The sequence below is a fragment of the Opisthocomus hoazin genome, chromosome 9 (genome assembly GCF_030867145.1).
Source record: "Opisthocomus hoazin isolate bOpiHoa1 chromosome 9, bOpiHoa1.hap1, whole genome shotgun sequence".
NCBI classification, from domain to species: domain Eukaryota; kingdom Metazoa; phylum Chordata; class Aves; order Opisthocomiformes; family Opisthocomidae; genus Opisthocomus; species Opisthocomus hoazin.
This window is the reverse complement of record NC_134422.1, coordinates 30,455,161-30,587,977: the sequence shown is the minus strand read 5'-3', so window position 1 is coordinate 30,587,977 and position 132,817 is coordinate 30,455,161. Positions and strand designations below refer to the sequence as shown.

Below are 132,817 nucleotides of genomic sequence, written 5' to 3'. Positions count from 1 at the left end.
AAATACATAACTTCTAAGTATGCTTTAGCAGAATCACATCTTTGGATTTAAATAATTTCTTTTTTTTTAATGTGTTTTATAACAGTTGAGGTGTTGCTTATATTCGTGCCATATCACATGTTGCTTTTGGAAAACGTGCTCAAGAAGGAAGTGCTTATTCTTAAAAGCTGGCCAGATTTCCATCTGGCTTGTAATACTGCTTCTGTTGGAGATGGTGACTTCTGTAATTTGACGTTTTACACCGGTTGAAGGTTTCAGCCAGTGTTCTTTTTGTAAAAGACACAGAGAACACTTGCATTGATTTTCCATGCCTAGCTTTGAAACATTTGTCAGTCGGTGGTCAGAATAGGACTAGACTTTGAGGCTCCTGAGCACTAGTGCTATGCTCTAGTCCGTGCATCAGGCTGTCTCGCAGGAGTGCAGCATTGTTCTCTTTCCCCTACCTCAGTTGTTTAGTCTCCCACTTTAATATCTGCAAAATTGCAAGCACAATTGAATCTACCTGGATGCTCAAGTATTAAAAAAGTATTTAAGCAGTAAAAACAGTCATTCTGAGCACAATTACTTTGCAGTGTCATGGCATAAAATGAAATTACTTTTTCAAGTCAGGCCAGTATCCCTTTAGGTTTTTGCTGTCTTGTGCTTACACACTGCAGCAACCTCAATGGGTGCTGCATATGAACATCATATAGGGCTCATCTTATGCAAACTTGCTAGCTTTTATTTCTGGGACAACATGCCTCACTTGCCCTGTTGGGAGACCTGCTAGAACTGTTTATTTCAGAGAGAGGGTAGGATTCCCCTCCTGATGGCTGTGTCTAGAAGCCAGATGACCATTCTAACCTACCCATTTATACTCCCTCTGTAGCTAATGAAGAGATACGTATCCAGAAGTGACTCACTCCAGGGGATTAGCTGAATACAAAAGGAGCTGAGGTGATGTCAAGCATTTCTGGAAAGCCACATGGTAAGTTGGGAGACAAAAGTTCCGCTGATGCCCATGACTTCTCTGGTCACTCCAGTCGTACCAAATGTTTGATGATGGACGTAATTTGTAGTGTTTGGGTGTATGTTAATGCACAGCTCTTGAGCACTGGAAAAGGACTCAGCACAGGTCGAAATTTTGGGCTTGTGTTCCAAATGGTCAAAACTGCACAGTGCTCTGGCTGCTTCAGTGTGGCAGTGATACCTTGGTGTCACTCTTAAAGAGCATGAGTGAGGCAGTCACTCATCAGAGTTTTTGGCATCCTACCATGAAAAAAATACAAGGTCGAAAAAAAATGGTCTTTTTGTTGTAGATTGAAGTATTTGTATGATGTAGCTATGAATGGAGTTATGTGTGACACAGAATTCTTTCTGCAAATGGCATTTTGACTTTATAGCTTTTTCCTTTTAAAGACAACGTCCAGGTTCCTTCACTTTCTCTGTTCCCTGAAAACCTCAGTAAGCTGTTACATGTCTAAATGTCTAGACAAAGATACTTCTCATGTAAATTAGTCCTCTGCTCACAGGTGGAGGAGACCTGTGAGAGGGACTTCCAGAGAGCTCCTGAACAACCTTGTTGAAGGAAACTTTGGGGCAGCACAGCTAGTATTTTGGCCTGTGTTCAACTGGAATGAATTGGAGGGAGGATTATCAATTACACATAAACATACAACCAGTTGTCCAGGAACTTTCAGAAAATACAATGCTTTACTTATCATACACTTCCTCTGAGAAGCAGGTAGGTTATTAGTCTGCAGGAATAGCTTTCAGACGCTTCCCTGGGCTGGAGGCCAGGGAAAAGAGATATTGTGAAAGAACTGCTTCCCTCTGAAATTGTTCACAGTCATATTGTCACCTAGGACAACTCACACTGTCGGAGTGCAGAGGTCTCTAAGGAAACAAAATAAAAATTTGTTCACTTCTAGGGTTAGACTGAATATGACCATCCTGCTGAGCTCATGTGATGCAAACTCATCACGTGCAAACTTTACATGACTTTTCTGACATAGTTGCTCTACTGCAAATGCATCTCAGCTGAAGCAGAGAAGGGCTGGGAGGTGCTTACCCCTTTCTCAGGCTGTAGGAGGCTGAGCAAGCTCTGCACTGTCTGGGCATGACTCTGTGAGACGTGGCTGTCTGGTGGGCAGCTTACTCGTAACAGGGGAGGTTCCCAGATGCATTAGTTTCCTCAAGTATCTTCTTTTTCAAGCTACTAGAGCTGAAAAAAGAAAAATGCTTCCTATGAAACTTAAAAATGTAGATTTTTCTGCCTTTTTTAAAAAATTTTTTACTTTAGCTCACCTTTTCTTAACAAGAGTAAATAATGAGAGCAGAATGAAAAGTGAATTAAATGAGGGTTTGCCATCAGAATTATGCTATTTTAGTGCTTTTTACAAATAATTGTAATACTTGGGGGTTTAATTACCTTTTAAGGATGTCAGTAAGTTTTGATATGAAATAAACAGTTTTTCATGAACAATTTCTGACCACCAGTCTCAAAGTCTTTCCAGAGGCCCAGTCGCAAGCCATGCCTGCTAACTGAGAGCTCATGCGCCTCATTGTGTGCCTCTGTGTTGGTGAGAGCTGACAAGAGTTATTGGAACTGTTGCTTCTAGGGACCTTCTGTGTCCGTGGTTTGCCCATTGACTTCAGTTTTCTCAAGATCTTCTGTTTAAACCATGAGGGACATACATACCCTATTTTCAGACACCCTTCCTCATGTACCCCTGCACATGTTTTCAGATTCATTGTCTGCTTATGTTCTGATGGGTTAATGTTCAGTGAAGGAGAGGCAGTAAAGCTGAGGAAGATGAAGCTGTGCTGTACCCACGTAGTCTTGAGTTTAAAATTCCTCAGGGCTTGAGACTTTTCCAAACTCTGTCAAATTTACCTCTATCTGCTGGATTTCTCCTGGACTTCTTGGAGGTGCAAAATTAATGAAAGCACGTCAAACAGGTGGAACGGGGTAGCTGTATCTCTACATTCAACTGGAGTTACCCAAATGATACGGAGTGTGGACTAGAAACCAGAGTCCCGATGCAAACACCTTCTGGTCCGAGGCTCCTATCTGGTATTTCTAGTTTACTGAGGTAATCAGAAAGCACTTTTCCCCTCAGGATCCAGTCTAGCTGGACTAGTACTAATCCCGTATGTAAAGAGAAGTATGGTGGAGTGATACCATTCAAAAAGTATTTTGGGATATTCCGGAAGGATCTTTGAGAAATAGGAACTTTCCTGCCCTTAAGCAAAAGCCTCTTACCCTTTCAAAAGAAAGCTGCAAAATGAATACAAGTTCCTAAAATTCAGTGATGAGAACCTTGGCTTTCTGAGGTGAGTATTTTGGTCCCTAAAATACATGTTTCTTTCCAAATCTTTCCTGTGACCCTGAAATACTGTGGCTAGCTGATGGTGCTGAAAGACCTGCTACAAGGAAGGTAATTTGGAAGAGGAAGGAGGGCACAGCCCTCCTAATCAGAAAACACCTAATGCTCTGGGAAATGGCAAGAGCTGCCACAGTATAACCTGAATATGGTCCATGAGCTGTGACATAGAATGGAAGGTCTCAGCTACAGGCCTTTATCTCCATGTGAACTCACATGGGTAGCTCCAAGGCATTATCACAAACACCCTGAAATGCCAAGTAATCATTATTAATAAACCTTAACTGTTTCCCTTCTGCTTTTATTTTCTGAAGCTTATTTTGCAAACATTTCCCTAAATCCTCTCAGCCTACTCTGAGCCTCCTCATCTCTCTGCTTTTTCAGGTTTTTATGCTGCTGGATGACAGTTTCCATTCTTAGCCCAAGACCATCATCACCCCTTTACACTTAACTGATTAATTTATATTTAATGATTAAATTATTATTAAATGATAAACCAAATTTTCTTCATTGTGAAGGATGAGTTGCAGGGAGCTAAAGTGGTCACTGTTCAGAGACCTGAGAAATAAACTTGTGGCTGGGTTACTGTGCACCTCAGAGAATATAACCACGTACTGGTGAGTCAATGGTATGACACCCAAGGAACGTGTGTACTTGTCCCGCACAGTCCTCCCCTTGCTCTGAGACCCCATTCCTAAAATGTTAGTTAGGCACTGTGCCCAGGCCCCAGCACCACACAGCCCAAGTAAGGAGAGAGGGGGCGAAATGCTCTGTCACCGGCAGACAGTCTGCCGTCCTTCAGAGGGGCAGGGACCGAGGCGGGGGCCTCTCCGGCCACCACGCTGAGTAGAGGCACAGGGGCCCTCAAAATGGTGCCTCTCTCTCCGCAGGTCTCCCTGCAGCCGGCTTGCCCCCTCAGGCACCATCTGGCATCAGGTGCAAGCATCAGCCCCATGAGTGCCTGAGCAACTGGAAATGGTGGCAGCAACAGGAGAAGCTTTAAGGTTGAAGAGAAGTGTGGGAGGTAATGTTCTCCTCCTGTCAGGTGGGTCCTTTCCCTGCACGTGGAAGCCATGCTGTCCTCTCCCCATACAGCGATTCTGTCACCTTTCTGTCCCCTCCCCATACTTCACTGTTTTGGGGTCCCTCTTGCAAAGCTGGCCAGGCTTTCTTCTGAGCCATGAGTGGTGATAACCAAAGAATTATAAAATGTCACCATGTTATTCATGATGGGGATTGCTGTTAACCCCTCATCTGCTTTTCTCTCAGCATTTCTGATGCTGGGTGCCTGCCCTCCTGAGCCACGGCACGGATAAAAACCAGCCACCTAGACATCCATGGGCTGCATTTTCATTAGCAGACTCAGCAGGGCCATAGCCAAGTTGTCCATACTGTTAAATTGCTGGTATAGCCCCATCAGACACCCCCTGCAACACCGCTTGGGTAAGGCTCAGGGCTGTCACGTGCCCAGAGGCAGCCCAGACATGAGCACTGTTTTAGGACATCGTGTGGGGAAAGATATGAGATTTTGGTGTTGTGAGACGTGAGCCATGCAGAGCCAGTCAGCCTCAGGGCCAGAGAAGGCCCCAGGTACATTTACTTGTCTGTATGAATGCCACCAGCGCTCCCATGCAGGGCCATTCCCTCCAGCAGCTGCTGTTGGGCTCTTTCGATGACCACAGCTGTCTGTGAGGAGAGCACAACGGGCTCACAGGAGCTATGTCACTGTGATCAGGTGTTTCCCGAAGTTACATGGTCTGTGGAGCGAGAAGGTAGCTGTGCTACTCACTGAACAAAGCTCCTGGCAGCCAGGGCGCTCCAGCTTGGTGCCTCAGAAGTCCACCGCGGCAGAAAAGCTTCAAGATGGTGGCTGTGCCAGCAGTAGCCAGGATGGCTGCCAGGCTGGGCAGGCCTCCTCCTTCCTCTGCCGCTGCATGTGCTTGGTGGTACTGGGCAGTGGGAGGTAAGCGCATGCTCCAGAAGGAAGCTGGCCCACCATGGTGGGCAGGTGAAAAAAGCATCCACAGGCTGAGCAATTTCAGCCCTGAAGACCAGCCCCTGGGCAGTTGCTACCCGACAGATTTAAGGAGGGCAGTTTTCCCTCTGATGTTAGTGGGAATTACATTGTACATGTACCAAGGTGAGAATGTGCCCCTAATTTGTTGGAAACCACTGGCAGTGAGTCGCTGTGTCAAAAGGGTTTTGGCCACTCATTCCTCGCTTCAGAAGGGCCCTATTTCCACACAGGGAAGGACTTGCTAGGAAGTGGCTTAAACAGATGAAAAACAGTCAGCAACTCTGAGAAAATTGCCTGTATGTTTGTGTCAATTTAGTAAGAGAAATATACATTCAGATTAAATGTCTTTTTGATTTTTTTTTTTACAGAAAAGAAACAGATGAAGTGGACACTGAAGACAAAATATGCAAAGAAAACCTCAAGTTTGGTTTTAAATAGAGCAAATTGTTAGTGGAACTATATGGCAAGAAACCGTACCAGGATTTGGAGGTGCCACATTTTACCTGTACCACAGCAGACACTTTAGGTAAATTTAACTAAATATCATAATCTTGTATTGGCTCAGTTTTAGTGATGCGCACCCCTTTTTCCTATGTTGGTCCTATGCACCACAAGTATAGTATGCCCATGGAATTCACTTGCTCCATGGCTCTAACAGACACACATCCAGGTGTTAATATCTGTGTAAGACATTTTGCTTGGGTGATTCTGTTGTGAAAGGCTAATGCTTGTTTCCTCTTTCCATGAAGACAGTTGTCCTGGGTTCAGCTGGGTTAGAGTTAATTTTCACAAGAAGCTGGTTGAGCTGACCCAAACAGCCAATCAAATGGGATATTCTATACCGTGTGATGTCATGCTCAGTATTTAAGTGGGGATGTGACTGAAGGAGGGGCTTTTGCTACTCAGGAGCAAGCTGAGCGTGAGGTGGTGAGAACACTGCATGTTGTATATGCTTTTTATCAGTATTGTTGATTGTTGTTTTTTTCTCCCTTTGCCATTCTGTTAAACTGTTCTCATCCCAACCCACGAGTTTTGCCTTTTTCCTTCTGATTCTCCTCCTCATCCCATCGGGGAGGGAGGAGGAGTGAGAGAGTAACTGCGTGGTTCTTTGTTGCAAATTGAGGCAGAACCACAACACAACAGAGATGGTCTGCTTAACAGAAGTTCAAAGATTAGCAGTAAGCAGTGTGGAGAGGGTTTTTACTGACAGTAGCCAAGCCCAAGGGGGCCAGTTTGATCTATCATTTGTTATAACTGAATTCTGTGGTAAATCCATATTCCAGGAACTTACAGCCTAGTCTGCAGAGGACTTGAGTTGACTTTGACAGCAAGTTGGGAAAAGCATCTCTCCTTGACCAAAACCCAATCCGTGTAACTGTAGCTATTGGTCACAATAGCCTTTGTTAGAAGTACAGCAACCAAGTTTTCTCTAAGGCGTGGAGTGACTTCATTACTCTGTATGTTGATTTTTCTGAAAAGAAATTGTAAATAGCTTCAGAAAATTTCATGTTTCCAGTAGAAGGATATGACCCTCAGACAGCTTCATAATTTTGATTCATCTGATTATGGTGCCAATTATTTTACAGTGTGATGGGACTGAAAACAAGAAGAGTCTGAAGCCAAAATCACTTTCCGCTCCTGATGTTTTGGAGTTTGCTTTGTTTGGGGAAAAGTTATGACTGGTGAAAATACTAAATAGATCAAGGATGTTGATGATGCTTCCTTCACATGCCATATGCCTCACACCTGACCCAGAAGAACTATTTGAAATGGAGGACTAAATCAGTTTCTGCATCACTTAAATTCAAGGCTTGTTGATTCTAACTGCCTTTAGCTCTGCCAAGCTGCAGAGGTGAATACACATCTATTAAGAACCAGATTAACATCTGTTTTGTGTGCAGACAACTGTCAGAGTGAACAGGTAATCGCCATCAGCATGTTTACAGCTTTATGTATTGTCCTTCACACATGCATATGTATTTATACATGTGTATATACATATGTATTTAGGGATATTCAAGTTATTGTTATTACCTGACCTTCCTGGAGGTACTATAACACAGTCCTTAAGAACATTCTCCTACCCACCTCCCTATACTTAAGCGACATGAAAGGAGGAGAGGAACAAAGCTGTTCTGAGTGTAATACTACTGTGGTGTTAAAGGCCTTGTTTGCCAAACTCCTGTGAGACTACAAACCTGTCGCTTTCATCCAAATTCACAGGTAGAATTCAATGCCTAAATATCTTTATTGGTATTGGTAGGCTTTGGCCTCCCAACAACTCCCTAAACCAGGAATGATAGCATTCCTCTACCAGACAAGGGTACCTGCATTAATGAGATTATCAGATTCCAAAGAGACAGAGGCCCCACACTGACTCCCCTGGTCTCACCTGTCTGATAATCTGTCTATAACATCATATCATTCCTGCTTAAACACCAACTTCTCCTTACTTGACTGCCAAACTATGAAATGATAGCTTCAGTGGCAACACCATGATATTCAAGGCAGGTGAAAGTATCGTGTTATCATCATTCTCCTCTTTCCCTCTCTTGTATTCTCTGTTGTATTCTGTACTGGATATTTGTGATGCTTGTTTTGGTTTGGCCTGGATAAATGCCAGATGCCCACCAAAACCGCTCTATCACTCACTGCCCCTCCTGGTTTGGCCTGGATAAATGCCAGATGCCCACCAAAACCGCTCTATCACTCACTGCCCCTCCTCAACTGGACAGGGGAGACGAAATATGATGAAAGTCTTGAGGGTTGAGACAAGGACAATTACCATCATAGACAAAACAGACTGAACTTGGGGAGAAAAGGGAGTTTAATTCATCACCAATCAAATCAGAGTAGGATAGTGAGAAATAAAACCAGATCTTAAAACACCTTCCTTCCACCTGTCCCTTATTCCTGGGCTCAACTTCACTCCCATTTTTCTCCCTCCTCCCCCTGAGCGGTTGAGGGTGATGGGGAATGGCGGTTATGGTCAGTTCATCACATGGTGTCTCTGCTGCTCCTTGTCCCGCAGGGGGAGAACTCCTCACACTCTTCCCCTGCTCCAGCGTGAAGGTTCTTCTCACGGGAGACAGTTCTCCATAAACTTCTCCAACGTGAGTCCTTTCCATGGGCTGCAGCTCTTCATGAGCTGCCCCAGCGTGGGTCCTTCCCACGAGGTGCAGTCCTTCAGGAACAGGCTGCTCCAGCATGGGTCCCCCATGGGGTCACAAGCCCTGCCAGCAAACCTACTCTGGCGTGGGCTCCTCTCTCCACGGGTCCGCACATCCTGGCAGGAGCCTGCTCCAGCGCAGGGCTCCCCACGGGGTCACAGCTTTCTTCAGGCATCCACCTGCTCTGACGTGGGGTCCCTTCCACAGGCTACAGGTGGATATCTGCTCCACCATGGACCTCCATCTGCTCCGAAATTTCAGGAACCTCCCCCCCCCTCCTCCACTGACCTTGGTGTCTGCAGAGTTGTTTTGCTCAAATAGTCTCACTCCTCTCTTTACCCTGCCATTTCACTGCACAGTTTTTTTTTCTTCCCTGTCTTAAATATGTTATCACAGAGGCGCTACCACTGTTGCTGATTAGCTTGGCCTTGGCCAGTGGTGTGTCCGTCTTAGAGTCAGCCAGCACTGGCTTTATCAGACATGGGGAAGCTTCTCGCAGCTTCTCACAGAAGCCATCCCTATAGCCCCTCTGCTACCAAAACCTTGCCATGCAAATCCATAACAATGCATCACACGGTGGGTGTGTGTATTCTGGGAAGGGTAAAGCATGTGCTTGTGAGCTGGGTGAGTTCTCCATCTCAGTAGGACTTGTTTCATTTCACATGAAGACATGTAAATTTAAGGGACCGTATGTCTTTGAGTCTTGGCTGAGGCCATACCAACGTATGCTGTGTAATACTGATCCATGTTTTGTGATGCCAGTGCACCATTACTCTCTCATCTGGAAACTGGAAGCAATACTAAGAATTCCTTGTCAAGGATGACTGTGAGGATGAAATGTTTTGAGGTGGGGAAGTAGCTGCTAAGAATATTATTTGTATGGTACTAAGCAGATTTTTTTTGCTGTATCCCTGAATCTCTATCTCCATATAAGACAAAAGCATACCATGGTTCTGTAAGAAACTCTGAGACCAGTGCTAATACACTGTGACCTGCTTAGGAAAAAAAAAAAAAAGGTATGTATGGAAGAGATTGTATGCTATATACACTTGGAAGTGCTTTAGAGTATCAGTGCATACTCCAGTCTCTTCCTTTCTTGGAGAATTGTAGAGTGCAGGTGTTAAGGTTCATGGTCCGTATGTATATAGAAGAGGAAAAAGGAAATTAGGGTCTTTAAGTAGCAGTTATTCAATCTGATGTTTTTGGAAAGAGAGATCATCACCAAAGAGAGGAAGATGTTATGTTCCAATGTGTCTGAGCAGATAGGTTTTTATGGAACACTCTTCAGGGTTGAATACAGAAAAAAAATTCGTTTTTCTGAAAAGTTAGCTCTAGCCTGCTGTCTGATCTAAGGAGCATTAAAGCTACTAGGCAGGTTTTCAACTTAAATAGAGTTTAGACTGCAACCTTAATTCTCAGTCCTAAGTATGGAGATTTTCTGATTCATGCCAAACTTTTTTATTTAGTCATAGAATAAAAAAGATTAAAAAACCAAAAAACATAAAAAAACCAAAAAAACCCCCAACCAAACAAAAAAAGCGCTAAAAGACAGCCAATCTAATGATAATATTTGTTGGCACCAGTTCTTTTGGCCCCAACAGGAGCAGGCTCCTGCCATGGTTCTGCACTTCCACATAGTCCTGATTTTAATGAGAAAAGGAAGAGGCATATAGAGAGCGTAACACTTTGCAGCGGACCAGTCCATGCCTCAGAATTAATAATGTAGCAAATTAATAGCCTTTGAGAACTGCTCCTTTGTAGGATGACAACCCAGTGTGCCATATTTCCTACAAAACCATAGTTTGACTAGTATACTGGTCAGATGTTACACGTACATTCATGTCACAGAGTACCAAATAGCAGTAACAGTGGAGATATTTTCCAAGTTTTACACAGACTTATTCTTTCCATTTCTTTTTTTTTTTTTTAAAAAAAAAAGTTAATTATCAGTCCACCTCAAGCACTGCTTTTTTCTCATCTAACCATCCCCAGCCACCTCCCCAACCGTCAAGCTGTGTGAAATCTTTCCAGCAAGACCTAAAAACGTGATATCCTCTTGGATTCTTGTTTCATGTGGAATCTCAAGATGAGAGAGGCCTCAGGATAGAGCACTAACTGACAGGGGGATGGCAAGGCAGTTGGGATTGTGTAGGCGTGCAGAACTGAGGAACTGGGGCTGCTCAATATGCTTTCAATGAAACTAATAAATACAGCTATTGCATGAATAGAGCTGATTGACACGAGGAATTCCTAATTCCCCCCTTCCATCTGCAGCCTTTTCAGTAGCAGAACAGAATAAGGAAATTTAAAAGGAAACTGGGACATGTATTTTCAAAAAAATGTTAGACAAAATTGCAAGCAAGATGCTGGATAAAAGAAAAATTGTTCTTTTTCTACATAAAGCCCAGCAAGGTTTTCCCGTGTTCCTTCCACAGAAAAGAATCAAGCTCTCTCTCACAGTTTCCAGGGAGCCAATGGAAAGATCAGTAATGACACAGCTGAAAAAAATTTGAAGTAGAAATTGTTTTTCATTATCATTTTCGTGACTGGGAAAAAATTGCTAGGAAAAATCAGCTGTCCTACCACTTTAAAAAAAAGAAAATAAAAAAATAGAAGTGAGCTTTGAAATGTCTTTATGATAAAGAACAAGAATTTTCAAGGGAAAATGCAGCCCTGATCTAATTATGGAAAGGAGTTTGCAGCCACACAGCTCTGACTTCATTGCACCATGCAGGATCAGGCAGCACATTTTCTGCACTGAGTAGGATGTGGGTAGTTAATTCTTTGGGGAAAAGAGTACCTGCATTTCCACAAACCTTATTTTTCCCCCATTAGCATGTTGACTATATATTCAGTTCTAAAATATGGGAACAGGGATGAGGGATGACCTTGAGGACAACTAAACTGAAATTGCAGTGGTATATTCTGAAGTAGGGAGCTAGGCAGAGGAGTTGTTTAAAAATAGGTAGATGGCCAAAAATAGATGCTATCAAAGTCTACATACCACAAGCTTAAAAATAATAACAGGTGAAAGCAGAGTGTATGATAGTGGAAGAAGAACTTGACATAATGGGTATTTCTGAAGAATGAGGGAGTGTCAAAAATCAATGGGATATTGTAGTACTTAGTATAATCTCTAGAGCAAGGACAGATTAGGTCACAAAGTGGGGTGGAGGAAGGGGACTCTACAGCTGCAAGACACCATTGGATCTGTATAGATAAGGTTTTAGGAGGTGAAGAAAACCAGATAGTAAAATACTTATCTATTAATGGTTGACAAAGAGCAACTGTATATTACGAGTACATAAAAGGGACTGCAGCATAACTGAGCAACCTCCTCTGGGTAAGAAGCATACCAAAGAGCAGCTTGCCAATATTAAAATTTGGAAAGGAGGAATTTTCTCATAGAAAATACCAAATCAAATAGAGAAGCTAGTGAACAAGCCTTAGAACTGTGAGGAAGGATATTCAAATCCATAGGCTGAGCAAGGAGTGTTTTTATGAGTAACTCACAGTGATCACAAGCCACATACAGTAGATTTTAAAGACAACATTATCTAATGACTGCTTCACTACCTTCCCACCTCACACCCTAACATTAGACTGAAATATTTTCCAAGATATTCTTCCTTCTTCTGTTCGCCTTTATATCTCCCTCCCACAAAACTGTTACAGCAGTAGTCCAACTGTCTTCATGTTGCTGTGGATATATGCAGAAGACTCCCACACCATTGTACAGATGATAGACCAGAATGCCTCAAAGCGTCCCTGAGCTGCTTAACCTTATACCTTGCACATGCTGAAATCAAGGAATCTTAATTAAAGTTGGGGCACAGGAGGGAGGGTGTAGGCTACTCCACAGAGATTTAGGTCAAACATATGCACAAGTCTTTGTATGGATAGAGCCTCCAAGTCTCATACAAAAGTGAAAAAAAGAAAAAAACAAAACAAACCTGTAAATTCATAGTTACAGCAAAGATTATTTGTATTTTAAAAATAATTTGGCCAGAGCCTGGCTTGCAAAGGCCAATATTCTTATTCCATAACTAGGTTAGTGTTTCTGGCTTTCTGCTGAATCCTGCAAATATCCAAATTAAACTAAGGTAGTTCAGAACATAATTTCTGTCATTCTTACTTCTCATTCTGTGTCCTAAGTAAACAGGTGCATGGTGTGCATCACGCAGTGGGCAGCATAGCTGAGCTCTGACAAGTATTCCAGGGTCAAACTCATTTACATCAATGGAAGTTTTGTCTTAGCAGTGAAAGTGCAGCAGAGTCCCCTCTGGGCTAATCTGTTGTGAATGTTTGTGCTATTGATTCTAGGAGGATGAATATTTTTTATACAGAAAAAGGAGTCAGGAAGAAAAGAAATGGTAGCATCATGAAAAATATTTAATAATAATTAATTAATCCCCCTTCCCTAGCTCTTTGTTCTAGCGGACCACCTATTTAATCAGGGAGTTTTAATCAGATCAGTGGTTTTCAGATACAGGCAGTTAATACACTGGCTGTCACAAGTTTGGCTATCAAATGATACTCTTCAGGTTTTATGCCTCCTATGGATTATCAAGCTGGATATCTTGCAATAGAATGAACATTCATGAGTAACCTTTATAAGCACATGAGATTATACTTAAGGAAGTATTAGACTCCTTTCAAGGTTTCAAGTTAAATATACCCAACCTGATATCCTCAGATTCAAAATCATGACTGCTGCCAACCCTAAGGCTGAGTCATATTTCTGTGAAAATCAGAATCATTGCATTGGCTTTACAGGCAGCACATGTAGGCTCAAAATGTATGATTAAAAAATGAGACCTCTTTATTAAAATATTTTTAAAGTATTGGCAGCATTTTTCCACATTTTCTACAGGTGGGAACATTTTTTGCCATGGTCACAAACACATAAAATTAGATGGGTATTCAAAAGATGTCCTGGAGACTCAGGAAAGATAAAGTTTTGCATGGCAGTTTTATTTCTTCCTCTTTTTTTTACTTGTTATTTGCAAGGCTCCTTGGTGCTAATTTACGGTTTTCAAAAACATAGTTAAGTAGTTCATGTATAGAAGACAAACATCAGTAAAAAAGCCAGGTTCAGTCTTATGTATACTTAGTTCTCAGGCTTCCAGAGAAATTGAAATGATTCAGAAGTACAAATTCCTGGTAAAAAGTTGGGAATGTGCTGCTATTTTTATAGCCTATTCCCCCACAATATTATTTAATTGCCTCCTACAGTCCCTCACCCACCCACTCACCATATTTAGGAAAGAGAAAAGTTTGCACATATGTTGATATACATGATATATGATGGGGAGAAAAAGAATATGGGAAAGGTAAAAAGAAAAAGGAGGAAATGAGAAGGAGGGGGGGCGGAGAAGAAAGAGTAAAAGAGGAAAGAAAAGCAGAAAAAAAAGAAGGTGTTCATCTACAGAGCTGCAGAAAGGAACACACAGCCTCCAGTTCAGGAAAGACTTGCTGTTCCCAAAGAGGTGATTAATCATGTGCATGTAGTTAAGCACACACTTATGTGCCTTGCAAAATTGGGATGTAGCAGGAAATTGTGTGCAGAGTAGAACATCCTGATTTTATTTCCTAAAACGTCATCTTGTCTTTAAGAATTTGTCTGCCCAGAGAACTGATAATCACAGGACAAAATTGATCATCCAGGCTCTAGAGCAACTGATTGCTAGCAGGTCAGCTGAAGTATGTCCTGTGCTGGGGACTAATTGGTGGTGGTCTCCAGTTGTTAAGGAATCTGCTGGAGAAGACTGTGAAACTGTGCATATCTATTTCCGATTTCATTAGTACAGGGACAGAAAATGGGAACAGATCCTCGTTCTTTACATTCATCCTCACTTGCAAATATCTGGGTGCTAGAAAAAAAAAAATCGCTAGATTCTTATTTATATCCTAGTACCTTTTTATAGCTGGTTAGAAGGGCCTTCATATTAGAATCAAGAAAAAAATTGCAATGAATTATAAAGTAGTTTAAATTGCTTTTCTGTAAATGTGAATCTGACCTCAAGTATTAGGAGCTCCAGAGTGAAAGAATAGCATGGTTAAAAAGTAAAGGGACAGTGAGGGTTAAGTTCAGGTGTGTAATTGCTTTGCAGACATTCATCATGCAAAAATAGAAGGCAAAAACTTGTTAGGAAAATTAAGACGGTGTGATAGAGTAACACATTTACTTCTAGGTAAATCAGGAGTAGTTCTCCTGAGATCAGCAGATTGGTGTAAATTGAGCCTGGAGCAAGATAAGACTCCGAGATAACATTTGCTCAAGTTACCTCTCTTATTATTATCATCTATTTGGAGCTGCAGCACAAGAGGATAAGGGGAGAATGCTTGAGAAATAATTAACAAGTAACCAGCTGAGAGGGTCTCATTATTTTGAAATGTAAATTCTTTTGTGGATTAAATCTGGACCATTAGCTCAGCTCTGTGATAGAGGAAGTTTCATCAGAAGTGAAAAAAGAGGAAGCAAGGAGCTTTGTGGTGTTGTGATGGACATTGAAATAGCTGATCCACTGGGCAATATTCCAAGAATGTACAGAGAGCCGAAAACATGAGCTTGTATATCTGAACTTAAACTCTGCAAGTGGAGCTGTGGGAGGCTCTTACTCTCTTCAGATTATGCAGAAAGGAAAAACATGACTTACACTGACCAGCAGTTACCAAACAGTCAGTTTAATTATAAGACAAATTCCTATTCAACAGGATCTTGATAATGTTTCATACAAATGTAAGTTCTAGTGCAGAACAGACAAAAATTTCTTCTCAGATCCTTAGCGTAGATTTTTATCTGCTCCACATGCCTGGAGTTCCTATTCATGAAACCAAATTTCTGCACACATAAAAAGACATGTGTAGTGGATTTTGACACCTTCCCAATTGACTTGCACAAGAATAATCACCTAATTTAAACACTCACTGAAAGGCACTCTTTTTTTGATGTACACAAGGTCAAATTCTGTCCTGATTATAGAGCAGGATGTAGGAAAAACATTGAAGTTAGCAAAACAACCATGGGTAACAAAGCTGTCCTTTCAAAACTTCTTGTCCTGTGGGGTGGATCTCTAGACCTGAAATATGCAGTCAACCTCCAACCAACCTCTTCTTGACTGACGCATGTCAGGGAGCCAAGATCATAGCATTTGGATTTTGCAATCCACTTCTGTCTTCTTTCCAAGTGCAGCAGGAGACTCCCCAGGCATTTCATTACCAGAAATAGTAGTGATCTTCTGTCTACCTTGGGACAGTGTTGTATGAAATGCAGTTACCTATACTGAACGACCAAAGGACCAATAAGATCATTTGAAGTATTACTCCACAGCTATGCAATCCAGTCAGCCTGTCAAAAGTACCATACTATGTGTACCGCAACTTTCACATAAACAGTGAGCAGTACTTTTCATAAACTTTGTGGTGAAGGCTTTGGGTGAGCTGGCCAAACTTGCAATTATGGGGTTATCTCCAGCTCCACTACACTGATTATTGTTCATATTCTTGGGCTACAGAGAAAATTTATGTGGTATTTGAAAAGATAAGCCTCTGGAAGAACTGGAAGGCCTCATTATATATTGGCTAGAGCAGAAAATAATTCCTTCTTCTTGTTTAACAAGAAGCCACCATCTACTTTTCTCCTCATTCTGTCCAGCTACACAGTCAGGCTTTATTTTACCCATTCAAGAAATAGAAACTTCACCTCTAACATGAAAACATAGGTTTGTGCCAAGATCTAATTAGGCGCAGGCTATCCTTTACTCTAGGTGCTGCACAGACTTCTGAAGGAAACTATCTGTGATAAGGATGTTGACTTCTAGTTTAAGACAAAGCGTCGGCACCCAGGGTAGAAGGAGGTGGGGAGTTAGGGAAATGCATGGTTACAGAGACCAGCTTTTAGAATGTAAAATGGGTAAAAATTTTGAATTCTCACACTTTTTATACCTAAGGCCCCAGTAATGGGATACCAATAGGATAGGTAAAATTGTGTTCCTTTTAAATACCATGTCTTGTCTTGTCTTCTGGCTTCATCAACTAACTAGCAGTTGTTTTCACTGCAGAATAAAACAAAAAGTGAAAAAAAAATCACAGAGTGAGCTTACCAGATGTTTTTCATGGGTGTTGCATACAGCACTAGTACAGCATTATTCCAAATGACTTATACCCTCTCAAACAATGATAGCTCTAGGAAACAGCAAATATTGACACTCCAGTAATGTTTGCCCAGCAATCAGTGAGAGGTATACAGCACCTAAGGCGTCTTTGTTACAGGAATCAAGTAGGAAAATGGAGAACTGAGATCCTCCAATAAGAAGTATATAATAAATACTGACATTATTCAAAAAGTCCACTCTGCAAATCTTTCTGAGGCTATGCATTTGTCTGCTTCTCAGTCGGTACCACTTGAAACTCCCACTCCAGTTGTCTACCTCCCAGTATCCATACCTTCCATTTTAACATTATCTCCCACATGTGAAAATAGAACTTTAAACAGCATCCACCAGTTCTGCCTCCAAAAATAATCAGTACCGGCTTTATCAGAGGACATAATCCTGCAGCTGAGGAGATACTGAAAATATGCCTCTAGTGAATGTTTTCTCCTATTTCCATTAACTCCATGGTGAGCTGACAAAGACTTCAGACACTTTCATTATATGACGTGTCTTCTTCCTGCAAACACTTGTTTCCTTCTCGCTGCTTGACTGATGCTAATGTTGTCATTTGTCATGACTAAGGTTAGCCTTCCTGTGTACCAGAACATTGAGATTTGAAAAGGTAAGTCTGGAGTCTTAAGTAAGTTATCCTTCACCACTTTATACCACCAGGCAAGGGAGTCAGCAATCCATCTTCACATAGGGAGGGCTGGAATTCCACCTCTTCTGTGTCACTGGAGCACTCAAAGCAGTTGGAGGAGATTAGTGACTCAAGCCCCAAACCTTCATTGAATGGAAGCTGGTTCCAAATGTTTGTATATGCAGTGCACGGGATAGAACTTCTTACAGCAGACATTCAGCAACCACTCTACGCGACTCCATCAGGGACAGATCGTTAGTCTGTTTCCTGTACGCTATTTTCTGATTCTGTTAGCATTCACAAATATCTCAACATCTAGCATTTTTCTGTTAGAACCTCTATAATTTGTCACTGCTTCTCCGAGGACAAATATTTGCTATAGAAAGATGAATCTGATTGGCTTGGTTTTAGGACCATAGCTTTTTCTTTTCCTTCTTTTTCTAATAGCTTCATTATTGTTTTTGGCAGCTGAGTCACAAGAAGATGTTACATAAAGGGTATTTGCAGTATAATGAGGTTCAATGGAGTTGAAAGCTAAAGTTCATTAGCCTCACATTTAAGGCTATTAGAGCAGAGAGGCTGTAGTGAGGCATTGTGTTTGTCATTTGCACATTGATTCTGAAAAGCAAAAAGCATAGATTCTCCAACACTTACTGGCTTCCTTTTCAGCCTCCCAGCTGATTTTCATTTGGAACAGTGTCCAGTATTGCAGAACGGAGATTGATAGAACCATTCAGCACAGTGTCAGCAAGTGTACGTAACCTGTTCTGACCATCACCAAAGTTACCAGGAGAATGAATCAGAAAGGATTTGAGCAAAATATGGTGTTGGTACCATAGTGACCATGCAGTTGCTAAGGATGTGATTAGCACTCCGATTGCAGGAACAGGAGAGTTAAATGCTATGTGCTCATTCCATTTCTCTAGGGGAATACCTGTTTGCCAGTTCTACAAGACAAAAAAATACCAATCTGCCTCATGATTTTACAACATCTGAAGCCAGCACCTGTTTGACCCTGAACATTTCCATTATGAAACTAGAATACATAACTTTTATCTGCTAAGTGCAACATATATAATGCTAACATTTACCTTCTTTTTGACTGTATTTCCCCCTCCCATGCACAACGTGCACTTACTTCTTCACTTGCCTTTGGAAACTTTAGAGCTTTTTTTTTTCTGTAAGTCTGAAATTCATCTATTAAGCTGAAGAAGGCTCAGGGAAATGAACTGAAATGTCTAAGTGAGAATAAAAATGGCACTGTAAGGATGGGATAAAAAAAAGAGCTCAGAGTAATGGAGATTGATCACTCAGTCTGTCCATGGCCTCAAATAAAACTGTGAATTTAACACGTTAGGTTACGGTTAAGAAGCTGAGTTGTTTCTGTGGATATAATATAGTTTCAGATTGTCATGGGGAGCCATTTATTTATTTTTGTGTTTGTGAGTCATTTAGGCAGTCCCTTTATGTGAGTGAAAATACGTTTATTTTCCCACTCCTTGCTGTTGTGTGTTCTATTAATATCACACTAGTTGAAATAGATGGGCACACTAGAAACTACTTGGTGCTGAATTTGTTTTTCAGATTTCTTTTTCTCTTCTTTTTCTTCTTCAGGCAGTTATTTTTATAAACCAGTTTAAAAGCCCCCAGGAACTTTTAGTACAATTTTTCCTCCATTTTTAAGACACAGGGCTTAACCCTGCAACAACAATCCACTAGGATGCAGGAGCCTGTGTAAGGTCTGTGATGTCTTTTATCCCTTTCAGGCAAGATGGAGGTGATACTATTTCCCTAGCTTTCCAAAACAAAGCATCAAGCACTCAGAAGTGGCCTCAGTTCCAATTGCTTCTATTTGATTCAAATAAAAGGAAAAAAGCTGGAAGTTGTCAAAAGATAAGCTAAAGAGAGTAGAAAAGGAATGTTGCTGTGAGATATACTGGTCCGGGTGGTTTACCAACAGCCACAATTACCATCTCCCCTCCCTCACCAAGGACATTCATGGTAGCTGCTGCCACAGATGCTTTTGCCCCTTTCCTCATGGCAGAAGCTAACTGGATACTGGTATGTTTGGACCTTTTTATGGTCCCCATAACCTCTTGGAGTTGTTTCTCTTTGCTCTGCCCTTCCTGTGGCTCTGTTTGGATTTTAGTAAGGTATGGGCACTCCAAGCAGCGATCTGGTGCCATGTCACGCTTGGCACTGTACGTACAGACTGTAATGAAGATACTGAGGAGCTTTTTATCTAAGGAGATGAGGCACAACAGATTTACAAAGGAAATCAGTGGAGAAAATTAATGTGAAGTGTTCCCAGCTGCGCTGAGCAGTTCCTAACTGAGGGAGGTGACAGACAAGAGCTCAAAGTCCAGGAGCTGGAGCCAGAAGACCTGACTTTCAAATCTGAGTCAGCTGTTTTCACTCATATTGAAATGATGGGGGATTAAAGCACCCATACTTGATGGATGTGCCCTCCCCTTGATGGAGGCAAGGGGATTGTACTAGGGGCTCCAGGAAGTTATCTGTGTGCTCCTGAACTCACATAGGCTCAGTTGTGCTATTACTGCTGTCTGTAGCAGAAAGAGGATGGCACTGAAAATGAGATCCTCTTCACACCCTCGGCCAGCATGACCCAGTTAGCTTGCAGCAGACATCAATCAGGATGTTTGCCTCTGCCTGTGACTGAGCAGCAAGACTGCTCTAGTGCACTGGCTTGGCTCTTGCTTTGCCCCCCATTTTTCTCCCTGTTAAGTGTCACTCTCTCCTTGTGATGTTTACTGTCTAGGTAGCAAGGTATGTGCACTGTGGAAGAGGTGCCATCTTTGTTTTAAATGTCGCAATCATACCTTGTCCACCATGACCCTGACCTCTTGGTATTGGTCTTAAGGGCTATGGAAATAGAAATTAATACATAAATTCTCCCACCTTAACAATAAAGGGATGGTGGGCTGGTTGTGACCCGATAATGCATATTCCCACCCTCCTAGGAGTCTTCAACCCTAGGTTGTCACTCCATGATGGAACACATATTACCATCTGCTGAATGTAACCTCACCAGCTTTCTTCCCTGTGGGAAAGTGCCTCTGTCTCTTTGTTCTTTCTTAATTGTGTATTTTGGTTCACATACAACCCATCTTATATCCTCACCTCGGCCAGTGGGAGGGCAGTAATTTTGAAAGGGCATTAATAGTCTATTGTTTCATACCTGCTTCAGATAGATCAATGAAAGTTCCAGCTTTTCCAAAGATACTGCTGGACAGGAAGCAAATGTTATGTAAAGGTGAAGTGCTACATAGACAGCTCTGCTGACTTAGGCAGACAGATAAGAAGAACAAGCTTCCTGGAAAGGGAATCTAAAAAGACCAGTCACAGGGAGGAAGAGACAGGAACAACAGATTGGAGGAGAAAGCAGGAAATTAAGGACAGCTGTACTGGTGTCAGTCCTACTTTCCTAAAATCCAAGGGAGATGTGTCAGCATCTACAAATAAGAGCGAGATCAAGATGTGAGAACTTACCCCCTCATTGCCTACAACTTCCATTGAATATGCTGGTATTATCTACTTTCTCAGTCACTTTATTCAGCTGAGCAAACTAGCCTGGTAAAATGTGTCATTTGTCTTCCCTAGGAACAAGTCCACAACATCTGAGTGTTTTTGATCTAGGACATAATTCTCCTCTGGTGTTACTAGCAAAATCAGTGGTATCACCTTGTGAGTCATCTTGCACAGCAGCAGTTTTTGGAGGCGTTCTGCTTTCAAATGCTCCATATATTTTAATGTCTTTTTCCAAAGTCCTCAGGCCCTAGGAGGCCAATTTATAACACATCTCTTTTTAAATACATGTGCCAGAAACCCACACATTCAGCATGTCCAGCATGTCAAGCACAGGAGCTTGACATTAACGTCTTAAACCTGTGGCTGAAATCCTAAAAAAACCACCAGAATTTTCAAGAGGGATGAAATCTAAAGAGCTTCAACCCCACACCAAGAAATTATGTATCTGGTCCCTTTGAAAATCCAGAAAATTACAAGAGACAGTGCTTATAACACAGGACTCATTTTCTGGCCTGTGTGAAGTGTTTTACTGCATTTTACACTGGTTTCTCTTTGAAGTGATATCCATCCATCAGAGGACCCAACCAAGGTCCAGGAATTTTCAGCACCTCTTACTGTTGACATGTTCTCTTGGCTGCAGTTTCACCTTCTATAACATAAAAGCTGGTGAGGAAGGATAAAAATGTAAGGGAAAAGAGGAAGTTATGGTGACCAGGTTTCTGAAGCAGATTGAGATCTCTTCAATGGGACAGAAAAACCAGCAATTATTACTGGGCACCATATTCATACTGGACTAGAATGTGTACAAATAGGCTTGGCAGAGTTTCCCCAGGAAAAGGAGTCCCTGAATTTGTTCCTGTATTTAAACAAGGATGTAAGTATAATTATTATAGGACTGCACAGTCCTGGTATAATGACAGGGAAACTGCTGCTTTGTTCTATTACTCTGTTGTATAACCAACCCTCTGCCCCATAAATCATTGCCCAAGTACATTGTTCTGTTGGAGAAATTCTGTTACTGCCCCAAAAACATAAAAAAAAAATCTATACTACCTGGCTTTTGGAGACCAAACAATGGCTGTGCCTGGAAAATTACTTCCCTAGCAACTTGTTGTACTAACAAAGCACGTTCCTTCTGTGCAGACAGATCCCAGGAGGCAAAAGCATTCAGCATTCCATAACTTGGGATCACAGTTGCAGGAATGGGCCTCGGGTTTTTTATTTTGTTTTGCTTGTAGTGTTTTTTTTCATGACTGGCAGTCTCCTAAGCAACAAAATGGGTAGGAGGAAAAATAGCAACTAGTCTAATGACAAAACTAGGGGAAATCCCAGTCTGAGTCATTGTAGGAAAGGGAATTAGCAGTCCCCTCGAGCCTTGTGACACTTATTCAACAGAAAAAGTTGTTCAAGATTATCATCCTGTCATGTGATGAAGACATGGGGTATGTTCTTAATGGGTCTTCCTAATTGCCTTGCCTTCTGCTTGCTTTTAAAAAAGCAGTGTTTTAACAATTGAAGAGTAAGTTCTCTTTTCAGCAGGAGCTAAATTCACACAGAAACCAGATTTTGTTCCCAGATTGGCTTTAAATGGGAAAAAAGCTTGGCGTTTCTACAGGCTTGCTCTTGCTTTTCAAGCCACAAATGGGAACAGAATCTGACTCTTTAGTCACTTCCATAATGGCAGCTCCTGCATAGCTTATAGCTTCTTCATTTCTCTACACAGGCCTCATCTGAGATCTCTTCTGTCTGAAGGATGTGGCTTTTTAGGGCTGATACTTGCTTTATCTCTAAGCATTTATGCTGATGCTCTAAGCATATTCCTACAAAACAGAAAGTTGTTGATGTGTGTTTCTAGAGAGTGCAATGGTCAGTTCCGAGTTAACACTTCCACAGGAAGCTGCAGTGCAAAAATAGGGTGTTTTGGTTTGTCCAACTTCCCAAAGGATCAAGGAACTCTCAGAACAACCTTTGGCTGAACTCAGATACGTCCAGAAATACACACCGATTTATGTATGTGCCACCCTTGTTTTAAACACCCTGCAGGTTCTTTCCGATTTTTGAGGGCTTTCAGCTTGTACACTACTTTAAATAACATGCAGTGTAAGTTATATGCTGATATTGTCTCTTATCGTGTATGACTACGTTACATGACTTCTCAGCCTTTTAGCTTCTTATCATCCTCTTATGGTTTGGATCAGGCCTTTTCATGTTGCTAATGCAATTGAGTCAGCTATGTGTAATAATCCTCATCAACAGAAAACAATAATACAACCAAGCAGCAGGATTAATGCAGTTTTGTTTCCTCTGAAATTGTGTCCCCGCCCACACACAGTCTGACACAGAAGTGTAACCCACTGCTCCTCAATTTCCATCATAAATGTGCCAAAAAACACCCTCAGTTTCCTCTGCTCTCCTCTTGGAGAGGCCCTCCGTGCTCTTTTCAAAGAAGACCTAGTTACTGACCTCATTGCACACCCCTTTCCCTCTTAAAGGCACTAACGTGGGGTCTGTACTCCATGCAGCCACCTTTTTTTACAGCTCTTATAGGAATTACTTACTTTTATAGCCTCTCTCACATGGCTGGTTTGGCTGAAGGCAGCCAGCTTGTTCACGAGGTATTAAGGAGAGGCTGAGAGATAGACAGTATGATCTCTCAGGCATTACTTCTTCAGGAAGAGAGGGTAAAACCACAAGTGATTAGAGCCCAAGTCTTTATGTCTATGGACCTGGGTTTTTAGAGGTGTCTTTATTGCACAGAGCTAGTGATTTTGTTGAGGAGGTATTGTGTATATTCCCACATATTTTCTAATCATTACATTTTACCATCATCCACAGAGGACAATAGAAATGTTTTAGTATAATGGTTAATTTGTCTAGTTGGCTGTGAGAGATTGGGAACTCTCAACCAAGGCAACAATTCCCTTCTTTTTTAAGCAGCTTGGAAGTTTCCAGGGACCTTGTCTGACTCCCAATTCCCCTCCCTTACTGTCACCTCTCTTCTAAATTGGCACAAGTTGCCAAAAGTACTTGCTGCCCAAGCAGTGGATGGCATGGCTTCCTGCAGGGCTGTCAACATAGTTCTTTTAATCAGTCAGGGATTTGTTGCTGGATGAAATAAATTTCCCCCAGACATCTTTCAAGTGAATGGTCTCCACAGAATTCCCGACCCAAGTTGCCGTGGGAAACAGGGTAAAAACATTTTAGAAATCAAGCTCTGGTCTCAAGCATGTTAGGATTTACAGGGTCAGATCCAGCATTGCTAAAACCAGGAGAAGTTTAACTACGGACTCAGTGAGTGCCCATTGCCACTTCGCTACCATGGTGACAGAAACCTTAGAAATTTCTGAGACATTGCTAGTGTGCTGGACTAATTTCAAGCTTCAGTTTGGAATAGTCTGTACAGCAAATTTAACACTGACATTTAAATTATAGTCAACTATCTTTTCTCCTAAAATGTGTTAAATAATACATATATTTACAACTTAGAGGTACATTGTGGTTTTGCAAATTGTCCTTTTCATCTAGAAAAAATGACTGCTCAACAGAGTATGATTTGTCTTTAAGCAGCTTCTGCTTCCACTCTCATGTTTGGAAAATGCTGCTGTTCTTCAGCAAAGAGCCCTTCAAGACACTCTGGCTTTCTGTGAGGTCAGAATTCCTCACCCGCTCACTGCAGTCTGCTCCTGACACTTCGTTGTATTAATGTTCCTGGTGGATTTCTCTGAAGTGTCTGTGTGTTTTGAAGCTGAGAAAGAGATGGAGTCTGTAATTTCATGAGTACTATAGCACCAAGTCAACATTTGGGTTTAGTCCTCCAAGTAAAACCTGCTGTACTTCATATAGAATTCTAAGGTGTCTCTCAAAAAATTGTGACCTTTAAGCAGGGTCTATTTCACTAGAATATCTGTTAAACATACTATCACATGCTTTTCATGTTTTTTCTGTAGAAAAGCAAAATGAGAAATTTGCACTACATTACTAAAAATACTGTGTACGAGAAATGTGATAGGCAAAAGATATTGATTAGCTCTAGGATGCTATATGTTTTTAAAGTAGACCTGTGCTTAAATACAATTTCTTTTCCTTTGAAGCGGTTTTTCATTTTAAAACTCTGTGGCTCAGTTTGAATGCTACAGGGTCACTGACTGAGACTCCAAAGATCCAGGCCCATTCTGTGTTCTGCAGTCCACCTTACTAGGTACCCTTATACAAGCTGGTTTTCTTTCTCCTCATTTCATGTGTGCTTTGTTGAGTAGTTTCGCTTGCCATGGAGAGTAAGATAGAACTCCAGAATAGTTCTGCAGTAGGTATCACTGTATTTGATTGTACAGGGAGGTGAAATAAACGGTGTCTATCCCTGTTTGCAGTATGGGAAAGTGCCATTTTATCCTATTCAGAAAATAAATAGCTTATTCTTTCCTGATAACTTTTGCATCAACATAGCCCCTCTGAGAGGACCATCACCTGGCAGAGAACTGAGGAGTAACACAGCTAGATCAGTGGGACGGACCAGACTGCCTAATTTGGGTGATCCTGATCATGGATTACATGTAGGGTTAGAACAAGATTTGTCTCAACAGCGGTCTTATACTAGAGAACTCAGCTGGAGTTCCTGATTTTCTCTGGAAGGTAGTCAAAGAGCTCAGTCTTCTGCTAATGTTATAAAGAAAGCATGTAATAGAGACAAGATCAGACAAACCCCACAAGTTACCACTGAAAAATTCTTCACGACCATCTTATCCATATAGTCTAAAGGAAGTGACAATTTCTGGAACTTAGTCTTTTTCAGTCCCTGGGACACTGTGGGTTACAAGATAGATAATTAATGGGTAAAGCCGGTGGCTGTCTCTGGATTCTTGAGAGTCCATGGGATCCACAGAGGTAACTAAGACAAGTAGGAGTTGCTAAACAAAACAAGTATGTATAAAAAAATACATTTAAATTTGAAATATATATTTTCTGTGCTGAACAGAATCATACACATTGGAATAGGTTGAAAGCTGAACGTAAAAGTACAACTCCGCAGCCTGAAGGGGGACATGGAAGACAAGAGCTTTTGACCTTAATGACTCAACCAGACAACCACCCCCAGAAATGTACCCCAGAGAGTAATCCTAGGAGATAGGTAGTTTTTCAATGGCCTTTTTTGTAATTTCTAACTTCTTTGATTCTGCACATTTCCATGTCCTTTAAATAGAACAGGGCTTCTATGAATGTCTTGATCTGTTCTCCTGGTGCAATGACAGTCCTATGTGCAGATGGAGCCAGGGGAGGTTGAGTGTGTTTGTTTGTTTTTTGTTTTTTTACAAAACATGTTCAAACTGCTTTTGGATTCACCACTTCTCCAACCCCATCATTCTGCTACCTCTTCCCATTTCTTTGTTGCTTACATTGCATGACTTTTCTCCCACTTGTAAGGTATATGCTTTATTTTATAATGTTTCTCATGCACTAAAAAATGTGCTAAGTCACGCAGTTACCAGAGCTGCAAGATCTAACCTTCCTCCAAGGAAGCCATCATGTAATAGCCATCATGTTAACTTTAAGTATAGATTATTATTATTGAGCTTGTATTACCTTGGCTGTTTGCCCAACATGTCCTTGATAACTCAGGGTCACAAAAAATGAGTAATATTCTGGTCCTACTCAATAAGACACAGGATCAGCATGATGAAAATGGCCTTAGCATTCAAGAATCCTTTAAATCTGGCACTCCAAATTAAATTAAAAAATGGTTTTAGACTGCTTTCCATAAATAATTGCTGTTAACCCTTATTCCACTTCTTGCCCCTTCCCAAGACTATTATTGATTCCCAGTTGCTCGGATACTGAGAATATACTTGGATTATGTTTGGAGAATTTAAGGCATTAACAAGTTTACAAAATTAATGGGATTCTGTACATAGCAGACAAAAGACAGCTGGATAGATTTCTCCATGCACAAGTAGCTTGATACCTGCCTCTGAGATCGGAGCAATGCCAAGTAATGCATTTTTGCTGTGCGCTCTTGTGCAATTATTTCCCCAACAGAATTACATTCTCCCAATGTGGGATGGTTTGTCACCCCTGAGCATGACCCTTTTATAATATTTCCTAGTCAACTCTTTGACACAGAGCTGGCTTTTCCAGATTTCTATCTCTAGCTAATGATCCTTTCAAGTATTTTCAAAATTACACCATAATTGGTTCAGGTCAATGTCACAGGTAACTGGTGAAGCAAACAACAGCAAATTCAGAAACAGTACCAATACCACAGGCGTTTAACCACAAGGGACATTGCTTATCCCAAGGAAGATTCATTTTTTGAGTAGAAGCTAAAACATTAGCCCTGCAAAACCAAATTTAAAAAAACCCTTCATTGGTTTCTGACTAGGTAGCTTGGGAAAAAAAAAGTCACAACAGTCAAAGCTAAAGAATATGCAGAAACAGTGACTGAAGTGAGAAGACTGAATCTGGAGTAAAGGGGCCTTTCTTGTAGATTCATGTGTATCTGTTTTGTGTTTAGAAACTAGGAACACAAACATTAAACTTACTTTTTGTGTGTTAGACGATGGCAGTGGATGGGGGATCCTTGCTGCAATCAGTTGATTGGCCTGGCCTGACACTAGCAGTAAATGACATAAAAGTCCGTACTGCAGTCTCAGGATGGAAACTTCTGTTACGTGACTTTGGCAAATAGGCTTTTACATGTAATTATCACAGAGTGTGCTGGCTACTCATATGTTCCTTGCTGCCTGGTTATGCTTGTGCTCAGTATCTCCCTCATTAGTTTTTGTCCTTTTTCCACCCTGTGCCTCACTAATCAGAGCTAAGTAGCATTCGTCGGTAATCCTTTTCCTCCTTAGCTCTCTCCCTTTATGGGTGTTTGAGAATAGGAAAAGTTTGTATTTTCAAAACAAGGGCTGTCTCTTTCAGACACTCATGCAGAAGAAGCTAAAGCTAGGAAAAATGGCATTATTAGTCCGTCTGTGACCTACCCATTTCCTCTCTCCCGCTGCTAAAGCCAGTGTTACTTACGTCTTTGTCAGTACAATAAATTTCCATCATTTTCACAAACGCTTTCCCTCTAGGGATTTTCCATTGCAGTTGGCACTATGCAATCCTAACCACCTCTCCCTAAATTATATGGCCTTCATTTGAGGCATTCCCACACAACAGAGCACAGCTCTGATGAGAGGCACCTTGGGTCAGCATACTGAGGTCAATTAAAAGTTGTGAGCATGACACTGCATTTGCTCTTTCTGATTTTCACTGGCTGCCTTGTGAACAGCACACTCATATTGTTTGCCAGCTTGCAGGAAAGAAGCTGGTTTTATGAATGCCTACCAGGCACCTGAACAGACACCATGAGATTTGGCAGACAGGAGCAAGTGATGACCGGTTGTCATCAAATTATTCCTATTGATTTTATACCAACAAGGACCATCCAAATTCATTGAAAAGAGGATGCAGGAAATATAAAATGCATTTTAGGCAATATTTTCATTAAGAGTACTGAAGTTTGTTAATTCTAATGCTCAATCATAACCTCTGTTTATTTTTTCTTATTATTGGTCCCCTCTCAGCTTAGTGGTAATGAAAACAAAACAGCCTTGGCCAGCCATTTATGTGGAAGGAAATTGTGAGCACAGCATGTCGCATCAAAGCAATGGGTTCTGCTGTGTTTTTGTGTAGGGTGTAACTGGACATCCCATCTAGTCAAGAAAACCCAGCTCCGGATGAAACCAAAAGAAGACATAGGGAATGAGACAAAGCTGATCAGGACCGTGAATACCTGCAGGTTGTAGAGTGAGGGAACCCAAGACCAGATCAGGATACTTTGATTTTCATCCAGAGCCTGACCCTTCTGTCTGAAGTAGGTCCCAGGCTACTGTGGAAAAAGGGCAGTTTTGGCTAAATGGCTAGGTCTTCAGCTGTCGTATATCAATACATTTCCACCTGCGATACTGTCTGGAACACACTGAGAACATCTTTCTGTGTTTCTGAGCAGGTTTCTTCCACTTAAGACTGCTTCAAATTTTCATGCATTGTTTAAGATGTTCAGGTCTGAGAATTTTTCATTTGGGATGCAATCTGCACAAAAGATTAATGTTTGAGTGGATTTCTGGAGCATAAGCAGTTTATCAGGAAGTAACAACTTGCATTGCAAGTGCTTCCCCAGAAAGGTCAACTGACAGAGATGTTTTCCACACTCCCCTCAAAACTGTAGGTTTTCACTCTTCCATCATGTGATGCTCTAAGAAATGAGGCTACACACGTTCATTTAATATTATAGTTCCCTCGTGATATCTTCATTTCCCTTAATGAGGGCAGTGTTGCTAACTTGTTAGGAGCCTGAGGACTGTATCAAATTAACACAGCATGGAGGAGAAATTAACAGAGAGGAGCTCCTTGCATGAAATGGAATGAGATCACTGATGACCCTTTCTTCAGTCTTTCTTTTTGTATTGCTGACAAAATATTAACAAGGATAATGTGATTCTGTGATAATATAGAACACTGTTACTCAGAACTGGGATACCGTATGTGCCATTCAATAACCTAAATGCCCAAAAGTAATTAATCCTTAATAATACTAATTATATATTAAAGCAAGAATGATTTGAGTGTTTAACTGTGAGAAAGAAAGGGAAGGGGCATGGGTCTTGGTAAAATTGTTGGGGAGAAACAACAATGAATAAAAGAATCTTTTAGTTTTGCACCATAACTTAGTTTTGCATGTGTTTACATGTGAGTAAATGGAAAGTCACGATATTGTCTCAGTAGGATAATCATGTGCTTCTGCTAACATACAAGAAATCAGAATGTGGCTCTTTCCATACTTCATCATAAAGCAAAACTTGGCAAGGGTCAGAGAAAGCAACAAAGGAATGCAAGAGAGATAAAGCCAGGCAATGGATTAATGAAGTAAGGGGAGTTTAAATAGAGTCATCCATACCTTGTTTTTCTTTAAAATTTTCCTTTGCAAAACGTGGTTGATAAAATTCACCCTCTCTGCAGTGATTTTTGTCAGCCATACATATCGCTCTTCTGCAAGCACAAAAGGTATACAGAGAGGTCAGTGAACTGGGAGGGTGTGTGAAACATAGAGTCCATGTACTGTTTGTAAAGATCAATTTGCTGCAGCCTTGGCCTCTTGGTGGTTGTAGCTTACTTGTGCAACAATAATTCCTAAAAGGGGCTGTAAGCACTCATTGCAGGACTTCTGTTCCTCAATGGCAACTGGAGAAAGGTGCTGCTTCCACATAACCTTCATTTGTGGTTTCACTGTGCAAAGATGGTGAGTCGTTGCTGACAGATCCTAGGAACTGTAAGCTCAGGCATGATCAGTGTGCTGACAGCAGCAGATATTCTTCTAGATAATGATTATTGCAAAATATATCTCTTTTTTTTCTGGAAAAGTCTGCCTCTCTGCTTTTCTGATTCTTGAAAGCTGGGAATGCTGGAGGCAAAATCTCCCCTCATCCCCCTGCCTAGGTGCCACGTGCAGGAGCATCTTCCCCTGCCTGATGGTGGTTATTACAAGAGGAGCTAATGCGCGACTGAGCCTGCCCACAGAAACCTGCTAATTAACTTTGGGACACACCTGGTTGTATCTTGTAGTTGTGAACAATTTTATCAAAAAGACACCCAAGATCAGCAAAACCAGCTCCCTGCTTCTCTGGCTTTAGGCATACAGGCTGTGCAATGTCTCTGAATCCAGTAAAGAAGCCCTGGCTGGCAGCATTTTTGTACCAGTGCAGTCGTGGGTTTGTTTTGGAAAGCACTTGGTGGCAGTCCACAGTTGGGTTGGCTTTGGCAAGGTGAGCATGTGGGCATCAGTCCCCAGAGGACACTTCCATCTGCTGCTGGTGGCACTGGGGGGCCTCACTGCCATTTCCCAGCAAATGGCCATGAAACACTCATGGTCAAACCCTACTTGCTTGAAGACATCTCACAGGCATTATCTTTTTTCTTACAGTTCCAAAGACACAATATACAAATACAAACATAAGGGCTTACAAGTCACATCCTAAACTAAACATAAGTTTGGGGAGTGATGTTCCTGTGGGGAGAAGTGCGAATTAGTGACACCTTCTGCCACAGAGCCCAGCAACAGACTGGTCTTAATGTAAATGCATGGTTGGTCTGGAAGGACTATGCTCTGGGGAACCTGCAGGAGTTAGACGGACTTAGCTACACCAATTGGTAATAATCTGTGAACAATGAATGCAGGAGCTAAGGTCTGTCAACTAGCAGTACAGACAAAATGACAGTAAGATGTGCTCTGGAAAAATGACTGCAGCGTTTAATTTTTTTTTTTAACAGTGCCATGGTCACCTGATATGCATCCTCTTGGCAGTGACAAGAGATTCTCTTGGAAGAGAATTGGACAAAAGAATTTTCCAGGTTCTGCCACAGACCCTCTATGAGATCTTAGTCAGGTCACTAAGTCTTGCTGTACTTCATAACTTGAGGGTAGTAATATTTCACTCCTCTCAATGTCCTTTATCTGTGAGTTTTCTGGAAGAAGCTCTTGATCTGCATTTGCCAACACTAGATTTCTAGCAATCAGAGGGAAAAAAAAAGCATTCTCTTCTCCAAAGTTGGAAATATTTTGTTGAAAATCTCTGGTTAGAACACTTTCCATTTTCAAGCGGAATGTTGAGATGTGCTAAGAAAATCAGACATTTCACACAAAATCTTTTCCCCCCAGCCCTTTGTTTTCTGTCAGGGAAAAAAAGAAAATCTATCCTATTATCTGTAATAGACAAGCCTGGTGGACATATTTCTGGGATACAGGACTCCTGGATTTAAAAGCAGACAGACTACAGGTTAAAATTACAGGTTAAAGTTACAGGGGCCACTGCTGAACAAGGTGGGTGTCCAGGTGATGGAGGATGCAGAGAAGGCAGAGTTACTGAATGCCGCCTTTGCTTCAGTCTTTAGTGCTAAGGCCGGCCCTCAGGAATCCCAGGCCCTGGAGGTAAGAGAGGAAGCCTGCAGAAAGGATGACCTTCCCTTGGTCAAGGAGGGTTATGTGAGAGATCACTTCAGCAATCTGGATGCCGACAAAACCATGGTCCCCAATGGAATGCACCCACAAGTGCTGAGGGAGCTGGCGGACATCATTGCTGAGCCACTCTCCATCATCTTTGAAAGGTCCTGGAGGACAGGAGAGGTGCCTAAGGACTTGAGAAAAGCCAATGTCACTCCAGTCTTCAAAAAGGGCAAGAAGGAGGACCCAGGGAACTACAGGCCGGTCAGCCTTACCTCCATCCCGGGAAAGATGATGGAGCAACACAATCTAGAGGTCATCATCAAGCAAGTGGAGGAGAAGAATCACAGAATCACAGAATGTTCGGGGTTGGAAGGGACCTCTGTGGGTCATCTAGTCCAACCCTCCTGCCGAAGCAGGACCACCTACAGCAGGCTGCACAGGACCTTGTCCAGGTGGGTCTTGAATATCTCCAGAGAAGGAGACTCCACAACCTCTCTGGGCAGCCTGTTCCAGTGCTCCGTCACCCTCAGAGGGAAGAAGTTCTTCCTCATGTTCAGACAGAACTTCCTGTGCTTCAGCTTGTGCCCATTGCCCCTTGTCCTGTCGCTGGGCACCACTGAAAAGAGTTTGGCCCCATCCTCCTGACACCCACCCTTAAGATATGTATAGGCATTTATAAGGTCCCCTCTCAGCCTTCTCTTCTTCAGACTAAACATGCCCAGCTCCCGCAGCCTTTCCTTATAGGAGAGATGCTCCAGTCCCCTCACCATCCTTGTAGCCCTCTGCTGGACTCTCTCCAGTAGCTCCTCATCTTTCTTGAACTGAGGAGCCCAGAACTGGACACAGTACTCCAGAAGGGGCCTCACTAGGGCAGAGTAGAGGGGGAGGAGAACCTCCCTCGACCTACTGGCCCCACTCTTCTTAATGCATCCCAGGATCCCATTGGCCTTCTTGGCAACAAGGGCACGCTGCTGGCTTATGGTGAACTTGTCATCCACCAGAACACCTAGGTCCCTCTCCGCAGAGGGCTGCAGAGCAGGTCAGCCGCTGGCATGTACCGGTGCATGGGCTTATTCCTCCACCAGTGCAGGACTCTGCACTTGCCCTTGTTGAACTTCCAGGTTCATCTCTGCCCAACTCTCCAGCCTGTCCAGGTCACGCTGAATGACAGCACAGCCTGCTGGTGTATCTACCACTCCTCCCAGTTTTGTGTCATCAGCAAACTTGCTGAGGGTACACTCTCACTCTTCATCCAGGTCATTGATGAAGAAGTTGAACAAGACTGGGGTAAGTACTGACCCTTGAGGTACACCACGAGTTACCGGCCTCCAACTAGACTCAGCGCCACTGATGACAACCCTCTGAGCTCTGCCATTCAGCCAGTTCTCAATCCACCTCACTGACCACTCATCCAGCCCACACTTCCTGAGCTTCCCTAGGAGGATGTTATGGGAGACAGTGTCGAAAGCCTTGCTGAAGTCGAGGTAGGCAACATCCATGGCTCTCCCCCTCATCTATCCCCAGTCTTGTTCAACTTCTTCATCAATGACCTGGATGAAGAGTGAGAGTGTACCCTCAGCAAGTTTGCTGATGACACAAAACTGGGAGGAGTGGTAGATACACCAGCAGGCTGTGCTGTCATTCAGCGTGACCTGGACAGGCTGGAGAGTTGGGCAGAGATGAACCTGGAAGTTCAACAAGGGCAAGTGCAGAGTCCTGCACTGGTGGAGGAATAAGCCCATGCACCGGTACATGCCAGCGGCTGACCTGCTCTGCAGCCCTCTGCGGAGAGGGACCTGGGTGTTCTGGTGGATGACAAGTTGACCATGAGCCAGCAGCGTGCCTTTGTTGCCAAGAAGGCCAATGGAATCCTGGGATGCATTAAGAAGAGTGGGGCCAGTAGGTCGAGGGAGGTTCTCCTCCCCCTCTACTCTGCCCTAGTGAGGCCCCTTCTGGAGTACTGTGTCCAGTTCTGGGCTCCTCAGTTCAAGAAAGATGAGGAGCTACTGGAGAGAGTCCAGCAGAGGGCTACAAGGATGATGAGGGGACTGGAACATCTGTCCTATGAGGAGAGGCTGAGGGAGCTGGGGTTGTTCAGTCTGAAGAAGAGAAGGCTGAGAGGGGACCTTATAAATGCCTATACATATCTTAAGGGTGGGTGTCAGGAGGATGGGGCCAAACTCTTTTCAGTGGTGCCCAGCGACAGGACAAGGGGCAATGGGCACAAACTGAAGCACAGGAAGTTCCGTCTGAACATGAGGAAGAACTTCTTCCCTCTGAGGGTGACGGAGCACTGGAACAGGCTGCCCAGAGAGGTTGTGGATTCTCCTTCTCTGGAGATATTCAAGACCCGCCTGGACGAGGTCCTGTGCAGCCTGCTGTAGGTGGTCCTGCTTCGGCAGGAGGGTTGGACTAGATGACCCACAGAGGTCCCTTCCAACCCCTATCATTCTGTGATTCTGTGAAAATAGGTCTTCCCCATTTCAGTGAATGCCCTGCACCCTCTGGTGTTGGCTGTAACAACACGGAAGCTCTTTCCCTGATGTTTGCTTTCCAGTGGGTCAGGTGGAGTGTCCCTCCTTGATGGGCTGAAATATTTCCTTTCCTCCAGTGCTCCACTGAGCTTCCATCTTTGCATGAGGACCTCAGGCAGATCCCATGCATCCAGGCCCCAGTCTTTCTGCAGAGTCAGCTCCAAAGTATTAAGGTGGTTTGTAAGAAAGGCACCTCTCTAAATAGGATTTCATTACATACCATCTGTAATGAAATCCCTTAGGATTCTGACTTGAGGAGGATATTTGTCGCCACCAGTCACATAGTTTTGGTAGTTGAAGATGCAAAGAAGTCACTCTCTGGTCTGCTCTGTAGGAATAACACCCCATTCTCATCTTCCTTTTCCCTTTCCCTTTTGTATTTTTGAAGGATTTGGGCTGTTTCTATCTTCACTAACCTGACTACACCGAAGTGACAGGGCCACACCTCTTATCTGTCCCCACACACTTGTACCAGCACAACTGTTCACCTTGTTTCAGGCTGCTGTTGATTGTTGCCTGGTTATGACCTTTCACCAGCTTTCGAGGCCCTGTATTTTCTGGTAAACACCAGTGTGGCAGTTCAGGGAAGGAAGTTCTATGTCAAGGAAGCAGTCTAATTTTCTGTGGTGAGAACTGGGGACAGTCTCACAGGCGTCCTGCTAGTACGAGCAAGACCCAGAAGTCAGTGGGGTCAGGCAGTGGAGAGAATTGTAACAGAGCAGGACTGTGGCTGGCAGAAGGGCTGCATAGGCCCAGGTGAGCCCCTGAAAACATGCTCAAGAACCAGGGAGTAATAGTGCTCTATCCTTGTGTGTACCCAAGCTGGCTTCTTGCAGAGCCAGCAAGTGAAGCTTGGGAAGTTACCACAACTCTTCATTCTTTCCTCCTTCCCTAAAACACAGCTATCAAAACCACAAGTGGATGCTTGCATTTTGTGGGATGAGCCTTTATTGAAATACTTGACATTTAGTTTCTCTGCTCATGTAATTTTGTGTTTTCAAAGGGACGTTATACTTCGCATGGGAGTCTCCTGCTGGGTTCTCTAAGACATTTTTAAGAAAGAGTCCATGTAAGTACAACACTCAGGCAAAGGCTTAGGCCCAGGCTGCTGGAGGTCAGCATCACAGCCCCACCTGGGAAGTACTTCTGATCAACATAGCCTATGATAGTTCTCACAGCCAACATAGTCTCCTCACATGTGGGCTGGATCTGCTGAGGTGGTAGAACAAATCCATGAGTACCGTTGTCTCGCAGTTCAAATGTGTAGGAGAAAGGAATGCCAATCATGTGAGCCCAGTCCCGTGAGGAGCCTGAGTTACTGTCTGTGAATTTAAAAATAGAAGGGAGATATTTGTATTAAGCACAGTTCTTCTTTGAAAATACTTCATGCTATAGTTAATGCAAGATTATACCAGAATCACTGAACTAAGCAGTAACCGTATATCACTGTGACATGGAGAGCAGAGTTTCTAGGTGCTGCAATTCTTAATTACACTAAAAGTCTTCCAGGGAGTTTCCTGAATGAAACAATTCTTCATAAGCTGGTATTGTACAGTAACAGGAAATGAGTTCCAGGGATTCTGTGTTTTTATCATTTTACTGTGACTAGTGTGAGTACAAGATGTATTGGCCATTTTTATGTTCTGATACTTCATTTCCTACATTGACACTGCCTGGAATTTCTTTGTATATTTGTTTTTAAGCATAATTTTGATTAAGTCTGAAAAATTTCTGGCTCCTCCCTGTATCACAGTTCATTTGCCTCACAGATCTTTTTTCTTACTTGTTCAATGTAAGTCCAAACGCTGGCAAAATGCAGTCCTAGGAATGGACAAGTTGCCTTATACTTACACTGCATTACTCATGCAGTTGGTGACTCAAGTGACTCAGGGACTGGCACAGACAGATGCTGTGAATGTGCAAAACCAGATGAGTATTGGAACTGACTACTTACTGTTCTGAGTGACTAGCATGACTTATTGCTTACTCGGAAAAGATTTGGTTTACCAGGCAGTATCTAGGGCCTGGTAGTCCTCTATGTAAAGGCTGTCAACTACTACCAGCTGTGATGGTCTGTTCGTGATGTGTCTGTCCAGTCTGTTAGGAAAGAGGCTGAAACCAACATATTTCACACAGAAATGCAAGCAGCTGCCATGTGACAATGTCTGATGGAGTACCTATAGACCTGATTGAGATTTTAATTTTTGCTTGACTCCAGTGAAGACAAGTAGGATTTTTGATGCTGACTTCAGCAGGGTCAGGATGATCTATCACCAATCTCCTTCTGTCCCCTGTGATGCATCTGTGGGGAATTCATGTAGGAAATGGCTTCTGATCAATGCTTCCATCCTTCCCACAGTCAGCTATATAACATTCAAATGTGTTTGACTGCTTAGATGTTCCACGCAACCAGCCCATTAAATGTTACTCAAAGAGGAAATTCAGCAGAACAGTGCTTACTATGCCTGTGACACAAGAATGACTCTGTTTGAAAAACAGAGCAATCAAAGGGAAACATAAAGGAACTTACATAAAATTAAAGAGGTTGATCCTACTTCATAACTGGTCCCATATTTTCCCATCAGGGCAGCAGCTGCTTTCTCTGTAACATGCATCTGTAAGTTCCAGATAGGAACAGCATTATCATCAGTGCCAGTACATTTGGAAATTGTTTTGAGAGGACCAAAATTTTTGTCTCTTTCAGCTTTACATTTACATATGATCAGCTTTAAGTTTTGGTGTTATTAGTTCAGGACCTTAGAGAAACCCATTACAAACATTTGGGAAAATTGTTCTTGATTTTTTAAATGCAAATTATGTTACAATTTTAAAATGACTCTGCTGTTAGGTAGAGAAAGTATTTGCTTTGTTGTAAAGCGAGAGGGCTGTATTTTGGAGAATTATAGTCTGTGCTGTATAGCATACTGGTACTGACTACAGCAGAGATTGATGTCTTGCACTTGTTACATTACCAAAGACTCTGTATCTCACCATCTTTAGAAACTGAGCCATAGACAGACTAAATGGCTTCTCCAAGGAGTCATATGAAGTTAGAACCCAAGTGCCTCATGCTCTTGACCAGTGCTCCAGCTACTGGAATGTTCATATATATACATGTGTTAATGAACTTAAATTAGAACACTCAGAAACTGAGGGCAGAAGTAACCAAGAAGTAAGTGCCTACTTTACTCCCATTCTCCTAGTGAATACATGTGGAATACCCTTTCTGGACACAATCATGACAATAATATGCGTATAATGTGCTGGTGTCCGAAAGTGCAAACACGTTCTTGTATCCAGCAAGATCTTGGTGCTCTCTTCCACCTACTCACATTGCAGTAACCCTAACAGTAAATCTTCAGTTGTCCTGATTTAAGATGAAGGATTAGGATTAATTATGAGGCAAATAAACTTTGCTTATACTGCACACACAGCAGGCAACCAAGAAAGATCAAGAGACCACAGCCCTACATTAGGGAAATGAGCAGCTAAACCCCTGGAGACCTGCCTCAGAGGAAGCTTTCTTTAAAGAAAAGTTACTTGCTACTTCTTCTCCTTGTTGCTTCATCTTTCCTCCATAGAAACACTAAATCTCTATCACAAGAGGTTCTGTGTAGAAGATGGAAAAGCGGTGGTAAGTAGAAGCCAAGCGCTATCAGACAGATATGAGAGGAGTTGTAAACTCAGAGATGTTTTAAATACATAGAGCTAATGCAGATATTAAACTGCCTGCAGGATGGTTCCAGTTTTCTTGGCTGAGTGGGGGAGGGGAGCCAATGTCAGCCAATAACCTGTCCTTGCTATGTGGGCAATGTGAGGAGCAGAAATAAATCTGGGACCCAAGCCCCTGAATAAGCCCAGCTCCTCCAAAGGAAAGGCAAGAGGGCAAATAGAGTTGTGCCACATGCTACTGCCTATACTTTGTCTCTAAAAGTATAAAAGATGAATATTTTGCCATACCAGTTGTTCACTGTTACTTGGAGGTTTGGTTGTGGAACCATACGGTGTGAGGATGTACTGTCCATAGGAGTGAATTGTTAAATAGCACAAAATGTCACTCTTCTTCTTGTCAATAAACTGAGCCACAGCTCTTGTCTCAGGCTCTGATTCTGGTCCAGATCCACAGAAGGTTTCACTGCTGCAGTTATAAGAAACACCAATACCTGGAAAGGAATACAAAAAGTGAATCTAAGGAGAGACATACAAACACCAGTTCAGAAGAAATGGGTAAGTTTATCTTGAAGTCTTAAGGTGTGTGTAAATGTGAGCAGGGAGACTAGACAGCTCAGTGGGACTTTAACATTTTACTCTGTTGGTAGTAACTAAAATTTACTACAAGACTGAAATGTTTAATGCGCATTCACAGGCTGGCTGCAACGAGAACACTCTAACACCACCACAGTATACCACCTTCCAGGGAATCTTTCAGGGCTCCTGGAAGTTCATGGCAAACACAAATACTGGCTGTTAAATGACCAACTCCTAACATTGCTGCCTAGAGCTGATGCTTGCTCCTGCAGTGAATTAGACGTATAGTTATAAAAGCAGCAATTTTCTGCTCACAAAAATAAATGCCAGTTGAAATGACTTACAATTTTTACAAACCAGGTTTTTATTTTTACATATGTCTTGATGATGAGATGAATATTCCTTTCTTATAGGACTTCATCTTATTTCAGAGACTATTTATTACTCTTGCTCTACGTTTGTGTTGCTGATCTTAAATACTTGGAACTTACTGTCCCAGGAGGAATTGAAGTTTCGGTTCAGATCTGTCCCATAGCAGGTGCCATTCATATGCGGAGAACGGTTTTTCCTCCACAAGCGTTCCTAAATAAAAGTAACTTCAGTTACATTATAATGACAACTCAATGATCCGTAGGTGTAAAGACTCCTTTATTTTAGACCTCTGCATTCTGAGGAACTCCTGTATTGTAACAGTGTGACTCTGTGTGCAACGGTGATAAAGCTTAATGATAGAACATTTTATCTACTACAGCCAGGCTGTCATCTTCCACAAGCCTGCATGCACCTTGAAATGAGCCTCCTGAGCTTTAAAAAAAAAAAAAAAGATTTTTCTGTAGTACTCCACTTCTTCCATACAGTGTCGCACTCTTGAGAAAGACTTGGCATTGTGAGGGATACCTCTGTATCCAAGAGATGATAGCTGAACTTCTGTTTGTTTCAGATTCAAGAAGAAGAATACTTTTTTTGTCAACTAGTCTTGCTGCTTCTTCTTGGTTCCCTGCTATACTCACTTCTATTCTTGCTTCTCTGCACACCTCACTGCACTGCCTGTATGATCTTCCTGGCTGAATTACCTGTGCATCCAAGTGCAAGGTGTGGTATTCCCCAAACCTGCTGGGCATCAAGCTTGGAGACAGCAGGATCCACGTGGGGTTAGGCTAAGCCTGCTGGGCCATGCTTGAGGTCCTGCATTGAAAGGTATTTTGATGGGGCTCTGGAGCCTGGAAGCATGATGAGAGTTGCTGAAGACCAACATTTTGCATTATCCTCCATATCAAAAAAGGAAGATTATGTGGGAGAGCATGTCTATTTCAAGACCAAATAGCCCAATATTTGACCAATTCTCCTCCTGTCCCACACTGCATAAGCGCTTAGACCCATCTGCTAGTTGAGGTCTCTTGCGAAGAATGACTGACGCCTCTAGACATGCCTATCTTTGTCAACCAAGGCTTGAGCTGTTAACAGGGAAGTAAGTCCATCCCCAGAAAACCAAAAGCAATTGATCCTGTGGTTTTTGTCCTTCTCTATTCCCAACGCTCATGACATTTGCTAGGAATTTTTGGCCCTGTATCTCAAGTGACTGCTGATTTACCAGAAGAAACAAAATCTCTCTGCCATGACAGGGTTTGTGTGGATAATGATTCTGTCACTGCTTTCTGCTTAAATGTAGTTGCTATGATTGTATCTAAAATTAACAACACATGCTGTGCTCATCTAACTTTCAATCCAGTTCCTGGATTTTCACTACTTACCTTTTCCCAGGAATAGATGTACCCATCAATATTGAGGACTGGCAGGACGTAGAGGTCCAAATTCTGCAGAAACCTGCTTATCTTTGGGTCAGATTTGTAATTTTGAAGGATCTCAAAAGAAAAAATACAGAGGACTGAGGAGAGAATCTAGAGGTGATCACCGGAACAAGCTAGTTTAGAACTGTCATCAGGGAATCGCTCACACCTGGCTGTCACCATGGTATCCAAGATCTCCTTGATCACCAGGTATTTTCAGATATCTAGCTTTTGCCATTAACAAAGCAACAGTGTATCCAGTTATAGTGTACATATGGATACAGTCTTGCAGGTATGAAAGCTGCATGATAGTGTACCTGTGTGCCAGGTTCTTTCAGTACACGTGGAACATGGCTATACCATGTCTTAGGGTTGCTTTTTTCCAGGGGCTCTGTGGCTTTGTGATGCAGAGAGGCTTGATCCAAAAGCCACTGTGGGAAATGGAGAGATTGCTGTAAAGTTCAGTGGCTTTGGAATCAGTTTAGGTGGAAGAAACAATGTGCTAACAAATATTGTCCCATATCTCACCTCAAACTGTAATTTGGATTTAGGTCTCCAGAGGTATCTTTACTATGTACTAATTTTGAAAATCATATTTTAACAGAAAAAGCATAATTCTTGGTACCGTGATAGAGAAGAGAACTGAAGTCTCCAAAGTGACGTGTTTTTTGCATTATCTAAGTGGAAAGGTGAGGACTTACTTCTTTCACAAACCACTGGCAGAAGGCTGGAGAGATCCATTCTCTGGCATGAATCCCACAGTCCATCCAAATGATCTTCTTGGTTTTATCTGATGGTTGACTGATCTGAGAGAGTGTAAAAATGATCATTTGGAAAACTTACATTACAATAAAATAGCCTAGCGTAATACAGAAAGAAAAGGATGTGCCTCGATACGCTGTTGAGCCATCTGAGATTATTATTATTGCAGACATCATTATGACGAGCTCTCTTTCCTAGTAACCCCATGTCTGTAGTATCGCAGGGCAAGAGTCTTGAAGTGTCTGTTGAGCAGGAGTGTCGATAAAACAGTTCCTTTTTCATTTATATTAGTCATTCACAGGACTTGTTCTTACTTAGAGATTCTTTTTTTTTAGAAGGGAATGTACAAAAAGCCAGGGAATCTAATTTTACTCAGGGATAGGAACAGATTAGACAATAACTAACACAATTATTAAGGCTATGGTTTTTACTAGAGCATGTGATAAAAGATGTCATGGAATACTTCTAGCAGAAAGGCTATATGCTGTAAAAAGTAATAAGAACAACAAAACAAAACTCTTTATCCTCACACACAGCTGTTGCCAAGCTAGCTTTAGCTTGATTTGTATTTCTAAATAAGACTTCAGTTAAATTGGTTGTTTTCACTGCATAATAGCAATAGCAAATTTATGGTCATAGTGTATATGAAAGTTGGGAAATCTTACTGTACTGTGGAGGAGTAAAACCATCTCTTACTATTTCAGTAAGTTGTGATGAGCACGGTCTCAAAACAGGTCTGAATCCTGCCTTCTCCTTTTTTGTGTACTTTTTTGTGAACATAACTTTCATTCATTTTAAGAAAATTCCTTCCTTACCTGCAGATAATATATTGTTCGATTCTCGATTGTCTTCCCCAGGTAGTGCTGAGTCACCAGCTCATTGTTGTTCTTCTGGATCTGAGTCATCCACTGATAAATCTGAAATAGTCACAGAGAATTCTTGGCTCAAAGTGGGAGTTTCCTGCTCTTTCCCACCTCCATTTCCAGATTAAAGCATTTTCTTTTGCTTAGACAAGCAACATTTTCCTCAGAGCTTATTTCAATCTGTGATACCACTTAACACTCATGGAAGGCCTTTCACTTGCTTCTGAGCAAAGGCATGGTCATATCTCACTGGATGTTAAAAGATAACATCACTGCAATACAACACTGATACTCTGTTCTGGATCTTATTCAACATGCCCATTCTGTTCCAGGCTTCACCAGACATGGAGCCACACCATCAAATCTTCAAAGCAGTATTAGAGTATCTTCCCTATCAGCACTGATTTTCCACATCTGAGTTCAGCATCAGTCATCCCCAATGGGCAGCTCAAACAAAATATACATGAGGATTGACTCTGCTCTCTCACTCTTATTATGTGGCTAGGAGCAAGAATACCACCATGTTCTGCCTTTGTCCAGGCTGTGAAACACAGCACCAAGAAGTCTTCACTACCTACTCTCACGACATTATTCTCTCAGGAAGTGTCAAAAACCTGTCCTTAAATTGCTTCTTTCTGCAGGTCTCCCACTGTTCACCTCTTTTTCCTCACCAGGATTCCAGAGACTGCAATACTCACTGCACTTCACATTTGGCTCAGCATCAAACACACTGGGGCTTAAATAAATAAACACTAGATGTCATGATAAAACATATTATAGTAGAAAGGTAACAAACCAATCAACTGAATCACAGAATATTATTTGCAAAACAATATGGCTGCTTCACACAGAGCAGTTAGGTTTTGGTCAGGGAGGAAGTGAGGATTTAATCAAAATCAATGGCAAATTAATGTTCAATTCAACCAGGTCAAGATTCTAGTCAAAGAGTAAGGACAGATTCTGCAAAGAAGAAAGCTGGAAAGAGCTCCAGTGGCTGCAGCTGAGCTTTCTACAAGCACGGAGTTACTTGCTGTGGCATTTACAAAATAGAAGCAACAAATACAGAAAGCACACTTGAGTTCCTCTTTACCTCTTCCATTGGATGATATTGGGTGTAGACATAACCTTCTGGGACCTGTCTGTGGCTGCTCGTCTCCCTTGGCATGCTCTGATCCACAAGTTCCTGCACATCAGGTATTAGGACTCTGAAGGAAGGGGAAAGGGGGAGGTAGAAAAGAAAATAAACACTAACAATTACTGCAGAACTGTCATGATGGATACATTGCTTACATGAACAAATGAAAGGATTTAGCCCCTTCTGTTGTGGACTGCCTGCCAAATTCATCACCATCAGCACAATGGTTACTTTCACTTATCAGTCAGTCAAGGAAGGGAAGAGGCTGGCACGGCCGAGTCGAGACATGCTGGTCAAATTAAAGAGCAATAGGGAACTGCACAGGCAGTGGAAGCAGGGACAGATATCTTGGGAAGAGTATAGGGATGCTGCCCAGTTGTGTAGGGATGGGGTCAGGAAGGCCAAGGCACAGCTGGAGCTGAACTTGGCAAGGGATGCAAAATATAACAAGAAGGGCTTCTGCAGGTATGTCAGCCAGAAAAGGAAGGTTAAAGAAAGCGTGCCCCCCCGACAAACAAGAATGGTGATCTAGAGTCAAGAAATGAGGAGAAGGCTGAGGCACTCAACAACAATTTTTGCCTCAGTCTTTACTGGCAAGCTCTCTCCTCACGCCTCCCAAGTCAATGGCCTGCAAGATGGGGACCAGGGGAGTAAAGCTTCTCCCACTGTAAGTGGAGATGAGGTTCGTGATCACCTAAGCAACTTGAACATGCATAAGTCTATGAGACCTGATGAGATGCATCCCAGAGTCCTGAAGGAATTGGCTGATGTAGTCACCAAGACACTCTCTATAATATTTGAAAAGTCATGGCAGTCAGGCAAAGTCCCTGGTGGCTGGAAGAAGGGAAATATTGTGCCCATTTTTCAAAAGGGTAGAAAGGAGGACCCTAAGATCTACTGACCTGTCAGCCTCACCTCTGTGCCTGGGAAGATGATGGAACAGATCCTCCTAGAAGCTACGCTAAGGCCCATGGAGGACAGGGAGGTGATTCAAGACAGCCAGCATGGCTTCACCAAGGGCAAGTCCTGCCTGACCAACCTAGTGGATTTCTGTGATGGAGTGTCTGCATCAGTGGACAAGGGAAAAGCAACAGATGTCGCCTATCTGGACTTCTGTAAGGCTTTCGACACGGTCCCCCACAACATCCTTCTCTCTAAATTGGGGAGGTACAGATTTGATGGGTGGACTGTTTGGTGGATAAGGAATTGGTTGGAAGGTCACAGCCAGAGGGTAGTGGTCAATGACTCAATGTCCAAATGGACGCCGGTGACAAGTGGTGTCCCTCAGGGGTCCGTACTGGGACCAGTGCTGTTTAATATTTTCATCAATGACACAAACAGCGAGATCGAGTGCACCCTCAGCAAGTTTGCAGATGACACCAAGCTGAGTGGTGAAGTTGACGTGCAGAAGGACAGGATGCCATCCAGAAGGACCTGGACAAGCTGGAGAGGTGGGCCTGTGTGAACCTCATGAGGTTCAACAAGGCCAAGAGCAAGGTCCACTATCTGGGTCAGGACAACCCCCAGTATCAATACAGGCTGGGGGATGAAGGGATGGAGAGCAGTCCTGCTGAGAAGGACTTGGGGATACTGGTGGATGAAAAGCTGGACATAAGCCAACAACGTACTCTCGCAGCCCAGAAAGCCAACAGCATCCTGGGCTGCATCAAGAGAAGTGTGGCCAGCAGGTCGAGGGAGGGGATTCTGCCACTCTGCTTCGCTCTGGTGAGAGCCCACCTGGAGTCCTGCATCCAGCTCTGGAGCCCTCAGCACAGGAGAGACATGGACCTGCTGGAGCAGGTGCAGAAGGAGGCCACAAAAATGATCCAAGGGCTGGAACACCTCTCCTGTGAGGAAGTGCTGAGAGAGTTGGGGCTGTTTAGCCTGGAATAGAGAAGGCTCCAGGGAGACCTTATTGCAGCCTTTCAGTACTTAAAGGCGACCTACAGGGAAGATGGAGAAAATCTTTTTAGCAAGGGCTGTTGTGACAGGACAAGGAATAATGGCTTTAAACTAAGAGAGGGTAGATTTAGACTCGATATAAGGAAGATATTTTTTACCATGAGGGTGATGAAACACTGGAACAGATTGCCCAGAGAGGCAGTGGAGGCCCCATCTCTGCAAACATTCAAGGCCAGGCAACCTGGTCTAGTCGCAGGTGTCCCTGCTCACTGCAGAGGGGTTGGGCTATATGACCTCTAAAGGTCCCTTCCAACACAAAGCATTCTATGATTCTGATTCTATGTAAGAGAAAGTTTAAAGTACTGAGATTTTCACTGGATTTTAACAATAAAGTAATAATTTTACCAGATTTTTTTTAAAGGTTGACTATGTTCTATTAAAAAAAATGCTCGATATCTTTCTTTTCTTCACCACTTCTACTTCTGGGCAAAACTCAAAAATACCGCCTTTTGGGAAAAGGAGAGAAAAGTGAAAATTTAAGATTAGTGTTTTATTTTGTTTTATGGGGACATTTTCAATTTGCAAAGACTTCACAGGAGTATTCATTGCAATTTACAACAAATTCCCTCTTTCCTCCAAAAAGCTTGTCTTGCTTTTTAGCTACAAATTAGTTCAGAAACGAGTATAACACAGGCGTGATTCCATGACCAAGGGAGTCAATAAAACCTCTTCCTTGGCTTCAGACCATTTAGGACCATACACTGTGCTTTCTCACTGCAATCAGCCCCATGTAACACTATTACAAATCTGTGCTAGTTGTAAATGTTTGTGATAAGACAATTGCAAAGGTAGCTTAAACATTGTTGATTTCAAACACTGTAAGAGCTAATAGGCTATTCTGCTGACAGTAGCACTGATTGGCATTTCTTGAAATATACATAAGAAACTTTTAAGAGTAGCTACAGCTGTCTTTCCCTCTGAGCTTTGATGTTTATCCACATCTGAACTTCAAACTAAAATTTAGGCGGTGCAAATTCCCATGAACTGAAACCACACATGCAAAATGCCTGATCAGAGCTCTGGAGAACTGAAATCCCAGAGTCTGACACAGTCAGAACACTGATGTCCTGATGATAATTTGTCATTCATGTCTTTGTCATTATACACCTAACTGTCATGTTACCTTCCTTGCACGTCAGCTGTTAGAAATTGATTATAAAGATTGATTATAAAATAGAATAAAATCATAGAACTAGAACGTAGATTCAGCTGTGTAAACACAGCTGTGTTAAGAAACCATACAATCGGTATCTTGCAATTGGGATAGAAATCAATTGTATGGATTGTATCAAACAGAATTCACAAAAGAAGCCGAGACGACCCTGAAACCAAGCAAGGCCTGAAACCAGCGAGGGAGAATTCTACGAAGACAGAAGAATAGAAAGAACTTAATAAATGATGTACTTAAAGGAACGGAACGGTCGCTTAGAAACTTATGAAGATTCTAGACTTGATGTAATTGGTTTAATAAATGTATATAAACTAGTCTAGTGAGTTAAGCTTGGCCACTCACTGAGGTGATGGCCCAACTCTGAGTTGGGAATAAAGCAATACCTAGTGTAACCCACTCGTGTGAGGATAAAATCTTTAACACAGGTGCCTTCTAAACGATGGTCCCTGCTTTCAGTGTTACGGGAACTTTAACTCTGACATTGCCGTACTCGTCTCAACTCCTTTGCAATACAAAGCAAAAATTTCAGCTTGACTATTAAATTACCCACCTCTTTCTTTAGTAGCCTACCCTAACTACACTAACAGTACACTATACTAACACTAACTGTGGATACAGTTCCTGTCTCAACCCAGGGAAAAAAAAAAAAGATTAAGCTGCTAACTTCAGTTTAGTCTTTACTTTTCCAATAGAATCAGTTGAAACCATTAGAAAATGAACAGCCTTGATAAAAATAAGAGGTTAAATAGCTTCTGGAGTGTTGTCTAAGCCCTAAATACCTAAACCTGATGCTAGATCATTTGTACTGACTCCCACCTCATGTCTCTCCATCTCTGGTTGTCAGGGCATTACACTTACTAAAAAGAATTTGTCAGGCAAGATGCAGCATGTCAAGATCAGCTTTAACTCTAAACAGCTTTGGAGTGGCACCAGGCCTCCTTTAACTTATCTTTGGTTGGTAAATGTCAGTGTATGTCCATAGGCCATTTTTCACCAGCCCTGAATTATTACAGGATTGTTTATATGAAATATAGCTAGCTACTGGTTACCTGAAAAAGCGAGTTCCAAATGAGAACGGGGCTGTGTGAGGAATAGATCTTGTTTAATCCCATAAATACCCTTTGTATCTGGATTAGATCTTCTGGTTGGAAGCAGGAGCATAACAGTTAGTGAAGATGTGTGGCTGGTTAGGTGTGATAAAGCGTCATGGGCCATTTGCAGCTTGTGGCTCCCAGTTGTGTGCATAGTGGAGACCTGCCACCAGGACCTTTGTCCCAGGCTGGGATGTCTCTGGCTAGCTGGATGCTGACAGGAAATTCTCACCAGCCTGGCAGGGGGAATAGGGGTAGGAAACTGCAGCTTTGAAGAAAATGACTGAATATTCTCTTTGAAAGGGCTCTTCTCCAAACCAGAGGAACAATAAAAGACAGTAAGAGAAAAGGAGAGCTACAGAGACTGCTTCTTTGTAGCGACACTGATTAAGCTTTTGGGCTCTCCAAAACAGGGAGGACCCTGTGTTCAAGTATCCATGCTCCTATAAGTAGTGGTTGTACCAAGTTTGGCTTCCTGAGTTTAGACTAAAAAACTGAGTCATACATCTGAGTGCCATCCTCTGCCACTGAGAAGGCAACAGCAGGAAACAAGACAGATTGAGCTGTCTCATATTCCAGTTCCAAATTCATAGTTCAGGCTAGCTGGAAGGTGAATAAAGAGAGCATAGGGGAATGTGCTTTTAAAACGTTAAAGTACATATAGCACCTGTGCATTGGGCAGGTCAAGGTAACTAGGAGGCAGCTGGAACAAAGGTTGGGTCCTATCATCAGTACTTGCTGACTGTTCATTTGAAAGGGCTAGGTCCTTTTGTGATAACAAGCAAAATTATTAGAGCCAGCCTTTCCCACCAGGAAATTAAAGGTCGTACTTATAAGGGACCGTAGGCTGATCTAAGCTGTCTTTCACCTCCTGCACCAGAGCGGCTGGTACCCTTATGTGCAGGTCTTCTCCAACCCAGATGTCTTCGGGCAGCAGGGGCTTCCACAAATCCAGCTGTGCAGCAAAGAAAGGAAAGCACAAATCAAGCTCTGTTTTCAGAATGAGAAAATACATTTAAGATAGAGTAGCTGTATATCAATAAATGGAAGAAGTTTTCCTTCAAGTTCTCCCCTCAACTATTCTCCAGCTATCTGTTTGCAGAGCACACAGCACAGGCTGTAGCACAGACTCAGGCACCACTGAAAAGGAGCAGCAGCTTCATGGAGCCATGCGAGGAAACTAACTTCTTCCCATAAATTCTTTCAGGTAGTGGAAGTGTAATTCAACCCTACACTAAGAAAAAAAAGAAAAAGAAAGACTTTTTCAAGTTTATCTTAACTTTCATTCCTGTCCAAAGTTACATGCAAATCTGTTTTGTAGCACAAGACCCCACTGTGCTTTTTGGCCATGCATGGTTATTCTTACTCACCAGTAAAGTGCTGCAAAGATGCTGAAGATGCTGGACTTGCTGAAAAGTTTCTGGCACGATATGCAAAACCTGATCCCTGGAAATTCAGTAGAGAAACAAGATCAGTATTAATGTCTGTTAAAGTACCCATGCTTTCATAAGTCAACAGGAGATACTTTGTTATGTAGAAGGAAGACAGAGCATGTAACTGAGTGCTGTTCCAACAAAAACATTGATGAATTCCTGGGATGGTTTAGCTACAAATAGGACTAAGTGATATGAGTTCTCTGTTGCTAGAGTGTTAACCCTGCTTCCTTGCCAGTGGCAATCCTTTATTCACCATGCCAGCTTCACTGAAGCCAACTGTTCACATGAGCCCTAGTGTGTATTTCTACCTTAGCAGGACCAGGGCCAAAGGAAGATCATTGATAATCTATAATAAACTATTTATTTGATAAGATGTCATTTTTGTTTTCTCCTGTTCGGGAATGATTCAACTTATTCCAGATAGTTTTGGTGCTTTACTGAGCTACTTGAGCATGTAGAAACATTAGATAGCCATGATAAATGAACATCGCTAAGAGCTTGGGACGTTCACAAATGACTTGTCATGAGAAATGCCAATTTGTTCCACAAATAGTGAAAAGTGTGGTCTGCAGAAGTCCATATTCTCACTCAATTTGCAGGAAACAAAAATTTCTAGTTCAGGATCTATCATTTTATATTTCTAGAAAAGACACACAGATCCATTGTCTGAGCCTGTTTTCATCAGGCCCCAAGAAACTTTCAGGGTTAATCTGAAAAAAGTGTTGAAAGTTTACAAAGAACAAATTAAAATGGTTGGAAATGCAGGAAAAGCAAATCTGTATGTTCTATTAAAACACCCTTTGTGATTATTTTACTAATTTTTTTTCAGTGTTTATTCAGTTCAGCTTTCCAGGACTGATAGCAAGTATGGCCTTTCTAATGAAAGGGTTTCATAATGAGGAGTAGGTTTTGATGACTGCATACGTTATTCAAAGGTAAGATAGCAGTTATCCACTACGGATTTAATAGAATGGGGAACTCCAGAAATGTTCGTTATTTGTTAGTAACCAATAACTACTGCTTCACAGTCTCCTTCAGTGACTTCAGTGGGCCTTGGAGCCTTTACAGAACAAGTACAAAACCATGAACATTATAGATTTTAAATTTTTTGTAGCAGTAATTCTTGGCGTAAAAGCCTCGCATGGCTTTTTGTTAAAGCCATGGTCATTATGGTCATCAATATTATATGCTCCCATAATTTGAACTGCAACTGCTATCATTTGTGCTTCCATACACAAATGTACAATTATCAGCTTAATATACATGCAAATAGAATTCACTGTTCATTCTCATTATCCACTGAAAAATAGGGGGATTTGGGTTTTTTTACATCTCTCTTGAAAATATCACCTTTGCTGATAGAGAAACATAGAACTTGATAGTTAAAATGGGCTGTTTACTACTAGTTCAGAACATACTGTTAGCATATAGGACCCTCGTCTAAGGGGCAAAATGATTAAATTTGCATTGCTAACGATTTTGTACAACAGCCATAATATCTTTCTAACAGAACCTTGTAGATGCAGGATAAACATCATTGCTAGGAGAATAAATATCTCAGCTGCAGTTCAGAGTTTATTCTCTGTAAATGCCTGGGCTTGCTTTGCTCTTTGTCTACCAGGAAGGGAAACAATATCCTGTAATATCTTTCTATCCTCATTGACATTATGTCTTAATTACACCAAATGAAAGAAATGCCAGACAGTCAGATTGCTGCCAGATGGCCAGCTCTTATTTACTGATAAACCTTTCACAATAGCCAATGTGGAGACAAATAATTTTTAATAGTAAACTAAGATTAGAAAGCACACACTCGTTTATGATTATGGGCTAGGATTCTCAGTGGAGAAGCGCAAAGTCAGCCCATGTGACCACGTGGGAACAACAGTTTTTTAAATGCTGCAGTTAAGCTTTCTTACCAAACTAAAGGCCTGTTCTTAGCACAAGCTGTATTTGCTTGGATGCTCATAGATTGGATATTTCATTTAAGTCATTGAACAGAGCAAATGACAACAAAAATGGGCTTCACTAGTCATTTCACCTCTGTGCAGGTGCTGCCCATGCAAGTACTCAATAGGTTCAGTCCTGGACAGCAATTAGAAACAAAAGTGAACGCTACATTACCAAGGGTCTGTTGAATTCTATTCAGTGAAATCAACAGGGCCTGAGTGAGTGCCTGATACAAATCTAAAGGTTAAATATTATCCAAGGGAAAATGACACATTTTAAAGAGAGAAGTAGTGACTTTGTATGCTCTGTCAGGAGCTCTGCTAGAAGGTTTGTTGAACAGGTATACTATTAAGGAACTTACTTGCAGTAGGTATTTTTTTGTTTTCTCTCTTTTTGAAAAATATATTCTGGGAATATTATTAGTCTAGAGGCATTCAGCACTGGGTTACTTTCTCTATTTACTTTAGAAAATTTTGTGTATAAAGTTTTATGTGGATAGCTGGCCGCCACACTATATTCATGCCCTTCCTGCAAATCCGAAGTGCAGTAAAGGCAGAGAGACCTATCATTCCGTGTAAAGTTGAGGGTGAATGAAACAGAATAGTTTAAACAGGAAAACTGCATAATTTTACATCACTCATTTTCTCATGAAGCAGAACTGAAAATGGAGAATACAGACATTTCATACTTTTCTAAAGCATTAATCAGTAATAAAAAATATGGTAATTTCATTCTCTGGACACCTTGGGGTGAAGATTGTCTGGACCAACTCCATTAGCTTTTTTGTTGTTGTTACAGATTTCTAACAGGCATTCAGTATCTGAGCTGCTTTTGAGACACAATTTTTTCACATAACCTCAGCTGTCATTTATTAATGGATATAGTTTTGCTCAGTCATCCAACCGCTTTATACTCAGAAAAGGCATTTTATTCCTACAGCATCTGATTTCAAAGTTCATTATGAAAGAGACCAAGGCAAATGAATTTCAGCTAATGGAAGCAGAGCATCCTGAGGTGCATTTGAGGGGCATTCTGTCTCCCACGCCTGCAGCCACATCTTTGTTGGCTTGGATTTGGTTCATTCATTCATCATTTCCCATCTTTACGTTTTCTTTCCAAATCTTACAAAGCTTACAGCTTAGTAACCCTATCTCCAGGTTTTCAGTTCACAATTGTTATTATTATTCTTACACAGTTCCTGGTAATTTCACTGCATGAGCAATTCTTCATCATACTCCATTCACACTCACCCATCATACTGCAATTTCAAGCTGAGTTTTCCAGGAATTAGCACCCCGAGAGAAAAGATGATCCCAAGAAAAAGCCACATCTTTGTGCAAATAACCCAGCCTGACAGAGCAGAACTAGAGAGGAGGAGGAGAGATCTGGAGTGAACATTTTATTTCTACAATTATAATATCTAACCAGACATCCTGGAAAGGAATCTGCCCCTGTTGAATCATTAACTTCACTTTTAGAAGTTATACTTTTTCTTAATTCCCCAAACTCTCTTCCATGCCTCAAAACACAAACACATACAACTAGCAACATTCTCACTGAAGCACTTCTAAGAAATACAAAGATTTTTCTAGATGTCACCTTCAAATCTTTGAAAATGTTGCGTGATGAAGTTGATAGTCATTGGAGAAAGTGTTACCTGCAAGATCCACAGCAACTAGTGAAGATTAGCTTATAAATACCATAGGGATGGGAAGAACAAGAGAACAGTGGTAAAACAAGATCTATCCTTGCTCTCTTCCTTCCTGTGTTTGTATCTTTGTGGAACACTTCTTTGACCTCTTAACTGCAATTTTGTCACTAGCCTAGCCAAAAAGAGGACATGAAAGAAACAATTAACATTCCTGTAAAAGGTAAAGATGGGGACATCAGTCTCTCACAAAACCAGGCTGCATGCAGGAGAAGAATATGGATGTCTTCATAAATCACACCAGACCCTTCTCATTTTATTGCCACACACTATAATCTGCTCAACAGCCTGAACCTGATAATGGTATTTTCCTCCATGTAGATATCCAACCCACAGTAACTTCCAGAAGAGCTGAAGGAAGTCCAGTTTACATGATTGGAGGCAGTTCAATTTGTGAGGAATCAGAAAAACAAACTCATGTTGGAAGACCATATTCCATATTGACACTCAGGACATCTGCTCAGATAACATTTGCTTTTGCTTCCTTTGTCTCCACAACTGCTATGAGGTGGACTAATGTTCTGAAGTTTTTCTGCAGTGTTGTCTGTGCCCTTTCACAAGAGCTGACTTTGAACTGGTGTTCAATTCCTTGCCAGGGACTCAGAATGTAGGAACAAGAAAAACGGAGGCATAGAGGAAAAAACCAAAAGGCTTCATCTTTTCTTTTTTTTTCTCTTGCAGAAAAGATGTGCACTGATGGAGCAAATCCTCATACATGCTAAAATTCAACTCCAGCCCAAAGCTTGCGCCTCCACACTGAAAGCAGAAGCTATTTATTCTGTAGTGAAAACATTACTCCTATGATGCCAAATAGTTATGAAGATAGATAGGGTTATTTTCCTTAATGGGCATAGGATTCAGAAGAAATGACAATTGCTTGCTAGGTCTTTTATTCAAATTCCTTTGAAGTGTAGTTGATTTTAATGGGCTTTAGATGAAAGTCCTGTGCAAGTAGTCGCAGACGTTTCTCACTGATTTAAAAAATGGAGTTGTTTTGGGACTTCAGCGGAAGATTTGTTCGTGAAAGACAGTACATAAGTGTGTACTTAACTTTCAGCTTGCAAGCAGCACTGCTGAATTCAGAATAAAAGCCATTAGAGACATTATTCTGCCACCTATGCAAAAATGTCTTGGGACAAACAGTGAACTTCAACAAGCCTATTGACCTCTTGGGCATGAATAATGTCTCTCTCAGTAATAAAGTGTGTTCTTTGGTCAGGTTCTTACTGGCAACTGCTTATCTTTCTAGCAAATGTGGAAGGTAGCTTAATCCATTTATTCCCACCTTGAAAACTGTGTGCAAAAAGGCGTGGGAGATTCTGGGGAGAGGAAAAGTTGTGAACATATGGCACAAACATGTCACATGAAGCCATGCAGTGTCCTTTCTTCCGAACAAGTTTACTTTGCAGTTCTTCCATACATCCTTCTCAGAGCTTCACAGCATTTTTTTCAGCATCAGTTTAGACTCTCAACTGCCTATGAGACAAGCAAATAATCTTTCCACTACTTAAAAGATTAAGAAAAAAGGAGAGAAGAGTGACTCCCCAAGGTGACATAGGAACACTGCTGCAGAGCCAGGAATAGAATTCAGATCTCCCAACTCCCTGTCTGGTGCTTCCTTAAATATATGACCATCTGCTCTCCTGATGGAAGTATAGATACTATATGCTGACTCCAACGAGCTGGCTGCTAAGCCTGTTAGTTTATCCTCTTTTTATCCCGTACTGATATCATCTCAAGCTAAGCTTTTGGCCTGGAGTCAAAGTGATTTCCAGTGTTTGAATGATTCGACCTGCTTGTTATTGTTTTAACCTTGCACCACACATATGCTCAGCTGTTTGTGACTTATCTGCATACAGTCTGTGTAGCAACAGCTGCAAGCTAGAACTGTTTTGTTTAAAGATTCCATATTGAAGCATACTGCATGTTTTAAACAACTATCATATAGCGGTGAGTTTGATCCCGGTAGCTGCCTGCACCCAGAGTTCCTACTGAGTTACATGTAACTTTCAAGGACAAAGAGCTTATTAAAAAGACAAAAACTTACACACTTGTGTGTCTCCACAAACGTCAGTTCATCATGATAAGCCTTCCTGGTTTCACAGCTAAATCCCGCACTGACTCCATCTGACCTAAAAACCAAACTAGAACTAGATGGAATTCAACATGATCAACATTTTTTTAAATAATCACCTTCATTCCGACAAAATCATCCTCCAGTAAATCTCCTTCTCTCATTGCTGCAGAAAACTCATGGTATGTGTCCAAGACAGAATCATCACTCAGCAGGGTCAATAAAACAGCATGCTGACTAATGTGCCTTAAATCCTAGTCTTCCGCTCCACTGAAGGTGGAGGGTGGATAACTCAACTATTTTACTGAAATATCCTCTGGTTATCACTGTAGCTTTACTTGGAAGAAGCACACAATCATTGATGGTTCTGTTTCCTATTGATTTGTCATAGGATATAGCTTATTCTATAGGTATTTTTTTTCTATGAGTACTAAAAAATATTTCTGCCTTTTGAGCAATGTTCCAAATATTCCAATTCATTCTACAATATTAAGTGTATGGTCTGAATTCTGTAGCATATGAATATTCAGCAATACATTGTGTGGTCTGCAATGTGAATCATTGTTCTTTTCAGTATGCTAAGTCTTCAGCTTTCACAGCTTTGTTAAAGAAAGGTTTTTCTGAAATTCTCTGGTCTCCCTTGTGATTTGACAGTGTTAACTGTTCTCAGGTCTCCTTAGCTCCGGCAACAATCCTAGCATAAGTGGGAATAAACTGGAAGCTGTGCTGAGTTACAGTTCTCTTCTAGAGTCATCTTGCTGAGTTTTTCTCTCTCTCTCTTTCTCTGAGATTACTCTGAAAACACCCCACCAATCTTACATTTGGGATATAAAAATAATCTTAAACCAGAAAGAATTCCAGCTAACATACACTAGATTAGAATGACATTACTAACATACCTTAAAGTTAGTTCCATTAAGCCAAACTTAAGTGTCCTGCAGATCACCAAGTGACACAGGATACTTAAGGCTGGCTTAATGGAACTAATTTGATGACTGGTACATGATCCAGTAATTTCAAGTGATACACATTTACAGATACTTTCAAAGATTTCCCCATAGTTTTTACAGCATTTATACACATGCATACTCACATATTTTGAGCCAAAACTGGAAATATCTGTGTTGTGCCAGTGTGGGAAATAATACCTGCTTTTTTCTCCACAAGTCCTGTGAGGCAGTTTTCAAACAGCTTTGTTATCAGAGAGGAGCTCAAAGTGCCCATTCAGTAAGCAGTTCCGTATGGAAGCGGGTTGAAGTAGGCTGACAAAATCTATATTGGTTTAATTAGGCTGGCAAAGCATCTTCCTCAGACACTGTTTTCTTTAACCAGGAAAGGAGAATATTGTTAGTGAATTATCTTTCCTTAATAACAGGTGGCCTGGATGGTTACTTTTCCTTCATCTTTTAGACGGCAAAATGTCACTGCTAAGGAATCTTGGGCTGGTCCTTTATAATACAGTCTGAATTCAAGATGATATTCACCACCTGTTACTAAAAGGTGACAAACACTATTGGTTCAGTTTTAGGAGTTAAAGGTGATCACCTTTATGAGGAGTTGTGTACAAAATCCTATAGTCCTTATGTAAACCCAGTTCCTATGGGAAATTTGTCTGCATAAGGATTGTGCAATTTAGCTTAAAAAAATTAATGCCAGTATATTTCAGGTGCAGTAGTAAATTGCTGAACCCAAAGTCCACACATACAAGCTAGATGCTAAATATTGCCCTTGTAGTTTGATCAAAGGAAAGATTCAATTTGCTGACAGTTTTTAATGTTCCTGAATCTGCTGTCAGAACGACCAGTTAGATTTTCTCAGTCACCTTCTCCAGTCCTGAGAACTTTCCCTCATAAGAATACCTGCTGATGACATGACTAGAACTTACGATTTCAAAGGTATTGCTCTGGAGGGAAAGGATTTTCAGCAGTATTTGATCATATATTGATGTTCTGAGTGGGCAAGAATTAGGCAAGAATCCTTGACTTTGTGAAGAAATAAAACTTGTAAATCTTTAGCTGTCAAAGCAATATGTTGTTTGTTTTAATTAGGCCTTTTTAAAGATGTCTCATAATATTAAAAGCCTGTCATGTTTTTAAATAAAATAATTACCTTTGTAAGTAAATAAACTAGTATTATTTTATTGCTACTAGCAGAGCTGTAAAGGATGGCACACAAGTCTCAATTATTGCTTAATGGTTAAAAAACAAGCTTACTGCACTGTATTCTAGAATAACCAACATTATTTTTAATGAGTTCAATTACAAGCACTAAAATACTTCATGATTAGATGCAAATATGCTTGCATACAATTTCTTAGACCCAAACAATATAGACTATATTCACTTTAATGCAAGTAATTAGCTTTTTCAGCTATAAAACATGTTCATATTAACCTCTGGCTTCCATTCTATCAGCAATGATACACATACTTAGCTTTCTGTTTAATACCAGCACCACTGACATTGCTTGCACGCATGCAGTTATGTATGTACGTCCATGCAAAGTGAGTAATACTCCAAACTCCTCAACCACTGTGAGGATCTGTTAAAAATGGTTATGATGTCTGTGAAGTATCTCAGTGATTATTAATGAAAACAATAGTATCTGACAAAAGATCTTAAAGTGGACATTGTCTGAGCCAAACAAGTCTGTTCTATGTAACTTACACTCAACAGAATTTCCAGTGTATTTTTGCAAAAGGGCCTTAAAGAATTCATAAGCTGGGTTTGAAATGTGCTGTATATGTATGGGTGTAACATGCAATAGAAACAGCTTGTATTTTCATGTCTGATTTTGTAAAAAATTGTTGCTGCTGATAGTATCTGGGGAAGGGACTGGGTAGTGCAACTTTGAAGTGCTTGTTGTGGACAGGGCTGGGTCGTTTGCAGGGAGGCTATTGATGTGGCTTGCATTGGTCACAAGCTTTGTGGTTCTTCAGCGAAGAGAGCTGTTTCTTTTACAGGTAGCCAAGACTTTCTACACTCTCATGGCTGAACTGTTACTGCTTTTTGTACAAGGAGTGGAACTGAAACATCAGCCAGCTCTGCCTGTGAGAGCTTACAAATCCAAGCAACTCGACATGGGGACATCCCTATTATACAGACAGGGAGCGCAGACACCTGGCTGTGCTGGGACTGGGCCTCTGCTACCAAGCAGGGCATTCCTTTGAGTTGCGGCACTACCGAGATGGGTGTGAACACCAGCATTCTGGGTGTGCCACAAGGACCACCTGAGTGACTTGCCTGTGAGCAGACAGATAATTAGTGGCAAGCAGGGAGCTGAACTTAAATTCCCCATGTCACTGTCAAATGCCTTAGTGTCAGATCATCTGATCCTGTGTTCAGAGAGAGCAGTTTTGACACCTTCACTGTTCTTCTCTTTTTTCCCACTTCAAATACTAAGTTATTAGATTCAGCAAATTAATATCAAACCTACCACCAGTAATAAAGTTTGGAAAGTTCTCTTTTTGTTCTGCATCAGCAGAAATCAAACCAACCTTCATCCTCCTTAGTACTACCTTTTGGAAGGAGTACTGCCTGCCAAGAATGAAGTCTTCTTGCTGACATCAGCAAAGCATTCACCATTTTGTACTGTTCTTTGAGCATAGACAGATACAGAGCAATCTCCAAACACACATATTTTTGTGTGTGCTTCACTTTTCAGATCGCCATCATTTTCCTTACATTTACGCAAAAGTGACCCAGACTGAAGATTCATTTAGAAGATGGTGTGTCCCTGGGACAAATCATTCATTGGAAAAATGCAGCACATTCTAAAACAACAGAGGCAAATGCATCAGCAGTCTTAACCCTCTTCTTGCCTCATACACTGAGGTGTACAACAGGTTTAGGTTGCCTTTGTATTTTCCGAAGAATTCCCTGTGTCAAGGAACTGTCTGTTGTTCTGCTAAAGCTGATGTCTAACTGCTGAGCCAGCACAAAGGGCAAGTAACAACCCAAGACTGGTCTTCAAAGAGAATCTTTAAAAAGATTAAATAGCCTTTCATTATGTGAATGACATTTCAAATGTGGGCTTCATGCTTGCTTTCTCCTCCTTCCCTACCTATTGTGTACAATAATGTCATACCATACAAATATATAATCTCCTTCACAGCAAACACTGTATATTTCCTGAATCTTGTCTCATCTGTGTCAGTACACATCAAGACGTACTCACTCTCATTGGAGAGTGTCCAGCGGAGGGCTACAAAGATGATGAGAGGACTGGAGCATCTCTCCTATGAGGAAAGGCTGCGGGAGCTGGGCTTATTTAGCCTGAAGAAGAGAAGGCTGAGAGGGGACCTTATAAATGCCTATACATATCTTAAGGGTGGATGTCAAGATGATGGGGCCAGACTCTCTACAGTGGTGCCCAACGACAAGACAAGGGGCAATGGGCACAGACTGAAACATAGGAAGTTCCAGCTGAACATGAGGAAGAACTTCTTCACTCTGAGGGTGACAGAGCACTGGGACGGGTTGTCCAGAGAGGTTGTGGAGTCTCCTTCTCTGGAGATATTCAAGACCCGCCTGGACAGAGCCCTGTGCAGTCTGCTCTGGGTGACCCTGCTTCGGCAGGGGGGTTGGACTAGATGACCCACAGAGGTCCCTTCCAACCCCGAACATTCTGTGATTCTGTGAAGACTTCAGTGACAATTCTTATCATTTACACCAGCCCCTGTGCAGTCAGAGTCCAATTCACCAGATGTTCCCTACTGCAGGAGAAAACTGGGCTCACATAACAGTTGAAGTTTTCTTCTGTGAAGTACTAGAGCCACAGCCTCAGCTGGCGTATATTGCTATAGTGCCCTGAATTTAATTTAAACCAGCTGATGAGCCACTCCCCCTTTCCCCATACTCCCCACATACTTCCCCACCTTTTTAAAGGGTGGTCAAGTACAGATGACATCTTACGTGCAGTAAAATCTGTACTATGAAAATCAAACGGGCAAATACAGGAAATTTCGCAAGTGCCCTTTGTGGATTGAACTAAGAATAGTAAACTATGGCACATACTCAGGAATGACAAGCAGTGTTCAGTAAATTGCCTCCGTCTGGAGGCATGGATAAAGTCCCTTGCCTATAGCAGTGAAAAGTGAAAAGAAATTTTCCTGTTCATAAAAATTTACATCTTGCAACATAAAACAAGAGCATATCTGGGTTTTGATGGGTGCCATGGCAACAATGTTACTGGAATATAGCATAGGAGCATTTTCAGAGAGAGGGAACGGGATGAAATAAAAAGATCACTGGTTATCTGGCGACACAAGGACTTTTGCTGCAGACCCATGGACAGACCCTCGTTCTTCTTGTTCCTAGGTGGCTATTTACAGTTGCCACCATATTGATGCTTTTGACCTTATGCTGCAGTTGTCCAGAAATAGTGAAAAAAGGGAAAAGCCTGCTACAACTAGAAGGATAGATCTTAAACATTGTTCAGAGTTCCATTATATTTGCATCACTTAGACGAACAATGCAGAAACTACTAAAACCACTATGGTTACTAGCAAAGAACAAAACCACAGGATTACATGTTCAGTAAAACCTATGCTTAAGTACTATAATTACTTTAAAAGTATGCATGCAGAGAACAACAGATAACCATGGCTCCGCTCTTGTTCCGTAATAATTAATTGCAGCACGTTTCGCCTAAAAGTGAATGGTCCACCTTTTTTGAGGTCTATAAAACACCTGTAATTCTTTTTTAATTCAGATATTCTAGTGTCAGTAAAGAGGTATTGAAACTAGAATCTCAGTCACACAACCTTATGTGCTCTGAGATTTCTGTGCAAATAGAATAGCTTAACATTAACAAATTTCAATATAAAATAATACCTACTGCAATGATCAGGAAAAAATTTAAAAATAAAGGCATTAGAAGGAAGTCTTAGTATTTTCTCCACTTTAGCAATTGACCAGAGCCACATGTCTAGGTCTCTGCATGCAAAGCATTATTCAAACTCTTGCCAATGCAGAAACAGTTGCAATACCTGAGGAATGGACTTTCATTCTCTAATTCCAAGGTCCAGTTTATTTAGATTCTGATTTCTTAACAAAAATCAAATTCTTTCAGTGTACTTCTAGTCCCTCTTTCCCAGCCACTTTTTAATGTCTTGGCCAATTTGAGAGCAAGGTGGAAGTTAAAGAGGGTTCCTGGATGTCACTGGTGAATGAGTGGCTGGAATATTTCATACCCTGAGAAGGCTGGAGTTAGGGCTCGGAAGTGGTTTTAGGCACAAGCAAATCCAAGCAGGCGAGAACAACAGGTCATCAAGGTCTGCAAATCCAGCTGCTTATGGAAACAATTTGTTTTTCCAAACACTCATTGTTCTCATCTCTCAAATCAAGCTGGCAGCCAGTTGCAAGTGGTGTCCCCCAGGGCTCAGTTTTGGGTCCGGTCTTGTTTAACATCTTTGTCAATGATCTGGATGAGGGAATTGAGTGCTGCCTCTGTAAGTCTGCAGATGACACCAAGCTGGGCGGGAGCGTCGATCTGCTTGAGGGTAGGAAGGCTCTGCAGAGGGATCTGGACAGGCTGGATCGATGGGCTGAGGCCAACTGTATGAGGTTCAACAAGGCCAAATGACAGGTCCTGCACTCAGGTCACAGCAATCCCATGCAACGCTACAGGCTTGGGGAAGAGTGGCTGGGAAGCTGCCAAACTGAAAGGGTCTTGGTGTGTTGGTCAACAGCCGGCTGAACATGAGCCAGCAGTGTGCCCAGGTGGCCAAGAAGGCCAACGGCCTTCTGGCTTGTGTCAGGAATAGTGTGGCCAGCAGGCATAGGGCAGTGATCATTCCCCTGTATTCGGCACTGGTGAGGCCACTCCTGGAGTATTGGGTTCAGTTTTGGGCCCCTGACTGCAAGAAGGACATTGAGTTGTTGGAGCATTTCCAGAGAAGGGCAACAAAGCTGTTGAGGCGTCTAGAGAACAAGTCTTAGGAGGAGCGGCTGAAGGAACTGAGGCTGTTTAGTCTGGAGAAGAGGAGGCTGAGGTAGGACCTTATTGCTCTCTACAACTACCTGAAAGGAGGTTGTGGTGAGGCAGGTGTTGGTCTCTTCTCCCAAGTAACTAGCGATAGGATGAGAGGCAATGGCCTCATGTTGTGTCAGGGGAGGTTTATATGGGATATCAGGAAAAATTTCTTTACTGAAAGAGTGGTCAGGCATTGGAACAGGCTTCCCAGGGAGGTGGTTGAGTTACTGTCCCTGGAGGTGTTCAAAAAAGGTGTAGATGTGGCACTTCAGGACATGGTTTAGTAGGCATGGTGGTGTTGGGTGGATGGTTGGACTTGATGATCTTAGAGGTCTTTTCCAACCTATGATTCTATGATTCATTCTGCATTACTTCACAAACTTATTTTAATTTTTGCTCAGATGGTACTTGTTTATTTTCTGTTCACACAAGAGCCTTCTTGACCCTTGCAGCCCACATCTTCTGTTTTCCTGTTTCTTGCTCTCATTTTAGATATGTTCACACATCCTGCAATGCTGAACATCATCCATGGGCCAGTGAAGTTTGCAATATAACTTACATTTGTAAATCCTTCTCACAATGTTTTCTTATTGACTGTGTGATACATGAGAATGATTTGAGCTTGTCACCCTTTTGTATGTGGATATTCTTCAGATGACCTGGAGAATTCAAAGGATGAACAGTATATGCATTATTCTCAAGGAAAAAATTACCAGATCAGACAGCTTTACCATGGCATTTTACTGTTTGGTAATAAGACAAGATTTATGAATCAAAAAATGTCTTACAGCAAGCAGCATGTAAAAAAATGGAATCATAACAGTCAGTATCTGTTTCTTTGAGATTAGCAGGACTGTCCAGTATTTCATAGCTCAGAATGAAGGAAAGATGTGTATAGATCTACTTTTCAGACTTCTTTGCGGCCCAGGAATAAAACACGCTGCCTTCATACAATAATCTGGTCAAATATATGGTTGCTCTGTGCAGCCAAGTCCACTGCCTTTAAGTCATAGCTACATAATTACTCTAAGCCCTATTCTTGCTGTATCTTCTTTAACAAGTCTTCAATTTCTTGAAGATCCTCCCCTCCCACAGCAATTTCATTTACTTAGTAAATTACCTATCTTCACTTCACACCAGGCTGAGAACCTTGGCTTTGCTACAGATTGGATACACTCTTCAAATACCTTTAGTGAGTCAAACACTACAGCAAATGTCTGGGTTCCACCGCTAACAAGATACACCCACGGGCTGTATGAAATACAGTCATATTCAGCTTCCTGGTTCCTCACTCCTTGTTCAGAGAAAATTTCCAGCTACTGCACTTACCAAGTGTTCCAAGTGTGAATAAAGGTTAGAAACACGTGTTCCTGAGCCTGCAGGCAGACTGTGAAAATGGTGGAGAAAGGTGCAGCTTGCATCTCCTGCTAGCCTCGCTGGCAGGTCAGCTATAAACACCCGTTAAGTATCTGCTTCACTTGAAAAAGGAGATTTTGCACCTTTTACACTGAGCAATCCATGCAGTGACAAACCCTACAATTACAGGAGCAAAATAATTATTCTTGATCTTAATTGTGAGTCTCCCACTAATTTTAGTAAGCATGATTCAGGAGAGAGAGGAGAATGGAATTCTAAATACAGATTGTAATGCACAAAACAGGATTAGATCTCCCTTACTGCATGAATTGGACACCTGAGAAATCCTGGTTTATTTCAGACATTGCAGTAGAGTACCTTTTTAGCAGATGTAAAGATTCAAGAAACCCCCAGCTCTGAAATCTCTCTGGCAGCAGCTACACACTGCTTGCAACTATGAATCAGTGTAGGTGACACAGTAACAACTTAAATTACTGAGGTAGCATAACGCAAGATACTTCAGTAAGAAAGCTGATCATTATGGCAGACTACTACACTTCCACACTGCTTGTAGAAGTTTCCACCTACTTATATGGTGTTTAAAAAAAGAAAGAAAAGATGGTGATCAGCTAATTTAATGTAACGTGCTATGCCAGTGGCGAATTCTGTCCAGGCTGCTAGAACCCAAGAGGACAGTATACTTCCCTGCCTAGTGTTTTGTCCCTGAAGAGATGGGAGCTACGTACCTGCTGCTGAGGACCTAACTGAAAAGCTAAAGGCAGAGGAAGCCGTTCCTCAGCTCAGGTGAGAGTCACAGCTGACTGCATTAGTTTGGTTTGCAGGGCTTCAGCTTCGAACAGCACCAAATCCTTGCTCAAACACAGCTCTGAGCACCACCCAGCTCTGCAGCACAAAGCACTTCAGACCTCTGCCAGCACAGGCCAGGATCGTGAGTCAGTCGGCCAGCTCAGAACATGAGAATGCCTCTGACCAGTCTGTTTCGGCGATTAATTTGTATGGATATGCTTTCTTAAGGTAGCAGATCCAAAAGGGGGGCCCAACCAACTTATCAAGTGAAGCAGATGAACTCTGCTCTGGTTGTTAAGCTTTACAGGTGCATCAGATCTGTTTTTCTGCCCGTGCTGCATTTCAGAGACTGAAATGCTCAATAGCCCTGCTTTTTATGCCAGATTGCTGTGACAATACTTCTTTGGTTGCGGTTTCATTCTTATATGTGCACCATATTCTATCTGCACATTCTGCAAGAAGTTGGGCAGTTTTTTCAGCACGCTGTTTCTTTCCCCCTTATCTCACCACTGTAATACCTTTTTTATCTCATCATTGCAATACCGTATCCATGTGTCCACCCTACTTCAGAAAGACAAAGAACGCCGTTCTTGTGGCTTATCAAGCGAAGCAAGGGCACCACCGCTAGGTAGCACAAGCCTATTACACAGAAGTATTGCTGTTGCCCTTCATGCCAATTGAGGCTGTGGCTGTGGTACAGCAAACTTGTGACAAAAGATCTGATTACACCACAGAAACAAGCAAGCTGCTGTTGGCAAATGTAGGTATTTTGAGCATTCCAATGCTTTTACTAAGTACTTCAGCCACTCCAGCACAACAAATGGATTTTACCAGTAAATATTACCAAGAACTGAAAAGATGTACCAGTTCTCTCTGCTGCTTCACCTCAAAGGCCCAAAGCTGCTTTATACTTCTAGGACTGCCAACATAATCAATTCCACCACTTCATAACAGGCCAGTGGAGGTGCATCACAGTATGTAATGAACAAGTCTTGCGTATTGCAACATCTCTTTAGTTGTGGAGACACTAACACCAGAAACAGAGAGCAAGAATCCATTTATAAAGATATGCCAGACCTATGCTTTTGTAGCAAGAAGCCTCAAAATCTACTACACTAGCAGTGAAGCAAAAATGTTAAAAAGCGTACAGCTAATAGAACCATTATTGCCCTGAACTTCTGAAAACTGAGTGAGACTGATTTCTTCAGAAACTTTTCACATAACTTTGGGTTTCTTAATATACCCCTTAGGCTGATTTATTTACTGCTTTACCATCTATAGTTCTGCATAAAGATTAACACGGGGGCTGGGGAGGGTGGGAGGTTGGGGGGAATCCTTCTATTGCATGTTTGTAGGCCAGGTTCCAATAGCACTTGAAATGGTCACTTCCTTTCCTGACCCAGCTCAAGAGAAGAGAGAAATTTGACTTGGGGCATGAAGGAGGGGAAGCAAAATGAAGATAAAATTAGGAAATGTCAACAGCAATAGATGCCAGGATGCTTTCTGGTTTAAGTAGTTCCTTTCACTAAGGAAAACCCACTCCCACTTCACAAAAGAAAACCCCCACTATCAGGAGACCTTGTTCACACTTTCCTCAATCTATAACACTTCAGAGTAGGCAGTTGTGGATAAAACTGCTTATCTCTTCCGTTAAAACCTTACATTAATTACACAAGAAAAGAAAGATCAGGAGACTCAAAATTGTTAGTTTATTTTAATTATTATCCTGCACAGTCACTTCAGAAAAAGGGAAAGCATTTTCCAAATAAATTTTTCCTTTCAAAAACTCAACTGCATCTTCATTTGTCATTTCCTGAAACTTCTTGTTCAGGATCTGGAAGAAAGGAAAAGGAAAGGGTACATTAGTTCTATTGTCTTTAGCAAACTACCCTGTGCCATAAACCAAGTGCTCAGTGATGGCAAAGCGATAGGGAGTCACCGTGTTTTGAAAACAAGTTGACTTGAATCATTCATTTTATAAAAAGCGTGGAAATAAGCCGGTCACATAGGGTTTTAGGTACAAACCAACTCAGTGGCTTGGGTTGTTTGGGGTTTTTTTTTTCCTGAACTATATTTATTTTGCTGGTAATGACAAGTGGTAGCTTATCTTTTAGAGTTCCTCCGTCCTTTCTCCCTAGTGACACCACCACTAAGTATAGACTATATACAATTACCACTCTGGAGAAGGCTCACCGTTCCATACAAGGCCTGATCTACCAAACAAATGTACTCATCACTATGCTGATAACGGGACCAAAACAGAGAGAGTAACAGGACTCTTCTTACCAGAATCACATCGTAGCCCAGTTTATTTAGATGCCGCTTCTTCATCGCTAGCTTCCCTTGGGGATGTGTCGTACCCACACAGAATGCAGACAGAGGAACAAAGAGAAAAGCCAACCTACAACCAAAAAGAGTAAGAAAGATGTTGTACAAATGCAGAATAAGCATTTTTAAGACAGTGATTCAATGACATCCTTTAACACTGCAGAACAGGTAGGCAAAGATGATCAGGACTGCACAAATTTCATTATCCTTTTCCTTCTCCAGTCTTCAGTAATTTAGACTCTCTCTTCTTCCATGAGCTTCACACAAGTAACAGCATCTACTCAAATACCTACAGCAGAATTAATTCCTTAGATCTCCACTTCTCCCACAACGAGAAGGAAATAGATCATTCAAAATTTCACATTATTTTGACAGCTTCTGCATTTATTTTGATCGTTTGCTAATACTCAGAATCAGTTACTTCCTGCCACAAAAACTTGCTTGGAAAGGTGAGGAAAGCTAAACGTCCTGGAAGCCTAATAGCGAATTTCTGTTACACATTTCAAAAGCTCTCCTTTTCCCAAAAGCTACACAAAATACATTGCTGTGCAGTGATCCAGCACACAAATGTTAAGTATTACCCAATTCTACTTAAGCATTACTTAAATGATATACGTCCCATTTCTGTTATTGAGAGGTCATTCTTCTACACCAGATTAAATTAACCACCTAAAATGTGGATATGATGATCTTTTTTATTCATATTATATTTCAGCAGCTGGATTAATTGCCATAACATACCATTGAGATGCACATTTTAGAGAATAACTGAAAGTTTAACTGGACACACAAATACTTGAAATTTTAAAACCATAAGGTAGCAGTTTTTTTGAAAGGATTTAAGTCATACTTCAAAACCTGTATCCACTGCAAGAGCATCAGATTACTGTGATGTCTCCTGCCTCTCTCTCTGAAATGTTAAGTTTTAGCCTCTGTTAGAAGAAGGTAGTGAGCTGGATGAGCTGTTGCTCTGAACTGTCACGGCAATTTTTGTATATTTCAGTAAGTACAAATAACAAGTTATTTACTTTGCTTCTGCAAATCAGTGAACCAAAGAAGTAACTGGATGGAATACACAGAAATAAAACTACCCTGCTAGAAAAAATATGCAGTCAAAAAAGACACCTTTGAACACTTGAGTCAGCATGATCATCTGTTGCAGCTATCGGGAGCACTTTCTTTCTGCCTGAATCCATTCTGATTTCAAAATCTGAAAACAAAACAACAAAACATTTAACACTGCAAGAGGTTACAATTAATGTTCTCATTTGAACATTAATTGTTCAAATCGGTTTCAAATGAACAGCTTATGGGAAAAAGTTAACAGACACTGTCACTGCTCTGCTTCTAATTGCTGTTCTCTAATAATTTACATATTACTGATGGCTTTTCCCTCCCTGCAACCAATATAAACAGCTTTAGCTTGCACATCTCCAGAAAAAAAAATTTGGTTTTGAAACTGTAGATATGCCTTTATGGGAGTGAAATCATAGTTTAAAGAAACTAGTCTTGATTGCTGTCTGTCACACCTACTCAGATTTTCCTGTAATCGGATTCCTCATTCCAAATATTCAGGAAGAAAATTGTTACAAATACAGAAAAATTGGTAAGCTGGGTGGCTGGCAAAAAAATAAGCAATATCAAAATATGAAAGAAACCAAATGTTATTAAATGATCACCTGTCAAAGAAAGTCATATCCCATTTCATAAGTAGAACCCAAATCTTAGCCAAAGCTTCGTAGAAGAAACAAATCAGGGAACAAAAGAAGGCTGCTGTTTGGCTTTGTTTCTAATGTGATTTAGTACTAACATGTCAACTCTCTAGAACAGTTAGCCATACTGGATCTATGTACAATTAACGTCTGCTCACTGATGCTCAACAACAAGTTCAAAGCAGTTCTGTAAGTAAGAGCAATCATGAAGTTTCAGTAAATTGACTTAAATACTTTAACAGAAGCATCCTAGAAAGTAGATTCACTAATCAAGGACATAAGACTGTGTCTTCAAATTGTTACACATTTAATCACTTGCACCCTATGCCAATTTGCTACCATGTTATTATTTTGGGGATTATAAATCTACATTAATAAGAATATGACAGTAATTGGCTTCATACCAATATGATATTTATATGGCAGCTGAACATTTTGCCGAAACATGGTCTCATCTCCCAGAAGTTCTATCAGTGCCTCCCGAGCCTTTCTGAGATTAGGAGATACTAATGAGGAGAAATTCTCAGTCAGCACAAACGCAGGCTTTGTGAAGGAAGGGCTATCGAGTTCCATACATGTTTTCACACAGCGAAGCATCACTTCCTTTTGTTCTTTGTAAAGATCATCTGAAAAAGGATACAAAAAACATTACATCCAATGTACCATCCCACAGAATTTTTCGTTTCATTATCATTTATAGTCTGTTCTGGCAGAGCAAATTTATTTCAATATAGGAATCAAGACCCAATTGTTTTCTCACTGAACATTATTGAGTATCTTCAATATAATATATTGTTAAATATACACCATCAATTCACTAATTATAACATTAAAGGCTACAGCTGGTAACTGCCCATTTATCCAATCTTTCCCCTCCACTGTACACAGCTCTGTGCATGCTATCAGTTATTACAAGAGACTTAAGGAGAACACGGAATTAGAGAGCATGCACAAAAACCATTTATAAAATCCAGACAACTAGAAGGTTATTTATAAAACAAAGAAGGGATATCAGACTTGGCCATAATTTTGAAACTGTAAGAGTACTAAGTTGCACAAACTCTAAACAGTTACAGCTTTACAGCTTTCAGGTTCAGTCACATCAGGCTCAACAGCAAGACACAGTGGTTTACTCTACACTGAATTTCTACTCCGTTGAACTACTCTACCAGCTGTAGAGAGTTGTAATGTGGAAACCAAATTCTAATACAAACCATTCCAAGTTCCTTATTATAACTCGGAGCAGTCAAAAAAACTTTTACTCATGATTCCAGGTACTAAAGTTGGTTTACAAAGGTTAAGACTTTCTGTCTTTTTAAAAATGCCTGAACATCTGCCCAAGATAGAACCCCTGGCTCTTACACATTTCTACCATTTCCACCAATCTCATATTCACCTCTCTCCATGTGCACACCTACTATTAAACTATTGCCACTACGGGGCCCAAGACAATAAGCCTGATGCCCTGGTGCAGAAACAGATCGCTTAGAGCACCATCACTACGTTAGCTTTATCTTGAGGACTTCAAATTCAACATTAATCATGTTTGCCCTCTTTAATGTCTAAATTTTTAACATAATTACAACAGATTATGTACGGAGGCAGACTATTCTTTTTAGAACAAGAATATGACAAAGTAAGGCCTGACCTGACAGTAGAAGTTCACCCCTGCTGTCCTTTTGCAGCAGCTCATCAAGTGCACGATGAGGAAGATATCCTAATACACCAAGTAAATACACTGCCTTCAGCAGTTCTGTGTTGGAAATCTGAGGGAGGTACTTATTCAAGCAGCTATGAAGAGTCTCAAAAAACCTTTTCCAAAAGCAGAAGAAAAGTGTCTAAATACACAAAGAAGGCTATGTAAAATACAGATTTCAAACAAAAATACAAGTTAGAAATCTTTATTATCTCATAAAGTCATATCTTGCGTAATCTAACATTAGCTTTTGATTCTTCCTTGAGGATACAGCTAACTATTAACAGATCTAGTAGCCTGGTCAGTCTAGAACCAGGGTCTCTGTTTTCAATTACAGAGAAAAAATCCTATGTAGAAAAAAATGTGAAAAGACACAGCAAATTTACCTTACAGATTAATAAAACAGGATTATGAACTCTTTCACAACTAAAATAAAATACTAGTTGCCATGCATTACTCTATAAAGACTATATAACATCAGGCATTCTGGATAAAAACCTACAGATGCTTTTGGCCTCTGGGAACATAATTGAGTCGTGAATACACTCGGAGAACAATCAAAAGGTTTTTCAAGTTGAGAAATTCAGGGTCTTCTGTCACCTTCTCAGCAAAAACTTCCATCAGCTCTGTAGGCTGAAAGCCAAGTGTTTCGAAGGCAGAAAGAAAATGGATAAACTAAAAGAAAAGACAGTTTTATAAGGTCAGGAAAGCCAGTACAGTGAATCCTACCTGTTGATTTCATAAAAGGTATTTTTAATGAAAGCAACTTTTTCAAACCGTTAACACCCCTTTTATTTCTTAATTCATCCATGAATAGAAGAACGTTTCAAAAATTTAATGGTATCAACTTCACCAGATTGATATTCCTAAAAAATCAAAGAAAGGTAAGATCGAAAGTCCAGATATTCTACTAGTACCACTATAAGTTATATGGTCACAAACTCACCTGTCTTTTGTCCCAAAGGCAGGCAGTAGAATTAACATAGTCTGCTAATACCGAGAACAGTTTTACATTACGGTACTGGAGATGGTAACAAGCTTCCAGAATGAGAATCAACTGCCGAAATGGAGCATCGTGGACATTCTCTGTAACAGAAGAACAAAAGAGGACAAAGATACAAAGCAAGGTGAGCTGTAGGTTGGAGACACTGTGGGAACAGTGTGGTTAAAGGATGGAGGAGGGGAAAAAAAGATAAGGACAGACTGAGACTAGCTAGGCAAACTGAGCTAAAGCACAAGAAGAAACTGAGAGGCAGAAGAACTGTCAGGATCAATCTGGAAGGGATACATCAGCAAAGGGGGACAAATTAACAAAAGAAGCAAGAAGATTGTGTTTCCAGCACACCTTCTGTTCCAGGATTCTTGATTTTGAGCACCTCCCTGCACTTGGTAGAGAAACCCTCAGGCTAGCACCTTTAGTACTAGTTGAGCCTTTGGGCTGTCTACTACGTCAGCTGAGGGAGTAACAAAGAGGTGGATCTAAAGCTGCTGACTAATTAGATAGTAGTACATGACGAAGTTTGCATTTTTTCCCATTTGGTTTTACAAAATGGCAAGAAACCACAAATACGAATCTATGTCTAAAAAGCACTAAAGGCTGTCCAGCACTAAAGCATTAGTGTATGCTAAACTGGAAAACACAGAACTAAAACATAACCTCCTGGCACATGAGCGTGCTGACACCAATTCAGTGCCAGATGACAACAGACTTGTGCACAAGACTACTGCTTCATTTGCCACACAATTTGGACCTACTTTAAAGGTATGGAGCGAGGTGAAAGCATTAGCATTCATTTAATTTTTTTCTGGTCTGCAGCATGAGGTCAGTTATTAAGCAGCATTCAATTATTAAATCCAGTTAATCAGGGAAACTCTATGTTCCCTTTAGTTTACCAACTAAGCCACCCATCCATCCTGTAAGATGTCCACTTCCAATTCAGATTTGTTTTAAAAGTTTATATGAAATCTATTTTTTTCTTTCTAGAATTCAATTCTTTTTCCTAAATTCTGCATACAGCAAAGTGCAAACACAAATATGTAATTCAGGTAAATATTAAGAAGTGCAGAGACAACAAGAGCTATCTGCTTTTATTACTGATCAGTAATTTTCTGTCTTGCTGCTTGTCAAATGGCTCCACATTACTATAATATCCTGCAAAACAAAGATGTTTCCTGAGTTTTAAAGGAAATCAGAAAAGGGAGATGAGACAATAATTAGGAAGAATTTGGTATAAGGAAGGGAAATTTAATAAACATTTTTTTCTTACCCTGGATCTTTTTACTGCAGGCATTCAGGATTGGAATGGAACAATAATTCATTGCAACAAGTGCCAAAAACACACGCAGAGCATTCGGGAAAGTCAGATGGTCTATCTCTTTCAAAACTGCCATCTAAAGTGAATTAGAGTTTATTAAACCCTTCAGGTATATTATCACTGCTTTCTGGTGAAGGTATTCTCACCAAAACTTTCCTAAATTCTTTAGCCTGTTCAGGCTTAGATGAAAGAAAAAGAAGCAACAAACGGCAAAAGCATAAAGTAACTACTCTCAGTTTCTTAATACACAATTATAGCAGACCAAGTGTTGTAGAGTTGTGTTACTATGCAAGTTCCCAACCATTTGCCTCTTGATGGTTTTTTTTTAAAGAAAGAAGTCTCAGTAAAGCTCATTTCCAAATACAGTGAATATGTATCTTTCACCAACTCTTACAAAAGTAGCAGAAATATAACTGGCACTGTTGACTTAATTAACAGTACTCCAGTTACTGGTTTGGATGCGCATGAAAGCTGTAAGCCTTCACAGTGATCCAGCAGCACACCAAATGGCATACCTTTAACATAAACATCCAGCTGAGGCATAGAAGGTCAGCTCTGATGCCACAAGAGAGACTTAATTTATCGAAGGAGTAATTAGATTGATATAAGTGACAGTAAAAGTGAGACTACAAAGTATATTGACTGTTAAAATACAACATTCTTACTGCATGCATATCAAAGGTTAAATACAAAACGCATCTACAATAGAAAGTGTACAGTATTAAAGCATCCTGTAGGCTCAGGAAATTAAAAGCTCTCTTCAGCTAACAAGTGGAAAGGTTACTTTCAGTTCCATATTCCGCCACATCTTTGGCCAGTTTCTTCTCACTGTCTTGTAAAAAGTGGTACCTTGTCCAAGGTTTTATGATTTACTCGTATCTAACACATTGCATGAGTCCCCTGCACTGCTCAATTCTTGCCCAGTTTCCCAGCAGTGGTATCTTCCCTCACTTTTTCATGAATAATATTACAAACTCTGACCTCAGAGCCCTTCAGCTATGTGATGAAAACACTCGCAGGCTTTAAATCAGAGGACGAAACACAGTACGCCCTGCCATAAAAACTACAGCCTGCTCCCAACCACTGTATTTCCCAGCAGGAATTTCAGATACAGAGAAAGATATGGCCATGAGCTAGGTGAGTTCTCCTGGCAACTCACTCCCATCAGTCCTCAAGCCCCATCACAGACTAGTTTTCTGTATTCTGGTCTTTCAGCCACAAGCTGGGCAAGGGAATCGGGGAACAGCCTGTAAGTGCTTCTGTGAAATACCATACGGCCAACACAAACAAGAGGTGAGGGCGCTGCTATTTACTGCCTCAATTTCTTTTGTACTGTCTCCACTGCTTTCTGCCCCCTTTTATGGTGGGATATTCCCAGTCTCCAAATTTAAGTTCCTCCTGCAGATATAGCTGGGCTACAATTCATATGCAAATACTGTTAACCTTTCTATTATATTTTCTTATTGACTGTCTGGAAAGAACCATACACAATTTATAAACAATGCAAGAGCACAAGCTTTGTGGAAGTGAAAATGAGCCTCCAACTAAATTTACCTCTAATTTCTTTTTCAGAAAGACTGGAGCATCTTTTCCCAGGCATTTCATCAGATTTTGTAGTATAAAAATGTCTCTGATACTTGGAATGCGCTGCTCCATTAGCAATCTGATGAAGAAATACAGACAAGGCCTTCAGCTGTAGAGAGTAACCGTTTAATAGAGCCTTCCTCATTTCAGCAGAAACAGGCAGGTACCCCATTCCTCCTCACTGATATACTCTCAAGTTAAAGCTGCAATTCCCTGCTCCTCTCCCACCTCCTTTTTTGCGAGGCTGGCATAACTCTACACCATGCAGCTGCAGCACAGATATTTTCCCACATGGAAATAATTATATATGCTTTCTCACTGTTATCCTGATAGATGAGTGTTGTCGCTGACATGTTAACAGCAGGGGCACCTGCCCGGACTGCACATGTGACAGTGCAGACATGAGTGCTGTTAAGCATCAACCAATTAACACTCATCTGAAGAAAGAAAAAAAAAAAAATTGCACGTATTTGTCGTGGAATCATTTATGTGCAGGCAAGTTCTGAAACAGCCAGGAGACTCAGGGACAGACATGGACAACAACAACTTGGTGCAAGTGAGGAAAAAAACCAAACAAGCAGTGCTGTAGGCTGCAGGAAGAGAAGAGGACATCGTAACACAGAGGAATCGTAAGCACTAGATGAAGGAGTTCTGCTTTCCCAGCACCCCCTTTTCTGGCTGAGAGGGACGTATTGTAATTGTTACGTCTGAATTGCCCTTAAATATACCCGCACAGCTACAAAACATGAAGCATCACTGTCTAAGGCAGTGTACTGCTCTGGAATCCCTCCCTGCACATGTGGCTTCCTGCAAACGGGCAGGAACTCCAGGCATCAAGTCAGATAAAGAGCTGTAGATGGATCTCCTGCTTTCTACTGACTTACAAGAACTGTGCACCTGAGCTTCCAGGAGAACCTGGTTTTTGTGTATCACTAACACATCCACCTTCTCAAAGCAGGACCAAAAGTACTACTCCATGGCAAGTTTTGTGACAGCCCCAGTAAAAACAATCTCATGGGAGTGAGCAGATTGGTTACCCGCATAAATCTCATTGCCCCAGAAAACAAGCACTACAGCCAAAGAAGTTATTTTGATAATGCAGCAGACTGAAGGCCTTGCTGGATGCACAGATAAAGTCTAAGCTTGTTTTCATTTTAATTTTTACTTACTAAATTAAAAGAAAATATTTCCTGGCTGTTAAACAGCATTTTTCTTCACGACAAATCAAAATACTTCACAAAGTAAGCCAGTCTCATTACCTCCTTTCTACACACGGGTAAAACAGAGGCATAGATATGCGAAGTGACTTGATCAACATCGCAAAATAAGCACAGTGACGGAGCTGCAGTCAGACTACGGATCCCCTGCAGAGCAGTCTAGCACCCTATGCCATCGGAAGGGTTTCTGCTTGAAAGTGCAAAGGCACTGCCAAAGATCACTGCCTTGTACAGCTGTTCTCTCACGTGATCATCTAAGTCCTAAATCCACAACATGCCTTTTACATGCAGACCTTCCCACCATGATTTCTAAAAGACATATATTCAAACAACTTTTAAATATGAATGACATGTGAAAGATGTATTTTTTCTCACTGTAATCCAGCTTGCAGAGCGCACACATTCTTGTCTTTATCCAGCCCTGCTAAAGTAGTTGCCAAAACTGAGATGCATCGGTTATCAAGTTGATTGAGCTTCTCCTGTTAAAAGAGTTTTCACAATGTCAGATACTTCAGACCAGTAAAAGTTTCAGAAAAGCAAAGCTGACCACTCTCAGTCTGTACCTGCCGCCTTCTCTTTCCCCCCAGCAGTCAATTCACAAGCTTTAATTTTGCAGCAACCTACAAGATCTCACATTAGTCAAATTCAGTTGTTTTAAAGAGGGTAACGATTTTTGAGACTTAGCCTGTCTGTTAAATCCGTCTGAAATCACGCAGTGGTTTCAAAAATGAAGCAAATTAGAAATACACACAAATTAACGATGGGGGCCCTGTTTCCATGGAACATCAGACTAAAACAGGGATGTAACCCAACTCTCTCTGATGTTGCATAGCCTCCCAAGAATTAACCCCGGAGTTTCAGCCCAGGGATTTTCATACTTACCTGGCACACCCTCACCAAAGTCTGGACTAGAAGAGTGTTCTGAGGAACGCCTAGGTTCACCACGGCGTGCAGACTGAACACCAGGTCGCCCCGCGTCATCCTTCGGGAGTCCCGCAGCAGCTGTTGACAAAGCTTGACAAAAGCTGGGTGCTCAAAGATCAGCTGCTTCTCGTAACGCTGCTGGTCTTCGGACAGGTTTTTGAAGAGCCTCCACACTGTGGTTAAACAGTTTGTGAAGTGCTTAGTGGAAACAGCAGACTCTGAAGCCAAGTCCAGTGCATCGCAAGGACAGGTACATTTCTGGAGACAATTAAAGAACGGTTCGCTATGATCCATCACCTGCTTCATTTTGAAGCCCCTGGAATCATCCAGCTTTTCAAGTTCCAAGGAGCTATGGGGAGCCTGCTCGCTCACCAAAGCCTCTGTACTGTTCTCTGGTTGCATTTTAGCACCTGTGCTAAAAACATCTGTCTTCTGAGATACAAATCGAAGAGATGATCCATGCAGAGAAGGAAGAATATTCAAAAACAATTTCCTGAAGTTCACATTTTCCAGGGGATCCCTGTATCTGCCAATCCATAGAATGTGTTTTCTCATTGTAGCTGAAGATTTGGGAGTGAGGATAGAATTGCATCCACGCATACATCTGACAGTATTTAACAAATAACTTATTTTATTATTCATTTTTGCTAATGTCTCATGCATAGATTTGAAATGCCAACTCAAAGTAAGGAGTCCAATGAAATTCTACTGGTGGAAATAGTCCTGTAGAAACTGCATTAACATCACTTATCTGTAAAGACAATTGAAAACTACGTATTAGTTACCAGACCTTCAGTTCCTAAAGTAAAATGCCAAATCCACGCACATCATTTACAAGAGAAAAGATCTGGAAAAAGATCCCTGCAACTGATTTGCGGACGGCCTTTCACCGGGTCGCTTACGTTTCAGGCCAACCTCTCGGCACAGGGGTAACTCATCCTGCGCGTCCCCTCTTTTCGCTGTTGCTGTTTTAACCAAGAACTATGCCGGGAGGGAGAGCCCCTTCCCACCCGACGTTTCTCCAGGCAGACCCGTCTCCCGGCAGGGCTCTGCCGAGCCGCGGCCACCCTGCAGCGCCGGTTGGCAGAGCCCTGCCGGGCTGAGGCCGTGGCCTGCCCAGCCTCCCTGCCGTCAGCCTGCAGCACGCCCGCGACCCCGCTCTCAGGACCGGGGCCACCGGGCGCGGCAAAGCCGTTCGGTTTCGGGCTCGCTTTCTGCAGGCGCCGGGGACGCCGCCCAGGCCCGCACGGTACCCCCGGCGTGGGCCCGCGGCCCGGCGCCAAGCGGACAGAGGCCTCTCGGCGGCTCCGCACCGCTCGGAACACCCGGGCGCAAGGGCGGGGGATGCTGCCGGGCCGGGCCGCCCGCCTCAGCTGCGCCGGGAGGGGGCGGGACGGGCGGGTCGTGCACGAGACGCCCGCCGCCCGGTAACCGTTACCTGGCACGCGGCGGCGCCATGACACCCAGCTCCACCCCTTCCCGCGCGCTCTCTGCAAGCCTCGCGAGAGGGACGGCGCGGGGCGAGGGACAGAATGCCGCGGCGCGTTGCTGCGCAACACCGAGGTGACGTGCGGAGGGTGCCGCGCGCATGGCGAAGTTGGTGCTGGCAGGTGAGGCGAGGCGAGGCAGCCTGCCCCTGCGTGTGGCGGCCGCTCGGCTCGGCGGGCTGCCGAGCCGTCCGTCCCGCCTCCGAGGGGCTCTTGAGAGTGGCGTCGGTGCGGGCGCTCCCCGGTCAGCCTGCGCCCCCGGTCCCGGCCGTCAGGCTGCTGCCTCGCTCTGCTGCTCTCCCCCCGGGGGGCCCCCGCAGCCACTTGACACGCTGGGTGGAGAGCGCGCCTCCCCTCCGGAGTTACCCTTTCTTTGCTGGCTCCTGTGCTTGTCCTGTTACCTTCTGGGAACACACGGGGTGCTGGTTACGTGAGACTTTTTTTAACTGGAACAATTAAAAAATACGTGGCCTGTTAAGTCCTTATCAGTCAGTGTCACAAAATCTTCCATTTGTGGTGTTGTCGCTGTGTTCACAGGTAAAGCAAACTGCCCTTACTATGCCAAAGCTGAACTCCTGGCTGACTATCTCCAGGCTAACTTGCCAGACTTCAGTGTTCACAAGATCACTCAGCACCCTGATGAATGGGAGGTAAGGGATTCTAAGTCAAAGTCAGAAGGTAGATGCCCTAGTGCTCTGCAAAGCAACAAATGTGCTTATCTGTAGTATGTCTCTTGCTCTCTTGTATTAGCATTTTGATCTGTGGGTAGAGGTGCTGCAGAAGCAGCTTTGGCTATGAGAGCCAGCCAGAGGAAAGGTTTGAATGCTGTGAGAGACTGGCATTCTTGTAAATCTTACCACAGAAGATGGGCACAAAACATGGGCCAGCCTAAAACTGTGTTCTGTCAGTAAGAAGTTCAGCTTTATTATTTTTTTATTATGTATAAATGGCTGCTCAGCCTGTAAATACTTTGCACACTGTGATTGCATATGCCTTCAGAGTTATTACTTGTCAAGAGCATTGCTAGCATTCAAGGACTTTGAATTACAATGGAAATAAGAAATTAAATCTCATGTATTTGTTTACAATGTGGATGGGCTTTTCTGAGTACTTTTGCTGTAGACATGTTGCCATGTCTACGCTGTAGTCCCCATAAGGAACTGAAAAATCTGCAGTGTTACTTAATGAGATACAAGGTACTATAATGTTTATTACCTCTTATATTTTGCTTGACACCTCAGCCAAGGAACTCAAACAGTTTAGTGAACAGCAGTTAACCTCTGCAGCTTAATTGCCTTCTGCGGCTAAATAGGAATCCTCAGATTACTTGCTGTTTCACAACATTGCTATCTTCAGTACCACTAAGACAACTGAGCAAAATTACATCAGTAAAATCAAGCGTAAGTAAGAACTTTTGCTGAGTTATCACAGTGTATCGCCATGCCTTGCTTTGTGTCATTCCCACATTTTGCGCCCACTGGTACGTAAGTTGTGAAACACCTAGTAGTTATGTATTGAGAGGAAATAATAAGAATGTTTATAGCTGTAACATTTAAGTGATAACAAATGTGAAAACGTATTAAAACCTGTTGGTGGGGATGTTTACATTAGCAGTGGCTTCATGACACTTGTGAAACGAATGGATGGCAACACAGACAGTCTCCTATGATTTGGAGGGAACTGTTGGACCGTGGAGGGAAGGGTCTGCTTCTGGGAGGAGTTAACGATTTCCTGGAATACGTTGAGGTATTGAGCTGCCTTTGATACTGTAAACTCATATTTTACATTTTCTTATAACATTGTTGTTCTTTATTCTTCCTTCAAATGTAAAATAAAACTATCCTTTCTAATGTTACCTTGCTGCGTTTGGGTTGTCATTTGAATAGAGATCATCCGTTTTGTTCTTAGCACTATTACGGCATCACCTCAACGATGCTGAGTGAGGAAATGTTAGAGATTGCTGAGGAGAACCTGCAGACACATGTTGAAATTGAAAAAGAGGACGAAGAGATTAGAAGTCTTATCGAGCCTTTGCAGATCTGGATCACCAGGTGGGAGTAAAGAGAATAACTATGAAGTTTCACTCAGCTTTGGAAGAATGCACTTTTTCCTATCACACATAACAGGTGTAACCACCTGTAGTTATACATGAATCCCTGTAATTTGCTGATTTGAATTAGGTTCTGTGCCCCTCACTATGAGCATTCAGTATCTAATTTAGAAATTGTTTCTACTTCTGTTACATTTTGCAGCAATTTAAGTGATGGATGTGAACAGGCAAGATTTAGACCCCAGATCACCTTAGGGAAAAGCAAGTATTTCCAAAATAAGCTAGGAATTTTGTAGTGCAACTATCTTGCATTAAATGTTTTTGGAAATATTTAAATAAGAGTCTTTTGCAGTTTTACCTTTAGAAATGTCTGTCCTAGCAGAACACCTTAAAAAAAAGCAGGGTTCTTTAAAGACATCAGTTTCTGAGTGACAGTATGGACTGAAATGTATAGGATGGAAAAATCTTCAAGTGAAAGGAGGACCCAACTGGTTTAGTTTTTGGCCTGTTAAAATGACAGAAAGAGCAATAAAGGATCCAACCTAATGGTCGGTTTAAGCATAATCAAATACAAAAGAAAGATCTTTGTGTTTATTTATGTAATACTTCCAAACAAGCAGTGGTTAGTCATTAACTATAATTTTTCTGTATCCTTCTCTTGTCAGTGCATCAGCTCCAATCTGTTCTCAACTGATCCCTCTGCTGGCAGATGGAGAAGTGTTTGGGATGACCACAGAAATCAGTATCCATTTGCTTGACTTGGACCAGTTTAAGGAAGTTCTTTGCGGTATTGTAATGGATGCTGAAGACATGGCGTTCCCACTCCTGCGCAGTATTTCAGAGCACACTGAAATAGATGAGGCTTTTAATCAAGCCGATATTATCATTGTTCTTGATGATGTTCTCTTAAACTGTGAAGTCCAGTCCCTTGAGAACTACACCAGAGAAGTGGGTGAGATCTGTCGAGTGTATGCTCCCCTGATTGAAAAGAATGCCAAGAGTGAGGTCAGAGTAATTTCATCAGGAAAAACCTTTGTAAACCTTAAGGCGATGATGATTATGACATACGGCCCGTCCATTAAGCCTGAAAATGTCATTGCCATTGCGACACCCTGGGAAAGTGCAGCTAAAGCCATGCTGGCCAGGAAGCTGAATATGAATGCAGCAGGTGAATATTTGGTGTTCTGGTAGCATTTGGGGAGTTCAGTGGATGGACACCTTTGAGAGTACATATTTCGTTGCAGAACGCAGGCGCAGCAGTGCACCCACTGAACTGCATGGATGTACAGAATGCCAGGGTGTGACTCGCAGGTGCTACTGTTCTCTGTGCTTACTGCTATCTGGATCTGTGCCTGATCCCACGAATGTCAATTCTGCTTGCCTTGCCACTCTGGTGTATATTTCATGCTGGAGATACACTAAGGAGGACTGAGCTGTGTTGCGGATCAGGAACTAGGTCTTAAAGATTGCATTTGCACTCTGCAGCGCATTGTTACATTGGAGACACGCAAAATAGCTGTGAAGAAACAGGACAACATACCACTGTGGAGATAATGAGAGTATAGTAGAACTATGTTGTAGTACTATTGTATTATTTCTGGGTTAATTGGCTTTGTTTCTCAGGTCAGTTGTTACAGCTCGGTTGTATTTGCACGGTTCTGCACTGCATAGCAAAGGTGTGCTCCAACAGCCTGCTCAGTTAGGATTCTTTTGATGTTGCAGTTCTAGGAACTGGTCATCAATGAGGAGACTAGATGTTGTGAAGCCTAATAAAATAGAAAATATGTTAATAGGCTGAATAGCCTATCAGCAGGTCATTTGAGAAATTCCTTTCACACCAAAGCAGGTAGATTTTGTTTTTTTCAGTGATTTTTTACTGTTAGGCATTCTACGTTTGCATGTACAGGATATTAAAAGGAACATTGTGGTATGTTTGCAATGTGATTTGTTTTGGTTTTTAACAGCTAAGTATTACTACGTTTTGTCTATTATGTACAATAGGATGATATAAATTAAAATTGCTTTTTCAGCTTGTGACGAGGTTTCATATGGTTATGGAGAACCTTGTTGCATTTTTCAGATCAAATAATTTCTGTTATTAAGGCAGGACACTGAACTGAAGAATAATTCGCCTGGAAAGGGACTTCTGAAGGTCATCTAGTCCAGCCTACATTGTGAAAATACTTGTCTATCTCTTCATTAATCTATCTATTTTCCTCTGTTACAGGAGTTAAAGACGTGATTGTTTGGGGCAATATTACTGGCTGTAACTACATTGATTTGTCACATGCAAAACTTTATGGATATGACTGTGCTGTTTGGGGCCCAGCTAATTTTCCACGCCCTTTGTTGAATATGCTTTATGACAGGTACAGTACAGATTTATTTTTTTAAAGTAAAAATAGATAATTGCTTTTAATCCATGTTTATCTGAACTGTTTAATAAACATCAAGAAAGGGTTTTGTGTTTGAGATTTGTCTTTACTGACTGGTGCTGCACATAAAGGAAAACTCCAGTTGAAGTAGTCAGTCTGCAAAAGAGGTTGAGTAGTTCCCAGTGCTATACATAGTTCTGACTTTCCTACCACCTTTGTTTATAACTGTATTTTCCTACATATTAAGTGTGGTTTTTTTCTGGCGTATCATGAGCAGCCTGTAAGAAGTAATGAAAGTCCAGATAGTGACTTAGATGTCTAGTATATGTGAAGAAACTTTGAAATAATACTAAACGTATATCTGTATCTTGAAGTCCCTGAATTCCGTTGAACACGCAGCCTGAGCACACTAATGTTGTCAGTTGCCCAAAATAGACAGTTTGTTAACATATGTAAAAAGGATACCTGGCAGCTAGATAGCTTCTTGTGGACATAGAAGTAGCAGAGAAAGGGTGGGCAGAGTGAGAGGGCAGTGGATGTGACATACACTCAGGCCTTGCTGTATGGAGCTCCCAGTCTGGTCTAAACCTGGCATTTACTGGACAGCAGATGTTCCTTTTGTTCTATACTTGTACTGTGCCTAGCACAGGGGGGTTATGGGTCATGGCTGGGTTTTGATGTAAGATGGTAATACATAATAATAATTATAAGAATAGAGGTTATGACTTGAGTAAGTGACCTAACTTTCGTAGAGAAGTAGTGCTTGTTGTTACCTTTTGAGCCACTTTTTGTTAGACACTTTTTTTTCCTATCTTTAAGTGCCTTGCCTTCTGCAGTGAAGTTTGAATAAGTTTTGCCTGTTTTCTTCCCTCACGTTTAGTTCTTGTTTCCTCTAGAAGACTACTCTTCCTGCAGTCATCTTAGTTTTTTCTTACTTCTTTGTTTTTTTCCCTTTTTTTGTTGGTAGTGAATGGATCCATTCAGAATTTCTATCTGCAAAGAGTTCACTGAGTTCCCGGGTCTGTCATTGTGTAGGAATGTTACCTGCTCATGCGGTAGCCACTGTACTGAGATACTGGTATCATGGCTCTCCTCCTGGGGAGATCGTTTCTGTGGGAATAATTAGTAAAGGTAAATCTACTTTTGATTCACATATTTTCTTGTAGCTTTCTCTGGTATGTATAATGTTAATTTTTAATAAAGATTGTTCATTTCATAAAAACTTGTAAAACAAATCATGATATAATGGGAGACTGAGAGTTTGTTTCAGCAGAAGAACCTCCAAATCTAAGCAATTTTGCTCTCCAGAGCTTGTGATTTGATACTTCTTACATGCATCTCCTAAGTTAATACTGTCTTGTTGCGGATTGTCTTTTAGTCTTTTAGTTTAAATGCTTTTCTGGCGTATGTGTTTTGCACCACGACTCTTTATACTTCTTAGAGCCTAAGCCATAAAAGCATATTCTTGTTTAGTTATGTGGATCAATAAATGGAATATTTCATAACAGTCATTTAACCCTTGTATGAAATAAAAAAAAAAATTCCCCTTTTTAAGATGTAAAATTGTTACAACAATTGTGTTACAGCACAGGAAAGGCATGGACCTGTTGGAGCAGGTCCAGAGCAGGCCACAAAAATGATCAGAAGGGTGGAACAACACCTCTTCTATGAGGAAGGGCTGAGAGAACTGGGGCTGTTCATCCTGGAGAAGAGAAATTTTTACTATGAGGGTGGTGAAACACTGGCACAGGTTGCTCAGAGAGGTGATAGGTGCCCCATCCATGGAAACATTCAAGGTCAGGTTGGATGGGGCTCTGAGCAACCTGGTCTAGTTGCAGATGTCCATGCTCACTGCAGGGGGCTTGAAGTAGATGACCTTTAGAGATCCCTTCCAACCCAAACTATTGTGATTCTATGATAAAAAGTTACAGTAAAAGGGGAACTCTTTAGTCTTTGAACTGTACACTGAAAAAGGCAGTCTCCATTTATACTAAGGTCTTACAGTTGAAGACTTTTGCAGGTCTGTAGGACTTAATCTTGATGCTGGTGAAGTTGTGTTTTTTAATCAGAAATAATACGTTTGGGTCATTTTTTCCCTGTTCTACAGGTCAATTTTGCCTTCCTGAAGGAATTGTCTTCTCTATGCCAGTGAGGTTCCAGAATGGTAACTGGGAAATCATGACAGAATTAGAAATTAATGAAACTACTCAAGAAGTTCTGGGACACTTAGCCCATGAGCTGATTCAGGTGATGTTTTCTTATATCTAATAGTATGCCTGTTCTACCACCTATGGGTACGTTGCAATGTAACTTCGAGTACTGAGACCTTTACACCAAATGTTAGATGTACAAACTGCACGCATGCACTTATGCATGAAAAAAACAGGTATTTGTAAGTGTAAGGTAGTATTTATGTATTGAATGAACAGATAACTGTTATGGTGTCCAAAAAGGAGATAATAAAATAAGTTTACCTATGTAAGTGTAGAATTTGAACCCCCATATTCTGCAGGCTGTGTGCAGAACAGAAATATTAACTTTAATTTAATGTTTCTGTGCTATTGATGTTGTTTTGCTTGTGTGGTATTCACAGTAGTTCTATGCCAGGAGACCTATCTTTTGGGATCCTTATGGCTGTGACTCTGCATGAGTGAAGGCCAGAGTTTACTAGAATTAAGTAATTTTTCAGAAAATACAAAAGCAGTGAGCAGTAATTCCATCGTGAACTTCTTGTCACTTAATGAGACAAAAATCATTTAATTTGACCATTAAAATACTAAAAATTGTGATCTTCAGTCATACTAGTAAAATATAAGGATTATTTTATTTTAACATATTTGAAGTTTGTGCTAGAAATTATAGTGGATGAATAGAATTGGTGATATTAAAACTGCTTTTTGTTTTTCATTCAGGAAAAGCTCATTGCACTAAAGGAAATAAAAGAAATGCATTCATATGCAGATGATAAAATCACTTGTGAAAAAAAGTTTGCATCAAGGTGGGTTTTTCTCCCCGGAAAAGAGGAGATCAAGTTTTAAGTGAGAATTTAAGTAATGGATTCTTGTTTTATGTCTCTCTCATTTAAAATGGATGTAAAATCCTTCAGGAAGGATTATAAATAACAGGTGTGTGTCCAATGTATCCTGACCATGCATGGGGCATGGTGATAGGAAGGGCAAGCCTGCATGGTAGCAACCTTGTTTTATTAAGTCTCTGTTGTGTCATTCACAGATCGTGAATACAAAAGTTATTAGTAGGTTATTAGTAAATAGAAACTCTTTTTGACCCAAGTCACTATTATTAGAAAAGCACTTTCACCATATGTCCTACTATATGTTTTTGAAGCTGTTCTTTACTATACTTTACTGTTCTTCACTGTCTAGAAATAGTGAGTTGAATTTCTAACAGATAAAAAAATACTGTAAAATGAAACTCAAACTTCTCATTTTTCTGTTTGTTACAGTACAAAACAGTTCATTCAGTACCTTTAGTCTATAAGCCAGTCAGAAGGAAAGGTTGAGAAAGACAGTAGGCTAGAAAAAGAGATATTCCTACTTTCTATAGAAAAGGCAATCTCGGTAAGTGGCAGCCACATCTGCCACTTCTTCCAATTAAAATAGGTGAAAGATCTTTTAGAGATCCTTACATTAGAAATTATTAAGCCATTTCGTTGTGTTTGTTAATGACACACTAATTTTATCAAGACTTTTTTTATCCTCTCCTCTCCTCTCCTCTCCTCTCCTCTCCTCTCCTCTCCTCTCCTCTCCTCTCCTCTCCTCTCCTCTCCTCTCCTCTCCTCTCCTCTCCTCTCCTCTCCTCTCCTCTCCTCTCCTCTCCTCTCCTCTCCTCTCCTCTCCTCTCCTCTCCTCTCCTCTCCTCTCCTCACAATGATAGGAGAAATTTCAACTAAAAATCTATAGAACTCCAATATCTCTTCCTAATATCTAGGAACATATAGGAAGGCTATAGGCTACATGATACTGTCGTGGCAAAAACTTCCCTGAAACCACAATCTGCTTTTCCCATGCAGAATAAAAACACCACATCTCCCAAGTTTTTCTGTGCTGCTTTTCTGACCTGTTTTGCTTTTGAAGTTCTCCGTCATTTTAAGGTTATGTAAAGGAAAGAAGAATCATTGATTAATGGTGAACTTCAGGATCCTGCATGGAGGAAGCAGGGCGATAAGTAGGATAAAACCTTGGACTTCAAGAGAGCTAACTTTGGCCTCTTCAAGGAGCTACCTGGAGGAATCCCGTGGGTCAGGGCTCTAGAAGGCAGGGGGGTCCAAGAGTGCTGGTCACTGTTTAAGCATCACTTCCTCCATGCTTAGGATCGGTGCATCCCCCTGAGAAAGAAATCTAGAAAAAGAGGTAGGAGACCCATATGAATGAGCAAGGAGCTTCTAGTGGAGCTCAGGTGGAATGTGGAAAGAGGAACAGGCCACTTGGGAAGAGTACAGGAAGGTTGTCAAAGCATTCAGGGATGCAATGAGGAACGCTATGGTCCACCTGGAACTGAATCTGGCAAGGGATTTCAAAGACAACAAGAAGGGCTTCTTCAAGTACATCAACAGCAAACGGAAGACTAGGGATAGTGTGGGGCTGCTGCTGAACGAGGTGGGTGTCCAGGTGACAGAGGATGCAGAGAAGGTAGAGTTACTGAATGCCTTCTTTGCTTCAGTCTTCAGTGCTAAGGCCGGCCCTCAGGAATCCCAGGCCCTGGAGATAAGAGAGGAAGACTGCAGAAAGGATGACCTTCCCTTGGTCGAGGAGGACTGTGAGAGACATCACTTCAGCAATCTGGATGCCCACAAATCCATGGGCCCCGATGGAATGCACCCACGCGTGCTGAGGGAGCTGGCAGATGTCATTGCTGAGCCACTCTCCATCATCTTTGAAAGGTCTTGGAGGACAGGAGAGGTGCCCAAGGACTGGAGAAAAGCCAATGTCACTCCAATCTTCAGAAAGGGCAAGAAGGAGGACCCAGGGAACTACAGGCCGGTCAGCCTTACCTCCATCCCGGGAAAGATGATGGAGCAAAATGTTCTAGATAGAGGTCATCGTCAAGCAAGTGGAGGAGAAGAAGGTTATCAGGAGTAGTCAACATAGATTCACCAAGGGGAAATCGTGCTTGACCAATCTGATAGCTTTCTACAATGGCATGACCAGCTGGGTAGATGAGGGGAGAGCCGTGGATGTTGTTTACCTTGACTTCAGCAAGGCTTTTGACACAGTCTCCCATAACATCCTTATAGGGAAGCTCAGGAAGTGTGGGCTGGATGAGTGGTCGGTGAGGTGGATTGAGAACTGGCTGAATGGCAGAGCTCAGAGGGTTGTCATCAGTGGCGCTGAGTCTAGTTGTAGGCCGGTAACTAGTGATGTCCCTCAGGGGTCAGTACTTGCCCCGATCTTATTCAACTTCTTCATCAATGACCTGGATGAAGAGTGAGAGTGTACCCTCAGCAAGTTTGCTAATGACACAAAAATGGGAGGAGTGGCTGTGCTGCTGTTCAGCGTGACGTGGAGAGGCTGGAGAGTTGGGCAGAGAGGAACCTGCTGAAGTTCAACAAGGGCGCGTGCAGGGTCCTGCACTGGTGGAGGAATAACCCCATGCATCAGTACAGGCTTGGGGCTGACCTGCTGGAGAGCAGCTCTGTGGAGAGGGACCTGGGAGTGCTGGTGGATGACAAGTTGACCATGAGCCAGCAGTGTGCCCTTGTTACCAAGAAGGCCAATGGGATCCTGGGGTGCATTAAGAAGAGTGTGGCCAGAAGGTCGAGGGAGGTTCTCCTTCCCCTCTACACTGCCCTAGTGAGGCCCCATCTGGAGTACTGTGTCCAGTTCTGGGCTCCCCAGTTCAAGAAAGATGAGGAGCTACTGGAGAGAGTCCAGCAGAGGGCTACAAGGATGGTGAGGGGACTGGAACATCTGTCCTATGAGGAGAGGCTGAGGGAACTGGGCTTGTTCAGCCTGAAGAAGAGAAGGCTGAGAGGGGACCTTATAAATGCCTATACATATCTTAAGGGTGGGTGTCAGGAGGATGGGGCCAAACTCTTTTCAGTGGTGCCCAGTGACAGGACAAGGGGCAATGGGCACAAACTGAGGCACAGGAAGTTCTGTCTGAACATGAGGAAGAACTTCTTCCCTCTGAGGGTGACGGAGCACTGGAACAGGCTGCCCAGGGAGGTTGTGGAGTCTCCTTCTCTGGAGACATTCAAGACCCACGTGGACAGAGCCCTGTGCAGCCTGCTTTGGGTGACCCTGCTTCGGCAGGGGAGGGTTGGACTAGATGACCCACAGAGGTCCCTTCCAACCCCGAACATTCTGTGATTCTGTGATTCTGTGATCAAAAGAAGAACAGATGAACGTTAAAGTGTGTTTTAATTTTGTTTTCTTACTTTTTCCCTGTTCTCAGATTCCAAAATCCCTGAGCTTTCCCAATGTTCTAGCCATTTCTTTCCACTTTTAAGTCCTACAGATCTTTTCCCTGGTTAGTTTTCTTTCTCCCTTCCTTGAAATTCTTTCCAGTACTTTTATATCAGCACTTCCCATACTGTGAGCTGTTCTTCTGCAGTAAGGGCAGGCTGAAGTATGGGAAAACTGGAACTTGATGTCCAGGGTGTTTAGTGAGCACATAGGCCTTTTGGTTATCCGTGCTTGTTTCCCAGGAAAGGACTACAGACACAATAACCTTTTTGTGATAAATGCAGAGTTCAATTATTCTGCTAATCATGACCTTGATTAACCCAGACAGGAGATTCCCAATAAGATAGCAGTGTCCTTCCCTGTCTGCTCTCTACTTGAATGGCACTGCTTTTCTGGAGACATCTCCCATTCCTCTTGTGGCTGCTTTAAACACTAAGCATAGGGCCTTTCAACTGCTAACAGCTAACTGATAAGTGATGGCCTGCTCTTGTGACTTTAGTATCAGGTGCTGTACTACTGAAGTATTACTGAAGTGCCCTGCTTATTTCCTTGCATGTGTAAGTATTTTAGGTAGTTGGCAAAAACATGTACAGTTTTTGCTTTTTTTTACAGAGATGGAAACCTTGCCTACTGACTCACTTTAGCCAGTGTTGTCTGGAGAAGAAAATGCCAAGAATTCCCACACTAAAACAATGTTTCCATTGCTCAGAAGAACAAATGACAAAGAAAGGCTGAACATTGTCGGAACTTTTGCAGTATCTTCCTCACCAAAAACTTGGAAATCTGTAGGCAGAAAAATATTTCAAAAACAGTGTGAATATAACATTCTTAATCTGAAGACCAGAGTAATATTCCTGATGACTTTAGTGAGTCTAGGATTTCATTTACATCCAACAACCTATTTCTTCAGACCAATAAACTCTTTCAAAAACATTACTTAATGTCTAAAATGGTAATATTATGACAATTTTGCGCAAGATTGTGGCACATATAACTCCAGATTCTTGTTTCAGGTGTAATGAAACACAGTACTTGTGTAAGAATATATATTCTCAGGCAAAATTGATTTTTAACACAAAAATTTAAGTGCATGCATATCCTTAGTGACAAGATCATTTTTATCTCCATGTTTTTTATGTTTCATGAATTTCGTAGGGACTACTCATATGTTTTAGGTCAAACATGCAATTAATGAAGTCCTTGTCTGAACAGGATTGTTGAGGAACCACTTTCATTTGCTGTCTTTGGTGTCTCAAAAGATGGAGACTGAATTAAATGAAATATTATGGTACTTGCTATTTTTTTTATCAGATGTGAGTTTTAAGAGCAAAATAAAGACTTTCCTGTTCTTTGAATCAGATACAGATAGTTGGAATAAATTCATTATTTCTGTTCAAGTGGAGATTCAGACTCTGAGCAGAGGTAGATGACTTCTTACATGAGAAAACCAAGAGGAGTTTATTTGTTATTTGTCTGCTAATATGGACAGAATGAGGAGGGGTGTCTCACTGGTCTTAGAAAGAGGGGCTCAGAAAGCTGGGCTATCACAAGAGAGTTGGAATAGTGTATTTTCTTATGTGAAATGTATATGGGAGAAGAAACGTTTACAGGACCTGAGGTATTGTTACAAATATCTTCATGAAGAGTTCACATGGGAGTTGTAGAGGCAGGTGGTTTAAAATGTCTTGAAGAAAGTGGTTAGGGATCATTCATTTCACGAGGGAGTGGTCTCCAGGGAATGAGGTTTCTAGTAGTGTGTGCACAGAAAATTGTCTGAGTCTCTGAGGAGTATCTGGAGGCAGATGTCTCAGGAGAGCATAGCAGGGAAGGATGCTACAGTAGTCTTTACAAACTACTTGGTTTGTTCCATAGCTGCTTCTCCAAGACAGAAGAGGAAAAGTTAGCTTCTTTAACGTGTATTTACATTTGTTTTTCTCTATATGGAATATGATTTGGCAGTCTTTTACTCTTTGAATTCTTTTATTCTACCTGTGGAGGTAGTAGTTCAAACAGACTGTAGTTCAAGCACCAACACTGCACGGCTGGTAATGAGAAGGAAATTAACTGTTTCTGGAATCTATAAGCAGGCTTACCAGACTTATGAGTCACTACCTGAAAATCCCCGGCAAAGTACTTCTCAGAGGTTGGGAGGAGAATGACAAAATAAATGTCTTGGATGTCTCTTGTATCCTAAATTGTTCTAATTAGATTTGCCTCGTGGCCTGCAGGGAAATTCAGGTCTTTCCTCATGGAATCGTAATACAATGGAAAAGTTTCTTTTCCCACCTTTTGCTTAGGAGAGAAAGAAAAATCAAAATAATTGGAAAGCTGAAATAAGGTAACGTATACAAAGCTGGTTACAGTTGTGACACAGTGATTGACTTAGTCATCACTAAGTTTGGGTTTTCTATAAGTAATTTCTGGTACCCATAGTACATATGCTATGTATGCAGGTTATTCGTAGCATTGATGAGTCCTACTACGTGGGTGTTACAGTAACGGTTGAAAAATTTGTGAAAAAGGGCTTCAAGATAAATGTATGTGTCTTACAAATGTTATATACATTCTGCATAAACTCTAGCATTTGGGTGCACTGAAGGGTGTGCAAGCTTTCTGATTGGTCTGAAGAATTCTTATTCTAGGATGATACCACTAGGACTTACTATTTTTCCTCATGTAGTTGCACTGTTTGTTATAGCACAGTGTGCTTTCTGCGTTATTGTGCCAGCTTCCACCTCATTTTCAGTCTCTATAGCAACACCGTTTCTCAGCAACTGGGAGATGCTTAGTAAAGACCCCTCAATTTAGAAATACTGCACTCCAACCCTGAGAAAAAAATGCTTGGAAAGAAAGATCAAAGAAGTTTTATCTTTAATAATTCAGGATATTTATTACTAATTAATTAGTGTTCTCTGTTTTGACTGCTTAGACAATTACCTGATACTTTGATCTGGGCCTTTGCCAGGCATTTGTTGTGAACAGCATTCATTTAAAAGCAAAACCTTTAGAACTGTGTCTTGAAGTCAACTTTTAAGTGCTGTAAAACTACTGGACTTCTCTGGCAGTGTCGTCTGACTTCTGGGCCTTTAGTAAGTAGCTGAGAGAAAGGTAAGCACCATTACTGTATTTAAGAGGAGAAAATCATTGCGGCCTTTGAACACAACATAGAGTGTTTTCACCCTTCACGGGAAACAAAAACAATTGTAGTTTATTTTATGCGTATTTAAAATGTTGGTTGTGTGTTTGATTTCAAAAGAAGGAAGGCCTCTGTGATCAAGGCAATTGATCTGTTGGGAGATTTCAGCCTTACTTCATCTGATTTGTCTTCCTCTGTACTTTAACTTAATTACATAGCATGCTTTAAAATGCATTTTATTTGCTAAAATACATATTCTGAGAACATGTATAGGCAAACAAGATACATATAAGTAATCAAACGTTACTTTTCTTACACATTCCAATAGAATTCAAGAATAAGGCTACTCTTGTTCTGCACAGAAGAGTATTTGTGTTAATGGGATCAGGGTTTATAATTGCAAAAATTTATTTCCTGTACATTTGTAATTTAAAATTCTTTTTTGTTTTGTGGAAGTGCTTTTAATTATTAATAAAGGGCAAATGTAGCTGAAGTACAACACACTGACTGAAATAGTGTATCAGTGAGCAGAGTTAGTTCAGATTTGATGACAGGAAGATACTGCTTTCTACTTTCATATAAAAAAGTTCATTATAAAGTACATATGCTAACACTGAAGTAGATTCTGTTCATTTCACTGCAGTCAAGATCTGGACTCTCCAAATAGTTTTGTATGTAAAAATGTCGACTGTGCATATGCTAATAATGCCTTTCATAACTTTTTGGAGGCAGGGTTCATGAGTATGATGTTATGATGTTGCACAATGACAGCCAGCTCAGTAAAACACATAAACACATACTTAATCTTGAGACCATGGATACTCCAGTACAAAAGTATGGTGTGTTTATCCATATGGGTAATTAAAAGGTTAGACATTGTGCTGTACTGGATAGAGAGCTTGTCATCTTACAGTAAGTATCAGGTACGAATAGATTATGCATGCTGTTTAACTCAGTGAAGTCAGCAGACCTGTTCTTATTTGAATGAGCAAATTCTAACGAGTGAGTTCTAATTTAAGCGAGTTTAACCTCTGTATTTTTACATTCATCCTCCTGCTTTATTTGATGTGCCTTTGGTGGAGAGGAAAAAAGGAGGAAAACATGAGGCAAGCTGTGTGTTTGTAAGTCTATCTTTTAGGTTGCTACATACAGCTTTCACTAAACACTGATGTTTAATTCATTGCTTAGAATATTCTGATTTCGTTGATTTTCCTGCATTGACTTTTCTGTCAAGCTATGCAGAGGCATATACTACTGCGCCTATTTTAGGAGTAATTGTGTAAGCGAAGTCACATGTAAACGTTGGGCAGAACTGTAGTCTTTTACAGAACCCAGGGTTGAGTCCAAGCTCTAAGCTTTAGTACGGAAGAAAACAGAAGAACGGTGAAAAAGAAACAGAGTGGTATTTCTTTCAAAGAAGGACTTCAAGAAAAACTGTGACACTGTAGTCTTTAGTGAAGAAGTTATTAAAGCAAATCTGTATCCCATCATTTTTAAAGTATTTGTAGGTTATTTAGAGACTGAAACACAAAGTTTCAGCTTTCACCAGTTAAACTGGTGAGAAGTATGTTTATGGTAGACTCAATAATTATAGATCATTGAATGTTTATGGTTCATAATTGACCAGTATTCAGTCATGTTTATAAAAAATGATCAATGACTCTCACTGGGAAAATGTTGTAAAGTGAACGTTTGGGTAAGTTAAGATTTAATACCAAATTTATTATTTAATTTTTAGATAGTTTCCAAGAATTTAATTCTTATTTATTCCAGCAAATTTCTTTTTTTCCCCCACTATAAGCCATGTATGTGGCCTTTGGAGTCTTGTGTAGCTTAGATCTGTTATACCTAGTGTTTTTCAAAGGTAGTATTAACTGAAAGATAGTTACTATACTGAATTCATATTTTTATTTTGGTGTTTAAAAATATAATGTAGTTTAGAGCATTGATGAAATAAATCCTGAGGGGAGACATTCAGTTTGTATTATTATCAGGGACATAATTACTTTTGCTTTCATGGTTGTGTAAAGAAGTATATTCATGGTTATGCTTCCTTTTTCCTTTTCTTCTCAGCTCAGAAAGAGATAATGTCAGCTCAGCTGAAAACTTAAGTTCTGTTTGAAAATTTTAGAAAGTAGACTTGTGAGAAATTGCAATCAATGAATCTTGGGAAGAGTCTGGTGGAAAGGTATGCCCTCTCTGACCTGAAATTATACACTACGGACTGTGTAGTAATCGTATATGTAAACACTGGACTCTTCGATAGGGAAAGATCTCATTTCCTGTACCTGAAACTGTTTGAAGGATTGTTTTTGCCCTGATACAATTTTGCAGTTTCTAGAGTTACTCCTACTTTATCCTGAGCAAAAAGCACGCAATATTCTGGAGTTTCTCTGGACTTGGCACCGAAACTATTATGCTGGTTTATGTAATTCTGTTTAATTTCATTTCTGAAATACATCCAGTAAATTGTTCAGATTAAAACGTTTGATTTGAATGGTTCGATATGTCTCTGTCTAGAAAATGTGATTTCACACTTTGGTTTGTTTCATTATAGAATGCCTAATGCCATCTGTTCATTTCAAATGGATCCAGACTTGCAGGGTAAGGATTTTTCTCATTTTTTCCCAACTTTTCTCAAGAGACATTTCTCTGTCTGTCTGAACAGAAACTATTGAATTGTAATGAATTCATGTCACTTTCAGAATCTCTGTGCTGTAGTGCATAAATGACACAGCTGTGATGTCCTACCTTTATTTTTGGATGTCATGGCACCTTTCTTGCAGATATCACGTTGGGTCATGATATGGTCAGGTGCACAGGGGCCAAATTCCCTAATTTGTAATATATGATAATTTTTTTCACATATTCTCTAATAGGCATGAATACTGGCCGTTCACTCCCTTTTTGAGTATAAAATCTTAGTTGATACTTAATCTTCTACATAACAAGTAGCGCAGAATTCAGAACTAGCAGGTTAACCAGCTGGGGATGTCAGGAAAAAGTGCACTCTTTTCTATATGTGTAGGAATTCCTTTGTCAGCTTCTCAATAAAGGGTATTTTTGAGTCTTGAGGTTAAATTTGACCCACTGCAGAATGACGTGCTGGTTTTCTGTCCCAAGGGGAAGCTCCATTCCTATGAGAAATGAAAGAGTTCAGTGCCCCTAAGCAGCCTCTCATAAATAATAGTCCTAAAATATTTTTTATTTGGGCTTTTTTTTCTTTGCTGTTTTACTTGTGCTCTCTTGCAAGTTAATTCTGGAACTGTGCTTGACAAGCACAGAATGCCCTACTTTGAGGCCACATTTTGTCTGTAAGGATGGACTTGAAGTGAGTAGCAGATGGCTACTAAAACAGATTCCCTGCACTTAGAAAATCATCTTGCACTTGGAAGGTGTTTGAGTTGAATCATATGTATGTTTCTAGCATTTGTATTTGAAAATAAGCATTTGGAATTTAATCCATAGCCTACTGAAAACTGTGGGAGTCTTTCTGTTTCTTTCAAAAGAGCTTTGGATCAGTTTACTGAAGAAAGAGAACTGGTGATGCATGGAAGTCAAAACTCATTTTTCACATTGTATGACATGCTACACTACATCTCCAAATAATATCACAAAGCATAGTATGACGAGCAGGACTAAACAGATGGTATAGCACATATTGGCTTATTTCTATATCTTAGGCAGCATCTGGGAACCAGCAGAGCCTGTAATTTGCTGACTATTAACATTAGTCTAGTACATTTGTGAGAAACTATTCCACACAGATTGGCTCATTTCCAGACTAAACAGGTACAGAGTTCCATGAGTTATCTCTACTCAGTTATGCATGTTTGTTGCTTATCTTTGAGCTTAATTAACTGTGAGTAACTCTTCCTCCTTAAAGTACAGGGAGAAAGAGTCTCTGAGGATGATAACTGATGAATCCCTTTCTAGTTTCAAAAACTTTGTGAACAAGCCTTTTTTTTTTGTCTTGAAGTTCTAGGTATCTGTGTAAAGTATCACATATAGGTCGTGTTCAGAAGCCCTTACTTCCCACTCCAGAAAACACCCTTTAGTGATGTGAAAGGAATGAGCTGAAATCATGTAAGGGTATGGGATTTAGTCAAGCAGTTTGAGTGGGATTACTAAGCAGGGATGTCAAATGTCACCTGCTCTGGTTAATTGCTTGTCTTCTTCTGTGAGAGTCCCAGATGTTGGTCTTGGCAGAAAATTTGTTTAATGCTTGAAACAATATGCATCCAAAACAATAACCCTGCTGTGCAGACTGACAAACTGTTCCTTGCAGAGGAGTATCTCTGATCAAGAATATGTTTTGCCTGAAGAAATATTATTTCGTTGTGACCTTGGCTAAAAGTATATACAGTGCATATCATATTTTCTGGTCCATGAATAGACTTGATTCCCAAAGAAGCAGGTGTAGTCTCAATGTTAAATACTATTTTTACGACTTGTCATGTCACTGGTCATGAGAAGACCTTCAAAATTTTCCTTCAGATTATTGTGGGTTTTGATCAAGTCTAAATTTGGTTATTTTGATTTTTTTGATTTTTAGTTAAACAATTTGGTTTTCTTTCTTTCCTTTTTTTTTTTTGGAAACAAACCACTCTGTTGTAATGTGTGTTTGCTTTCTTTCACAGAGGCTTTCAATGAAGTTCAGAACTCCATCTACAGAACAGCCCTAAAACTCCGCTCAGTACAAAGTCTGTGCCAGTGTTAGTAGCTTAAGAGAATCCTGTGCTTTGACAGGGAGAAGAATCTGTAAAAAATTTGTGTTGCTGTCACCTTGAGTTATTATGCTACTTTGCTTTCTCATTTTCCACCTGAGAATCTCAGAATGCATTACTAACACTTTAGAGCTACATAGTACTTCATATACAAATTGGGGTTTTTTTTCACTTTTGTCTGTCAGTAGAAATACATTAGTAAAATTTTAAAGGCATGAGAGAATCAAATTATTATTACAATCTGCAACAGTGCTATGTATACATCACTGACAATTATGAATCTTTATCTGTATATTATTATTCTCACTAAATGTCAAATTCTCCTGTGTTTCTTAGGAGTTGATTTATTGGAAATAATCATGGATCATTGAAAATGCATTGACAGGCATTATTATTAATACTATAAGTATTAATGAGAACAAAATAAAATATGATAGACCAGAAAACCCCTGGCTAGCACTCATTCTCCCTGTCTTTGAAGTGAGAATTCTGTGTAAGCAAAGAATTATGTAACAAAGCCCTGGTCGCCTAGCTTGCTTTGAAATTACTGGATGTAAATTCCATATTGAGCTAAAATACATTGGAATCTTGCATTTTCCACCTGAAACAGTCTGTTGCTGAAAATGCATAACATTGCAAGTGAGGTCTTCAGGGTAGCACAGAAAAAGATGACTAGTTTGTTGGCCTTCGCGATATTTTTTCAGTTGCGCATGCTCTTCTATGAATATATGTAGTCTGATCTCAGCCCTGATATGGTAAATCTGCATGGTGCTATGTGTCACAGCATGGAAGTACCAATTCACACAGGCAACATTAGCTCTGTTGCCTAGTCCTCCGTGTCACCTCTAGGCACTCATAGCATCTATCCCAATTACTCTACTCCTCCTTGAACAATGGTGACCAGAATTGCACATGGGTTTCCAGACTGAGATTCACCAGTCTTACACTGATATTTTCCCATCTTTGCTGGAGAGATCATAGGTGACCTGTTCTAGGTTCTCTGTTTCTTCAGCAGTCTACATACTTTCAATCTACTACAATCTTTCTCTTCTGGTATTAATTCTAATTGATCATGCCTCTGCAGTACTGAAAGTGACCTGTAAGAAGCCATAGCTCTCTCTTCCCACTGGATATTAGTTATTCCATGGCACATTTATAATACAGCCTGTTTGCCGCTTTCTTGGCCATAGTGCTCCCATTCTCTTTGTATTTGTACATGAGGAGAAAGCTTACATCAAAGCACAAATGGTTTTCACAGTCCCAGGTGAGATTTTTTCTGAAGTACTGAATGGTGCGTAGTGTTATGCTACCTGTACGTAGAGTGAAAGTTAGGTCTATAATTTGGATGCAGTTAATCATGATATTTTCTTCCCTTCCTATCTATCCCAAAATCACATCCAGGGAATTCTAGTTGAGCTATGCTATCTTTGAGGCCTCACAAGTTTTCCTATGCCCATAAAGTCAGCAAGACCTTTCTCAGATTATTTCCTTTTTATGCTGCATACTGTTTTAGACTTCATTTTACAGACTGATGTTAGCTAGGCACTTCTAATAAAAGAAAGTCAAGCTTCACCCCCATTTTTAAAATGGGGGCAACATCACCCCCATTTTTAAAATGGGAAAAAAGGAAGACCAGCGGAACTACAGGCCAGTCAGTCTCACCTCTGTGCCTGGCAAGATGATGGAGCAGATCCTCCTTGAAACCGTGCTAAGGCACATGGATAACAAGGAGGTGATTGGGGACAGTCAGCATGGCTTCACCAAGGGCAAATCGTGCCTGGCCAACTTGGTATCCTTCTATGATGGGGTTACAGCGTTGGTGGACAAAGGGCAGGCAACTGACATCGTCTGCCTGGACTTGTGCAAGGCATTTGACGCTGTCCTGAATGATGTCCTTGTCTCTAAATTGGAAGGACATGGATTTGACAGATGGACCACTTGTTGGATAAGGAACTGGCTCAATGGATGCACACAGAGAGTTACAGTCAATGTCTTGGTGTCCAGGTGGAGACCAGTGACGAGTGGTGTGCCTCAGGGATCAGTGCTGGGGCCGGTGCTGTTCAATATCTTTGTCGGTGACATGGACAGTGGGACTGAGTGCACCCTCAGCAAGTTTGCTGATGACACCAAGCTGTGTGGTGTGGTTGACACGCTGGAGGGAAGGGATGCCATTCAGAGGGACCTTGACAGGCTGGAGAGGTGGGCCTGCGTGAACCGCATGAAGTTCAACAAGGCCAAACAAGTCCTGCATGTGGGTCAGGGCAATCTGAAACACAAGTACAGGCTGGGCGGAGAGTGGCTCGAGAGCAGCCCTGAGGAGGACTTGGGGGTACTGGTAGATGAGAAGCTCAACGTGAGCCAGCAATGTGTTCTTGCAGCCCAGAAAGCCAACCACACCCTGGGCTGCATCAAGAGGAGCGCGGCCAGCAGGTCGAGGGAGGTGATTCTGCCCCTTTGCTCTCATGAGACCCCACCTGGAGTACTGTGTCCAGCTCTGGAGCCCCCAACATAAGAAGGACATGGATGTGTTGGAGCAGGTCCAGAGGAGGGCCACGAAGATGATCAGAGGGCTGGAGCACCTCTCCTACGAGGGCAGGCTGAGGGAGTTGGGGCTGTTCAGTCTGGAGAAGAGAAAACTGTGAGGTGACCTTATCGCAGCCTTCCACTACCTGAAGAAGGCCTATAGGAAGCATGGAGAGGGACTTTTCACAAGGGTGTGTAGTGATAGGACAAGGGGGAATGGCTCTAAACTAAAAGAGGGCAGATTTAGATTAGAGATAAGGAAGAAATTCTTTACTGCGAGGGTGGTGAGGCACTGGCACAGGTTGCCCAGAGAAGCTGTGGCTGCCCCCTCCCTGACAGTGTTCAAAGCCAGGCTGGATGGAGCTCTGAGCAACCTGGTCTAGTGGAAGATGTCCCTGCTCATGGCAGGGAGGTTGGAACCAGGTGATCTTTAAGGTCCCTTCCAACCCTTACCATTCTATGATTCTAAGCTTCCATTCATGAAAACACAAGAATCCTCATTCGTTTCTCCTTTAATTTTCCCACAGTGGATTTGATTGATGTTTCTCTGATTCAGCACATCCTATCAAGTGAACAGAGCCAGAGGGGAAAGCAGATTTCTCTGAACGTGCAGCAGATCTCTGGAATGCTGACGAAACTGTTCCAAAGGGTGAGATTAGAAAAACCAGGCCAAGTAGATCCAAGAGCCGCTGAATTTACACTGAGCCTGCTAGCTACCATGTATGACAGGTGAGAGGATGCACAAATGTAAGTCTGTCACAAAGTACTGCTAGACTAAGTCTGTTTCTACCACTCATACCATTTCTGTATGAAACTGTCCCATTTTGGTGATAGTTTGCTTGGTATACACAATGGGAGTAGTTCAGCTGTAGAAATATGAGGCACAAAGTTTTATCAGAGAAACAGTGGTCAGATGTTTCCAAAATTATCCAGAAGTCTAGATGTCTGACAGTCCATGCTAACTTCTTCTGTGAACAGCTTTACAAAGAGTAGCTCTTCTTTTGACTGCCAAGATATTTTGATACACTCCTGAAAAAGGATCTATATTTGCCTTTGAATGACAGTACCCATGCACAGATCAAGAATTTGCCAGTCACTTTTCATTATTCACTTTTCTCCAGCTTAAAAAGTTCATCATCCAATTATGAAACAAAACTACTGTCTCAGTGTTTCATAACTAAGCTGATCAACTAGCTCCTGTGAATAGCAAATAGTTTCTGGGAATAATGAGGAGTCAGCTCACAGACTGTACCTTTCTCATGTATTGTTTGGGAATAATGAATTAATTCACTGAAGGCAGGATTGGTTTGTGATTTTATCAGATTTAGAAGACAGAGGCTAAGTTCATTGTACAATTTATTCACCACAGGTGAAATTTATTCCCTTCTACATCAGAGTAAAGTTTTTTACTGAAAGAGAGTGAGATGTAAGCGGTCTGCAGGACTTTTTGTTGAATCATTATTCATTAATAATACGATCACTACTGCTTAAGGTCTCATGTTATGATTTTTTTTGTACTTAAAATGATGAATTAAGGCTAAGAATAAACTGGTGTATTAGAAAGCAAAGCTAGAAACATCAAGAATATTTTGTGATTTATTTGCATTGTAGGGAAATAACTTAGAAGAATCTTCTTAACAGGACTATCTTGGTCTTTTTTTTTTCTGTTTTCTTAGGACAGTGTGTCATTTTCTTTTTGCTGTAATTTCTTTTTTTTTTAAAAAATCACAAGTTTCTTGCCATGTAGATAGGATAGAAAAAGCTTATTATAATTTTCTTCTAATCATGTTTTCTCTGTAAAGTGCTGCTCTCCATTACCAACACTCGAAAGTATTTCATGGTGAGAGCACGTAAGAGCTTTTCCATGTTTTTGTGGTATCTTACTTAATAAGCTTACAGAAACCATCATAAGGTGGTACACATTTGATTGTGTACTTCAGCTTTAAACTTGGACCTTTTCTAAAAAGTTCTGGAAAAATGCAGCTCATACTTTAAAGAATATATTGCCGCTTTATGCAGTGTGCTCTGTAAAAATGCAGTTTATCTAAAGACTCTTGAAGACGATTTTATGGAATGATATTCTGAAGTTCAATACTGCTATGCAAAAGTGGTATCTTAAATATAGAATTCCAGGATTTCCTGATTTATGGTTTCCAGTACATCTGCTTTATCTTCACATAAAGTAACATTTTTTCATTAGGTGCCTATGTCGCAAACTTGGCTTCTAAATTAAGCTACATTATTTATGATTTAATGGTCAAAACTAAAGTCCTGCACCCGTATATATCCTTTTGATTAAATTGAGTTGCAGTGAAATTAGAGGGAATCAGCCCAAGGGAAGCTCAGTGCAGATCTGGGGCCACAGTGAAGCTGCCTGATGATATAATGCAAAACCCAGATTGTAATCCTGCTTTCTCTCACAAGTTTGGGAAGGCTTTCCACAAATGAAGAGCAAAATTAATTTAGGACTTTTTATAAATGTAAAATTATATTTTACTTGGAATGTGAGGTCTTTGAAGGAGATGCTGTCTTGTTGTTTTATGATTGCATGGTATCTTGAACAGTTAACTCTGTAGTTACGTTCCGTGACAAAGGGTTGTAGGCATAAAATATCTCTAAAATGCGACATCAGTTATATACATGTAAAAGGATATGAGTTTTGAAGTTGTCTTCCAACTTAGCAATATTTTTTTCTTTAGAGGTTTCAGTTTTTACATTCTTGGTGAATGTAGTGTAACTTATTTTATTTTCCTAGATCTGGAACAGGATATATCAAAACCAGATCTGCTGCAGCTGCCCTAATTGCCCTTTCAAGAGACACTCCACTGGCTAAATACAGAGGTGGGAAATGTATGATTTTATGCACTACCTGAAATACTGAACATTGAGAAAAATTTCCATTGTAATATTTTTACTTTAAAAGAGAATACAGTTCTGCCATGCAAAAAGTAGAATATGTTGACTCCCTAGTTGTAGAGAAAGGCTTATGCAGAAGAATGCTTTTCTATCAGTTTTCATAGCCATCTTTGCATTAGGATTCTCAGAACAAGTCATAGTAAAGTTTAAGACAAGTAGACTTTAAAAATGAAGGCCAAGTTCTATTTGCCTAGCAGGAAAGAACAGAAAACCCCTGGTTTTATATTTCATTGGATTAGAAAATAATTTTATATATTTGATCCAGGAGCTTTTACAGCCCTTCTAACATTAGACAAAAATGCTTAAAGAACTAATTATGACATAAGGATAGCCCAGTTCAATGTTCAGCACAAGGATTTCTGCCTGAATTAAATGCTCAAAATGGAGAGGAAATGGACCACAAGTGGCATATTGGCCTCCTACTGTCCCACTGCATATTGTGTATTTGCTTCCAAATTACAATTTGGAATTAACAATTCACAGTTTAAATAGGGCATAATTTGTATAAGTTTAAATATTTAAATATCTATATATAGTTTAAATATAGTTTAAATATTTAAATGTTTATATATTTAAATATTTTTCTTATGGCCATGAAAATGAGCTCATTGTTTCCTTCATCCTTACCTGCCTTAACTGCCAGGAATAAGGAACTGCCATAATTTCCTTGCTTTCCTTCTCTTTCTCCTGCCTGTAGGAAGAAAGTATTGTCACAGCAGTCACTAAGTGCCTGTTAGATAGACAATAAAGGGGAACCTCCTTGAGGGATTTATTTGGTAGGCTGCAATCCTCATGTAGATAGTCAGAGAATAAGTAGCTAGAAGATACTTCAGGCTCTGCCAATATTCCAGTTTCTTTCCTCTGGTTGTTTTCAGCTTTCTTCCAGTTTTATGCTGTCCCTGATGAGAAGGCGACCTTGATTACCCATAGTGCCCTGAGAAGCCTACTAACAGACTTAAACCAGGTAAAGCCACTGCAGTGCTGTTACACAACAGATCTTGTAGGAGTATCCTAATCTAGAAGACAAAAGTACATGGTTGATACATTTTATGTTTGATTACGTTATGGACTGAAGTCAGTAGGGCACTGTGTGGACATAGGGAGCTATGGTGCAAAGTAGGTGAAAGAATCAAATTCTGTGGCTTTCTTAGTCAGAGCAAACACATCAGTGCCTCTGTGCGTTCATTTTGCCTGAAGTCCTGGGAACAGCTGTATACAGCAACTCCAACTTTCAGATGTCCCTACTCACTAGAATAGCTTGCAGTTGGAGAAAAATGCCTTAGCATACAGATATTTCCAGCTGAACTGGAGCTGAAAATGGTGTCTGAAAATGACCTCTGAGGTTCAAACCCAGTGTCATTCAGTATTCTAGCATGGCAACATAGTATGTTGATCCATTTCAGTGAGTGAGCTGGAAGCAAATCATTCTGACACATACTGAATTATGAAATTGCATACTGATGGCATGAATATGAACAGCTTTTCTTCATAATAGTATGTAAAATGGCATTTCTATAGATGCTTCACCATCTGTGTACTGTCACCATCCCAGAGAGCATGATGGGAACATCTGTTTTTTATTGAGGTGTTTTTGAGCCTTTCATCTTGATGCAGATCCCAGCCATTGTGGGAGAAAGCTGCTCTCTGTCTTGTGTGGAAATTGCAACTCACAGCTGTTTCCGTGGGGTGAGTGAAATTCTGATGTCCTGGGAAATTATTTTGAATGTTGCTGGTGGATTAAAATTGCAAATGTATCGCCATATAACATCCACCAGTATCTACTTTTAACGGGCAGGACTGTTCATCAGTCTCACAGTGTAGGAGGAGTTATATCTGTCGAAAAGGTGCACAGTAAGATACTACTGAAGACTCTTGCATTTACTCTAAAACCTTTGGAACCCAGTAACATTTTACATTAGTGGAAACTCTATGCTAGCAGAGTCCAATATCAGAGCTTTTATTAGTAATTGTAGATGACACACGAGTCCTTTTCAAGTACATGGCTGAACTGGAGACATGTATTTTTTCCAGGTTCTGAATTCAGCAATTGTTGAAGAAAAATTCCTCTCTTGGCTGAGATCGGAGCCTGCTGTTCTCCTGTGGCTCCCTACATGTTACAGATTATCAGCCACAGAAATGGTTTCTCACCACGCTAGATGTAGAGTCTGCAAAGTTTTCCCCATTACGGGCCTCAGGTGCGTCAGTAATTACTGTAGTCTATAGCATTCACATAAATGGTTCTTGCCATTGTTTGCATACCTTACAGGCTCAAACTGCTGTATTAAGCAAGAAATATTGGACGTAATGTTAATTTAACAAGTAAGATAGGGAAAGAGAGAACCGTTACAGGCTACTGCTCAAGCCTCTATCCTGCTTCTTTTTAGTTCACTAGCACAGACGTGATTATAGAGACTTACTGAAAGTAAACTGGCAGTTCAGTGGTAAAGCCAATTAAACCTGTGTGTCTCATTTCTTAGTTCTTTGTCCCATAATCAGGTGTATTACTTGGCTAGATAAGTTATCCATCTTAGCATCTTATTCATCTAAGTAATGGTATAAAATGGCCTGATCGTATAAAAAAGACACTATCCACATTACCTGCTGACAAGAATGCTCAGAAAAGCATTTTACTGTTACTCTCTTCTCACTAATAGTAAGCTTGCAAGTTTAGTGTTTTGCATTTTTCTTTTTTTGCAAAGTTGCAAATCCTGTGTCAATAATGTAGTGATATTACAGTTCCATGAGAGCAGCAAACAGAGATAAGCTGGTGCATAAGAAGGGTATGAAGATATAACTGCATCCTCAAAAATGGTGCTAGAACAACTGTTTTTTCCTTGTACTGAATTTCAATGCAGCAAATGAATAATATCAAAATCCTGAGTGGGTTCTGGAGAATATTCCACTGTCATTTGGAGAAAGTAACTTTTGCATTCAGAGAATGCTGAGGAAAGTTATTATTCTGACAAAAGTGCTTCTCTGCATTTCAGAACCCAGGGATGTGGATTTCCAATAATCAAGCTCACTTACAGCAAGTTCTTACTTGTGAGGAGGTAACTTAATCCTTCTGTTTTCCCTCACAGGTATCGCTGTCTGAAGTGCCTCAATTTTGACCTTTGCCAAGTCTGCTTTTTCACTGGCCGTCTCAGCAAACCACATAAGAGGTCACATCCTGTTGTGGAACACTGCGTGCAGGTAGAGTCCCATTGTACTGATTCATTTCCCTGTTCAGGTTCTTCATGTAGGCAAGTAGGCAGTATACTCTTGAACTACATTGATTATGAAATTATATGTGTAGTAGCCGTAATGGCCATGACATATTAGCATTATTAGTCTGGGAACAGTGAGTCAGGGAAAGGAAAAAAGGTGGCTTCTAACTTTAGAAGGAGTGCTTTGTTCTGAAATAACTGAATAGAGGCATGAAATGTCATAAGTGCAAGTCCTCTTCCCAGGGAGTTTTATGGCAAGTTTGCTATTTGCAGATCATCCTTAAACTTGTGGAAAACGCCCTCTTGTCCCAGTCCTCCTCCCTTCCAATTCCAATGCAGACTCATTCAGAAATTAATTCATCCTGAAATTAGACAAACTCCTGCATGAAATTTCCTTTATTTCAGAGCTTTTCCACTTTATTGTAAACCTTTTGGACTCATTTGTCTCTGTCAGTTAGGGACGCAGCACAAAGAGGCAGCATGGGCCCAGCTAAGCTCACCTACTTGGTCTTCATTATAGGGGCAACTTCTGCTTTCATCACACTGGTGGCGAAGTTCAGCACTGGGAATTTGTGCTTGTAAGATCAGCTTCTGCTTTTAGCAGGAGATTCCAGATCTTGCACACAGCAGCAGACGGGATTTTTTGTGGATCTGTATAACAGTATCTTCTCCTGTTCCAGTAAATGAGCTGAAAAGCACTCATGAAAGTTTCTCTAGTAAGCTGTATTTCATGGTCTCCTTCCTGAAACCCTGCACTTAATATGAACCATGTCTGGGTAGCCAGTGTTTGCACCAAGACTAAAGAATGTTAGACTGCTCTTGCAGTCATCCTTTGTCTGGGGGAACATTAGCCTGTTGCCACTTCATTGCTCTCTTTCTGAAAACTAAACCCTGTTGCTAGCACTGTGAGAAACTATATCTGGATGCTCAGTATCTGCATTAAAAATAACAGATAGATGTTCATTCCTCCAAATATTCTTCCTCATCCTCCATCTGTGGGAAAATAGGAGATAGCAACTGATCCTTCTCACGTAGTGATTTCTAATAGAGACATTAAAATCAGTGTGAATGGGAGTGTGTGGATGTGGAAGCACCAGAAGGAAGGGCAGGAGGGATGTAGCAAGGCAGCAACCTAGATTAGCTGGTCAGCAAGATCCCAGCACTTCCACTCACAGCTTCTCAGGACAACAAGATCAGGAAAACAAAAGTAGCCTGAAAAAAAGGACAAACTGCCATTTGAAGATACCATAACAAGAGATGATGGTGTGAAGGTAAAGATCTAGACCTATAAGTATAAGACACCCAAATAAGGAGACAAAATATCACAATCACTGCCAGCTCCTAAAGCAGCTAAAAGCACATCAGAAAAACAGCACATGGTCAAACGAAGTGGAGCCCAAGAGGCTTAAGGAGAACTGACATCTCTTGTCCTCCATGTCTCTGTAAGTCATGATGTCCATACCATGTCCATACACCTTGGTGTGTGGATGGTGGAAAGACTACTTGAACATATGTGTGTTGGTGCTTGTGAGTGAGTGAGGAAGAGTGAGTGAAATCAATTTTGTTTCAAAATGAAGTCCCCTTCCTCTCCTATACTGACACTGAGCTTCCCCACATTGTTGCTGCAATATTGCAAAAGGATCGCTGAACTTAGGTTTCCTTTATGAAGACCTGCTCTAACACTAACCCTGTAAATATTACTTTTCTGGTCAAAATCTATATAAAAATTAAAAAGATAAGCTACTCCCTATGACAGGTACCATTTTTATATCCTTTGTGTGTACCATAAAAGAATCAGTAATAAGCCACTTTTTCCATACATTCCACTCTTAGCAGATTCTGTCCTTGGCTGGGTAAGTTTTCAGATTGTCTTTATCAGTGAGTGGGGTGCTGAGTGGGGATTTGAAGTATGAGCACTATTTTTCCTTATCGTGCTGACACCTTGTGGTAATGTTATTACCATGTTAAGAAACGACTAGGAGGCATGCTGTATGTTTTCTTTGTGTTTTCCTGTTCCATCGGTAAGGGCTCACCCCATGTTCTGCAGCAGTTACTTGCTGGGGCAGAACTGGTTTGTGTCCTCCTATAATGCAGCTACTGAGCTTAGTTGTTGTACCTGAGCCTGACACTGCTGTGACAAAAGGAAATGTGTTTTTTACTGTATTATATGAGAGGAGGATGTGAGGCAGAAAAGGCTGTACCAATTAACACTTCATACAAATATAAAAGTACTTCTTCCCATTGAACAAGAAAAAACTTAAGTACTAGTTGAGCAGAATTGTCATTGTGACTGTGAGTTTAATCATTGTAACTGCCAAAATCCCGTGTGAAGCATTTCCAGGCTGCCTAAATTTGGCCCAGGCAGAGTGTTTTGCTTACCTAACAGAACTGAAGCCGCTCTTGCCTGTGGTCCTGCATCATCATCGACCTCGGCTCCCCTTCCAGGGCTCAGACAGCAGCCATTAACCTCTTCAATTGTTGAACACGTGGACTTTTGCTTTCTTATGTCTTGCATTTGCCTTAGACTGTGTCTACTTCTGGGCAGCACCTGTTTGAAAATTCACTCCTTTCTTTATTATCCCTCATTCCAATAGATGTCAGCAAAGGCGAATGCAAAGCACTTTCTCCGCACCATCAGGAACAACCTGTTTCGAGAGCGCTGCAGAAGAAAGGAGGCTCAAAGAAGGAGGGCTCTGGACTTGGTGGAGGAGAGGCACTTCCCTACTCACAAAAAGGCTTTGTGAGTTTCTGTTTCTGATGAGTCTGTAATCTCTGAATAATATGCTGGCTGTGGGATATTGCCTGATCATGTCCTTTGAGTAAGGGGTTTTGTTATGACAGACAATGTCATGATTTTTCCATTAAAAAGGAAAAACATAAATGAAAAATTGCTGCACATTGTTCTGTAGGTTAACCATGATTACCATGCTGACAACCTAATGACCAGTTGTCTTATAAAATATAACATGCTTGTGTCTTCCTTCCCTCCTTCCATATGTCACCTCTTTCTCTCCATGCCATTTCTTATGCTCAGTCTAGGGTCAAACATTGCAAATATTTAGTACCTGTCACAATTGCATGGGTTTTTAAGCAACTCCTCTGTGAAAAATTCGTTGGAAATTAACTGTGAATACTTTCCACATGTGACCCCCAGTGCGTTCACCAACAGTCGTTCTAGTCAAGTCCCACTGAATTGCAGTCCTGTGGGATTACTCACAATAGTGAGTAGCTGATCTCACCATTCCAGTTCTTTTAGATCAGTTCTGGTTTTTGTGCTTTTAGTTAACGTGTAAATTCATTACTGTATTTTCACTGATCAACAGTGGTTAATAATGAGCACTGGAGGTCATGTTGTGATTTTCCCTATAGTTGCTCCTTCCTTGCTGTGAGATTTTAGTTGATATTTAGGTGTAGAAGCTGAAGGGAATGACTATACAAGAAGAGCACTACAAACATATGAAGGGTGAGATTGCTTCCTAGTTATATAAAGGCCTAGCGACTCCCTTGTATCTCACATGTGTTCTCCAAATGAGGCTTCAGTGAGACTGAAATAGAAAAAATGGTCACACTTCTCTAAAAGAATTAATTTCATCCTTGCGCAAAGAAGAAAAATCTGTTTATAAAACGTGATTGTGCTACACTGCTAGGTAAGCACATTGCTATTGGAAACCAATTTTTATGTGCGGTAAGACCAATGGATGATAGTTACAGTGATTCTCATAGAGAAGATTATTTCAGCGTTTGTTTTGTAGAATACAGTGAAATGCAAAACATTTTCAATTGCTAATATTTCCCCACTTGTATTCAGCAACAAAAAGAATCTTTCTTCATTGTGAATGTCATTTAATCCTTCTGCAAGCAATCAAGATTTTTCTGTATTTCTGTGGGGTTTTGCTTACCTAATGTTTGTGTAGCAATGAGAGAAAGAAGAATTTAGGGTTGCGGTTACAGGTGTCACTGTGGGCTCATAGATATCTGGGCTTTTCCTAGCATAGAATGGACTGAACAGCAGGATATCTGGCCATTTGCTGTGTTGTTGTAGTTGAATTTCCCAAGATATTTAGCTCTTGGCTAAAGGAAGCAAAAAAAGAAGCAGCAAATTGCACTGATACTAAATGGGTGGAAAGAAGAACCTGATGTTGAGATTCTGTGGAGTGTAATTTGTTTTAAGGAATTTCATTCTTTCAGCCAAAATATGCCAGCAGGCGTAGCTAAACCGTACTTCTTGTTTAGTCAATAGCACAGCTGTCTGTCTACTTACAGCACATTAGTTTTATTTTCATCTTTTTGGGTACCAAAACTATGAAAGGCTTGATCCTTTCTCTACTCATTATTTCTGTATTGGTATACAGTGCCCCTGCAGAACTCAATTCTTCACCACTACCTGGCCTTGAAAACCTGTCTTTGCCGGTGGATAGACCTGTCCTGGAGTCATGCAAGTTCATATCTGAAAACAGAACTGTAATGCAGCAGAGTGATAATAACAGCAACACACCAGAGCAGGGCAAGACAAAAGCTCAGGTGAGCAAAACATGAAGCTGTAATAGTGCTAAAGCTGTGAGGACGACCTACCAATTTAACTATCTAATTGCCTTCTAATTACCAATGAAAAAGAAATGTAATGGGCAGCTTCACCTTTCTGTTAATTTCTCACTTATGGAAAAAAATGTGGAAGCCAAAAACTTAGTGAAGCTTGAATTTGATACCCTCCAAGATTAGTGGCTAAATCCTTGACGTCCATGACAGAAGCATTTGTAAGAATATTTGCTCTGTTACTTTTTTTCTTTTCGTGTTGTCTTAGAGTAGCACATTAAAAACTAGCTAAGACTGGAGTCCTCTCCCTATTCTGATGGTAAAAAATGCCATCGTGTCCTCCTACTGCAAGTGAATGTCAAGGAAGGACGCCTTAGTTCTTATTAGGCTCAGGCCATTTTTGTCACCATGGCAATAGCGAGAGGAGAGAATGGGCCCTTCGTAAGGATAAACCCAGAGTAGTGTCCACTCTAACTAAAATAGCTCGTGCATAAAAGCTCTCCACTAATCCATTTCCAGGTTCTTTGCATAGAAGCAATGCTAAAGGAGTGGGTAGGACAGTATAGATAAAAATAATTACATAGCACGTTTTTGTTCCTATGTTTATTTGAGGGGTTGGTAGCTCTGCACATACTCGGAATATGGGTTGTGTTCAAACCCGTTTGTGTCATCCACTCATCTTGTTCTTCCCAGAAGCCAAGGGTGCAGTAGCTGAGAACTAGCCTGTGCACGTCGGGTCACTCCTTTGGCTGCTACTCCTGTGCTGCCCTTTGGAAGACCTGTCATTTAGGACTTTGCTGCCCTGCTTGAGGAATAGTGCCAGCCAGCACATATCTGCAGGAGAAGTTGTGGGCAGACATTGCTTAAGTATGTCATTTTGATGGCTGGCATTTGTCGTTTTAGAAGACAGCAAGACACACCTTGCATATCCCTGTGGTGGGATTCTGTCACATGCATTGCTCTCTTGTTCATTTTCTCTCTGTGCTGAGAAATCTTTTTGAGCAATTTTATACTGATTTCCAACATGTTATAGTGCATATTATTTCAATGTTGCTTAAAAAGATGTGGACTGTAAGTCCAACAATAGCTTTTAATAGAATCCATGAGCTTGGAGGTCCTGGGGACCCAGCTCTTACTCTCATAATTTTCTGGCAACCCTGATTCCAGTCCAGCTTATACCATGCCTCTAAAGCAGCTTACCTGGAAAGTGTTTGTGTCCGTGACTTCTGAGCTACTGTCTCCTGCACAGCCCAGAGATGGCTACTTCCATCCAAAGACCAGGAGCTTCTCTTTTCTACATCCAGTCTCTTCCTCCATCTCCTTGTCCCAAAGCAGTTGTGGGACTGCAGAGAGACTGTTCCAAGTCAGAATATTCAATTTTTTCAGAAATTCCAGGGAATGAGGTTTTTGTTCTAATATAATAAACCCACAAATTTTTATACACTTAGAATTTGCCATAGGACAAAGAATATGTTCTATAGAGTAAATTTTCCAGTCTGTTCTAATAGCCATTAGAAATACTTTAATGCATCGGGTGATTGCAATCAGTTAAATAAAAAATGTTAACTAGTAAATCTGTAAAACAGACCTAATCCCAAATTTGCTGTACGCTCTTACAGCGAAATTTGCATAGAAAATGAAATGTAGTTGCTGATAGAGTTATAAATACATACTTTTCTGTTTTTTATTGTAGGTAATAGGCTCTTCTGAAGCAGATATGTTGAAAATGCATGAATCCATTGAAAGCATTCACACTGAGAGCAGGTAAGTAAATGCCGTAGCACAGTGACTGAAGACTGGTAGGCAATACTGCTCCAGTGAAGAGCTAGAAGACACATGATTTTTCCCATACATTAGAGATTTTGAGATTTTAAAAAAAAAATCCTATCATATGAGGATGAATGATAAAAACTCAGCAACAAAAATTGTAAATGGAGATCACTGGAAAAACAATTTCTGGCGAGCAAAACATTTTGGTTTGCTTTCATCAGCATTTCTGCAATTGTTAATTGACATTTCTAAAAGTCATTTTTAAGGTAAAAAATGTTCATTCACATAAAAATATCAGAATAGCATACTTCAAATTTTTCTCTGAATAAGGCCTAATCAAAACAAATTTCATATTCACATGAAGTTTTTAAATCAAAGTAGGATATCTTTCTAAAAAAATATGCTGTAAGTCAAGTAGAGATAGAGGCTTAATACAGTAACTAATGGTAAAAATTCCATGACTTAGATTATCACAGAAGTACCTTCTTATATTCAAACCTTTGACATGATAAAATATTAATTCCTGAACTACAAATTTCTTGGGTGGTTTGTTTGTTGGGGGGGGATGTTGGTGTATGGGTAACCATGCTTAACTTTTTCTTTCACTTTTGTTCCTTTGTTTTTTCTCCTTCATTTTTGTAGTTATATATCATGTGCTGTAGATATAATCATGTCTGTGACCACTGAACTCAATGGAATTACAGCGAAGTGTAGAATTTGATCTTGAATCTACTTTCTTTATTTCCTTCAGTATGTTCAGTTCCCTCTCTTCTTGTTTTGTTTCATTCTAATAAGTCAACGTACAATTGCTGCTCCAAATTCACACAAGGGCAGTCCAAAACTAGATCAAAGCAATTACATTTTCATTGTAAGTCTGTGTCCTTACCTCACTCTGTTCTCACATGAGAAAATAAAGAGATATGGCAGAGATCTTCAGCTTTCATTTAGATTAGCAATAGTTGAGAGGATATCTGGGAAGCCTGCTCCTGAAATACTGCATCACCCTCTGACCCAGAGCTTATCATATAACTGGGTGAATGAATTACATTAGTCATGGGAAGCTCTTTGTTCTTATTTGTGGACCAACTTCCAGCATTTATGTGCCTGTTCACAGAACCGGGCTCTAAGTTCGTCGAAGGTATTCAGCATTTTAAAGTAAAGACCCATTAAATGCCGTTATAAGGGACTGCCGTAATACTAATTTTAATTTTAAATGGTCTGACTTGCTGTCCCTTTCAGACAAATCTTGCAAAATTCCAGTGAAACTGATGGAGCTCTTGTCTGTGAGCCAATCCATACCCAGAAGAAAGTGAATCAGATGAACTTCTGGATGTAACTAAGCAAGGGAGATAACTATTTCAGTTGTTGATATGCAGCAGTTGGTTTATTACTGTAGTGTTAACAAGCTTTTGTGTCTACCTCCACCTCAGCTGTGGGGAATAAAAAAACAGTATTTCTACCCTGACTTCTTAGAGAAATCCCAACTCTAGAACAGAGATATGGGTAGTATTTTGTCATACTGTGCTCTGAGTAGGTAATTTCAAAGTCTTCTCTGGTGTACATGGGAGGGTTGCACTTCTCATTGCAAAAATCACAGCGTGTTTTCAAGGGTCTGTGCAGAAATTATTGGTATCATCAAACAAGCTACGTAGAATACCAGGAGCAAGAAGACACTTAATCAAAGGGGTAGAGGCTGCTTTTACTCCTTTCTTGCCTGGGGAAAATGATGGGAATCTTTTGCAGGTTAGGGAGTTGCCATAAGTAGTTTGCATCTAGATAGAGGGGCTGCTATTATGACTTTCTTGTTGAAACCACCTTTGCGGGAAAGGTAAAATGCCAAGATGCAAGGCTCAGTCCTGATCACAGTTCCACTCAGATTGCATCTTCCCTCATATAGAACACTCCTGTTCTTGCTAACTCCGTGGATACAGCTCAGTTCCTGAAACACTGGCCTCTAACTCCAAAGCTGACGAAAAATTCCTGGACTGATGAAGAGGAGAAAGTTTGTGCTACAGTGTTTGCTCTTTTCCATAACTGCGTATATGCGTGTGTGTATGATCTAGCAAAATTCCCACCCTCCTGTCTCCCTGGCAGGTACATGAAGAAGCAGTTCAAGAAATGGAAGGACAAAATGCAATTTCTTCACAACTGCCAGGAAGACAAAAGCTGCAAAATAGAGGCAAAGCTCCAAAGCCTGAGAGCAAGCCATGAAAACCTGCAAATGAAGCTGCAGCAAATGAAGCAAGAAGTAAAGGTATAGTGACAAATATACCAAGAATATTCACAGCTATGGGCCATTACTGAACACTAACTACTCCTTTTCCTGGAGATCAGCACTCGATATTATTTTGTGCACCTTCTGCTTGTCTGCTCAGTCATCTTAGGTTCTTGTCTTCAGAGAAAGCAGATAGGCTCTTTGCAGCAGGGATTTTCTTATCATTCCGTATATATTTAGTGTCTAGCACAGATATCCATGTCTGGTGTATTTAGATACTACTGCAATGAAAATAAAGAGAGGATATTCCAATAACAGTGAGAGAATGGATTCCAACAGAAGTATTAGATACTGCATTGCAGTCTTTTCTTTAGAGAAGAATCCTGTGTTGGCATTGAATAAATAAAATACTCTTTTGTCATTCCTAATTGCTGTCTTGTACTGGGGTGTAATACAGACCTCTTACAGAAAATCCTTTATTTCTTTTCAATTTTGTTGACTCTTGTTCATTTACAGTATCTCTGAGGTTCTAAAAAGGCCCTTATTTCACAAGGAATGCATATTTGCCACGTACAGCATTTTTGTAGTGTTTTCTGCACTGCTGCTTTTAGAGTGTTTTTCAGAGTGGTCAGACACAGAGACAAGCCAGACACATCTGCAGTGCACAGTTGGTCAGCTTGATGTCACTTGCAAATGGAGTCCAGTATGACCTGGCATGTCATACCATCCTGTGTGTGTGCTTGTAACACTGGTCTGTCCACAACGGACAGGACTGGCTGCACACATGGGGTTAAAGTGTCCAGTGCATGCACAGTCAGCTCAGTGTGTCCCAGTTGCATCAGACTCAGTGTTCATACAGCGCATGGTATTTGCCTTCATAGTTCTGGCTAGAAAATTCCAAGTACAATTGTGGCACTGAATACCGACCTAGTTTTGGATTTTGAGATTTAACAGATGTAAGGTGTTTGATATATTTTTAATATACACATGTATTTTTCCCTTAGTTTAATTCTTTTGGAACAATTTTCCTGCAAATTTACTCTTGGAACATTGTTATTCCCACTTTCAATGGCATTAAAGCATGTAATGTCTTCAGATTGGAATTGTCGAAAAAGTGGCCGCATAGATTTGTCCAAACTCAAACACAAAGTTTTATTTTAATGCAGCAAAATATTTTATTTGTGAAAAGAATTGGTTTAGTTCACCAGAAATTAAAAAAAAAAATTATTATGACCCAAAATTATTTTCCTACCTATTTTCGTACTACCAGCAAGCCAAAATATCAATTATTTTCACAATGTAGTTTCTGTATTTTGTCTATGTTAGACAGTGGTACAGTCACCAGAGCATCCTTTTGCACAGTGTCAGAATATGATGCCAAGAAATCCACATGTCCTGCTGGAAAGGACACTGAAGGGTGAATTAAATCCTGCCCAAATAAGGCCTACTTCCGGAACATGTGCAAACTGGAAATCTTTGTGTCCCCCCGACTCTGCAAACCGAATGCAGGTTTTACAGACACCTGAGGTTCCCACCGCAGTGGACTTTATGTTCTCAGAAGCAGTGTCCCTGCAGAGCAACATACCTTTTCTGGGACAGTATAAAAAAGCAATAGAGAATCAAACATATCTGCCTGAATGGACAGAAAACTCCCTTAGCGGTATCATGAGGAATACCGTTCTTACTCCCACTGCAGTGCAGATACTACCTGATGAGAAGCAAGCCAGTGAGGAAGTGGAACTGCAGCAGCTAGTGATGAAACTGAAAGATGCATTGTCTCTCCAAGCCCAACCAGGTACAAGTTCTCCCAGTTATCTTGACACTGTCTTCTCTCTTTGATCCAGTTTACTCTATAATATTGTTCATAATCATTTAACCCCCAGAGAAAACTCAAAATCCTGCCTTTGCCATTGTAGAAGTACTCCAGCTCTCTGTTCTGTAAGGTATAACATATTCCTGTAAGGTGGAATATAACCCCTAATGTTGGACTAATTTGAAACAGGACGAATCAAAGCACATAAGAGGAAATCAATCTCACCAGTCAATTAAGGAGCACACTTACACTGGTGAGAGCACCACAGGTCTTTTCTGTTGCCGCTTCTGTGACATTGTAACTATGACTCTAGTTTCAGGCAGACTTCTAACAGTACAACATCCCTTTGTCGTCAATGGTCTTACACAGCAGAGCTTTGTTCAACACTCAGGATGCTTCAGTTTTGAAAATAAGGATGTAACAAGGAGAGTGATTGAAAAAGCTGCTGTTTCCACAGAGTTATCTTAAATTAGAGGTTTATAAAGAGTTTTTCAGAGCTCTGGCAGCATCCAGATGCTCTGAAAGACTTAAATCTATTCTTCTTTTCAGCTCAACAGTCTGCTTTGAAACGGGAGTTCTTCTGTACAGCTGAACATGTTTGCAGATTGTTTTCTGACCTCATCAGTCAAGTAACTTCACCAGCTTGTGAATGATGGAAACTACCATTGAGCTTCCAGCTCCACTGAACTGTTGAAGGTAACTGGTGCCATGTCAGACTCTTTAAAGTATCTTAGAATTTGCATTGTAATAACCCAGGGTAACAGATTTCTGCATTTACTGACTTCACCAGGAACCATAAATAGTGTTAGAGAACGATGTTCCTTTTCTATTGGTGGTTTCGAGCTCTAGTGCGGTAGATGTTGACCCAGCTGATAAAAATCAGTATGTCTTCATTAGTGTTACACTAGCTTTCACAACAGTCCTGCCCTGTTCTCTGTCTTACTGCTATGTAATCAGTAATGGCTTGTGTTTCAGGAACATTTATTTTTATGTGAGAGTTGGCTTGAGTCAACTGGTTTCAGTGATGTATTTTCTATCACATCATTATTTCTTAGACGAAAGGTAGGAATAAGTTCTTAACTGTCAGACTTATTAATGCTTGATATTTACATATTCTTATTTTTCTATACTACCATATTCATATTTAAAGAAAAAGATACTTTGAACATTTAAAATCATTTGATTGCTTTAGAAGAGCCTTTCCATTTTTTATTAACTTATATATTAGTATAGAATGGTTAATAAGGATGTAGTGTTTAGTATAGAATGGTTAATAAGAATGTAATTGTACCTGCAGCATCTAAAATGTGACAAAAGTAATTTTTTTCTTGGGTACTAGTACTTTGTATTTGATGGAACATATCTAAAACTTCCAGAGTATTAAAAATACTTCTCAAGCCTGTACACACACATACAGGCATATATATGCAGGTAAGTAAACACATAAGCTGCACAGAAGTTTGCAAACGGATAGATGTTGGGTGTAGGTAGCAGGTTGTACTTGCTGAAGTTTATTACAAAGGATCTATTAGGCATCAGCACGGAAACAGGCTGAGATTTGAAGAGGAAGGAAGATATCACACAAAAGAAACATTGCATACTGCTTTGACCCGTTCATACTACAGTCTAGCTTCATTTGTTATAATGATGGGTGAGTGAAGGCCTTAGAAAGAATTTAGATCATTCTTAGAGGAAAAATAATAGATGCTCGCTGCTTTGCTTTCGTTGCTTCTTGTTTGCTACGTGTTTCTTACAGCAGTGCAACTCAGAGAGACATATTAGTATAGTCTGATGATAATGTCACCAAATGCATGTTGTTTTAGTGACAGCAGTTCTGAAGGTTGACATAATGGGTTAAGATATGGCGTGAACGTTCCTGGTTTTTTTCTGCTCATTTTGGTCACAGCAGGACTTAATTGTACATATACATACTGCAAACGCTCAAGAATTACAGTAACAAATAATAGTGTGGAACTGGAAGCCAATTAGCGATGTGTCTCTGGCAAAGGAACGGTGAAAAGGATGAAGAGTAAAGAAACTAAAGGAGGTAGGAGGACCCCAGAAAACAAATAATGATGAGGTCACTAGAAAGTGGATATACCAGTATTATCACATATACAGTATGTAGCGTGAGACAAAAGCTTAGTAGCTCTTGCAAGATACCAGTGCCAAGAGGTACAAACAACAATCAAAGGAACTTAACTGTTGTTTCTGGGAAAATATCTGTGCTTCTGATGAGGCTTTAAATCTCTGCGTGCATCAGAATTAAAATTGTTTGGAAACAGTGACAGCTGACAAATACTGGTTTGGTCCAATGCAGCACAGAACGGATCTGGAATACAAATTCTTACAAATAGGTATTCCTGAACCACCATGAACTTTTACTTCATGGCAACATGTGAAGACTCAAGAAAGTGTTTTCCCATGCTAATAAGCAGTTGTTTAGCTGCCAGGTCCCTATAAGGTGAAAGGGGCAAAATTCAAAGGCCTTTATTTTGTTGTTACACAGTGCAGCTGACAATTAAGCAACCTCAGTCAGACATCCTTCACACTCAGACTAAGAAACAGTAACCCAGGAACAGTATCTGCAAAACCAATCCTAGCTTACCCCAAGATCTACTGTGAAGTTTACAGGGGAAAGTGCAATATCCTGTCTTTAGCCACAGGGACATTTTGAATTCTTCCTGTACAGCAAATCTGCGTGCATCTCATACTCGCAGCATTTTCTTTTTCTTAACACAGCCACCCTAGAAGGCCTCAATTTATAGTGAGTGAATCAATAGCAAACCTCGGCATCATCTGACTGTGTTGGATAAAAGCAAGCAAGACCTAAGTTATAAAATAGAATTGAACTTTGAGACCTTCAGTGAGAAGAAATTGCCTGAAGCAGGAGTTCCTTTAGGAACTTTATCACTTGTGGGTTTACATGTAATTAATTGCTTCCCCTTTTTTATTCCAGCACAATTGATTACATAGATTGTCTCCTTTACATCAGCAATTTCCAAATGATCTCCATAGTGTAACCTATGCGAGAGATTAATCTGTTTTCTCAGTCTTTCTTCCACATACCTATCCTTTCCTTTCCATTTCCTCAAAGGCCATATCATGCTACAGCCTGTAAATTAAGAAGCTTACTGAAGTAGAGGAGTATTGCAAATTTGTTTAAACTAAACATCAGCTTGGCCCATAGTGGCATTTCACCATTTCTGTTGCTATCTGAAAGGTAGGAAGAAAGCCACCAGCCCTTTCGTAGGGGATCCTGCTGTTACAGGCAGGATATATCTAAAGTGGAAACACTAGCCTCTTCCCAAAGGGCCCTGTGGAAGGGCATCTAAGATAAACAGTACCTGTTCAGACAATCTGTCTGGTTTTGCATTTTCTAGAGCTTGAGAGCATATGGGGACAGGTAACATCTTGTCTACTACAATACCAATCCTATTTGGCTGAGGCATCCAGCCCTTGACACGCTCTTTGTCAGTTGCTGGTCTTAATAGCTGTAGGAACTGCGGGTGAAGACTATGTACCTTATGTTAATACAAAGCTGTGCACAATGGGGCTTTTAGATATATTAATATAATTTAGGTAATTAACAACAGTCATACAGGAGCGAGCAGATCTGTTGTAACAATGCTCTTGTCTCCCTCCCACACAATAGCAGAGCACTCTCTTAGGCTGTGGCTGCAGGCAGAGGCAGCTGGGGGGAAGTTGCGGAGTACACCAAACTGTGTGTTCTTGTGCTCATGCTGCTTTAGTGTTCCCTCCTCTCTTGAACGTTTAAATGGTTTGTTGCAAGCTTAACTTTAAGCACAAATTCAGTGACATTGAAGCTGATAGCCCTCTTATAGTTTTTTTTTCTGCTTCCATAAGATCAGGATTTTACCCAATAGGACTATGTTTAAGCTTTATTTTGTTCAGGCCCAGTAACCATTTTAGGATTTAATTTACACATTTTGCTACTTGCACCTATTTCTGCAAGTTGATGAACATCCAGCAAATGAGTTTTTCCTTTGGGCACTTGGAAGAAAAAAAAAAAAGCAACCAAATATTGTCATATGCTCAAGGAAAGAAACTTTGAATAAGCAACTAAATGTCATTGCCCTGGGCTGCTAAATTTTGTAGTTGCATTCAGTCAGCCAGATAATAGAAATATTTAATTTCATCAAAGCGTCAAATGTTACCTGCCCAAAGTTAGGTTGTGTTAGTCAAATTGCCTATTAGATTTATCAGTAACAGTCAGAGGAAACGGATTTGTCTACAAAGAACTTGCATGCTAAAAAAGAACCAAATTCAAGTTACGTGTGAGAATTCTTTTGATTAAACACTTTCTGTGAGAAAGTGTAACATTTTAAGTCGCATCTTTTATAACTAAAAATTTAGGGGAGATTGTGTAAAAATATCATGTGGAAGCAAACAGAGGAGGTGGGTAAAACCTGTTAACCATTTTACTTTTGCTGGAAAACTGAAAACATTTTTTGAAGGCATTTTTAATATAAAAACATGCACTACTTCAGTAGGATGATGTCCTTCAGTGATGGTTGCTTTGTACAAGTGTACAGCTGTGCATACAACAGTACAATATGCGGATGCATATGCATCACCATCTCGATGCTAATCCTGTCTTGGAGCCAGTGGAGGTTTTTGGCAACTTCCTGCTCTGTTTGTCTATGTCTTCTTGAAGGATCAGTTGTTTCCTGTCTTGGCACCCAAAAGACAATAGTTTGAATAGGTCACATGGATTACAAAAAGCCTGGTAGACACACAGATTAAAGTAGGCAAATGCTTATAAATCATGCAGTTTATTAGGGAGATTGAATTCATAGGTAATTAAAAAAGCACAGAAGTCCAAGTTAATCAGAGATACAGTGCTCATAGTTATAGGCCTTCTTCCACCAGCTAAATTAACATCAATGAGGAATAAAATGCAAAAATTAAAGAGAAGTAGTTAAGAAAAACCTACAAATCAAGATCTTGTTCTGAATGTGTCATTTCCTCTTTTCTCCTAGCTCTCCAATGATTTTTCCAAGTAGTGTAGATCTGCTCTTGTGCATGTGGATACTTATTAAATCTTCAAATGAGTCTTTCTTCTTCAGAACTCGCAACCTCTGAATATGAGAAAATATCCCTGAAAAGTGACATGAAAATGCATGTAAGGAATCAATTTCCAAACAGCAAAGAACAGCTAAATACTCAGTTTGCCACATCCATGTTTCCTCCATCTTTCACTGCTACTGGTCCCCATTTTATCAGCATTGCCCCCAAACCTCTTGTTTTGGCAATAGCCATACCCCTCCATTTGCACGTTGCTTTTCAGTGACATGTTGCTTTGACTTTTTCCCCCAGCATGGACTTTTTCCTTCAGTCTTCCTATAAAACTCTTCCACTTGTAATTAGAAGAGTCAAAGCACTCAAGTCTGCTCACAGTCTTACTGACTTAGTCTTGTCATCAACCTTCTTGCATGGTGGATGAGATCTCTCACACAGTTTAGTAGCACATTTGTTAATTCTTTGAGGAACTATGGGGCATTTTCTTTGCAATGATCTCCAAAAGCCAGCAGATGCGCTGCATTTATTTGGACAATTTTACTGTCTGAAAAAGTAACTGGTTAACACAGTATTTGTTTGTTTACCAGACTTCAAATTCTTGATACAGCAGCCTTTGCCTCACTACTTTCCATGGCACCCTGCAGCCCAGCAGAGTTGGGACACCAAGTTGTGTCTGTCGCCAGCACCCAGGCCAGGTGCAAGGGCTGGTCTGAGCCCAGTCACCTCCACCTGTGAGGGAGGTGTGCACAGCTGTGGCCACTCTGACTCGAGAGGTAGCCGGGGGGGGGGCTGCAGAGTGGGGAGAAAACAGGCTTTTGTGATGTTTTTGTGTTCGTATTCTTCCAATGCTTATACTGGGGATGTGCTTGTGCTATGTGGCTTTTTGACGAGGGTTGCCTTGTACAGCTGCTCTTTGGGAAGATGTTGCTGTAAGTACAAAACCTATGTTTTCCTTGTGATTCTGAAGTCTAATTTTGGCTCACTAAGAGTTGTTACAACTGTAATGTATCTAACACCAGTGTTGTAATATATTAGACATGCTTTTATGAAATATGCTTTTTCATAGTGTTTGGGTCTTTTTAGGGGAAAGGGATAAGTTACTAAAGATACCTTGGCCAGGTAATGGTAAAGGACTCTCCCTACTTGTCTCAGTTTAAAGCTGGCTAACACTTCTCTGCAGGATATCTAGGAAAGCTGAAACGCTGCTGGGTGAAGTGGGTTGTTAGGTGGATGGAAGCAGTTTGTCAGATAACTCATATACAGCTGGTTTGGTTTTGTTATGTTTTTCATGGGTTGCGTAGAGTTTGAAGAGTGTCTTCAGACCTGTTAGTAACTACAATCAGGAGCCTGGCAGGACTAGATTGGTTCAGAAAACTGTTTGAAAACTGTTTGAACCTTTACATCTGGAGCTGGGCTACTTCTCCTGCTGCCGTGGTGTACACTCAGACTTGTTTCCCAGGAGGGCAAAGTGTGGGGAACGGTGGAAGTGCTTCATAGATGTGACAAAGTAGTTCTGTTCCATACTACTGAGAAGCTTTTACCAAGGACTTCACTAGGTTTTTTTGGCTTGGAGGGCTTTTCTGGTTTTTTTTCTTAGAAAAGTTCAGGAACTGATACTGAGTTTTCACAATGACTTCATGGGATTTATCCTTTAGTTAAGAAACCTGACACTAGAATAACACCCTAACAACAACATTTCTATGCCAAGTCCAGATCTCTGTCCTGCTTTTCAAATTCAAGGATATGTTTAAGGAACTACAGTGAATGCAGATTACAGATTGTTCCTGAGTTATGATCCTGTTTGCAATTAGAAAAAATGAAGCACAAATTGAAATTGTGAATATTTAAGAGGAATAAGACGAAAAACTTTGGTATGGAGCAATAAAGATGTTATTAACCGTTGCAAAAGTAACAGTATAAAGCAAAAAAATCTTGCTTTATTCTTTGACTTCTAGAACAAGCCTACTGAGAGCTATTCATACCTGCCCGTGTAGACATGGAAGAAAGTACACAAGGTCATTCAAATGCTGTTAGTGCTGCTCTTTGGGCTGAGAAAACAGGCTTGTACATCTCTTTACGCATAAGAAGCGGTATTTCTATTCCTCATAGTTTGCTAGAATGTGATTTCTATCTGCAATTATCAGCAGTTGATTTCTGCTTTCACTGATGAAACAAAGGCAGTAGGGTCAAGGGTTACAAAGATTAAAACAGCTAGGTTTGTTAAGAAACTGGGAGACTTGGATGAGAGGTTAGATAACTCCTTCAAAAAATAAGATTTAGGCTGTCACTGCTTTAAGCTGCCTGCTACTGACTGATGTTAATCAATTGTAGAGAGAAACCAGATTAACTGGTTACAATTGGCAAAACAAAGAGGTAAAAGAATAGAGAAGGGGGGAATCCTTGTTTGGCTTCAAGTGTGAATACTTAGTAGTACTTCAAATCTCTCTGTGTAGGAGTAAGCAAAAGTCGGTACTAATCACAAAACCCACAATCTGATTCTTCAAAATACATCTTGATTGGAACAAAAGCTCCTTGTTTAGGAAAATCATGTGATATGGACATGAAGAGCCAGACGTAAACAAAAGGCTAAGGGGGAATTTAGACAGTGATACTCAAAGCTGCAGTCCTGAACACAAAAATCCCTCTGGTTCTTTAGCCTGATGGGCGTCGCAGTTTTTGATAATACTACTGCCTCATGTGTCTGAAGCTGCATTCTGTTTGCACTCAAAGGTGCATCGGTCTGGTGGAGACGGAGTAACTTGTTCCCTTTGTGATGTCTCAGGCCGCTTGGGAACCAGAGTAGGGTTCTGTGCTGCCTGCCATCAGCATGTCTCAACACAGTAAAGATCTTCTCAGAGGTATGTGATAGCATAACTCTTTGCAGATTCTTTGCAGAGCAGGATAGGATCCACTCCTTGCTTTTAAAATGCAGATAGTGGTTGTCTGGCTCAGAGTTTAGAAACTGGCCCTGTGTCTGTGAGGAGTTCTTCAGTCGGAGGGGATTGATTCAAACACAGCTCCCATCTCCTAGCTTAATGGCTAGGATACTCTCTGTAGGTAATGGGGGTGAGGACCTCTTGATCCTTTCTGCCTCAAATCCTATCTTTCAGTACACAAAACATTTTCAGGTTAGTGGGCAAGAGCTGGACTGTCCAATGGTATAGTGTCCCTGGGGCGGCACAACCCTGAGTTCAAGTGTCTTATTTAGAGACACTCCAACGGGTAACTGCCCAGAGGGGTGGTTCATTATTCCAAGGACATTCCCCCCAAACATCTTAACTAAGACACTGATCTAGGAAGTGGTGATAAGGGTCTGAATCCATTCAAGTGGAAAGGCAGTTCTGTCTTCTCCCTGTGGGCCTGGTGTGCTACAACTGTTGGTGATGGCAGCAGCACTTCTACCCCTCCATCAAATTATAGCACCTGCCCCTTTATGAAAGTGGACATTCTCAAGGGAAAGATGCATCTGTTGGTAGTAGGATCAGAAATGGAGCCTTGGAAGGTATGAAGATTTAGGAAAAGCTATGTTGTATATTCCTGCTGGGAATGAAGAGGCGAAGTGCCATGCTACCTTTTGCAGATACTGCTGTGACGTGCCAGCTCTTGCTTTACCATGTATGGAGACACTTACTTTAAGCCTGGGGATTCTGCTCTGGAGCTGGGAACCTGGAGATTAGGAATTGCAGCATTTAGTGTCGTGGGTAGTGTTCTTCCTCCTGAAGCTGTAGCTGTGTCTGAAAGCCTGCACGCATCTGAGTCCTAGGTCTGTTTCCACTGTGTTGGGCAAAGTTACCAGTATGGAAGTAGGGGATATCTGGTGGTTGACTACTAGATGGCAATCAAGCATATCCTTACTCTTCTGCTGAAAGACTGCCTCTCTCCCCAGCAGTACCAGTGCAACGCATTTCTGGGGTGATGCACCTCTCGGGATGAGGAATTCGGAACTAGCCTGTCCATGGCACAATAGTGGTAAAATGCTGGTGTGGAAGAATACATGTGTATGTTGCGTTGCCTTGTTTGAGTCGTCCTATGTTTCACTTTTTGCTGCCCCTCCTCCCACACCAAACTGAAATTTAAAAGCTGTCATTAGAGTTCAGGTTATTTGGAGGTCAAATTTTTACTGAGATCATTTTGAACATAAACATAGCTCTGGACTGGACTGGGGGAGTAGGGGCCAGTTGTGCAGCAATGTCCTGTATTTCTGTACTATCACCACATAACACAATAAGCCTGTATATTTTTTCTTTCTTACTAGACTCTAGTTACTGCCCATGAGACATGTATTAAAGAAGTATTAACCTTGGTTTCTCCCTGTGAACTGAGAATGTAGGATAGCGATCTTCTGTTCAGCTTCTGGTAGCTGCCTTCTCCCTAGGCCATGGGTTCTGGAGAGCACACAGTCCACGTAGATATCCCAGAAGAGCTGAGCCAGGTCCCAGAACAGAGCCCCATGTTTCAAGTTCTCTGATGATTTCAGGAAGATCATGAAGTCCCAAAAGCCACTGACAGAGTCAGAAATGCGAGGCTTCCTCATCTCCAGTAAGACAGCTGAGGAGGATTCCCAACACTGGGGGTCTGCTCGCCCAACAGCTAGTGGATCATTTTGGCTATGGCAGAGGAAAGGTGTCACACAGAATGCTCCCATGATTAGCAGGGAGCAGGTGAGTCTCATGTTGCAGTGGGTTCTTCCTCTGCTCCCAAGGTCCATTGTGTCACTGAAATGTAACAAAACCAAAAGGAGCTGAAAAACTTCTCACTGTTAGATGCAGGAACAACGCCCTGATACCTTACATTATACAGAAGGTACTTCAGATGTTGATAATTGTTTCTCTAATCTTTAAAGATCTGTGTATGCTTTTTTTGCATATATGAATATAAATGTTAGTGGAGTTGCATTACTCTGTGCAGCGGAAGTATGTGTTCAAATTTGTTAATCATCCTCAACCTCATATGATACACTCCCTTATCTGGAATTTCTTCATATTGAAAGTCTTTTGCCTTTCTTTATTTACAGATCCCTAACCTTTTTCAGTAGAAATCCATCTGTTTTTACAGAGAATTTAAGCCTTTAGGCAGTCTTGCTTTTCTCAAAATTTTATGAGCCCTTTCAAGTAGTCTGCAGACTCACAGGGATCTGTGGGCACCAGGTGGAAAACTATTTGTTGAAAGTGTGTTTTAATGAATTAATGGTAGGTTGAAAAATCATCCTCGGAACAGGAGTGTTTTACCTGCTAAAATGCAGAACAGCTCTGAAAGGAGGGTACAGCAGAGCCACAGCATAACAGCTGTATTGTACAACGTGTATACATGCATGTAGAAACACAGAATAGTTGGTGTTGGAAGGTATCTTTAAAGTTCATCAAGTCCAACCCCCTTCAGTGAGCAGACCCTGAATGTTTCCAGGGATGGGGTCTCTACCACCTCTCTGGGCAACCTGTGCCAGTGCTTCACCACCCTCATCATTAAAAATTTCTTCCTTATATCTAGTCTAAATCTACCCTCTTTCAGTTTAAAATCATTACCCCTTGTCCTATTGCAGCGGGCCCTGCTAAAAAGTTTGTCCCTATCTTTCTTATAAGCCCCTTTTAAGTACCCAAAGGCTGCAATAAGGTCTCCCTGCAGCCCTCTCTTCTCCAGACTGAACAGCCCGAAGTCTCTCAGCCTTTCCTCACAGGAGAGGTGCTCCATCCTTCCGATCATTTTTGTGGCCCTCCTCTGGACCCGCTCCAACAGGTCCATGTCTCTCCTGTACTGAGATATATATATGAAAAAGTACAGACACTTCTTGCAGATCTCTGTAACAATTGTCTGTTATGTTAAAATTGCGAAACTTGATAGGCAGCAGCTGTAGTGGGAGAAATCCTGGAATGACAACCTTTAGGGGACCGAAAGGCCCAGCTGTCTCCATCAGATTTCATTTCTAGTATATGCTTCTATTGTGTATTTTCTAACATGCTTGTAGTATTTCTAATATTACATTTCTGCTACACATTTCTAATGTGTAAGAGGTTTAGTGGTTGTTTTGAGTGTAGCTCATGGCATATGGAGAACCTCCCATTTGTGGAAATCAGCAACATGTGAGATCAGCTTTTAGGACAAACAATTCTGTTTAATGTGTGTGCTGGTCTGTTGAGTATTCATGCTTTTATGTTTTCTGTTTGATTGTTGGAGTGTGTTGGGAGGGGCAGGGAGAAGCTACCTCTCTTAATGAGCTTAACTTAATAATCAACTGGTTTTTTGCATACAAAGTCTCTTCTGTGAGTGATCATCAAGAGCACAAGCAATGTTTCTCTGCTATGTGAAGAAAAATGTCAAAGGCAGGATAAGTGCATGCAGACAGATTGTGTGTGAAAGGTAGCCCAGCCACAGCCCGTGTGCAAGACCAGGGAAGGGTAGGCTGCTTTTGGAGCGTATTTCATCGCAGAGCTGAAGGACTCTTCAGAGATTTCAGTCCTGGCAGTGATGTTCTTACTTAGCCCCCTAGCTGGCTACTTGGTCAGGCTCTGGGAACATGTTGGTGGTATTCAGACTTTACTCTCGTACTGTTTACAGTCACTTTTTAATCTGACTTAGGATCTCAGGAGAATTGCCTTGACAGCCTTGAATCTGAACCTTGCATTTGATGAATAGAAGAGGGACAGCACACTCTTCCCACACTGCTCTGCCTAGTGGGATGTCATTTAGGATAGTGGTGGTAGTAATGGGGTTGTCCTCATTTTGCTCCCAAGATCTCCAGAAGCATCATTCTTCTGTGTCCTGTTGCACAAGGCAGGTTTTGATTGCTTTCTCAGAAGCAAAACCGAAGACACTCTGTAAGTCATTACTTCATTCTTATGTGTTTGCGCATCAGAGCCTTTCCACTGGGCAGCAGACACCTGTGCATATATGCAATGCAACATGCGCATATCTGTCTGTTTACCGAGACTTTTTCAATGAACAGAAGTAACTTTCTGAAAGCTAGAAGCTTGATAACAACTTAGCAATCTCAGATATGACCATGGGGAGTTAAAAAAACACCAACAGCAGACAGTTCAAATAAAGGAGTAATACTAAAACTGGCTTTTAAGGATGGTTCTGTCACTGGGACAGGGGCCACCTGGTTTGCACTGGTTAGCAACTGAACTGGTTGCTTTGCTTTCTCTGTTCCCCAGCTCCTTTGGAAACTTTCTAAGTTACAGAACTGGGTAAGAGGAGGACAGGGGTCCTGGATTCGTTGGCAGTGTGAGCACAGAGGCTGTGCTGGGCTGGGAGCTGGCAGGGCATTAGAGTGAGGGTGGGTGCAGTTTAAGGTGTGGTGTGAATGGCGCTGGTCAGGGCCAGTAGCCGAGACCACTAGTCCTTACAGTCTGGTCGAACGCGGGCAGCATTTTGCTGTTAGTCTTCTACAAGGTTCGGGATTTTTTTAGACGGCTGAGAGCTGAGGGGATGCTTGGGAAATGTCAGGTTTCATCAGTCTCTTACCTGTGCTCGTGGTGAACGCTTCCGTGCAATTCCCCCCCTCGCCCTCCAACCATCCGCTCTTTCTGTCCACAAACTGAAGTTCTCGGTGCGCACCTTCTGGCTCTGACCTTTTTCTTCCACCCCCAGCCCCCCCCCCCCCCCCCCCCCCCCCGTAGTTTAACGACCCCCCCCATCATAAACAGCTCCTTCCAGTGATAATAATGAGAAGTTAATTAGCTCGTTGGTTGCCACCCCTTTGCCGGGCTGGAGCCATCGGTTGCGGCTGGTGGCTCGGCCCGGGACGTTCGAGGCGCCGGTGCCGGTGAGCAGGGGCGGGCGCTGCCGGCGCCGAGCGGTGTCCGCCGAGCGCCGCGCCCGCGGGCGGCTCCGCCCCGCCCGCCCGCCGCGGCCCCGCCGCCCGCCGCTCGCCGCTCGCAGCCCTTACCTCGGCGCTCCGGCGGGCAGGGCTCGGCTCTCCGCGCCCGCCACCGCCGCGCTCCTTAAGAAGCCGGAGCGGGCAGCCCCGCTTAGTTTTTACGTCAGGGCGCGGGGAGAAGCCCCCACCCCCGGGGCCCGGGCGCTGCTCCCGGGCGCCCGGCGCTCCCTCCCTCCCGCCCTCGCCTTGCAGAGCTGCCCCGCCTGTCCCGCTCTCCCCGCGGGGGCCGGCCCGGCGGCGGTGCTGCCTCCGCCCGAGGGGAAGCCGCGCTCCGGGCGGTGGAGGGGTGACAGACCCGGGCGCTCGACAAAGGTGTGGCCCCGCTTCGCCCCTCCGCTGGCAGCGCTGCCGCGGGGGAGGGGCGGTGGGACGCGGGCGGAAAGCAAGTCCCCGCGTTGGAGCTCGGTTTGTCCGGAACTGGCTCGGCCCCCAGGCGTCTTGGTCGCTGTGCTTGGCTGCGGGAGGTCCCTCCACCCCAGAGCAGGGGTCCGTGTGGCACAGCTAGAGCGATTCGCTGGCTGGGGCTCAGCCCAGGCGGCAGCAGGTCCAGCGCTCCCGAGAACTGCAGCAGAGACCCAGGGAAGAGCAGGGTCCCAGCAGAACGCCAGCAAAGGCAGCAGCCGCAGCAATGGGGCTGAGCTGCTCGCTACAGCTCATTTCACACAACTTTAGGTAAAGGGAGCCGTGCACCCTCCAAAAGGTAAGGGCCCTGGCTACACTTTCCCTCAGAAAAAAAAAATAAAAATAACGTGGTATATTCTTGCAGCATTTTCTCTCTGTGAGGTTCTCAGCTGCAACCCCTCTCCACTGCCACCTTCTTGGGACAGCTGCAAAACCTCTGTACACGTGAGGGGAAACAGGCCAAGCTAGAAGGGAAGTGGAAGCAAGCCGCTGGTGAAAGGGCCGTCTCCTGGTACGTGAAGTGCGGAGAGGAAAGCCTGAGCTCAGAAGTGACTGCTCTCCCCGTGTTTGCTGTGCCTGCTGTAGCCACCCCCTCACATGCACATAATGTACAACTTGAAGAGCTGGGGCTGTGGGAACAGGCTACTAACCAGTGTCGGGCGTAGCTTTTTTAACACTAACTGTTTGAGCAGTAGGGAGGGTGGGACCATTCTTTTTTCGTAACTGTGTAGTCTATAGGCCAAATCACATAGCACTCTGCCGATGGCCCGAAGCCGGCGTGGCTGCAACAGTCCATACCAACTTTCACTGGCTGCTCCCTTCTGTCTTTGCACTTTGAACCATAATCCTTTCTCCATTAAGCAACAGTGCTTCAGTAGCACCAGGCTTGTGTTTGTTGAAGTCAGTGGAGCCACACTGGTTTATACCAGCTGGAAAGTTGGCTTGAAACACTGATTTTTCTGTTAGTCGTCTATATCCTTATAATTTACACCTTTCTGTGCATCCAGTCCGTGTAAAAGAAGAAGCATGTTCCTTTCCTAACCCATGATTGTACAAGGGGTCTATGACAATAAACACTGTTGCTCTTTTCTCCTGATGCTTGATTTCCTCTGCTCCGTGAGCCATCCATGTGGAAGTGTATTTTGTCTAAGTAATGTTACTTTTTAACAAAAGTAGAAAGGAACTTTTTGGAGGTGAGAGGACATCTGGCTAGAACTAATGCAGATAATTAGATTGCAGGACTTTGGCGAATTTGCAAATGTTCCGTTTATTTCTCAGGAGGTGTGGGGTTGGGAATGGGGGAATAGTGAGCAGCAACTGCCAAAACAGACTTCAGGAGGAACTGGAGTGCAATGCCTTGCAAGCAGGCCTTGCAGCGTCGCAGGGGGAAGCCTCTCGTTGTGTATAGGTTCTCCAACATTTCTTCTCTGTGCTACCGAATACAGGCTATTCCAGTAGACTTCCTTCTCTCTGGTTCTAGGACTAAAATGATCCTTAAGCTGCTGCACTTTTTTTGCCCCCCCCCCCCCCCCTTTTTTTTTTTTTTAAGCCTGCTGTGTAGGAGCTGATTCTGGGTCCTTGTGCGATCTGGAGCCCCTTTGGCAAGTGCATAACTAGTGTGCTTCTCCTAAGCATCTGTGTTTGAGGATTGAACTGGGTGAGGGAGGGAAGGAAAGTGCACCCATAAGACATGGATGTTGTGATGTAATCTGAAAGCAGCTCCTGGGTAGAAAAGGCTCTGAGGCTACTTGTGTTTATGGTTGACCCTGGGTGCAGGAGGCCAGACCACAGCAGGACTAAGATGCTGTAGGAGTGTTTTTTGCCGACATTGCTGGGTCTGTGGTGCAGTGCTCTAAGGACTCTGCTGTTAAGGGTAGAGCAAAATGCTGCAACTGGAAAGGAAAAGGCAAGATGTTTCTTGTGAGTTGATACATTTCTGCCAACCTGAAACCTTTCTGGATTCATTGTTAAGAAGTGAGTTTACTTATCTGAGTCCCCTTCTGGGGGGCACTTTATCTGGTTTTGGATCAAGAATGGCATTGGCTTCATTCCACTCAGAATCCCTCTGGTAGACCCAAGAGTGCTGAACCGGAGGTTCTCGGAGAAATGAGAGTTGCTGCTCAAGGGAAATACTGCTACAGATAAAATTCTTGGCTCCACAAATACTTCCTGAGCCTACTGCGCTCTGTTCTCTCTGAACCAGAGCACTCACATTCTATTTCTGGGAAAGAGGTTTTTGATAATTGGATTCATCACCTCAACCTCCTAGTGGAGAAGAAATGTAGGATTGGCCATCTCACTTAGTTCTGCATACTCTCCCTCAGTAAAGCTTTCTGTGCCCTTTTTAGGGGCACAGTAGGCTTTCTTTCATTGCACTGCATGATGTATTCCCCTGACAGCCAAAGTTCACTTCCTCAGTGGGTCTCCATATCTTATGAATGAATTTAATTCAGATGGGCTGTAGGTCATATCCAGAGTCATTTGCAAAAGGATATTTTTATCAAGAAAAGTTGGTTCTTAAACTCCTAGGTAGGAGAGATTTCAGATCATATAACGCTAGAGAAATGACATTATTTCTACCAGAATAATACCAAAATAAAATATAAGCAAATATAATATAATATAAATGTTAAAATGATCAGGGTATAGGAGTAGGGAATGGGAAGAGAGAAAAGTAGGAGGCTATCTCATTGGTATTTGTATTTTGAATAAAGGCATAAACAACTATGCGCAGAGTTGCTTCCTTGCTGCTTTTGCTCCCTGCCAACCCTCCGATGTGGTAGCAGCTAATAGGCAATGGCTTATGGTTGCTTGAACTAAGTAAGTATTTACAAATTAAAAAAAAAACCAAACAAATCAGCACTCAGACTAAGAGACAGCAATGTGTGATGGTACATACAGCTTGTCTGTTAATTCCAGAAGCAGCCACACCTGGACACAGGATTAAGCTTTGTAAAATGATCTGCATGATGACCTGTTTAAGGCTTAATCCAAAAAATGCTTTAAAGACTTATTTTTAGCTGAAAACTTGTGTTTTGCCAAACTGCGTTCCAAATTATGCTAGCTTTGTGTGAAACCTGGCTAACTGACAGCACGGGCAAAACTTGTGATTCTTGGAGAGGGGAAAATCCAAAGGTCTGTTAGTTTTTAAATTCATAGTACATGGCAGAGACTTGCTTTTTCTTCAAAATCCCCAAAGTGGGGAATCTAACTCCCATTTATAACTTTTCATATTCTCATTTAAGCAGGAGATTAAACTGTGCTTAAAATTGGCTCTCTGACAAATATACCTAAGAGCTTCTTGGAAATGAAATACTAATGCTTGATCCAAAGTCTGTTGGTGGATATTTTTTATTAATTTTTAAAACGATATTTAGAGGGCTTTGAGTCCGGACTCCGAGTGGACTCAGAGTTACAGTACTGCCTAGAAAAGAACGATTAGAGCCTCTGAATGCAGAACTTGTTTGAAAAGTCGATTCTCTGTTTCAAAAAAATTAATTTTAGCTAAGAAATCATATAGGATAGTGAGAGGTCTGTATCCTATTAGCAGGAGACTGATGTTTTGTAAGTGGGAAGAAGAGCCAAAGCAAACAAATTCTTCACCAAATGATTTGATCGCATCCATACCCACCACCCAGGATGGCGCGTGTAACTCTCGGTAAGTAGTCTATATCAAAGTACTGGTATCAAAACATGGGTTTTTTACACTTTTGATGTCAAGGCTTTACATTTATTTTTTTTCTGGTGGTTTGAATCTGCAGTCAGGAAGTGTTTGATGACCCCACACTGGTCTCAGCAATCCTCTGGATCTATTCTCTGTTGAAATGGCCAATGTGAAAGTCAGTTGGTGTGAGGTGATGTGACGCTTAACCAGTTCTTATTGATGGACAGATGCAGTTACTTGAACATTGAAGTCTTCAGTGCTATACGCTATTGGTGACGACCTGAAACATCTCCATGGAGCTAGCAGACGTGGTACAGACAGGAGACCAATGTATTTCTGTGCCAAGAGCTGGAGCCCTGTGGACACCCTGGGATGTTTCTGGCCTGTGTCTGAGAAGTGGACTCAAGGCCCTGACGAGTTACACAAGCTTTGTGGTGCTCTGCTTCTGCTGTTTTCCTCCACCAGGACATACTTCTGTGCTCTGTTGGATTTTGTGGAGTTCAGTTGTTGAAAACAGTCCTCTGGAGGTCTTCAGTTCAAACTTCTGCTTGAAGCAGGTGTTACCAACACTAGATCAAGTCAGCTGTGGCTGGACTCCTGGTGGAAATCTTTTACCTACTGTCTAGCTTGAGCTTCCTAATTTGGGGCTATTGCTCCCTGTATGGCTCTATCAAGAATTTTGGCTCTGTTACCTTCACAATTGTTTGACGGGAAGTTATAGACTTTTTTTTAGATGATGCCTTAGCCCTCTTTACCAGGCCCAACAAGCCAAGTTACCTCAACCTGTCCTCATGAGGTAGCAGGAGCCCATCTGTTGTTTGACGCTGTGAGAGCATATAACACCATCATTGTCAACGGGCTTCGGTATCTCACCTAACGGAGCTTGTTAGTACCTCTGGCTTGTCACCTTCTTTGGCTAAACCATAGCCAGTTGTAAGTTGCAATGTTCTGGTATTTGTTTCCCGATGCATGCTATATCTAGCTATTCTCCTTGCCTATAACTTTAAAAGCCAATGTTTTTATTGCTATTAAGTCCTACCTTTAAACCTGCCTAGAATGTAAAGTTGAATTTCTTAATTAATTTCTAGATGATTTGGATGCATAGATTCTTTATGATGCTTAAGTTTAGAATTAGTAATTGCT

General features: G+C 41.4%; 5 protein-coding genes across 7 annotated transcripts; 2 read left to right on the top strand and 3 right to left on the bottom strand.

Moving 5' to 3' along the window:
- Nucleotides 1-35,465: 35,465 nt before the first annotated feature.
- On the bottom strand, nucleotides 35,466-52,147 carry CPO (carboxypeptidase O). Its single transcript, XM_009939836.2, has 11 exons — nucleotides 52,068-52,147; nucleotides 48,802-48,877; nucleotides 48,262-48,386; nucleotides 43,163-43,277; nucleotides 42,025-42,126; nucleotides 41,149-41,253; nucleotides 40,412-40,522; nucleotides 39,152-39,242; nucleotides 38,373-38,575; nucleotides 36,943-37,027; nucleotides 35,466-35,734 (listed from the first exon to the last, which is right to left on the bottom strand). The coding sequence occupies exons 1-11, from the start codon at nucleotides 52,145-52,147 to the stop codon at nucleotides 35,466-35,468; spliced, it is 1,362 nt and encodes a 453-aa protein (XP_009938138.2).
- Nucleotides 52,148-65,423: 13,276 nt separating this feature from the next.
- On the bottom strand, nucleotides 65,424-77,056 carry FASTKD2 (FAST kinase domains 2). Its single transcript, XM_075430320.1, has 12 exons — nucleotides 76,952-77,056; nucleotides 75,472-76,264; nucleotides 74,965-75,068; nucleotides 73,343-73,451; nucleotides 71,741-71,864; nucleotides 70,420-70,559; nucleotides 69,976-70,148; nucleotides 69,426-69,589; nucleotides 68,182-68,403; nucleotides 67,191-67,275; nucleotides 66,024-66,138; nucleotides 65,424-65,571 (listed from the first exon to the last, which is right to left on the bottom strand). Exons 2-12 carry the CDS (start codon nucleotides 76,174-76,176, stop codon nucleotides 65,452-65,454), a joined length of 2,061 nt encoding a protein of 686 aa, XP_075286435.1. The 5' UTR covers nucleotides 76,177-76,264; nucleotides 76,952-77,056; the 3' UTR covers nucleotides 65,424-65,451.
- MDH1B (malate dehydrogenase 1B) lies at nucleotides 76,988-90,993 on the top strand. Of its 3 annotated transcripts, XM_075430323.1 has the most exons (11): nucleotides 77,038-77,123; nucleotides 77,538-77,650; nucleotides 78,612-78,746; nucleotides 78,909-79,051; nucleotides 79,716-80,218; nucleotides 81,278-81,419; nucleotides 82,393-82,556; nucleotides 83,533-83,672; nucleotides 84,338-84,411; nucleotides 85,878-85,888; nucleotides 90,816-90,993. In XM_075430323.1, the coding sequence occupies exons 1-11, from the start codon at nucleotides 77,102-77,104 to the stop codon at nucleotides 90,869-90,871; spliced, it is 1,503 nt and encodes a 500-aa protein (XP_075286438.1). In that variant the 5' UTR covers nucleotides 77,038-77,101; the 3' UTR covers nucleotides 90,872-90,993. The 3 variants fall into 3 exon arrangements, with proteins under 3 accessions (XP_075286436.1, XP_075286438.1, XP_075286437.1); XM_075430321.1 differs by lacking the exons at nucleotides 85,878-85,888; nucleotides 90,816-90,993 and adding an exon at nucleotides 88,463-89,589 and having other exon boundaries at nucleotides 76,988-77,076; nucleotides 84,338-84,423; XM_075430322.1 differs by lacking the exons at nucleotides 85,878-85,888; nucleotides 90,816-90,993 and adding an exon at nucleotides 88,463-89,589 and having other exon boundaries at nucleotides 84,338-84,423.
- A 2,551-nt stretch (nucleotides 90,994-93,544) lies between these two features.
- DYTN (dystrotelin) lies at nucleotides 93,545-115,342 on the top strand. Its single transcript, XM_009939824.2, has 14 exons — nucleotides 93,545-93,590; nucleotides 95,627-95,701; nucleotides 98,764-98,965; nucleotides 100,992-101,077; nucleotides 102,028-102,116; nucleotides 102,767-102,838; nucleotides 103,184-103,347; nucleotides 104,233-104,344; nucleotides 106,953-107,098; nucleotides 108,711-108,879; nucleotides 110,585-110,655; nucleotides 112,756-112,915; nucleotides 114,203-114,671; nucleotides 115,239-115,342. Exons 1-14 carry the CDS (start codon nucleotides 93,545-93,547, stop codon nucleotides 115,340-115,342), a joined length of 1,965 nt encoding a protein of 654 aa, XP_009938126.2.
- A 4,329-nt stretch (nucleotides 115,343-119,671) lies between these two features.
- FAM237A (family with sequence similarity 237 member A) lies at nucleotides 119,672-127,674 on the bottom strand. The gene is made up of 3 exons (XM_075430931.1): nucleotides 127,618-127,674; nucleotides 124,032-124,447; nucleotides 119,672-119,811 (listed from the first exon to the last, which is right to left on the bottom strand). The coding sequence occupies exons 2-3, from the start codon at nucleotides 124,438-124,440 to the stop codon at nucleotides 119,672-119,674; spliced, it is 549 nt and encodes a 182-aa protein (XP_075287046.1). The 5' UTR covers nucleotides 124,441-124,447; nucleotides 127,618-127,674.
- Between the last annotated feature and the right edge of the window lie 5,143 nt (nucleotides 127,675-132,817).

Coding starts and splice junctions, on each gene's coding strand:
- MDH1B (XM_075430323.1), top strand. CDS start 77,102: ATGGCGAAGTTGGTGCTGGCAG. Junction 78,747..78,908: donor ATTTCCTGGAATACGTTGAG/GTATTGAGCTGC, acceptor TTTTGTTCTTAG/CACTATTACGGCATCACCTC. Junction 80,219..81,277: donor GCTGAATATGAATGCAGCAG/GTGAATATTTGG, acceptor CCTCTGTTACAG/GAGTTAAAGACGTGATTGTT.
- FAM237A (XM_075430931.1), bottom strand. CDS start 124,440: ATGGACCTTGGGAGCAGAGGAAGAACCCACTGCAACATGAGACTCACC. Junction 119,812..124,031: donor GTTCACAGGGAGAAACCAAG/GTTAATACTTCT, acceptor GTCACTTTTCAG/GGATATTTTCTCATATTCAG.
- FASTKD2 (XM_075430320.1), bottom strand. CDS start 76,176: ATGCATGAGACATTAGCAAAAATGAATAATAAAATAAGTTATTTGTTA. Junction 73,452..74,964: donor GCTCTGCAAGCTGGATTACA/GTGAGAAAAAAT, acceptor TTTCTTCATCAG/ATTGCTAATGGAGCAGCGCA. Junction 67,276..68,181: donor GCCATATAAATATCATATTG/GTATGAAGCCAA, acceptor TTTTGTTTTCAG/ATTTTGAAATCAGAATGGAT.
- DYTN (XM_009939824.2), top strand. CDS start 93,545: ATGCCTAATGCCATCTGTTCATTTCAAATGGATCCAGACTTGCAGG. Junction 104,345..106,952: donor TTGTGGAACACTGCGTGCAG/GTAGAGTCCCAT, acceptor TCATTCCAATAG/ATGTCAGCAAAGGCGAATGC. Junction 107,099..108,710: donor CCTACTCACAAAAAGGCTTT/GTGAGTTTCTGT, acceptor ATTGGTATACAG/TGCCCCTGCAGAACTCAATT.
- CPO (XM_009939836.2), bottom strand. CDS start 52,147: ATGTGGCTTTTTCTTGGGATCATCTTTTCTCTCGGGGTGCTAATTCCT. Junction 41,254..42,024: donor GAACAATATATTATCTGCAG/GTAAGGAAGGAA, acceptor ACACTCTCTCAG/ATCAGTCAACCATCAGATAA. Junction 35,735..36,942: donor ATCAACCTCTTTAATTTTAT/GTAAGTTCCTTT, acceptor TTAAATTCACAG/ACAGTAACTCAGGCTCCTCA.